The 144,179-nt window shown below is 39.1% G+C and overlaps 2 protein-coding genes across 4 annotated transcripts; both read left to right on the top strand.

The window, feature by feature from the left end:
- Positions 1-26,406: 26,406 nt before the first annotated feature.
- FIBIN (fin bud initiation factor homolog) lies at positions 26,407-28,571 on the top strand. The gene has a single exon (XM_011000208.3). It carries the CDS (start codon positions 26,949-26,951, stop codon positions 27,582-27,584), a length of 636 nt encoding a protein of 211 aa, XP_010998510.1. The 5' UTR covers positions 26,407-26,948; the 3' UTR covers positions 27,585-28,571.
- Positions 28,572-57,326: 28,755 nt separating this feature from the next.
- Positions 57,327-112,316, top strand: BBOX1 (gamma-butyrobetaine hydroxylase 1). 3 transcript variants are annotated; one of them, XM_031459861.2, is made up of 8 exons: positions 57,327-57,475; positions 62,494-62,750; positions 63,945-64,059; positions 82,282-82,480; positions 99,507-99,612; positions 104,430-104,626; positions 110,241-110,407; positions 111,739-112,316. In XM_031459861.2, exons 2-8 carry the CDS (start codon positions 62,532-62,534, stop codon positions 111,897-111,899), a joined length of 1,164 nt encoding a protein of 387 aa, XP_031315721.1. In that variant the 5' UTR covers positions 57,327-57,475; positions 62,494-62,531; the 3' UTR covers positions 111,900-112,316. The 3 variants fall into 3 exon arrangements, with proteins under 3 accessions (XP_031315721.1, XP_010998528.1, XP_010998521.1); XM_011000226.3 differs by having other exon boundaries at positions 57,338-57,475; positions 62,491-62,750; XM_011000219.3 differs by lacking the exon at positions 57,327-57,475 and having other exon boundaries at positions 62,418-62,750.
- Positions 112,317-144,179: the final 31,863 nt, after the last annotated feature.

Genomic DNA, 144,179 nt, shown 5'->3' with positions numbered 1-144,179 from the left:
ATCCTCACACGGCTGAAAGCGGGCTGAAGAGCTCTGCAGGGTCTCTTTTTACAAGGGCACTCGTCCCACTTAGAGGGCTCCACCTTCATGACTTAATTACCTCTCAAAGGCCTCATCTTTTATACATCACTTTGGGGTTAGGATTTCAACATACGTACTTTGGTGGAGACACAAATTTTCAGTCCATTAACACCTGCCCACGTGGTATATTTCATCTTAAATACCTCCAACTCCAGGGGCATGAAAGAGTGAATTAACTAATGGTGAGCACCTGGATTCTGACCACCATCATCTTTCCCTGAAGGTGCCTGTGACCCTTTCCCTAGTTTGTTAGATGTCCTGTCATTGTACAGCCCCCGTCATAGCTCTTCTTACACTGAATTGCTTTTGCAAGTTACACTGTCTCTCCTTGAAGAGCAAAACACCAATCTTATTTATCTTTTTTTTTCCCCCAGAACCTCATGCAGAGCCTGGTATAGAGTAGGTATTCATTATTTATTAGACAATACACTTATTTACATTTTTAGATAGAGGATCCCTTGGGACTGAGTCCAAATCACAGCACAAATACAACTAAATCCTGAGTCTCCATGGGGGCCAAGCCACACCCCTTACATGTAGCAAATTTGGATGCATCATACACGTGTGCAAAATTTAAGCAATCGGGTCTACTTTACTTTAAAACTCTAAACTCAAGAGATGTGTGACACTCTGCTGGGAAACTGCTTTACATCTAACTGGGTAGTTACCGTCTTTCTGGCTATCTTCACTGGGGCTGTTTTACAGAAAATTCAAAAATACAACAATGGAAGAAGTCTGTGGTTGCCTGTGGTATTTGTCCATCCCATCCTTGCCTGGGCCTCTTGTATCCTTGTCCACTGGGATCCGGGACCTACTGACAGCCCTCAAGTCTGGTTGTTTAGTACATTAAGCAATATGCTAATGCTTATATATGCCTTTGTCTATACTTTTGTTTCTGGCATCAAATCTTTTGCTTTTCAATTTTTAATAGAAACCAGACATCACGTCATTAATGTGTCATCAAAAGCGGTGCCAGATTTCCTGTTCTCTCTGGGAAGGATTCAATGGCTAGTGAGTGTACGTGGAATAGGTCACCCTGGGGATTCATCTCAAATATATGCAGATCAGGAAAGCACCAATTCAGGGGCCCAAGATGTAAAATCAACTTTGCACAGAAGGCACAGGGTGGCTTCCAAATTGAACTGCTTGCAGACCTCAGATTTCCCATATTAATTCATTCTCTGGACAGATAGGGATTTGCTAACTATATGCCATTGTCAGCCAACAGGGCTGTTAGAGGATTAAATGAGATGATGCATGTCAAGTCCTTAGGATACTTCCTGGCACATAGTAAGACTGTCAGAGGTAATCTATAAATATTAATACTCCTCACTTCCTCCTACCTGTGTGACGTCTTGGCTATCCTAGAATCACAAAGATGAAATATGTGTCTATTTACATACACAGACAGATACGGTGCATTTAAAGAACAAATAGAAGATTGAGTCAATCTTCCAAAATACATTAAAATTGCATAATACTAGAGGTAACAGATGAATTATGACATAGCAATTGTGTGGGTAAACAGCAGAAAACTCTAGATGTATTATAATCAAAGGAAAAATAACCCTACGAAATTCTTCTGGTACAAACCATGTGTATGATTTTTGTGTGTGATATTATTAACTATTAATATCATTGACCATAATTGTTAAACATGTTGTGCCAAAGAGAGCTACGGTTTCATGTGGAATGTCTGCGTATTTGCACCTAACATTTGCAAACTGCTTAACTCTCTTTGCTAGCCTTGCTTGCTCACTCTATTAAATGCTTTTGGGAAGAGGCTTGTTTCTTTGTTAAGGTCTCACACAATTGCCTACAGGATGTCCACTGTGAGCGAATCTTGAAAGACCATAAACTCCACGCTTTCCAAAGGGCTGTGAAGAGGCAGGCAATGGAGAGACGGCCAGAAGCCTGCAGAGCTTCCAGTATAAAATCCAGAAACTCTTCTGTGTTCATTCACTTCTAATGCATGCTTTTTCTGGGGCAAAGGGCACTCGGAGAGAGTATAGGCTCACACCTAACAAAGGCTAAAAGCAGGAAGGGCTGTAGCTAATAATGTGTGATTGTTGCATTTAATAGGGAAATAAAAAGTACAGGAAACCCTTGGACTAATTTTGATGATGTGAAATTTTATTCTCATTATAAATAAAGGAGATTTTTCTATGTCTTGCACAGAAAAAAAAAAATGTCACCAGATTTTGGGCTTGTTGCTAGAATGGGGGGATGAAGAGCTTTCCAAGCGAAAGGAAAGAGCATTTAAAAAGACAAAGTGGAGTAATAAGGATGTGCACTTATTCTGTGATTGTGGTAAGTACTGAACTTAATAAGTTACACATATTATCTCAAGACACCTCAAGCAATCCTTGAGTTTTAAATTCTTATCAATGTTTCATGGGTGAGGCCAGAGTCTCACACTCACAAAAGACAGAGCCAACATTCAGGATTAGGTTTTTCTAATTCCAGAACAAAATTTCCTAAATGTGAATCTATACCAACTCTTAATGGAGAAATAGAGAATGCTCCGGTTTGTTAGTTTGGAAGTAAAAGTGCACCTGAGTAGTAAAAGTAGACTTACGTTATTATTTACATTCATTATACATAGTGTATGTGTATATATAATATCATATATAATATATTATATGTATCACATTTTTATCTACTCATCCATCGAAGGACATTTAGGTTGTTTGCCTAGATATCTATTCTTTATCACAATTTTTTTTTAACTTGAGTGCACTGGATTGGATTGAACAGAGCCTTGATTTACAACACTGTCTCATCATCAGTCTATGTGTGGCCCACTTATTTATTTGTTTGTCTGTGGTTAGTTAGGTATTTTAGAGAGTCTGCTATCCAAAATCTAAACCTGTTATACAACCCACATCAAACGTTTATTCCCACCCCAAGTCATTCTCTGCCTCCCCTAAATAAGGTAATCATCATCCTAAATCCTGTGTTTATTATTCCATTTTTTAACAATAAATTTTTGACACAAAATAAGCACAAATAATAAGATCCCACTGTTGAAGTAAATTGAAGTATCTATTTCATTGAAGGTGATTCTAGTAACAGCACAATCCATGCTGAGTTCAACCTCTGACCAAATTGACTCAATCCTCCACATGAACAACCTGTAGAGGAAGAAATATTGTCCATTTTCAGGTGTAGGTATTATTCACATCAAATTGTACTGTTTTTCTACACATGATATTCTACATTTACTTGAAATTAATCACACACAAAACAAGATGGATAAGAATGCTAACTCATTGTCAAGAGATAAAGCCATCAGCAGAACCAGACTTAAAGTTGACCACGATTATGGATTGAATTGTATCCCTAGAATTCATATGTTGAAGCCCTAACCCCTAATGTGACTATATTTGGAGATACGGCCTTTAAATATATAATTGAGGTTAAATGCGGTCATAAGCATGGGGCTCTATTCCAACAAGAATGATATCCTTATAAGAAGAGGAAGAGACACCAGGCAAGTGTGTGCATAGAAAAAAGACCACCAGTAAGCCAAGAAGAGAGGCTTCAGAGAAACCAAACCTTTGAAAATCTTGATCTTGAATTTCCAGCCCCCAGAACTGTGAGAAAATAAATTTCTGTTCTTTAAGCCAAGCCACCCAGTTTGTGGTATCTTGTTATGGCAGCTCTAGCAAACTATTACAGCTATTGTTGCACTTAAAACATAAATATCGAAATAACTATGACTGATTTTTTAAGATATAGTGGAGAAGGTGAGCAAAATACACCAACAGATGGGGAATTTCAGAAGAAAGAAAGAAATGATAAAACAGTCAAATTAAAATGATCAAAGTAAAAATCACAATAATAAATATTAAAAATTATTTGGCAGTTTTACCACAAGATAGGACACAGGTGAGAAAAGAATCAGCAAATTTGAAATTTATTATAAATTATTGAAGTTGAAACACAAAGAGCAGAGAGAGGAAGGAGAAGAGGAAGGAGAAATGAGAGAGAAGACGGAAGAAAGAGAAAGGAAAAGAAGAGAACAAATGAAAAGAGAAATCAACAGAACAGAGCATCCAAACTGTAGGATTAGATCCATCTAGTATAGCTGTAATTAGAGTCCCAGAAAAAATAAGGATAAAAGAAATATAGGAAGAGATATGGCTGATGATATCCAAAAATTAATGCAAGCTAGCAATCCACAGATCCTATAAGTAGAATACTTACACACACACACACACATGCACGCGAGCACGCACACATGCATAGATAGTTAAAGAGACTTAAAAAAGAAAGAGAAAATGTTGAGAGCAGTTAGGAAAAAAAGAGATATTACATATAGGCAAACAAAATTATAGCAGATATGCATGCCAGAAGAAAATGAATAACAGCTTTCAAGTACTTAAACAAAATTATTCAAGCCAGAATTTTACATCAAACAAAAATTGTCTTTCAGACAAACAAAAGCTGAGAGCATTTACTGCCAGCACATCTGCACCATAAGAAATGTTAGAAAAAAATTCTTCAGACAGAAGTAAGACATCAGATGAGTATCTGGATTTTCACAAAAAAGGTGGTGCCAGAAATTTCAAAAGGAGAGTAAGTATTAAAATACTATTGTCTTCATTTTAGTTGCTTTAAAAGATGATTGATGGCCAAGTGGAAAATACTAGCAATGTATTGAGGCGCAGATAACATATGTAGAAGTAAAATGCATGCCATCAATAACACAAAGGATGAGAAGAAAGAATTGAAAGTGTATGTGTTAAAGTTCTTATTCTAAACATGGAGTAGTATGATATTACTTAGAGGTAGATCTTTATAAGTTAAAGATATATATTGAGAACCCTAGAGAAAACACTTAATAAAACATAAGAGACATAATAAAAAATAGGGAAATAAAATAAATCATAAAATACTCAATTTTTTGAAAAGGGGAAAAAAGAAAAGGAAATAAAAAGCAAATGGGATAAATAGAAAGCAAGTAGGAAGATAACAGATTTATGTTCAACCACATCAGTAATCTCATAAAATATAAATGGTCTTAATCACGTCAGTTAAAAGGCAGAGACTGTCAGGTTGGAAAGAAAAAACAACTATGTGTCATTTTCAAGAAATCAACTATACATATAAAAATAAAATTAAATTAAAACTAAGAGACAAAAGAAATCAATATTTCTGTTTTGAAAAAGGGGGAAGTTAAGAATTAAAGTTTTGCCTTGAGTAACTTGGGTAGTGATGCTATTCATAAAGGTGGAGAGGTTAGAAAAATTATAGGTTTGGGAAGTAGAAACAATAATTTAGTTATGGACATTGTATTGGTCAAGATCAGAAGTTATTAACCTATGGACTTTGGGCCAATTCAGCTGGCTTTCTATTTTTGTATGGCCTGTGAGCTAAAAATAGTTTCTAGATTTATAAATGGGGGAAAATAATAAGAGGGAGAGTATTTTCTAAAATGTAAAAATATATTAAAATGTAAGTTTTAGCCTCTATAAATAAAGCTTATTGGAGCATAGCTGCATTCATTAATTTACCCGTTGTCTGTGGTTGCTTTTGCACTACAATGCCGAGGTGCAGCAATTGTGACAGAAACCATATGTGGTACTAATCTCTTCCCACTACCACTTGGAGCACTATAAATCGCAGTATATAGTTACTACTCAACAGCATGTCATGTCACACATATTGTCATGCAGTTATATTTTATGTAATTTTTATTGCTAGTTCCTCTCCATTGTGTCAATAAAAGAAAAGAAAAAACTGGACTTTGGATAACATGTTTTTAAGGCACACTAAAGTGTAGATTATTTTGTTATTGAATTAGATAGCAAAGCATCATGTTCATCAGGCAAAGACACTATAGCTATAGAATACAATATATGATGACATTACCAGATCAAGTTTTTATCACAGTATTTCCAATCCACAGGAAAGCAGCAGGTTGAATAATTATTAGAAAGCTTAAAACTGAATATCTTATCACAGCAAAATTTCTTCACACAATATAAGTAAGGTTACAATGAAAGTAAATTACGAAGGGGCATATTTATTAGCCAGTCAAATAGTATTTGGTGAGTTAATTAAATCATGTATGATTGCAGCTGCCAAAGAAATATGTCCAGACAAAACTAAGATTATTAGCCTTTTAGCTAAAACAGTTGCTCAAAGAGTTGAGAACACTGAGAACAACATCAATAGTCAATTAAAAGTGAAACAAATGATTGTGAGTGGTTTTATGGCTCTTAATGAGTCAACAGATATTACCAATACTGCTCAGTTTTTGTTTATTCAAGGAATTAATGCAGAGTTTGAAGTAACGGAAGAACAAGCCTGAGTGATCTGTGTGGAATAACTACAGGCAGGAATAATTTCAAAGTTTAGAAAACATAATTCAGTATAACATGAAATGGAACATTTTCCATTAAGATATGTTGCAACTAATAATGGTAAAAATGTGCATGAGCAGAAAAAATCACAGTTGAGCAAAATTGCAAAGCTTGTAAGAGGTACAGTTTATATAGCATATGATTGTTTGTTTTATTATTCACCAGCAGATATTTGCAGAAAAATTTTAGTTATCATGTAATATTATACCAGCAGAGTCAATGGTGAGCTTCCCTTGCTTTCATGGACTTAATCATCGCCAATTCTTCAATTTATGAATTGAAGCTGTTAATTGCAGCTGAATGTTACGACTTTTTCTACCACACAGCATTCAGTGACTTAGCACTGGTAAAATTTTGCTGATAATTATTGGCGTGCACAGATAGGCTTGGAATTTTTCTGAACAAAATGAACCATACCCAATCACTGTTATCAAACACCAAACAACTTTGAAAATTACATTTTGTCGTGAACTTGACAGTGTTTATTTGTGAATTCAACTTAAAATTATAAGGCAGAACAATGCTTACTCGAGATAGTTACAGTAGTTATTTCAATGGCAACTAATGTTTGGATTACAATGATGTCAATCTGCTTTATATGCTTCCTGTGCTTTCAAAAGTTAAAACAGTAAGTGAGATCTTCATTTCCACACAAATTTGCGATAGATATGTCTTCTAAATTCAAAGTACAGTTCCATCAGCTTTTATCACGTTTCAAAGCAAGGGCAAAAGAGATGCTCAAATTTCAAGATCCATGAACTGTGCTATCAGAGTTCACCTGACCTTCAATTTAAAGTGATTAATCTGCAATGTAATGACATGCTAAAAAGTAACTATCAAGAGAAGAATCTAATGGAATTCTACAAATACTGTCCAAGCAATGAATATGCTCAATTGAAATCATATACACATGGATTGATATATGTATTTGGTAATATCTGTTTTTGTACTTTTATATATAATATTACAGCTTTCTTATTAACAAAAGAAAATTTGCAATTGGTTTTGTTAATAGGAAAGACAACCTTTGAACTTCAATTAGGTGAAATATTATTCCCCCCTCAAAATGTTAATTCCATTTTTCTCATTAATGGATCTGTATTACAAAAAGTATTATATTATTTTTAACATAATATAATATAATATAATTATTATATTTTATTTCATCAATAAAAACTTATGGAAATTTGTCTCCTCTACTGCTATAAGTGCTTATAATGTTTTTAATTTAGCTTCTTGACCAACAAAGTCTCAAGTATTTATTATATGACTCTTTACAGGAAAAGTTTGCCAATCCCTAGTCAAGATAAAGTATGTTGTAGTAGCAATGAGCCCTGAATTATCAAGGACTTAACACAGTGGGGTTCTTTTTTTTTCAAACCCATGAATGAAAGCAAGAGAATATGAAGAATTCACAATTGTTTTATCTACCATGGAATAGAAGTGACAAATCCTTTCTGCTCGAATTTGAGAGTCAGCAGAATATGGATGGTATTTAAAGACATGTGAATAAATGAGATCATCTATGAAGAAAATGGAGTGAGAAAGAAAAATTACTCAAGGAACATGCCCCAAGGCACCTCAACATATAGAGGCCTGGTCAACAAGAAGAAAATGAATATGAAAAGGTCATTGAGAGTATAGCAGCTAGGAGAGCAGAATCAGGAGATGACTCTGATGTCACAAAAGCCAAAGAAAGCCTCAAAATGAAAAGGGGGAGCATCACTTCTTGTCTAAAATATCAGTTACCACCCATAGCCTAAGGCAAGCCACAACTTCCCTGAACTGCATTTCCACATCTGTATATTAATATATCGATAGTGTCTACCTCAAAAGATCCATTATGAAGATGAAATGCAATAGTGCACATGAAAGTACTGGAATCCCTACACAAATTTGGACACTACTTGTTTTCATTGTAGTCACATGCAGATGCTCCTTGACTTTGGACCAAATCTTTCTGAAGAGTTATAATTCTCCCATAACCTACCCCAACCATTGTCTCCAAGTTACCACAGCAGGTTTCACCAAACTGGTTTGGTTGTGGATAACCACAATCTAATTGAAATTCAGTGATTCCTAATCTGAAGCATTTCAGAGGCAAGATCTGCCCAGGGATATGAATCTCTCTTTCAGTAAAAAGAGTGGTGTGAAATCCTTGCGATCTTTCTAAAACAAAGATCCAAGTCAGCTGGCATCTCCTGAGCCACCACATGGCCATAGGCAGACACAGTAAGCTATAGTCTGAAATTCTGGTAAACAGTGCCCCAAACTTCGGGGAAATCATAAAAGCAGCTGAATGAGAGCTGTGTCTAAAGCTCTCTGGCTGTTAGGTATGATCAACACTGAACGTAAAAATAAGCAAATATAAATGAGTCTCCACTTAACTCTAGACCTTTTGCTTCATAGATTTTTATTAAAACACATTTGAGAAAGTACAAAGGTTAGTTTGTGTTTTCTTTTTCCCTCTTTTTTCCCCCACAATGATCTATTAGAATTCTTTAATTGAAACCATATGTTGGCTCAATAATTCTCAATTGCAAAATGTGTACCATTTTAAGACCCAATAAAAAAGCAGGGGTGGGGGACTGATGTTGCAGGATAAATACTCTTGGACAGATGGAAATACTGTGTTTCCAGTCTGTTGGAAAGGAGGAAAAGCCATCTATTTTGTTAATCACCTACAGAACAGAAATATAATGAAACTGAGGTAATGACACACTGATGTACTGGGAAAACAAAACAACAACATATAACTTGGAGGGAAACACACACACACACACACACACACACACACACACACACACACACCTTGGTTCAAATCCAGCTTTTCTACCTGTTGGCTCAGTGTCCTTCTAAAGAATTTTAATCTCACTGAGACTTAGTTTTATTTCCTGCAATATGAAGATAATAATGCCTATCTTGGATAATGGTTACATGCACTAAACAGACATAATAAGACAAAGCATATATGTGTATGATATAGGGTTGGAGCTTGACATTGAATGAAAAGGACAACAACTTAGCCCGTTCTAGGTTCTGCTACTTTTCTCTGTTTTCTTCTTTTTTTTTTCTGTTTGTTTTTCTGGAAATTAATTATGGAAAACTGAAAAGTTGAGTGGGATAGCAAATTCGATATAATATGTCAAAACTTAAAGCACAAATAAGAATGAAAATGAATCTGATCAGTCATGAGAGCCTATGATGCACCCCTCCAGCTAGTTCGAGCTTCTCCAAAGCCAATGTGCACTCCAATTTACCTAAGACCTTGAAAAAATGCAGATTCGGATACAGTGAGCCTAGGGAGCATTCTGAAATTCTGTATTTGTAACAATTTCTAGGTGATGCTAATGCTTGACCATTAGTGAGCAACATTTTTGCACAAGGAATAATTTAAGGAAGATAAATGCTTATGAGTCACTTTTTTTTCTTCCAAATTCTAGTAGCTTTGCTGAATTTCAGAGAGAAAAATGCTTATTATTCGAATTTAGGGTAATAATAATAGCCAACATTACTGAGAGCTTACCATGTGCTTTTACAAAGATTATATGTTTCATCCCCTCAAGAGTCCTTATGTACCTACTACTGTATTAGTATCTTCACAAGGAACTGCAGGACCAAAGAAGTTAAGTAACTTGACCACAATCATGTAAATATCAGAGCCAGGTTTTTAAAACAAATCTGTTAGATTTCTGAGCCTGTGAAACTTTCTGCCTCTCTTTTACTGAAAAGTAAAATATCAATGAAAAATTAGGCACCAGACTTTACAAAAATAATGTTAGTAAGAGAGCAAATTTGAAATGGAGGAATATGAAAACGTTCTAATCTTTCCCCCTCATTAAATAGAGTTTTAGAGTCCACAAATGATATTTATGTGCACTGTCTTATTTCACCTTTGAAACTCAAGTTCAGTTTAATTATAACTTCCAGTTTATATTCAATGCCTAGAATAGTGCTTGGTATATAACAGTCAACAAATGCTTGCTGAGGTCATGAACGTATAGATGAATGAATAAATTTATTGGTAGTAGTTGCCTGGAGCCCTGATGAGGAAGGTGTAAGGCTAAGACAGAAAGCGTGTTGTGACAGATTTGTTATGTATGCATGGCTGTGACACAGGCTGTGTCACGTAATTCACATCTTTGTCCTGGGACACTGGTCCTAGAGGGCAAGACTGATTTAGCCTTAAATCCCCTGGCTTAGTAGTACAGACATGATGTGGGAGAAAATGAGGTCAAAAATGGAAAAATTGATGTAAATAGACTGGAGAGTCCAATTTCAAAATAAAGGCACAATAGGAGACTAGAAATTGAAATGTGCAGGGATTGGCTCAAATACAAATTAGATGTGGCAGTAACTTATTCATGGGCTCACTTTGAATGTGTCAGTCAGAAGGAAGCAGAGAGAGGATTGACGGTTGAGCCACAAAGAATGTAATATAGAAAAAAGGAGAGTCAAACAGTGCCAGCCAAGGATGTCTCAGTGAAGAATATGCTGTGGTTAAGGGTGTGGTTTCTTCAGCTCTCTTGTGGCAGGTAAAGGATGTCTGGACTTAATTTAGCCTGGTAAAGTTAAATATTCAAAATATTTATAGCTAAGTCATCTTTTGTCTAGGGTGTGCAAACTAGAGGACTTGTGTGTGCAGGCTTCCCAGAACAGATGCAATAATAATCACTAATAATTTGACATTCTCATATATAACACTGCATAAAGACAAAGACTGAGGCAGAAATTGTTACCTGGATCTTTCAGGATAAACCCGGTTATGGTGTCATAAAAAACAACTGTAAAAATCTTAGTAGCAAGCAGATGGAAAGTTTATTTCTCACTCATGTTAAGTGTCCAAGTGGCCTGGCAGTGGGCTTTGCTCATTGCAGCCATTCAAAGAAGCAGGATGATGGAAGTTCCTTCTTAACGCCTGCTTCCATAGTCACTTCTGCAGGTAGAGGGATGACCTTCAGATAAGGATACCTATTACCAGAGTTCCTCAGGAATTAGGTGATATCTAAGAAAACTCCTAGTCATAAGATCCCATGATTTATTGACTCCACGCTTTACAATGTATCTCCTAACCCAGTCTGTGCTGTGCATTCCCCAGGATGGACACTGTCTACTCAATCCCCAGGAAAAAGCTGAGAAATTATAAAAAGGGGCCTTGGTATCATTGTGAGATGTTATTTAGTTGCAGTTACATTCTGGGTTCTATCAGTGGGTGGGGATTTGGCTGGGAGAAAACAAAGGAGAAAGGAGAAAACAACGTGATTCTCAATACAAAGATTTGTATTGGAAAGCGGTTGACCCTTCACTTTTTTACTGACTCAGAGAATAAAAAGAGGAGGCACAACCTGTAGGTGTTTAACAAATACAGTTTGGTAATCTCCTGTGACTTTTCTCCTGGGGAGCTTTAGGTAACATTTCTGCAAGGCTCAAATGCGTGCTGTTAACACTTAGGTTAACCTTTTTAAATGATTTGTCTATTTAGGTCTATTTAGTCCAAGAAATGATTCAATAGGTTTTTTCCCCCAGTGAACTTTCTGCCAGGGCTGTCATCACAGCCTGAGTAATAGTCTCAGGCCAAGGAAGGACATAGAGAGGGTTCTGAAGGTCATAACCAGGGATAGCCCTTGAGAAAATTTACTCTTCACCTAAATTTGTCTCGAGTGTTACTCTCCTTCCCCTTCAGTTACTCAGTTTGGGTGTGCACACATGAACAAATAGACACACAAACACACAGTACTTTTCAGACTCTTAGCTGGCTAATAACAGAATAATAGAAAGTTAAACACAAGCAATATGACAGGAGAAAATATTTGCAATACTAATAGGATGTGGTATTTGTCCCTTACACTCTATTTATGAAGGGATGGAATGGAAGAGATGCTAATAAAAACAAAAGAACTTACTTTGTGGCTTTTAAGCTCCCAGAGGTTCAGATCCTGAAATCAACAATAGATTTGGAGGAATACTTAGCTAGCCAGAATTTCCTACTAAAGAGAGAATGCATAGAACTTCTATGGGCTAAAGGGCAGAAAATTTTCAAAGAAAGTGAAAGAGTTAGAAATAATGTGGTAAGCCTTGACTTTTTTCCACTCCAAGAATAGAGCCCTGGAGTGGGAATAAGGGAAAACAATAGAACCTCTAATATAAACTTAAACCCCAAAGTAGACAACTCCTGGATCATTTTTCTTGAGTGCAGCCTAGAAAAACGATAAGCACCTTAAACACCCCATGCTTGCTAAGAGCAGCTATAATTGATATGGTAGTGGGACTGTTGCATCTGGAGGTACTGGAAGACAGAAAGATGCTGAGAATGTTTCATGCTACCATAGCACCTGAAAGGAGTGTAAGGATGCTTAGGTAAACTGTCAGTCTTATGCTGGCTCTAGCTTCTAGTGTCCTTACCATGTCTAGCCTCTCACTCTAGCAACATCCCACTTCTGGATTCACTGAATGTGGTATATTTGTAAGTCCAGTGACTTACACCACAGTAGCAAAATGGTACTTCCAGGCTGCCTTTTCCATGGCTTCATTTTTGAAAGGTAGTTGTGCTAGAAATGAATTCTTGGTTGAGAGGTTTGGGTTTTTGTTTTATTTGGGGTTTTTTGTTTTTGTTTTCATTACTTTAAAGATGTTACTGTACTGTCTTCTACCTTGAATCATTTACCATGAAAGAAATTTGCTGCTGTCTGCACATTTGCTCCTCTGTTCACAATTTGCCCTTTTTTCTCTAGCTGACTTTTAGGTTTTCTCTTTATCACTAGTTTTAATTAGTTTGATTCATTATTCTTTTATTAGGTTTCTTGAGCTTTTGAAATCTGTGGCTTTATAGTTCTAATCAAATTTGGAAAAATATTGGCAGCTACATCTTACAGTACTCTTTCATTTATCCCATCACTTCTCCTTCAGAAAATACAATTACATATTAATAAATCTGCTTGAAGTTGTCCCACAGCTCACTGATGCTGTCTTCATACTTTTCCAATCTTTTATATTTCTCTTTTATATCTGTATATTTTATAAATATATAAATGCATTCATATTTTAGATTCTTTTATGTCTTCAAGCTTGCTAATCATTTTTTCTGTATAAGTTATCTACCTTTAATCCACTCTGGTTTACTTTCCACCTCAGATGTTTTAGTTTTCATATCTATAGTTGATCTGGTTCTGTTTTATATTTTCCATGTCTCTACTTAACATCATCAGTCTTTCCTCTAGCTTCTTGAATAAGTGGAAAAAAGTTATATAACTGCTTTAATGTCCTTGTCTACTGACTCAATTATCTGTGTCATTTCTGGATCAGTTGTGGTTGATTGATTTTCCTTCTCATTATGAGTTCTGTTTGCCTAAATGAAAAGTGCCTAGTAAATTCTATATCTGGTCATTCTTAATTAAATGCTGGACATTAGTAATTTTACCTTGTTCGGTGTTGGATATTTTTTATTCTTATATTCTTGAGTGTTTTTCTGGGATTGGGTGTGTTACCTGGAAACAGTCTGATCTTTAGCGGTTTTGTTTATGAGCTTTTTTAGCCCGCAGAACAGTGTTCAGAACATGACTAACATTTCCCCACTACTGAGGCAAAATCCTCTTGAGTAACCTACCCAGCCGTCAGTGAATTATGAAGTCTTCTATGCTACCTGGATGGAACTGGACCTCTTTCCAGCCGTGCGTGAGCTCTAGAGATTGTTCCCTCTAATTCCTCTGGGTGGTTCTTTCTCCTCTTCTGGTAGTTTCCTCACATGCATGTGCTTACTAACACTCAGCTTAAGACTCAAAGGAGACCCTCTACACATTTCTAGTGCTTCTACTCTGTACAGTTCTAGCCTCTTTATAACTCTTCTCTGTGAATTCTAGCCAACCTAGCCTCCCGTACTTAGAGCCCCATTTTTTTCAACTCAAGAAGGCCACTGGGTTCCACTTAGGTCTCCCTCCCTAGACCATGTCCGGTTTCCCATCTTCAGGGGTCACTGTCCTCCATTATCCAATGCCAGATGCCTTGAAAATTGTCATTTAATATACTCTGCTTGGTGTTAGTCATTTTCAGGTTGGAAGATACTTTCAAACTCTGTTACACCATCTTGGTCAGAAGCACAAATGAATGTGCTACTTTTTAGTGTCTTAAGTTTACCTGTAGTATTTGAGTTTCCATGCTCTGATAATATCCTGGCTGAGGTTATTGGGGATAGCATTTTCCAATCAACAATCTTTCTTCCTCAAATTAAAATATACCTATTAACCTCTTCAGGTTTAGGAGTCTAAGTCTATGTTCTTGATGGAGCAAAATATCTAGAGTAAGAACAAAACACAGATACGTTTTGCCTACACATTGCCTAGCATCCAAAATCTAATGTATCCAAATAGTCTGACGTTTGGGTTCATATAGACCTAACATTTGAATGCTTACTTTTTCCTTCCTGTCAGCTGTTGGACCTCCACGTCCACAAATACAAACCACAGTGAAGTCACCATTCCAAAGCTAATCCTTTCTTCTCTTCAAGCAACCTTGGAATGCGGCCATACCTGAGCCATGGAGGACCCAAGAGGTTAAAAATTCAAAATATTTTCCTTTAACTGGAGATTGTAAAAATCAATCTACAAGTGGAAAGCCCATTTTTCATGACAAATCACTTTTAGTTATTTTTACAGTTGTTTATGTTATTCCTGACTGGAATATTTTTCTTCTCTGGGGATCACTTTGTCCTTTTCCATTTGGCTCCTGTTTCTGAGATAAAGCCATTATCAATAAACCATTTGGGAGGAGAAAAAAGGAAGATGGCTTAAGCGGGCAGCAAGCCTCCTTCTCATCTTATCCAAACATCCACGGGCCCCAGTGACATATCCCACAGGGAAGTAGCTCAGTATCCCTTATACTAACTAAAATCTCTAAGAAAATAGTCTGAGAACATTTTTATTTTGTGTTCTCTCCATATTAAACATCAACCTAATAGTCAACCCTATTATATTACAGAGCTGTCACAACAGGGTTATTATAAGTCACAAGTCTTTCCGCTATTCATAAATTATAATTTGTTGTCAGTTTGTACCAGACACTAGTCTACTTTGAGAAAAAGAAAAAGGATTCTCTATCTTTTTATACCATTAAGAGTCTCTCTAAACATCATCAGTGACTTGGTTACTTGACAGACCTCCCTGGTAGCACATGCTCTATTTTTAAACTTTCTTAAAATCCAAGCTTTGGTGTTTTGTTTTGTTTTTTAATTTCACAGCATTGAAAAAAAAATACTCCTAAGGGCACTTTCCATGATTAATGTTAATACCCAGACAAATTTGGTTGTTAAGTTTTATTAAAACATGCTTTCTTTATTTTTCATCTTTAAAAATGGGAAATTATGACATTTCCCCCATTTTCTTTACAAGAACCACATTTTCTAGACAACTATGTATCTTCAAACTTGGTTTAAACATTCCTGAAGGAAATCTTTATTTATATTAAAGTAAATGAAAGAGAAAAAATATATAGTGTCTAATGCTATGGAGTTTTAAATTTTCTCGTGTACATTACAGAATACAAATTAGGCTATGAAGCTACCTAGGACAAATCCCTTCCCTTTAGGTGATGGTTTAAAGCAAAATCTGGAAAGCAGTAGTCTTAATAAATATACAAGGGACTCGGAAGGGAGAAAGGGAAAAAAATTAAAATCCAGTTGTCTCAGATTATTTAGCTTGACTATAATTCCTGGATTTTAAGATTTCTGGTTAGAAGCTTTTCACCCAGACTAGTATAGAGAGGTTTTATCCCAAAATAACCAGCTCTACAACCTACAGGAACTGCATCTCCCCTCACCTTGCCCTCCAGCCCAACCCCTAATACTGGCAAGGAAAATTCCAATCCACAAAAAATCTATAAATTTAACCTCAAAGTCTATAATAATGGAACATGCTGTGGTTTGTGTGTGTGTGTGTGTATTTTTATTGAAGTATAGTGAGTTTACAATGTTGTGTTGATTTCTGGTGTACATTATAATGCTTCAGTCATACATGGACATACATATTCATTTTGACAGTGGAATGAATCTACCAGAGGCTCCTGAATCCGAAGGGCTCAGGTATCAGGCTCCAGAGCCAAGTGCTTTAAGAGAGTAATGCACATGAGAGTCTGCTGTTTCCAGACTCAAGATCAGGATGCCAGGGAAGCATTCTGCCTAAGGAGTGTGAAGTCAGGAGCTCCGTGGGGCGAGTGCTTTCAGAATGTGGCCCAAGTTTTTCTATTTATATATACTATTTTCTTTCTTTGTTTCTCTTTTTCTTCCTAAAATTCATCTTATCTCCTATTGAGGAAAATGTGAAGAATGCACACCAAATTAAAGAAGAACACAGCATTGCCTACAATCCCTCCATAGAAATAAATATACTACCTTTTGTTATATCACCATCTTGGCTTTATGTTGCTGCTTTTGTTGTTGTTTTCTTTACCAATCATTTTAATAAAATGGGAAACAATTATAGTACAATGCCATATATAAAAACAGTATATATTATTATATGTTATATATTATATTATTAAAATATCATTAAATCTAGTTTTCAAAAGATGCAAAATATTTCCAACATATGGGTGTACCATGTATTTAGGTTTTTTCTATTTGGGACATCTTGCTTGTTTCTAGGTGTCTATTCTTGGACACAATGAAACAATGAACTTCTTTGTTCAAAATCTTCCTATGCATTTCTTTTTATGCTTCTGGTATGTATTCTAAAAGCAAAATTACTAGGTCCAATGATATGAAAAAATTTTAATTTCCCAATACAAATAATCATATTGCTTTCAGAACGGTAAACTTCATTAATATCCCACCTTCAATATATGAATATACTTGTTTACTGTGACATTATAGCATTAAGAAATATAATTATTTTATACTAAGATATTAAGACAAACATTATTTCATTGTTATTTTAATATTTGGTTATATGCTTTATATGTTAAATATGAACAAATTTGCTGTGTTGAAAATTGCCTATTCATGTCACTTGCTCATTTAATTTCTGGGGTGCTAGTTTTTCTTACTGAGTTTTATGAACACTATTTAACACTAAGAATATTAAGCATTTCTTATCAAAATATGTTGCAAATGTCCCAATCTATTTGTGACTACAATAATTTTAATTCAATTTAAACTTAAAAAAAAAGATCATTTATTTCTCCCACCTACCCCCTCTGTTCTGGCAACCACCAATCTATTCTCTGTGTCTATGAGGTTAGTTTATTTTTAATTAAAGAAAAGAAATTTTTACATTCCCTATATAAGAGAGATCATATGGTATTTATCTTTCCCATCTGACTTATTTCACTTAGCATAATGCTCTCAAGGTCCATACTGTTGCAAGTGGCAAGGTTTCACTTTTAATGTCTGAATAATATTTCTTTATATATAAAGGAATATTATATATTACACATGTAATGTGTGTGTATGTATATATATAGTGTGTGCATGTGTGTGTGTGTGTGTGTGTATATCTATATATCCATTTATCCACTTATCCACTGATGGACTCTTAGTTTGTTTCTACATCTTGGCTATTGTAAATAATGCTGCAATGAACAAGTGGGTGCATATATCTTGTTAGTGTTTTTGTTTTTTTTTGGATAAATACCCAGTAGTGGGATTGCTGGGTTATACAGGAGTTCTACTTTTAATTTTTTGAAGAATCTTTATACTGTCTTCCATAGTGGCTACACCAATTTACATTCCCTCCAGCAGTGCACAAGTTTTCTCTTTTCACCACATTCTCGCCAACACTTGTTAGTTCCAGTCTTTTTGATAATAGACATTCTAACAGGTGTGAGATGATACCTCATTATGGTTTTGATATGCATTTCTCTGATAATTAATGATACAGAGTATCTTTTCATGTACCTATTGACCATTTGTATGTCTTCTTTAGAAAAATGTCTATTACAATCTGCCCATTTTTTAAACAGAATTTTTTTTTGCTCTTGAGCTGTATGAGTTCTTTACATATTTTTGGATATTAGCCTCTTATCAACTACATAATAATTTTTACATACACTTTTTTATGTAGCCAAATATATCATACTTTTCTTTCATAGCTCCTTATGATGTTTTGCTTGCTGTTCATTACAGAGCTGCAATAGCTTGCTAAAGATAAGATAGACTGTGACTCAGACTCACTCCCAACAAATCAAGGGTTGTCATAAACAAAAATTTTGCAGAAAAAGCTCAGTAAATGAGAATATTTGCCCAGTCTAAATAATCTTCAGCTACATAACATGTAAACTCTGTCAAAAAATCAACCACACTAATGAATCGTATCTCAAATCTATACTACTGAATCCTTTTACATCCAAAGTTCAAAGCATACACTCAGTATTAAATTGGTAACCTCACTTATGTTATAGTCACTTTTGAATATTTCTGTCGACAAATATTTTCTGAGCACTTACTCTGAACTTGATCAGATTGAAAAGCACCCCAGTTTTACACAAGAACATGCCCTAACTTAAGATTCAATACCTAAAGAGCATATTTAAGTGAATTGTTATATGACAAATGTCTAGATGAGCTTACTCTTTGACCTCCATCTGCTTGACTTTTGGGGTCTTCGGGGTCATCAGAAATAAAAGCCAATGAGGAGTAGGTGGAGAAAGTGAGAAGTAAAGTGTGGGTACTCATTAGGCTACATAAACAAAGCTGCAAAATAAGAAGTGTAGTAAATTGGGTCCAGCCTGGAACTAGAGTCTGGAAATAAGCTTTTGGAAGTCTATTCAGACTTCTCCTCCCAAAGGCAGTCATGACCAGCCCTTTTTGACTCATCTTCCAAATAGCCTCTATCATCCTCTTCCAACTGCATTTCTTTAGAATTAAAAATTGGATTTGGATTAAAAACATAATCAAGGACTTGTTCATTACAGGACCATTTAAAAGTTTCCAAGTTCTGTGGGGGAAAAAAAAAAAAACAAAAGCAGCCAAAAATCAAAAAACAAAACAAAACAACAACAAAAAAAAACAAACCAAAAAAACCCCAAAAAACCCAAGTGTGGAAGATATTCCTCTTTACTAACAAAGAAAAGAAAGACAAATGTGAATACTAACACCCTGCCTCAACGCTCCATTTCCCACCCTCGCTGGTTTCTCAGGGGCATCTGGTTGGCCATTTTATGGGCTCCTTTATAAGCTTTATTAAGACCAGAAACAGCAGAATGTCTTAAATAAGGGGACTGACTCAGCCCCATTATTCCCCAGTAACTTCAATCAGTGGCTCTTGGCCTAAAAATTTCATGACACTTGCCCTGTTCCCAATCAGACATGAGCCATGAGCTTCCACTCCAGCGCAGTCCCTCTCCTGTGATCCTCACCAGGCACCTCAATCTGCAGCCTCTTCATGCCTAATGTTCCCCACAACCTCAACAGATTGTATAACTGTATCTACTCCTCCTTGCTTCCACATGGTTACCGAACAAAGTGCTTGCGGAACTGAAGTTACACCAATCTATTGGCTCTCTCATACTCTCTAATTTTTCTCATCTTCCCCGATTCTCTTGGACCTGACAATTAAAATGATAAGGAAAAATGAAAACACTGCTCAAAGAGGGGAGATAAGAGAGGCCAGATTCTTCTCCATCCTGGCTTGATCAAAACCAAAGCATGTGCTTTCAATAGCAGAAAAGTGAAAATCTTTACCAGGCAAATAGAAAACTATCCTGCAGGGTAGGTTATTTTTTTTTTAACACTTAAAAATCATTCAATTTTATTAATAAACATATATTAATTTCACACATGTCTAAATAAAGCCTTTTGCAATACACCATGTGATCTAGGACCATACGGACAGACTGCTGCATAGTTTACTTAGAATGGGTAAAAAGTCACTCTCTTCCAAATGTTCTGATTATTGCAAGTCACAGGGCTCCTCCCCTCCTCTCCTGCCAGGATCATCCAGATTAAGTGTGAGACAATGCTGGCTGACTGATGCCTGGACAAAATGTGCCCAAATAAAATAAATTATCTGACTATCATTAAGTAATAGAATTCCTTAAATTCTATAATTTAACTATCACAACAACTAACAAATATTTGACCTTTGCTATATTCTTGGCTCTGTGCTAATCACAGAGAAAATAAAAGCACATAAAACACATCCTCACCCTTGGGGTAGACAGACCAGTTTAACAGGCAACTCAATACAAAGTGATACACATTATAAAAGAACAAAGAAAAAGCACCACTGAAACACTAACTACAAAAAGATTTTGTCAAACACTAAATAAGAAGTGATTGGCTTAACCTAGGGTGCCAACAAATATTCATGAAGCACGTCCTATGATCCAGGCACTACGCCAGGCTCTGGGGAGACAGATGTGAACATAGCTCCTATCTTCACATGGTGTCAGTTGAGCTGGAATGACAAATCTAGAACAAATAAATACATAAAGTACAATTATAAATAGGGGCAAGTCCATGAGAAAAAGAACAGCATGGTATAAAAAAGAATGCTAGGGAGAACCAATTAAAATCTGGAAATCAAGGAGGGACTTTTGGAGGAAATGACATTGCAGTTAAGACATGAGAGGTGAGCAGACACGAGGCAGGAAAGGAGTTGGGTAAGAGGATTCCAGGCAGGGAGAACAGAATGAGTGAAAACCTAGAGATGAAAACAAATTTTACTGAGAAACCCATGCGGTTTGAGCATAATGAACAAAGTGAGGAGTCTCAGGAGGTGGAAATTGAGAGTCTGGGACCAGACAATGCAAGACCTGGTAGGCTAACTAAGGAAACTGAATTTAGTCAAAGCGCAGGGGGAAGCCATGGAAGCATCTAAAATGGAGGCTAAAATCCCTCCTAAATGACTCTGGGTCCTTATAATGTGCTTAACTGACATGACCTGGTACCATATAGACAGATGGTTTTTGATCCTCTGGTTTAAGACCCAACCTCTTCGTGGCACTCTTTTTCTCTCCTCTGGACCTCCCAGCTCTCCTTTCCAATGATTCATCTTTTCACTGAGGATTTAACTGTCCCCTCCCCTCCCTACTCCCCCACCCACAGACATGATTTCTAGTAGCTGTGTCCTCAGAATCCCCCAGAGTTAAGCTGATCTGTCGTCCTCTACCTGATAGCATGCTTTCCCTCTGAACCTTCCTGGAAACCCTCCTCATGCCCTCCCTTCCTTCAGATTCTCATACCTCCACTTCCCTCCTTAGCTCTTTCCTCTGTGATGGGTGAGGACCGTGTTCATGGGTGAAATGGGTGGAAAGGATCACAGACTCCTTGAATCTCTGGTAGTGACAATAAAGTAAGTGCTTATAGCCTTTCTCTTTAAGTACACTTTCTATCCTAACTGAAAATAAATATTTGTATTATTGTGGAATATATTTCACAACCTACATACTCATTTCCTGTTTGGCAGTTCTAGAACATTTCTAACAGCCTTTATTATTATTTTTTTTTTCCTGGAAAGTGTGGTAGAGATATCTAGTGTTTGTCCACATCTCGTTTTCCTCTTCTTCTGGGCACATGAAAGGATTAGACTCCCCCTCGCTTTGTACCGAGGCAGGGTCTTGTTGGCCAAAGGGCAGTGTGCAAAGTGGCATGTGCCACTTCTAAGCCAGTGCGTTTAAGTGCGGCGTGCGGCTCCCTGGAGCCCTCTTCCCCAGCCACATTAACCAAGGAGGTTTTGTGTTGTAAATGGTGAGGCAGAGTTGCCACACAGAGGAGAGTTACTAAGTCACCTTGACTTGTGGTAGACTTGAATTTGGTGTTAGCATTTAGGGGTTCTTGTTACCATAGCACAGCGTGCCTATTCTGACTAATAGAGAAAGACTGGGAGAACAGATCTCTCTCCTCACACATTACATTTATCTCCTTGTAAACTTTCTAATTATGTTTTCACAGGTGTGTTTATTGCCTATCTCTGATGGGAACTTTGTGAGTTTGTGATTATTTTTGTTAATTAACTCTCCTCTGCCCCTAACTAATGTTCTCATAGTAAATAATAATAACCACTTCACTGAGTTACGTGACAAATAGACTAGAAAATCAAAATGTATTCCACTCCCTCCCTTCTTTTCTTCATTCTGTCTTTTCTTCCTTTCTTCCTTGCTAACTTTCTTCCTTCCCTACTTCTCTCTGCTTTCTCTCTCATCCATTTTTATTCCGCTCGCCTTCTCACCCTCTGTAAACAATGGCTGCTTATAAATGCTACTGACATGTTCACTGATCACATAATCCCCAAAGTGCTAAATACTGTGTCCTTCTGCTCATCTTCCCCCTTTTCTTCCTTTCCTCTGTTAAGGACCCCTATTCTGGTCTAGGCTAATTCCCTTTGTTCATTTGTCTTTTTTGACATGGTCCAGGGATGAATTCCACCTGACAGTTTTGGGAAGATGTTGGGAGTGTGAGCTTCTACTTCCTAGAGGCTCCTTTTGGGTTTGTAGACTATAAAGTGGAACTTAATCTCCCCAACCTTTCTTATACTTAATGCACACAAGCCTCTTTTCTATAGAAGTTCTACCATTACCATAATCAGAAACAGTCAATATTATGCTGTACACCAGAAATTGACACACTGTAAACTGACTATACTTCAATAACAGGAAAAAAGAGAGAGAGAGAGAAAAAAACAGGCAAAGGGTCACAAAAACCTTAAGCAAGGAGAAGCTACAGAGCTTAAGAAATCTCACAGGTCTTTAGGCTTGTGGTGCCCGCCTGAATTCCTGCTTCCCTCTCTGAAGTGGTAACTGGACCAAAAGGACAAGATTTTAAAGTGCACTGAAAAGGATAAAGGATAAGCAAGTTTTAAGCTAGCAGACCTTGATGGTAAGGATTGCATAAAACATCTGGTATTGGGCAACGGTGCTCATCTACATGACATCTACATGACATCTACATGCCTCTGGCCCTGCCCCTGAGGTTCTCCTTTATTCTTGAATTTCCCTAGTTCCTCTCCTTGAACTTGACCTCTAATTTTCAACCCTAAAACCAACTGCTGTCCCTATCAGCAGACAGTGCTTCTTGATTTGACTGTTCAAAGTCCTCTGAGTGGTATGCCTGAATTGAGACATTTCTTCTGGCTCCATTTACTTTAGACCAATCCTCAGAAACCCACATTAGCTCTGACCCTAGCAGATCAGCCCAAGATGGAGCTGGACACATGTGAAGAATGTACAAACGAATGCCTTTTTAAAGTGAACAAAACAAAGTGTTTAATGCAGAAGGCTGCCTGGAGCTGGCTAGCACTGGCTCACGAGAGCCAGCTGCTAGGTTTTCAGGAATTTTTCGAGTCAGTTGTTAAATAGAGTCATTATTAAAAATTAAGTTATTTAAACTTACAATTAAATAAATTATGCTAAAATAACGTGAATGCATAAGTAAAATTCACTCTTTTCTCTTTTCTATGCTCTTGTGGTCCTCCATGTCTGATGCATCTGTAGGATGGGAATGCTATACAATGCTGTGTCATTGCACGTCTTCCTAACTCTGCAGTCACTGACATCGGCCGTGGAGAGAGTAGTTACCCCATGGAAATCGGCAAATGCTAGAAAAGGGGCTTTTTCTCCCCTCTAGTCATCTGTTAAACACTTATCAGCACATCACACAATAGGATGCCAGTACTTTTCAGAAGTGGTTACTGAAGACAAAAGCATGGGGGAGGGAGGACATTTGCAATTTACATCCCCAGAATCTATTCTCATGCTGTCCCCTCCCAAAAATGTCCCTAAGTTTCCCAGCCATACAGTTTGCATGGTACCTTGCCTTCAGCTGCAAAACCGGGTCATTATTTTCTTAAGCCCAGTGGCTTATCCCAAACCTCTGATTATAGTCAGCCTGGTTCTAGGACAGATTAATGATCTAAATCCAGCCAACTGTGGCCACTGAGGCTCACCTGAAGGACCTGCATTTGAGCTACCAGGAAATCTAACCTGCCATTCTTGCTACATGTGAACGAGAAAGTTTGTAGCCCTGAAAGACACCAGTAGCCATCTTGGAACAAAATAAAAGAGACTGCCAAGAATGAATATAAGCTGAAGAAGTAGAAACAAAAAATGGTGAGAGAAAAGACTAGGTTCTGGACCAGGCCAAGGCTGAAAATCTAATTTATATTTTCTGTAAGTCAAGGAATTCCCTTTGCTTTTAGTCTGATTAATTTGGACTTTCAGTTACTTGTACCAAAATAATTCCTTCCTGATTGGTGACATGGGGTTTGTGTCTTTAAATGCGGGAACTGCAGGAAAAACTGGATATTGTGTGTTTATATATGCCTGACTCTCCAACCAAAAAAGACTTGTTTTTGCACACCTTTGTATCTGTGCTGACTTAACACTGTTCCCTGCACGTACTAGGGGACGAGTAGTAGTAAGTGCTTAAGATAGGCTTGTTTAGTTGCATTGGTTAGTGAGTCAGGGAGGGGACTGTGCAAGTGGAGTGAATCAGAGTAAATTCCTCTTCTTTTTTTTGGCCAAATGGACAATTTGAATCCATGTGTTGTCATTTGTAAGTATGCCAGGGGAGAAAGGATGAAGCAAGATGGTTCTCAAGTCCAAGAGTCCAGCCTCTCAACTGGAGAAGGTTGTAGTTTTCTGCTGAAACTACAGTGAAAATGTCATAGGTTTTAGTTAGCATAAACACTAAGAAAATCCCTTTAGTCTATGTTTTCACGATGCCAAGTATCTGGATAAAAATGAAAATGTGCGGCCAACATGCTCCCCCAAATCTACGCAAGTGATGCTGCATTGACAAACTATCCGATTGCTTAACCAGACCTCTCATTGTCTACCCAGAATTGTTTATGTCATAAAAAGTGATGGCAAGAAGGATGGTACTGCGGTGCTGAATGACACCAGTCCATTATGACTCTGAGAGGGAGCTAAGTATAAACACAGGCAAATCACATGAGTGTTTCAGTGACATATCAAGGCAGAAAGAGGAACTCATGATAGAAATAGGGAAAGTGCCTTTGTTTTTCCCACTCCTTCCCTGCCTTTTTCTCTATAACCCTATTGCTGTGCAACAAAAAATGTCTCTTATTTATTTATATTAATTCTCTTTCCATGTCCCAGAATGTAAGTTCCAGGAGGGCAAGACTTTGTTTTTGTTCACTGCTGCTCTTTTTGTGGCACCTAATATAGATTTTGATGTATTGTAAATGCTTAATAAACATTTGATAAACAAAGGAGATGCCCTGAATGATGGTGATTTGCTAAGCAATTCATAAATCAGAAACCAAAATGGCCTGATGAAAAAACAAATACTTTTTTTCCTAAACTAAATTAAAAGACCTGGTGACTTAGTGAGTGGCTGGCTCAACTGCAATCTTACTGGGTGACAATAAACAATTTGTTGAACGAGCATTCTATTCCTTGGTTTCTGCATCTGGAAAAATGGAGATACCAGTATCAGCCTTATACTCTTCAAAACTTTTAAGTGTCCCAAAAGAGGCAACAGCTGTAAATGCGTTAGATTAAAGGCGAATAAGAGGGGCTTACCAGGATACTTTTTCATCAAATTCAACAATTATCTCAGCTGTCCATTGACTTATTAAACTGGCAAAACTCCATTTATCAGCTTTTGTTCTTATACACACTAGCAACCACGCATTAATCAGTTTTCTACATTCCTGTTTCTTCCAAAGTATGGTTATTTCACATTGAAATTAACTAACCATTTCATTCACTTCAAATTTGCCTTCAAAGTCATAAACTTTTTAATGATAAAAATAGACATACTCAGGGAATCCAATCTAACTGATACTTATTTTAAACGGTGAAATGGCATTTCTCCAGGGTAATTAGCCTTCCTCTCAACACGTTAATAGCAAAACAGCCTTTCTGTTGTGGGAATTGTATTTATCCTCTTCCCATTTTCTCCTGCAAGCTAAATTCTATTTTCCAGGATCTCCCTTCCAATCCTCAAAAAGAGACCCTGTACCTTTAATAGCAGAGACCTGGTGAAAGGTTTCTTTCCAAACTTGTTCCCTGGCTTCCAAGTGACGAAACCAGCTGTAATTTGAGAGCAGAGAGATCCTCAGGATATCATTAGCCAAAGGAAAAGCTCTGCGTTCCCACCCAGTCCAGGAGTTGAAACAGTATCAGAGGGCAAGAGCCTTTTTCTCCAGCTACAGGCTCCATCTCCGAGGAGCGAGTGGAACTCCGAGAGCCAGAGTGGGGCCACCGAGACTGCGTCCAGCCAGAGCCCTGGAGGAGGGGTTCCCTGTCAGCCAGGATCCCACCAGGAAACAGCCGGCTGAGTTCCAGCCATCGGAGCGCAGGAGCACAGAGCGCAGGAGCTCAGAGCAAGGGTGCATCCCGCGCTGCTGGCTGCGGGGGCTGCTACCCAGGCTCTGGGGCTGCAGCCACATGAAGCCAGCTGGGGAGGGGGGGCCAGGGTGCAGCAAGCCAGCCGGGACTGAGGCTGACGCCGTCTCAGGGAGGCACTGACTCCCCAGGGGACCCCCCTTCCTCGTGCCTGGGCGACAAGTCTTCTCCAGGGGCCCCCGGTCCTCCTGGATATCCAGGATGGTGTTCATGAAGTTCCTCTGGATGGGTTTTCTGTGCCACCTGTGTCAGGGCTACTTCGATGGCCCTCTCTACCCAGAGATGTCCAACGGGACTCTGCATCACTACTTTGTGCCCGACGGGGACTATGAGGAGAACGATGACCCCGAGAAGTGCCAGCTGCTCTTCAGGGTGAGTGACCACCGGCGCTGCTCCCAGGGGGAGGGGAGCCAGGCCAGCAGTCTGCTGAGCCTCACCCTGAGGGAGGAATTCACCGTGCTGGGTCGCCAGGTGGAGGACGCCGGGCGCGTCCTGGAGGGCATCAGTAAGAGCATCTCCTACGACCTGGACGGGGAGGAGAGCTATGGCAAGTACCTGCGCCGGGAGTCCCACCAGATCGGGGATGCCTACTCTAACTCGGACAAGTCCCTCACCGAGCTGGAAAGCAAGTTCAAGCAGGGCCAGGAACAGGACAGCCGGCAAGAGAGCAGGCTCAACGAGGACTTCCTGGGGATGCTGGTCCACACCAGGTCCCTGCTGAAGGAAACGCTCGACATCTCTGTGGGGCTCAGGGACAAATACGAGCTGCTGGCTCTCACCATCAGGAGCCATGGGACCCGGCTAGGTCGGCTGAAAAACGATTACCTTAAAGTGTAGGTGGAAGGGCACATTGCTGGGAGCCGGCATCAAAGCAGCCCTATCGCAGAGGGTGGGGGACAGAACGGGGCTACCTTTTCCCTTCTGCTTGTTATTTTTATAACCAGATTTGCACTTGGAGAATGATCCGAAGTGATCTTTGAAAAAAAAAAAGGAGTGAGAGTTGAGTGGTTTTAGTTCTGTTCATTATTTATGTGCTTGCCATTGATTTGTCACCTGGAAAGAACAATTTAAAGCCACGCCTCCCATCTTTCCTAGAGGGCTTTATAACTCTGCAGAGACACCTGTTTCAGCCACATCTAAACGGACACAGTTCGTGCAGTAGGGGCTGACTAAACTGCTCCATCCTGGAGGTGATGTGAGAAAACCCAGGGAGCATATGCAGAGCATCTTTCTGCCTTCAGCCTTCTCTCTTGGGCTCTGAAAGCTGTCAAAGTTGCCTGTTTCTCAGATGAGGTCAGAGGTGCCGCTCTGCACGCCTGCCAGAGGATGGAAGTTGCCTGTTTCTTCTCCTTTTCCCTCTTATTTATTAACCATGGTCTCCAAGGTTTTGTTTGTAGTTGTTTTCTTTTGGGTTTTGGTTTTGGGGATTTTTTTTTTTTGAGAGTATGGGCTAGAAACTATATGCAAATCGTCTTTTGCAGGGAGATGTCTGCAGTGCCTCTGTGGGGAGTTGCAAATTAAAGGGGCCACGGTGAAGAAGTCTGAGCTCTGTGGTTACACACTCATGCTGATATGCTGATTTGCTGTTTCTCTCATTGTGTGTCTGTGTCCTCAGTGCTGCAGTCCATCACAAAGAAGTAGGTAGGGTGCCTGGACACACCCCCAAATGCTTGTGACTTAGGTTACCAATGTATTCTTTCTCATTTGGGGGCTTTGCTTCTTTTTTGCTTATTGGAAACTTGTACTCTAAGTAGGGGGAATTCTAATTCTCCTAACTCCTTAACTAAGTTTTGTTATTCAGCCAATAAATACGTTCTCGTACAATACTGGCTTATTTTCTAATTTATATCTGTTAACTTTCACACTGCAAAGATGGGCCAATGCAAAAAAAAAAAAAAAAAAAAGAGAGAGAGAGAGAAAGAGAGAGAAAGAAGGCTGGGATTTAAGCCAGTTTACTTAGAGTATATGATAAAGAAGGCAGAGGGAGAGCTACATATTTGGCAACTCTCCCTTCCGTGGCCACCCTCACCATCTTCAAAAGAAAAAAAAAAGTCTAGGCTGGGCTAGAACTTGATCTCTGCTGGTCTGCCTAAAAACTCCAGTTTTCTTTGGTTTTTCCTATAGAATCAACTGGAAAAGTTTACAGCAAGGCTCAGAGCTTATACACCCTCAGAATGCAGAGGGAGTGCTTTGTTCTGTTATAGGAATGACATGATGTTTAATTGTTTTGAAGACAAGTCTACGTTATTTAATGAATAATTTTAAAAGGAGGAAATGCACTTTATTTCATATCTTTTCCCAGCCAATCCTCACCATCATCTTAAATATGCTTTTCTTTCACACATATGCACACACATTGGAAAATAAGTGTTCATAACCTACTCTTCAACAGGGAGCCATTTTTCTTTCCCTCTCCTATGCATGAGGAATCTGATTTTATATTCCTCTAAAATATCCAATATCCTCTTACGACAACAGGGGAAACTGAGGCCCAGAAACTAACTGATTCTCAGCTAGTTCTAACAGCTCCTGGTCTCTTACATTTAAGTACAAGATCTTCCCACACTGTTCTTTTCAAGGATGCTGAGAGATGGGAGGGAGTGGCCTGAGGCCTGAGCCTTTGCATAACGATCTTATTGTTTAACATACAAAAGGAACAAAATATGGAATAATACTTAAAGTAATCTTTTGTAATTTCTTTTCATGACCCAGGGGCCTGCTTTTAGCTGTCTCTTGTGTGTGAGAAGAAGACTGGTGTGTGGGAAGAAGGTAGATGATCTTTGAAGAGGGTTCCCTTCTTCTATGAAAGATGAGGAAAAAATTACTGCAGAGGCAAAGAAGATGATCTTTGGAACTTAAATGGTTGTAGTCTGTAGTCATAATCCTTCATATCACAAAACTTTTATATCACTCACAGTGATCACGTCTAATCCACAGACATATTAAATGTCATCTCAATTTTCCCAGCTGTGTTAAGAGGATATTAGACACATGATACAGGTGGAAAACTGGTTTCCTCGTGAGGGCTAATTTCAATCAATGGGTAATGGCTACATACAGTAGTATATTAAAAAGGATTTAAATGACACAGATTCCCCGGTTCAAGATGTCTTCCATGCATGCAGGTAGGCGAGTGGTGACAGCATTCACTACTAATTTGAAAACACTGAAACAGATGATGTGTGCGGTTCTTTCTAGTGCTAACATTCTGTGATTCCTACAAAACCAGAACTATCTGACATCGACTCATCCATTGAAGGCTAGAGGGATGGCCAGTAATCCCAAAGAGTCTGGCATAAACCCAGAGGGAAAAGCAGGAATTTCCAGGTGGGGAGCTTGAGCCATCCCGGCCCGCCAACCCAGAGGCTGGCATCACCAGGTGCTCCCCAGTCCTCGTGATGGGGAGCCAGATCCCCGCAGATCTTTCTTCTCTACTTTCCCGTTATTCTTATTAGCACTTTACTCCTCATACAGTGACAAATCCTTTTTTTTTTAAGTAGTGGTTCTTTATTTTTGAGACCATGAAATATTTTGAGAATCTGAAGAGAAATTATATACCTTCTTCCTTCAGAAATCTACTTCCAAGAACATTCATACAATTTAGGATATTCTTTTTTTTATTTTTAATAAATATTTGTCAATTGCTCAATATGTGTCAGGCACTGAGTTAGGTTGTGGGTAATTCTGAGATACTACGCAGTCTTGGGACACCATCTAAATCAAAGTTTAAAAAGCCTGTTACAGTTTTACTTGGAGTGGGAGGTATTTATTACTATCTTTACTATTATTGTTATTATTATTATTATTATTATCAACAACAACAAAGTAGCCAGTTTTCTTGAGAACTCAACTCAGCATTTTTGCTTTAGGGCCTGTGCTAATAACTTTGCTTGGGTATTTCCCTTAATTTTAACAACAAACTGTGTAGGAAAGTATTATCTAAAAGGAATTAATATATGCCAAGCACCTAGAAGAGTACAGGACACAGAGTGAATCCCCAGTAGACGTTAGTTGTTGCTATGACCATATTTATTACTATCCTTCTTTTTATAACTGAGGCCCAGAAAGGGTCGGTAATTTTCCCAAGGTTAAAACTGTGATGTCTCATTTACTTCACTACCCTCCCACGTTCTAAGCTGATGATTATCCAGTGGGATACATGACCAGATAAAAGAAGAATGTGGTGGTTAAGGGTCCACCTGGGCTGCCAGTTGTCCCCTCCAAACACCGTCCCCTCTAGGCCAGTCGGCCTATAGCCCACGGCAGTTTAGATGTCTGAGTGCTGCCAGTCAGAAGCTGAGTGGCTGCACTGTTGACAGAATTCCTCGTTGACACTTTCTCTGTGTGATGCATTGCTCAGCACCACTCATCCTCACACTCCCAGTCTGACCATGTGAAAACGTCCACAGACCTACGACGGAGCATTCCGTAGATATCTGTCCATCTAGAGTCTGCTGATAAAGGACACCAGGCCGTGTTACCCTCTGTAACTGCCAAAGCCACGTTCCCAGAAGCTGGCAGGTGTGGGTGTGTTATGGCTGGCAGCACGGAGAGGCTGTCCCATAGTTTACATACTTCTGTTGCCTTTTCAACTATCGTTTACAATTCTGCTAAGGAAACAGACTCAAAACTTTCTGAGACAAGCCTTGAAATTTCAATTGTAAACCATTTTAACAAGTAATAAAAGCGTCCATGAAAACCACTAAAGATACAAAATCTCCCCAAAGGGTAGTATGGTTAAATTTCCTTGGAGCATTTTTTCAGAGGATGGTTATTAAAATCTTGATAAGGAAGAATACTTGGGTGTGAAATATAAATACTAAATGTGGTTAACAAATGTTTTAACATAACAGGAAAAACAACTGGAGACTTAAAAAGTTTTGGTGAGAAACAGAATACAGAAATGTGTAACCATCATTCACCAGCACAGAGACTGAGATTCTGCGAGTCATCTTAGGAATTATGGAATCGGGTGGTCCTTAGGAAGACTATTTCTAGAGTCAGGATCTCCATGGATGTGTTACTTACCAGGTATTTTTAAAGTGCCACCATAGAAATAGTACAGTCGGCCCCCTGTATCTGTGGGCTCCACATCCATGAACTCACCCAACTTCCGACAGAAAACACTTGAAAGAAAAAAAAAATTCCAGAAAATTCCAAAAAACAAAACAAAAAGCAAAAAATAGAGCACTGGCAACTATTTACATAGCATTTATATTGTAATAGGTATGATAAGTGGTCTAGAGGTGATTTAAAGTATATGGGAGGATGCGTGTGATTATATGCAAATACTACACCATTTTACATAAGGGACTTGAGCATCCCTGGGTTTTGGTATCCAAGGGTGTGCTGGGACCAATCAACTGTGAATACCGAGGGATAACCGCGTATAGACGTGTGAGGAAGCTGACACCTAAATAAAGAATTTGAGTGTGGCATCCTGGGGAGGGTGGCATATGAGCAAGTTTCTACAGAAGCTTAGCAGCAGTCCAAACTGGAATTGTCTGGAAAATGTAAAACAGTGTAAATAAAATACGGACTTTTTATAACCACCCATTCAAGAGATAAGGGAGTTTCATTGTTGCTGTTATTATTGTAGTTTGGCTTTTTAAGTAGCTTTTTTTCTGATTCTATAAACCATAGCTGCCGAATTCTAATAACATAGCACACAAGAAAATACAAAGAAAACAAAATCATTCATATTCTCAAATGTCCCCTGCCATACACCCACTATTTGCATATTGGTGTGCATTCTTTTAGTACTTTTCACATGTATCTATGTATTTTTTCTTCAGAAAAAAATGATATTATAATAATACATTGTTATGTAGTCAATGTCTATTTTAGGTGTTATATGCTCAATTGCAAAAATCTACCTCGAGTGCTTCAGGGGGCAGAAGTTCTGGGTTCAGATCTTGGGACAAGTCCCTTCAATGTTCTGAAATTCAATCACTTTGTTTGCCCAATGAAGATAATAATAGCTAATATTTACTGAACAGGCACTGCTCAAAGTGTTTTCCATAGGTTATCTTAGGTAATCCTCCCATGTGTATATTTCAGATAGATGTAATAGTTTTTGGGTAAGAAAGCTGAGGCACCAAGAAGTTAGGTCTCACAGCTAGACGAGAATGGAGTCAAGATTCAAACATAGGCGATCTGACTCCTCTACTGACCTGATAATCACTAACGATGCTTTTCCTTTCTGAAGGCAGGAGACAGGACACATGATTTCTTAACTCTCTGCTATTCCAGGATCTATGATAAGTGGCCTGTGAAATGAACGTTTTTCCTGTATGACTTCCTTCACTGTAAAAAGTTAAACCCAATTTCTCTCTAAGAACTTTTTCTCTGCTAAATGTTATGTTAGGCAAAATATCTCCTTACACCTTATGTCCCTCTGGGATTCTTTGCCTAAGAACAACCGGCTTCTTGCTCAATATTACATTTTCCAAGCACTTTCCCATGTTTTATCACATTCGATCATAACACGTGCGATTGATGCTGCATTGGCCAGGACATTTCACGATATTCACCATTTGGAGACGGTAGCCCAAAGCTCACAGCTAGAAACTGAATCCAAACATAAAGATTTCTTGTCCAAGCACTGCTTGCCTTGCAGGTCTACCTCTGACTCCTCTATGCATTCATTCAAAATACGTTCATTGGATGCCTTCTACGTATCTGGCCCTGCTGAGGATACAGTAATCAGACAAAATCCGTGCCCTCTTTGATCTTATATTTAAATATGCAAATGTAATGAATTCATTGGGACTCCTTTAGTGGGGGAAGAGATAAATAAACTAAAATACATATCTAGAATGTCAAGAAGTGAATTGCGGTATTTTAGTTAAGATGGTAAGAAAGACCTGAGAAAGCAGAAGTTGTTTGAACTGGGTCTTAAATCTTGAGTAGAAGGCCAAGAATGTAAATATTAGAGGAAAGAGTGTTCCTGGTAAAAGAACAGCAAGTACAAAGTCCTTCAGGCAGAGATAATTTTATATGCTTGAGATGATGGGTGGAAAAGCCAGTGGGATTACAGCACAGTAAATCAGAGAAAGAATTAAAGAGCTTGAGGTCAGGAAGGAGAACTGGGGCTAGATAATATGGGAACTAGAGGATTATCATAAGAAATTTGGAAATGATTCTAATTTCAATGCACTAGAAGTCTAAGGAGAGAACATATGTGGATAGTCATCAATGTATTATATATAATATTTGAGGTATTAATTAATTAATAATGTTTGGATGTTGTTCTAATTTTAAAGAACTTGGAGGTCTAAGGTGAGGAGTGATACGATCTGATTCACACAAAAAAGGACCATGCTGGGAGGAGACTATAGGTAAGGCAGCATGAGTGGAAGCAGGAAAGCCTCTTGGTGAGATGGCCGCTAGGTCCTGGTGATGAGAGATGATGAAGGCTTGGTCTCAGGTGGTAGTGGTAAAGACGGCAGGACCTGGCCTCGATCCTCTACCAATACGTCCCATTTTGCTTTGGTCCCAGAAGAATGTGTGTCATTATTCCCAGCCTTCTTCTGCATTGACCCAATTTGCCAACTCTTGGCTCCATTTCTTCTGTTCCCCACCCTTTGGATTTGATGTTAGCATTGTCCCCCTTCCACTCCCCCCCAGAGGTGACTGGATATGTATGAATGACTACATCAGGCACTATATGGACCCCAGCTGATCCCTGTCACTCGAAACCCAAACTCTGGCCCACCAGCCCAAGTCTTGTCTACCTTACTTGATGGGCTGGAATGGACAGACTCGTGAAGTCAGAGGTTTGCACTCAACCACAGGAATGATTCACATGATTGACTATTACACAAAAATAACTGTGATTGCACTAAAGTTTAGACATCTTCCCTTTACTAATAATCTCAAGCATCACCACTACATCTCTATTTATTTGCATTTCTCTTCATAGGAGCTTTAAGACAGATAAGCTATATCCAACTATAAAACTTTTCTCTTGAGGGTTTTGAATGACTTCAGAATTTTGCATTGCCTGGTATTTGATAAGAGCACAGAGCATCCTATTTTGACCCTAACAAGCATTTACTTGTATGTTTCACCATCTCCCTTTTTGGCTTTTCCACGAAAAACAGAAGACATTTTGTGTGCTGATAGCTTGCTGTTTACAGAGAGGAACCTGACATCTATGATTAATGAGGCAGAGCCTCCATGCTTTGGGGTTGGCAGTAGTGGCTTGCATTTTCTAGTTGTGAAAGTTTCCTTCTGCAGGAGTTAAGGAAATGTGTTTCCTGAATGTCTTTTCTTGCTTTGATCTTGGCCCAGCTTTCATGCCAAGACCAAGCAAATGCGGGTGCTCCACTCCGCTTTCAAAATGTGTGCTTTGCTGGCAGTCCCACTGAGTCAACCACTAACATTTTCCACATGATTCTACTATGAATTAAATTATAAAGAGCAGAAAACCTAGTGGGTTCGCTTTGCTCTGAGGTATATTTTTGCTTACCCTTCAAGTGTCAGTTTCCTCCTGCCCTGGTTTCCCCTCCCCTTGCCTTAGCCAAGCTCTTTCCTGTTTCCTCCTTTGCTCGCTGTCTCTCCCTCTCCTCTTGCTATTAGGAGCATGGGAAATAGAGGCAGAATTCTGATTTGCATCATGCCTCTGCAACTTATTAGCCTCAGTGTCCTCTGTGCATGGTAGGAATCATGGCATATGGTTTGCAAGGTCTTGTGAGGATTTCATAAGTCAATGGATGGAGAGGACTTCCTGTAATAACCTGAGCAAAGGAAGTGCCACTATTCCCACATGCTAGTCACGGGCACCTCATCTTTAAGAAGGGACTCCTTGTATGTTCTTCGGTTGAAATGAAAAAGACGTATTTCAAGTAAGCCTGAGACATTATATGTATCTCATGAACCTATATGGACCTCCCCATTCTAGGCAGGCATCTCAGAAGCCAAAGAAGTGTTGCTCCCGTTCATATAAGGGAAGCTCCTAAGCTTGGGTGTGTTTATACTGCAAACATTCCTCCATATTTGGGCCAAGAGAATGAAGGCTGCAGCAGGAAATAACAGTGAGCCAACTTGCTTACCCTTTATTTCCAAATGGTAACAGTGCCTTTGCTTTGTGCCTTGAATGTGGGGGTGATGCACACGAAATAATCTCTGGAATTTCAGTATATGGGCAGCGATAGTGAGAGAACTTGCCCATCTGGGCAACAGGACTACCAAGTGAAAGAGAATAAGAATATTAATTCCTAAAATCTCTTGAGCATAAATATATATTGAGGCCTGGGTGCCCTTGAAAAGCCCAGCTTTCGGGTCTATAAGACTGAAGACCAGAGCCCATTTGGGGCACGCTGCATATGGGAAGCGTTTGGGTGACAACCTGATCTTCTGTATGTAACCCTGTACTTCTGCTGTGAGATTTGCTGCCACCACTGCCTGGGAGTCCTCCGCAGTCTCCAGGTCATGAGCTCACTAGGGCTGGGAGATGGGACTGACTCATGCCCTATTTCAGCTCGGATGTATGCGGGCTTCACTAAAAGGACTTGGGAACGTCTGCATGTAGCTTGGCAGACTTTCTGAAGTGAGAACTTCTGAAGTGAGTAGTTCTCTAGCTTGTCTGCTTCTCCTCCAGGCAATCTCCACCAGGGCTGCCACGGAAGAGGCCCTGGCTCAGCTTAGCGAGAACTCAGGACAGGGCACAGTGATCCGGGCAGCACACACTCAGGGAAGTCTAGAATCTACACCTTCTTCAGTATAAAAGCAGACAGTCTGGCTCTGTCAACACTCAGCCATTCATATATTTAGCAATAAACAGAAGGAATAAATAAGCGATATTTCTTTTCTAATTAGAGGCATTTTTGTTCACTTGGGAAACTTCAGAAATAGAACACTCTTTAACTGTTTGGCTCAAACAAAAACTCATTCAGACTAAGAAATTGGCAAAGGCCATACTGATGATAAATACTTATCCCATAATCACGTTTTCCATAGCCCCTCTAATTTCCAAGAGTTTCTCCATAAAAAGAATCGCAGTGAAAAATCTGAACAGACAGTTCGCAAATAATGACATCATATTAAGGGGATGTCGGGGTTTACAGGGCTCTCCCATTTCCTCTGTAAAAACCTGACCATTACCAAAATATGAAGCCACCACCTTGCCTTCCATTCATTGTTAAATATCCATTTTTCAAAGGGGTTATTTGTTCATTTTTCTATGCATTCAACAAATATTTATTGAATACCAACTATGTGCAATTGTAGTCCTAGATTCAGAGGATAGTAATTATAATAATATTCATGATGTTGATAATCATAATAAAACAATAGACAGTATTTTCGTACTATTTATTATGTGCCTGGCACACTGTTCAGAGCATATCACATATATTTAGCACAGGTAATCCTTGCAACGACCTATTACAAGATTTGTAAATTGCTCAACGACCTTTCTAGAACGTCACCAAACGCCTATGCTGACTTTCCTTCTTGCCTCCTCCCAGCTTTGCTGTGGTCCCCTTTCTGGCTACTGGCCTCTCCTGACGTGGCCCATTCTGCCCTCTAATGGAACACTAATTCTGGGAGTTTCAGAAAGTCTTTCAATCAGGAGTTCAGCAGTATTTGGAGAAAGTTCTTCCTCAGTTATCCAGGGAGCTAAAGAAAACAAACTTTAGATTTCACCAAGAAATGTTAGAGAGAGAAAATTTGCAAGAGAAGACCTTGATCCCAGGCTCAAGTTTCCAAGACTGAGCCAGCCAACCTGATCATGAAACCCAAGATTTCAACATTATGTTAACCTCTGTCGGGCTAACATAGTAATAAAACCATACTTGTAATTATATCCCCAGATATAGTTTTGGCCCTGAGAGCTACATAGTCTAGGACCATGAGAGCTAGAAATAACCTTCACAAGTGAAGAGTCTGAGGGCTAAACAGGTAAAGAAATTTATTCCAGGTCATGTAAACTCATGGTATTAAGGCCAGGATGTCACAGAATCACAGCCCAGAGGGCCAAGTTCATCCTATTCACCTGGTCAGTCATCAGCTGCCTGAATCTTCCTTATACTACGACAGCCCTGCCAAGTGATTATACACTCCTGCTTGCACTCCTCAAATTATGGGGCACTCCCGTCTCCCTGGAGGAGTGCATTCAGTTGTCGGAGAGCCCCAGCTCCTCGAAAGTCCTTCTGTGTTTTGAACTGAAATCTTCCCCCCTGGGGCTTTCACTATTCAGGGCTCCACTGCCCCGCTTATCCCTTCTCCATATCAAGTTAATCAAAGACCTGGTAGTGCCTTCGGCTGGGCTCAATAGCCCAGGTCCTCCAACCCTTCCTTCTGCAACATAATAAGCAAGGTCACTCTTTCTACCTTATTACCAGGAAGCAGTGGTTTACAGTGGTTTAAAGCATGGGCTTTGCAAACTGACAAACCTCTGGGTTGATACTCAGTTCTACACTCAATGCAGATGTCCAAGGGCAGCTTACTTATTCTATCCATACCTTGGGTTCCTTCTATGTGAACTGGCGAGAATGATCCCCACCTCATATGGTTGTTGGGATAAATAAATGAAATAGTATGCATAAAATTCATAGTCATTCAACAAACGTATCTGAATGCATGAGTGAACGAACTTCTAGTTGGCTCTTTTTATCAACTCAGCACTAATAAGGGAGCTGTTTATAAAGTGAATTGCAGATTTGGAGAAGATGCCACGAGGGGAGAAGTTCAAAGGAAGAATGAAGGGAAGAGGCGCATATGATTACGGCAAAGCTGCCACGACTGGCGGGCGTTCTGTGCAGGGCACCCTCGGCCCATTCGTTCACAAGTTCATTGACCACGCGATGAGCAGCGTCCTTCACGCTCATGGTTCTGCTCAGTAACGGGAGAGGAGGAGTCTTACCTTCAAATCTTTCTCGACTAATTCTGGACTTTCTCATAAATGTCTGACCACATGCTAATTTGAAAGTCCAAATACTAAGTTTTATTTTGGGGATGAGAGCAAAGGTACTTTATATCTTCTCCCTCCCACCCCCTCCACCTACAAAAACAGCTGAACAGACTTTCCTAACTCTTTCCCAAAAGTTTCATGTTTGGGCTGAGCTCAGCCCTGGAAGGTCTCACTCTCAGGAGAAATGCCTGAGAAAGTCATTAAAGGCAACTGAAAGCCCTGGAATGGAAATACACAGGGAAGATGGGAATTCAATTGGCTTTCTCTCCCAGGTGATACATCTCTCAATAACAGGAAGATGAAAGTAAAGCAAACTGTCTCAGGGATAATATCTTTTTCATTGTATAAACTTTAACACAGTGTTAAGGAGGGACACTCAGGTATAGCCTACCTTGCTTTGACTCACGGCGCCTCCTTTTCTCATTTGGGCTATCTGTGGCAAATGACTTAACTCCCTGGGTTTCAGCTTTCTTTATAAAATGGGTATTATGGTCTTAATCTCATAGTATTCTGAGGAGGACCAAATGAGAGAGTCCAGCTTGATATATGGTCTGGCATGTATGTTACACTATTTCATTAAGTGTGAAGGGATGGAGAGCAAGCAGTCTTGGTCCTATTAACTTGATGGGATCAAAATGATTAACACCTAGAGTCCACATTCTTCCTCCTGTCTCTTGCCTGCTTGGCCTTGGTAAAAAGGAAAAACTGCACTGACACATTATCCACCCCACTTCCCAAAAAGAGGTTATAAAGGAGGAAGAACCACATGCAATAGGGGATAGAGTGGGACATGAAAGGAAAGTGGTAGAGGCCAGGGATGCGGACCAGCATCCTACAGTGCATAGGACAGCCCCCATGACGAAGAATTATCTGACTCAAAATGTCAGTAGTGCCAAGGTTGAGAAACCCTGGCCTATGATATGTGAACTATTAGGGAGCAGTCGGACAAGCGGGAGGTGGTAGTTAGATTGAGGATCTTGAATATCAGGCTAAGATTCTTCCCAAACATGATGAGTGTATTATAGCCTTCAGGACATGAAATAATACAATTTTAGGAAGATTTGTATTACAAAGGTTTGTCTAACATATTAGAAAGTAAAGATACTATAGTATTTCAGGCATCCTGAGGTGAATTTGAGTATTTTATATAGCATCATGGTTATAATGCCCCAGAATCTGGCTGAAAAGTGGAAGCATCTGTCAACAGGCTAATTTTATCTCCTTGGCTTCAAAAGAAAAAGAAAGAAAAGAAAAGGCCAGATTTATGGTCTTTCCATTGATTAGGGCTCCCTCTACACGCTGGCAAGTCAATTAAAGGGGCTGAAGGAGGTTGATTTTTCTAACTAACAGTTTGGCATGATGTAGACAAAACATCTGGTTAATTGGCACTTTCATTTTTCACTTGGTGGTTTTGACAAGGAGGAAACACAATCATTGGTGGATGCTTGCTAGTCATCATCATCAACTCAGCTGATCGCAGGGTAGAATCAACTGATCCTAAAATAAAGAATTATATGTATGACTCTTCAACCTGAAAGACCATTGCTTATAAGAGAAAGGAGCTCTAGAGTTGAAAGTGAAGAACCCAAGCATAACTGTCATTTATGTCTCCTTGTGATTGCTCTCATCCAAATATCCTCTCAAAATTGCCTTAAACTCCCGGGAAGTTTGTGCAATCCATCAAAGTGTTAGATCAGGCCAGGTTCCCTGGACCAGGACTGTATCTGCCTGGAAAAAGGGGCTTCTTTTCCTTCATACACAAATTACTGTCTGCTCACAAACCCAAGAGAAAACATCTACCCAGAAGGGAAACACTGGATTTTTATTTGTTTGTTAGTTTCTCAGTTTCTTGTTTCTCTTATCTACCAAGAGGTGACATCTTGTTCTAATTCATCTAAAGGAACAATATAGACCAAAGAAGACCTTGGTCCCTTTTTTCTGCCTTTCCAATTCTCACATATCTCTCCAACCCAGCCTATTCTAAAGCCTTCTCTGGGGTTCCTGTCAATGGTGATAGAACATATAACACCTGCGACTGGTGGTAAAGACCACCTGTGTCACTGTGTCAAGAAGGATATTAAAGTCTTATCAAAGTTCAAAGAGAAAGAATCCTATGATCTGTTAGCAATGCCTTTCATACTTACAAGATGGGGAGGACGTAATAAGTTAACCAGGTATTTACTTTCCTCATCCTTTCCAGCTATTTACTGACAGTATCATTCATTTTTGGTACCAGTGCTAGACACTAGTGTAACAATAGTGAGCAGAGCTCAAAGTCTAGGAGGAGGAGTCAGTAATCAAATAATCATGTACCTTCTAAAAAATGAGAGCTAGCTCCCTTCTTTGCTTCTTCATTTATCAGAAGGTAGCATTTACTTTTCTCCCCTTGAGTCAGGATGGCCTTGTGACTTGCATTGACCAACAGAATGTGGTGGAAGTGACACTGTACCGGTTCTGGACCCACAATTTAGAAGGTCGAGAATAGCTTCTATCCTTGCTCCTTGGAAGCTAGCCACCAATGTGTGAAGTAGTTGGGCTACACTACTGAATGACTGAGCTCACATGGAGAGAGATCCGGGAAGGTGAGAGGCCATGATGGGCATGGCAGGGCCAACTGAGCCCCTAGCTGAATGCAGCCACATGAGTGACCTCTTCTCAGAGTGTGGAACAGAAAAATCACCCAGCTGAACCCAGTCAATCCAGAGAATTGTGAGAAATGTCAACTGTCATCATTTTAGGACACAAAGCATGGAGATCATTTGTTATGCAGCAATAGCTAGCTGAAACACATCCTCCATCATTATCTCTTTCTATTGCATTCCCTTGTTTTATTTTCTTTATAGCTCTTGTCACTACCTAAAATTATTCTATTTATTTCTCTGTTGTCTGTCTCCCCCAAGAGGAGAAAACTGAGAGTGCAGGGACCTTGTCTCTACTCTTTCCTTCTGTGACCCCGGTGCCTAAAACAATGCCTGACACAAAGCAGAATGTTCAGAAAATACTGTAGCTTAGGTAAATAGATGGACAGTTGCAGCTCTGATAGATGAGATAACTGAGAAGTAGATGTTGTCACAGTCTGTAATAAGGGGACCAGACCTGGTGAAGGAAGTCAGGGAAGAGAAGATTCGTTCTGATAAGATCTTCATGGGGTATATCAAGAGGAAGGGGTGGGGGCTATTTTCTTTCCAGTTTCTGTTCAGTTAATCATTCTCTTATAAGTGACATTATCACTTTAAATTTTCTTTGGTAGTAGAGCATAGGACTTTTTCAAAACATTTTTAGAGCAACCTTCTGAGGATCCAGCTACTAATCAAATAAGCAGGTAATCCCCTGAACTAAAGAAATTAAATTTACAGAACTGCTCAAGAAAAGAAGATGTGGAATCTGCTCTATTCCTCTGCTAGAAATCTAAATAAAAGTGGAAATTCTTCCTTTTCAATTTGACTAAATACCTCTTTTAAATGTGAAGACATTTGTAGGAGAATTCTGGGTTTCCTACGTACAGAATCTATTTGGGAATATTACAGAGATAAAGAAAGAGAAAGAGTTCTTAAGGAGAAAGAAAGTGAGAGAAAAACATGGAAAGATCTCTTTTCTCCTTCTTCCTGGAAATGTTTCCTTATAGGAAAGAGGAAAGCAGAAGGGAACTGGAGTGGAGTGAACCAGAAGCCAGAGAGCTGTAGACACATAGTTCCAGGGGTGTGGGTAAGTTGGTGAGTAAGCAGCTGACATCCTTCCTATAAACTGAAAAAAGAAGAAGAGGAAGAAGAAGAAGAGAAGAGGAGGAGGAGAAAAAGAAGAATAAGAAAAAGGAGGAGAAGAAGAAGAAGAAGAAGAAGAAGAAGAAGAAGAAGAAGAAGAAGAAGAAGAAGAAGAGAAGAAGAAGAAGAAGAAGAAGAAGAAGAAGAAGGAGGAGGAGGAGGAGGAGGAGGAGGAGGAGGAGGAGGAGGAGGAGGAGGAGGAGGAGGAGGAGGAGGAGGAGGAGGAGGAGGAGGAGGAGGAGGAGGAGGAGGAGAAGAAGAAGAAGAAGAAGAAGGAGGAGGAGGAGGAGAAAGGAGGAGGAGGAGGGGGGAGGAGGAGGAGGTGGAGGAGGAGGGGGAGGAGGGGGGAGGAGGGGGAGGAAGGGGAGGAGGGGGAGGAGGGGGAGGAGGGGGAGGAGGGGGAGGAGGGGGAGGAGACAGGTCGAGCGCTGCGTATCAGAAAGAGAAAAGAATAAAAATGTAAAACAGTAAGGAAATTAATGAAGCTGATGTCAATTTTGATGTGTGTGTAAAATACACACAGTGTGTGGTAGAATTAAATAAATTATATTTTCTTCCTTATAATTGTCTGGATTTTATAAATGTTGCTTTTATACACACACATACATATACATGCACACATATCTGTAAATATACATATGCATCTTGAGTTTCTGTTTTTACATTTTTCTTTAAATCATGTTTTGATCTTTGTTTAAAGCTTAGTTTTTAACGGAAGAAGATAAATTATTAGCACAAAAGGAAGAGATATTCATGGCTGTAAAACCCTGAGATGAGTTTAAACAAAAAAATACTACCCATTCAGTACACAGACAGCAAGATTCAGACCCACAAGTAAACACAGACTCTGGAATCCTTTGGATCTTTGTTTGAACCTTTGATCCACACTTACAATCTCGAGAAACTGAGAACGTGATTTAAACATTTTATCTCTGAAGAACAGGTTCTTTCTATTCAATTCAACAAATATCATGGAGCACCTTCTATGGCAGGTGATTCTGACATGACAGCAGGGGGCCAGACAGCTAGTCATTGCCCTCATGGAGTTTTATATTTTATCCAGAGAAAGAGACATCTAGAAAGAAAGTTATAAGTGAAATGGCAATTTCTTTAAAGACTTTGATTTAGCGAAGTTTCCTTATAAATTAGTTTGAGAGGATTTTTTAAATGATGCTTGTGAAGTTTCTAAGATCATGCTTGGCGCATTGTAGACATTCAATAATTTGGAGTTCCAAGCCCCTCCCTAGGCATTGAAGCAAACAGAAAGTAGACAGCCAATACCTTCCAGATTTGAAAGGCTAATGATAGCAAAGATCATACTTGCCTGTTGTTCACCGTAAATCTAATGCTTAGATTGGATTCGTAAATGACTGAATTGGTACTTCTTAAAGCTTACATACAAAATAAATTATTTAAGTGTGTAGCTTTCTACACTGCCTGCTCTTTGAGAGCCAGAGAGGTGTCTCACTCACCTATTGAAACCCTTGGTAAGTAGCACAATGCTTGAGAAATTACAGAAAGTCTAGACCAATAGGAAACACGGGACTGACAGGAGGAAGAATTCTTTCTCTGCTAATTCTCACCTGCAAATCACATCATCTCTAAATGCCAGGATACCTGTTTTCAAGTGGGTTTTGAAACCTTTGCTTCCCTCCAAAATAGTCAAATGAGATAACATAAGTGAAAGTGCTCTGAAAACTACAAGAATATAAAGGGGCGTGACTGTGAAGACACTTTCATGCTTTAATCCCCTCCAGTCCAGCTTCTTCCAACCGTCTCTTCAAAGTGACTCATTTCTCCAAAATTACCCGAAAAGTTGGCCTTAGCAGTTTTTCAGAGTTGATTATATTTGGGGCAACAACTTGTACCGATTTGACTATCTAAACCAGGGTATGTGTTAAAAAAGAGAAATAGAACTTTTTGGACAATCTTTTTTCTGTTGTACACTCTCTTCCTGTAGAATAAGTCACATGAAACCAATTTATCAAGACGTACCTTGATCAGCAAAGAACTGGAGATCTCTCGTAGTCAACTCTAGTGACTGGAATGTTTAATGACACCAGCTTGTCTGCTTCTAGGATAAGGATGGATCTGCCTGCCTTGCGAGAAATGGGTGTTTATACCATCTAATCAGGGAACTCTCCCCTCTGGCTTGTGTCTCTCTGTTTCTCTGTGCTGGCCAACATCCCTTCTGAATGACACAGCTTTCTAGATAAAGTAATGCCTTCAATTAGGCTTCAGTCTTTTCTTACTGCCTGAAAGGCACGCTAGCTTGCTTGCTTGCTTGCTTGCTTGCTTGTTTGCTTTCTCTCTCTCTCTTTCTTTTCTTCCTTCCTTCCTTCTTTCGATTCTTTCTTTTCTTTCTTTCTTTCTTTCTTTCTTTCTTTTCTTTCTTTCTTTCTTTCTTTCTTTCTTTCTTTCTTTCTTTCTTCTCTTCCTCCTTCCTTCCTTCCTTCCTTCCTTCCTTTCCTTCCTTCCTTCCTTTCCTTCTTCCTTCCTTCCTTTCTTCTTTCTTCTTTCTTCCTTCTCTTTCTTTCTTTCTTTCTTCTTTCTTTCTTTCTTTCTTTCTTTCTTTCTTCTTTCTTTCTTTCTTCTTTCTTTCTTTCTTTCTTTCTTTTTTTCTTTCTCTTCTTTCTTCTTTCTTCTTCTCTCTTCCTTCTTTCTTTCTTTCTTTCTCTTCTTTCTTTCTTTCTTCTTTCTTTCTTTCTCTCTCTCTCTCTCTCTCTCTCTCTCTCTCTCTCTCTCTCTCTAAAAGTCACTCCTTCTTTGTATAGCTTTGGCCATCCTATTTCATCTCTTGTGTTGTTCTTAGAGTTCTTGTGTTTCATTGCTGCCCCATCTATCACCAAAAGTAACAACCTTCTAATTCACTTCTGAATTCAGTGTTCCCTTCTTGGTCCTCACTCTCCTTCACCTCTATGCAACAGGAAAGCATCCACCTTGTCTGCACTGGGAAGCTCCCAGCATCATCCCTTTTCTCAGTAGTACCCGATTTCTTTGGGGAGAATTACCTCCACCCCTGTTTTTTTTAAAATTGATGGAAGGTAATTCCCGGCTTGCACATGCCCTCCTCCAATTACGGACCAGACTCTGGTTCAGCCAGAGTAGCTCTGTGACCACATCTCAACTAATCAAATGCCTTGGGGACTTTGAAGGGCAATCATTCTTATCTCGGAGGAGGATGGAGTGGCAATGACTACAGTATCACCAGCATACAAAATGCTAGTTCCTCCCGGAGATATTTGCTAAATAGTCCAACTTTCCTGCATTTGGGGCCTCTGATTGATAAATGTTTTATATATTTTTTATACAATATATAGAGAGATTATGTAATATATAATACATTATGTATTATTACATGATACAATACATTATATTGTTATGTTGTTACGTTTATGTTATGTTATGTTATGTTATGTTATGTTATGTTATGTTATATATCAGTTTCTATAATTCTTAAGCTTAGTTTCCTTACTAACTTTTTATTGCACTTGAGGACATTTTCAACAAATACCTTGAGTCTAAGGTCTTGACTAGGTAATCCTTTTGCACTAGAAGTCAGGTTTCTCTGGCATGACTCCATCGTCAGCTATGGGATTTATTAAAACTAAAAACTCAAGCACATTGCATATTTCAATGTTGTACTCAATTGTTCATATCTGTCTCATTCGCTATAAGACAAACCAATGTAGGTGCTTAATGTATAGTGCAAATCAGCAGAATCTTCATAAAAGAAAGCAATAAAAGAATTTCTACATGCCCCCCTGCTCCCTAGTCCTTCAATAAGAGTACTCCAGTTATTTCAAGGATAATAATATTTACGCACCACTACACATGTTTTCTCAAAAATTTTAATCTAGATTCTAAAAGGCATAAACAAGGACCCATATAATCAGTCATTTTTATAAACTTCTGGTGTTTATTTTGTTGCATATCTTACAAAAATGAATATATGGAGCTAAGGACAAATGTACAATGGTAAGTGTATATTTAAGTCATCCATGGTTGTATGAATTTTGTTTATGTGGCTAATTGCTTATGCAGGTGTTGTAAATGGCAAGATAAAATAAATACACTGTCCCTGACCCCCTGAATCCTTTTGCTAAACCCTTCTGCTTAAAGCAGATAGATGGATTTTTTTATTGCTTGCTGGCAAGAAGTTTTTAGTCTCTTCATGTAAAATGAAAGCAGCAAAATGATTTCTCATCACCTCCCCCATCACAGTGCCTTGTTCATAATAGATGCTCCTTAAAGTTTACATAATTGAACTACTATGTGTTAGTATTCAGCAACTATAGTTGGATTGCATTGCATTGTATTGAATCGAGTCAAATTGCTTCAAATAGAAATGGATTGAACAGGATTTTTCTTAGACCTACAGCAACTATAAAACTAGAATGTTTGACCACCATTCAGAAAACTGCACTCACAAGATTACATTCTGGAATCTTGACAGAGGAGATTTCAGCAACTCCTTATTTAAACGCATCTTAGACAAATTATGTGTCTCACTGTGTTACTGGGGTTTCAGGCAAGGATTTCCAAGGAAAATGTTGTTCCAAAGCAACTGCCTATGTTTGTAGGTGGCGTGTCGTCGTGAAGACGCTGTAAAGGACTGCAGCATAGTTAATGCCTATGGCTTAACCACAGACTTTGACTCAATGGCAACATTGGTTTTCAGAATCAGATGAAGGAATGTATGCTGGATAGGAATTGCAGGTAATAGCATGGATTGGGTTTTTTCTTTCTGAAGCTCAAAAAAAAAAGTTTTCTCTCTCTGTTACTGGGTTTCTATACTATCTCCCTTATCCAGCATTAGATCAGCTCTATCTGGCAGTTGTGCAAAAGTCTGTTAAATAAAAATGAGAGAATGCAGTTATGCCGCTGGGAAACTCTTCTTCTTGGGCAACTTATTCGATAAGATACATTTTAAAAAGTATAAGAATAGATTTTGATTTTTTTTTGAAGTGACCTGTATTTCTGTGGCTCAAAAGTTTACTAAAACCAGGCTATATGCCAACTTCATCAACTGGTATTTTTACTTTTTCCTGAGAATGAACCTCTCTTGCTGCTAAGAACTGTCATTGGAAACCACTAGTTCTTGTTAATCACAGAGCTCTGGGTTTTATCACTGAGGCCACAGAACTCGCTGAACACACATGCCACGCAGACAAAACCATCTCAGCAGCTTTTCACTCTTGCACCAGTGTGTCCTTCCCCAACTTTGCAGAACACTCGAACTTACACTTTCTTCCAAGTGCCCCTTGAATTTCCTGGATGAAACCTCTCCTGAAGGTGATGAGACACTCCATGCACACTTGCCTCATCTTCAGTCATTGATTGTGATCAAGGAGGGAGGACTTGGGGGCAAAAATATATGGGTTTGGAAAAAATCACCCTGAAAACACTTCTGTGAGAAAAATGGTTTAAAGCAAAGCAAATCAGAAAAGTTTACTACTAAGAAAAATATAAGAAACAAAATTTAATCAGCTTCACTTAAAAAAAAGTAGCATTAGAGAGGACAGAACCTTCCCTCGCTCAGTTATGATGGGTAGACTTTGTCTAAAGGAAGAAATAATGTAGCCCATTCTGTATCCTGCATGATTTTAATCCATATAGAATGGCAAACCCAAATCCCAGAAGTCAAATGATGTAATAGACAGACTGTCACAAAATGGTCATCCTTACAGGAAAAAAAAAATTGGATTCCTGCCTGCTCCATAAAAATCAATTCCAGATGGGTTAGAGAATTAAATGTCAAAAGTAAAGATTTTAGTGGAAAATACAGGTAACTTTCTTTCTGATCTTAAGGTAGAGAGATTTTTTTTTAAAGCACAAAATGTGACAGTGTAAGTGGAGAAAATGGATAAATGTAACTATATTAAAGTTAAGACCACTTGCTAATCAGAAGACACATTAAAGGAAATGAAAATACCTGTTATTAACTAGAAGAAGATATTTTCAACATGTAGAACCAATAAAAGATTAATAACAATATATTAAGAACTTTTGGAAATCATAAGGAAAAGACAAATAATGCAATAATGAATAGTCAAAAGCATGAGCACGCACTTCGAGGTAAAGGAAACACACTTCACCAACATACATCCAGAGAAAGGTTCAGTGCCATCAGAGTTCTAGAAAATACCAATTCCAACATAGGATGCCGTTTTAGACCCTTTTGATTGGCAAAATAATAAAGGTAATTAACAATGTTTCCCAATTGCCAAGCGTTGAAAAAAATTTAGATAATAGAATTGAGGAAGAAGTACAAATTAACACTCCAAGACCAAGCCACTGCAGGCTGGTCTCCCAGAAATGTCGAAGATCAAAAATGGCTTTGGAATGTCACATGATGATAGCAGATCATGGGCCGCCAGTTCTGGGATGCTGGGGTACATGGACTTTCTGAACTAATGTACTGATTCGGCCAGAGTATTAAAAAAAAATATATCTATCTATCTATCTATCTATCTATCTATATAGATAGATAGATAGATAGATAGATAGATATCCCCAACAAAGTTGCATGAGGGGCTTCCTCTCTATGCTTGAATCCACAGATGCGTGTTAAACAACTGTGCTGTACAAAGAGCTGGCCACCCTTCATTTGATAACTATAGGAGAGCAGCTGCACTGACGAACTAGTGGTGTGAGTGCACTGGAGCGAGTGCAGGGAAATAATGAAAAATGCAAACACTCAGAGAGCTGAAAAGCAGTATATGTGGGTTAACATCCAAGACCACCTTTCCTGGGCTTTGCTTCATAAAATATAGCATATTTTAAATTCATTTTTAATTTTGGCTAGATAGTCATTTCAAGTCTAATATATTAAAGAACAACCAATATTACTCATAAGTTCTCCAGAAATAGGACTTTTAAAAAGAGAGTTTTTCAAACAAAATATGTGACTGTGTGTGTAAGCATAACTTTATGTACATCTATATAAACATCAAAAATCTGGAGCCATATTCTCCAAACTGTTACCGTGATTCTCTCTGGCAAATTAATTTGAGGAGAAGGGAGAAGGGAGAGAATTTTAGTCGTGTATTTACATAGTTTTATATTGTTTAAAATTTTATGATCATGTAAGGTTTTATAGTAAAGTGATACAGATAAAGATATTTCTTTAAATATAAAACAAAGCTCTTCATTATCCAAAATTATACAGCTCTAATCTCAATTAATGATTTCTTTTATTTCTGATATCACTGAGAGATAAAGAAATTATATATTCATGTGATATGTCACAATTCTTCTGTGCCTGGTATTTATGATTAATGTTATTTAATTCAGTAATACATCAAATATAGTAAGTTACAATCAAAAATTTTTTAAACATTATTTATTGATAGGGTAATAATAATAATCCTCATATTAATTAAGGAGGGATGAAATTTTTTAAAAGCCTCATTCTACTTGTATCTGTGACTGGGCTCATGAAGGTAACCAAGCAATGCTAATGTATTATGTAAAACAAAGGAGTTCCAGATTTCCATTTGTATTTCAGTCTCAGAGCTCTGTGTTTACCGATTTTTTTTAAAGCCATTAATGGGCCAGCTAACCCTTTTAAGTAATTTATTAGAAAAGTAAAACAACCTTTCCACTGAGTTGTGTTTAGATCTCTAGTTTATCCAGCTAAAAGCATCTCAAAATTAAAATTCACTCCTACGTTTGAAAATCAAGCACACATGTCTGGATTAGGTATTTTTAGTGGCTTTCGATACTCAAGATGATATATTCTCTGAAGTCGGAAAAAATAGAGTATTTTGAGGAATTAAAATTTGGCTAGGCAAATAATGAACCCACAAATCATTGTTTCCCAAATGTTTCATATAAACAGCATGTTAACTCTCTTTTCCCACTGTTCAAATCACACAGTGAGTAAGGAGTTACCCTCTTTAAGCCAAAAATGCCATCAGAGCCTCCTCATGAGCTAATTAGAAAAATGATCATGAAAGAAAAACAAAGCATGTTATGGAACCCTATAAAGCTAAGAACAAATAAAAAGTATTATAAATACATCTGGATGAGAAAGGAATGTGATATTTAGGATCTAGTTTCAAGGGAGCAAAAGACATTTAATACGCTTTCTGAAATAGAAGTTTGCCCACAAATTGCACACGTTGGACCAGGTTCTTGAAGGCATTTCAGTGTAGTATGTATTTTCTTCCAGTCACATTCTGAATTCATCTTCCACAGCATATTATCAAATCTTAAATCCATTTGCCCACACACAGATTTCAGTCTTTTGTTGAGGTATTCAGATAGCCTGGAGAGCACTTCATTTGTTAAATAACAAATCACAAAACAGAACTATCTGTTACTTTGTTGGAGTAAGTTGATTGCTGGCTTGCAGAAAAGATTTCTGCAGGAGACACACTCACAAGAAAACAGCAAGGAAAGTTCCCATGGGTACCCCCAGCTCTCCTACAATTTAGCGGAAGAGTAAGAGACATGCTCCATCTTTGAGATCACTTGAACTTAGAGAAGACCCCTAATTTCAAGGTGAACCTGTAAGATTCAGACCCATGTTACAGTATTGATTTGGGGACCATTTAATAATCTTAGGAAGGCATGAGTTTATCAGTTTATGTCCTCAAATCCACGGGTACCATTTATTTAGTCCCATTTCCAGCTATTTGTATTAACCTCAACCACCATCAGTGTGTTACAGTTTTCTAAATGTAAAAATTTTAGTTACAAACAGCTGCTCGTAATGCAGGTTGACCTGACTGCGTTCAATGCTGTAGGCAATCTTGCGTCTTGTGTTCAACAGGTGCTTGAAGGAATGCAATGGTTTGCATCGCTAAAACCAAATCTGCAGTACATGTCACTGAGTGTAGGGTTGGGCCCTGGAAAGAAATATTTTTAAAGAGCTCAGCTTTCCAAGACTCCTCAATTTTTCTGTCTTGTTTCTTTTTCTCTCGTTCAAGAGCAGACGCTGCTCCCCTGCTCTCATCTTCTGCCCTAAATGATCCCTGCCCTTAACTAATGAGGTGAGTAGAAGTGATAGGTAACACTTACAGATGGGTGCCTTTAAATTCCAGGCATGATTAGCCATGCTTGCTGTCCCTCTGCCGCAATGTTGGGTGACGCTCCAGGTAGTAGAGACTTCATCAGCCCTGATCCCCAAGTTCGTGGAGCAGATGCCGCAGCCCACACAGGATGGGCATGTCACATGTGTGAGAAACACCCCTCAGTTGTTTTAAGCCCCTGAACTTTTACCATTATCTAGCCATGCACCGTAGCCCACCCCATCCTCACTAATACAGAAATGAAATTGCTAGAGTGTCCCTTGATGATATCTGGTTTTTCTTTTGTTTGGAAATAGTCCAGATTCACCTTCTATGAAGTAAGATGAGAAGATGTCTAAGGTTCTTCCAAACCATAATCATACACCTACATTTACTGGTGATTTTCCTGAGCTCTGCTTTCGGTTGATGTGCATGTGGATGAATCTGTGTTTCTGTTCAGCAGCCTGTTCAGATGGGTTTTCAACACTTTGGGATGTCATCCTGGGATACTCCTTTTTGGAGATCTTTTGGAGAAAGAACTGGGTGTTTTTTTTTTTTTTTTTTGGATAGTATAAAGGAAGATTCCCAGACAAGATTTTTACTGTTTATAAGAGATTTGTTTCCCAGAGTTTGAGTTTATAGAAACAGAGCTCAGCCAAGCGACTTTTTCGGAGGAACTGGGAGGGAAAACAGAAAGCTATCTGTGGCACCGGGAAGAAGAAAGATGGCTAAAGCTAAAAAATATTGAGAAGGGTGAAAAATAGCTCATTGAGTACATGGCAACAACACTGAAACACTTCAGGAGGAAGAAGACATCCTCATGAAAAGTAAAATACCTGCTATTAGGAATTACTCAGAAAAAGCAATGCTTATACCAAGCGTATCAATAACCAGTCAACGGAATGTGTTCATGGGTAACAGCTATCTCAGCAGAAATGATTACTCATCATTAAGTTTTATTCAATTGGCCAAGCAGATGAGAGGGAGAATGCCGCTGCTGAATCTTTCACACGTCTTTATTTATCACGTGTTCACCTTAAAAACCCAATACATTCCTCGCTGAGGGTAACACATGACATGACTTAATCTCAACGATTAGTTCAAAGCCATTTTTCTCTTCACTATCCCAGGGTACAGAATATAGCTGGGAACAAAGAGCGTGAAACACAGCCTTTTCTCCCCTGGGCTCGGATAACAGACTTGTAGCCAAATGGAATTTGACCAAACTTTCTCCAATGAGTAACATTGTGTGAGCACTGTTCCCTTGGGAACTGTATGAAAATGAGATGTCTATCACAAAGGAGTCTCCAAGGAAAACCCTGAAAGAAATGGGCGTTTGTCTTGACCTACCAACAACTGCAAAAAATTACCAACACCTAAGAACAGCTTAAAGTAAAGAAAACTTGAATTTTTCCCAAAGATGATAGTAAAAAGATATGGAAATTTATTGAATGTCTATTATTCATTCTTTCAACAACATTTATTGATTGTATATAAAGGTATAAAGGGCCAAGAACTCTGCTAGATGTTTTCATACAAACTGTTATCATTTGGTCAAGAATTCCATAAAGTACAGATTGATTTATAGATGAATGGCTTACCTAAACTAAAGTCATGCAACTAACAAAGCCTCTTATCCAAGACGTATTTATTAAAGGTCTACTACATGCCAGCACTTATCTCTGCACTAGGGTGCATTATTAACATTTGGGGTGGGGGCAAGAATGGGAGTGCAAATTGAGGCTCCAGTACCAAGGGGCTAAATGTTTAAGATGATAAACAATGTTGTGCCAGATCCAGTTGTTATCAGCTCAGGAGAGCCAGCTACAGGCATGTCTTCCCGAATTCACGTTCAGTAACGTTGCATGGTAGTTGGAAACTGGCCTTGGCGGGAGCATTTACACCACAGCAAATGGCAGACACTATAAATTGGGTCACTGCTGCCATTGCTGTTGTTGTCACTGTTTCCAGAGAGCCTCTTGTTAAACATTTATGAGCACACCCCTAGTTATGACAGCTGAACCATTGAATAAAATATGTTCTACCCCCAACCTTGAAAAATATTCCTTCAAAATAACTTAGAAGGCCAAGCTTGAATTTAGAATTCCCATTTCTTGTTGTTCTACCTGAGAATGACAGAAGGGAGAGATAATCCCTAGACTCTAGCCCCCAGCCTGCAGCCTGAGGTCCGCAGCTCTCTTCACTTCTCATTCCATCTGAAGTTTCATCCTGTGCTGGGAGGAAGATCATGTGGACACTCCAGAAAACACATCTAAGCTCATCCCTCTGTACACCGCACACACATACATAGTCATCCCTTGACCACGTCTTGAGTCCGGGGGTGTACGTGCCATGGGTGCTGTACAACCTCTGTTGCCCAAGGGAGGTGAAGGGAAGGCTTACAGACCCTGGTAGTGGATGCAAGTCTTTGCAGGTCTGAAATGTCAGAGTCTGGGCTCACATAGTATCATCTAGAATGGAGGGTTGGTGCAGGCTTTGAGTGGGCCCATATTAAATCACCCATGGGGAGTGGTTCAGATGGAGGAGGGCCAAAGTAGAGCTTCCTAAAGCACAGTTTCTATGGTCTGTTCTAAGAATGATACTAAATACAGAAGTCCCAAAGCCTATGGAGCTCATGTTCCTCTAAAAGGACATATAATAGTTTAAATGTTAAATATTTAAAATAAATTATTTCCAAGATCAAATTGGTTATATTACCACCCCTCTTTTCATCCAAGTAAAATAAAATGTTAATGACTATTTGTCAACAGCTTATTATTTATTCTGAAATTACTAAGTTCTTGGAGACTGAATGACTAAAAATTCAGAGCTTGGCTATTGATTTTAGTTCACAAAATGATCACCAATATTTATTTTTCAGCAGCGTATTTGCTATCAGGACACAGAATAGCTTCCCACTCAATACAAGTGCTCTTTCTAACTCCCTGGCTGAGTCCTTTTGCAAATTCTGGACTGGGCTCCAACCTTTTGCTCTCGGGTCCTGTCACCCTGGATAACAAAAGCACTTTTGTTATTTATCTGAGAATTAGAAACTTGTGGGCACACAGAGCTGGCTATTCCACGCTCACCAGCATGCCACTGGGTTACACATATGGATAGTAATTACTTCAGTATTGACTTTAAAAAATTATTAATAGTGATTACTTTTAGGAAAAGGAATTCAGAAAAGGGGGAAGGAAGACTTTCCATGTATTATATTTCCATATTTTTCTTAATAATATGAGAGCAGTGGGATTACAGGCCATTTTGGTTTTCTTTTTTATATAGAAGTATATATAAATTATTGTCTTTCTGATAACACTAACCTATTTTCCATTTTTTTAACTTTTATGAAATTACTAAAACTTGAATGAAAAAGAACGCCGCTCTCGGTCGACTGTACAGGAAGTATCCTTTGCAAATCTTGCTGTTTTTCCTTCTTTAAAATTAGCAATGGTATAAGCACAGAATCTTTCCAGAGGTACCAGATTTCACCGAAGCTAAATAGTTCTGCCACTTATAATATTTTCTTAAGCCCAAGACAACCCCTGAGCATCGCCAGATGCTAAATATAGTACAAGTATGTTGTCACTGGAGTCACCAGGCTCCAATGGCTTCCTCCTTTGGAAATACCACCCACCTTCAGATCTCTGAGTGAGATCTTGCTCTGCCTCATCGAATTCTACTGCTCCAACAAGACTGAAGAAGTCTTTCAGGCCATCCAGGGCATCTCATCCGTGCATGCTCGCTGAAACGAGGGCACCATCATTCATTATACTTCTGTTTCAAATGAAAACTGAGTTTCTATGTTTTTCTAATGCCTAATGCATGGGCTGTCCTTAAAATTCCATTAGCTGGACTTAACAGGAAATTAATTTTTAAAATGAACTTTTCTTAAATCTAAAACTAAAAAAAAAAACCCAAAAAAACACCTGGGCAAAGTGTCAACTTTTCTGGCCCTGGCACCAATGCCATGTCTTGCACGTTTTGTGATCTTCTGTAGTGCATGAACCTCTCTAAGCTGATTTTCTCCATCTGAAATCCAGAATACTGGTCGTGTTTACACTTCCAGGATGGTACACTGAGAGGCCATATGCGAAAGCAAGCTGGGAACTGTGAAGGATTCACACCGATAGGAGAGAGAACCTCAGGGAAACACTTGTATATATTTTTTTCAGTCTTAAAGAGGCTTCTCACAGGTGAGAGTAGGATTTGTTTGTTTGTCTGTTGTTTGTTTTCCACGCAGGAATTCATTCTTTATGTGCAGGTTTTTAAACTTTAACTCTTGTTAGGTTTGTTTGTTGTTGTTTTGTTTGTTTTTACTCCTTGATTATGCTCTCCATGCAACACATTTTTTGGACAACTTTCTGAAAGCTGAACAGAATTTACCTAATTTATTCCAGTGATTGTTATTAATGCACAAAGTGTGAAATAAAAGTTAGTGGAGTGTATTTCTATTATGTCATCTGGATGTTTAAAATATAATTAACTGGTTGCTTCTGGCAGACCTAGAACCTCAGTTACTGTGAGCTGAAGATGCGGGCCACATTGCTAAGGGCACCCCCCTACACACACACACACCCTCCTCCCATACGTGGGAAACCTGACGTTATTTCTGCTCATCTCTGGGTGTCAGTAATTTAACCTGGAGACTTGAGGGGAGGAAGGAGGAAGCTGGAGGAGAAGGACCACAGATGAAGGGACACAGCTTTAATTTTTTACTGTGAAATGAGTTGCCAGAGCATCCTTGAGGGAGGGGACGCTGTAGTTCTGGAAGGCAGAGTTGTCCTGGGCAAGAAACCGTAGAGAAGGCCACAAGAGAGTGGGGCTGCATTCTCTCTCTCTCTCTCTCTTCTCTGTCTCTCTCTCTCTGCTTAGCTCTTTTGTTCCTGCCTGTCTGAGCCTAACAGCTCCTTTGGGCAAGAAGCAACAAGTTGTGGGCTGAGGCTGTTTGGGTGTCTTCCTGGGAAGGGTGGTGTTTGGGGGGAGGAGGGCAGAGGCTCATGTGCCTCTTTCCTGGACTTAGTGGCCACCTTCAGGCATTCTTTTAATGGAGCCTGGACCCTCTGTGGAACTGGGACTTGAGACATGCCCACCAGCTCTCCCCCTGCATTGGGCAGTCTCCGGCTGAATGCCTGGCAGCCAGGCTCTGAGTCCCTGGCATGCTCCCCTTTCTGGCCTTTTCCTTTTGTTGCCCTAAGGGCTGTGAATCAAGTCACTGGGCAACCAGGTTCCTTCATGTGTTCTGGCCGCTACTGTTCACTCCAGCCAAAGAGGCAGAGAACAGAGGACAGCAGGCTCCGGAGAACTCTTCCCAACCTTCCACCAGCCCCTGAGAACTGCTCAAGCTCCCTCCAAAGAGTCTCATATGGAATATTCTATGCGCATGGAGATACCACCGCACCTTTGCTCAGGTGGGAGCTGGTAGCTCCTCCCTGTGACACGTGCATCTCAATGTCTTTTCTCCAAGAGAGTTTTGCAACAATAAAGCAGGACAGGAGTGAAGAGTTCCTTCACCTGCTTCTGTTGCTGCTACTGGCTCAGGGGCAGGAGATGAGACCGCTCTCCTTTTGTCAGGAAAGCTTCTAACTAAGGTGATGCCTTGAGCTCAGTCCTGGAGTTTTGCAGTTTCAAGCACTAGAAAGAGTTAAAGTATTTTCTCTTTGTAACTGCTTCTCCTTTAGGCCATAAAAGCTCTTTACCTTTCTTCTCTTTCCTTTTTTTTTTTTTTTTTTTTTTTTTAAACCTCCAAGCTCCCCTCAGCAGTTGCTACACCTTCAGATTGGGACATCCTCCCTCATTTGCAAACCTCAGCTGTGTCTGGGGGCAGAGCAGTGGAGCTGCCAGGAGCAGGCAGAAAAGCTTCCAAATAGAAGCACTGCATCAGACAGAAGGAAACAGGGGACAGAGCCATCTGGGAGGTGACGGATACCAGGAGGCTCCTGCCCAAAGGACGCTGAAGATCAAAGCTGACGTTTCCCTTTCCTTGGTAAATTCTGCACGGTTTGGCGCCTAATGCACATCTGAGAACAGGTATGATTGAGCTCAACTTGCCCGTATGTGAACAGCTTGTGGATTCGAGTCAATGTATTGGGGGCAGAGGGAACATCCAATTGGAAATCCAGTCACATGTGTCTCACAGCCATGTGGGCTGAGATGGGGATGGTTCCTCAGGCATTTGGAAGAGGCTTGGTTTTGGAATCCTGTGGATCTGATTGCTTCTTGGCATCTTCCCTTTCCCAATTATGTTTGGCTTTGTCTAGTAGTCAAATTACTTTGCAGTCCCTAAGCTGAACCAGAAAGCAGACAGAGGGGACAGAGAGGATACTGTCTAAAAGGAAGACTGGATGGTGGGGGAGGGAGGGTTCCAGCTAGATTTTGGAAACATTCACTAAACCACCCGCAATCCAAACTAAAGAAAGTGACCACGTATTATACCTGGGCCCTTTGTTAAGCCCCAAAATTGAATGTAGCTTGCTTTTTTAGAATCTTGGTCGATTAAGACTATTATACCTCCTTTCCATTGTTTTGCTCCCTGAGTATACTTCAAAAAGACAAATGTTAGGTATTTTGGATTGATTTTATTTAAAGACATAGGACTTATAATAAATATAGGTTCTGGTTCAAAGATTTAGAAACTTTAAAACCTAGACCCAGGACTCTGTTTTCCATCGGTAAATAAATGCCTTGATAATGTGAATTTCGATCTGAATGTCTTAATTCCACCAGAGAGAAGCTGCAATTTTCCTTTTTTTAATTTAGGAAGGAAGCATATGCACAAAATGTGAGGCTTTAAACAAGCAAACATGCAGAAGAGCAAACCTCTACTCAAGAGCAGGGACTCGTTTTGCTAATGGCTTCATAGAATTCATTATTCCCATGAGAGTATATTCATGAATTATTAAGTAACTCAGCCACTTATTAAGCCAAGTTAGGAAAAAAAAAAAACCCTAAAAGTTGAAGGGGCTTATATAGCAAGTGTAATGAGTAGAGTGTGTATATATTCAAACCATATTAAGGTTCAGACACTAGAAATGCAGTCTGGTCAACCTCTACCTTACCAAGTGGAAATTAATTGAGTTTTATGATTTAAAGGTTGATATATAAAAGAATAATAATATTTTAAGCCTTTATGGTGTAATGTCTGGAAAACTTCTTCCTATCCTCTCCTTTCAATGATGAAATGTCGGATGGTGAGATCAACTAACAACCAGCAATCTTGAGATTCAGCTACTATTTTAATAATACCTTTTTGGTAAATTGAAGTTATTGCCTGGAAAATTATTCAGCCATTAGATTCTCCATGAGGTAGTCCTGTATAGTGGTCAAGATTTCTGTTTCCTCTGTTTTCGAGTTGGTTTCTTCACCCCTTGAAGCACAAGATCATCTGTGAAATGGAAGTGATGGCACATATCTCAGTGTTTTCTCGAGGATTAAACAAGGTTTACGCACTAGAAAGCCTCCGTCGAGCAGCTAGAACACGAAAAGTGCTAAATGCACGGTTTTGTACATACACCTCACGCACACACCATACAATTTGCATTTTGTACCCTAGTACCTGAAAGCAGGAGGTCAAACATGGAGACTCCTGCTATGTGACAGCAGGTCTGATGACTCACCTAAGCAAGAGAAGATGGACTTCAACAGATACTGACATTGATAACATGAGTCCACTCTGTCTTGTCTTATGTTACCAAAAAAAAACCCCAAAAAACAGTCAAAAAATGATAGCCTTTTATTTTGGCGGGTGAGTAATCTAGTAGATGATTTAGCCTTCTCGGGTATATTATTAACCTTCATCAATTTTAATCTTATAAATGGTAAGACATTTCTACATCAACTTCCTGAGAATCCTACCCAAAATCTGTGGTTCAAGTTAGTCGTAATTAGGGTTTGAGACATTTTTACACTCTCTTGTATGAGACCTTGAAGGTGTTCACCGTGCATGCGTATCCTGGACTGGCAAAGCTGGGTCTGGGGCACCCTCTGCCACCAGCCGGCAGTATGTGCTTGGACAAGTCACAGCCAGCATCGCTGGGCTTCCATTTCCCTTGTGTAACCAGTGAGGCCACTGCACCCAGTGATACTGACGGTGGTTTCTTTCTGGCTCTGAGCGTTCTCATCCCAAGTTTCTCTTTTCTCCAACATCAGCACATAAACTAACTTTCAGGGCCACTTTCTTGATTTTCCAAACCAGCTGGCAAAAACTGAGTTTATAAGCTTTTAAAGAAGACAAAGATCACTCCCATGGCTGAAGTGATCGTCTCTAAAACAAACAATTTAGTTGTGCAGAATAGGAATCCCAAACAAACTTCCATAACTCTGAAGGGGAAAAATAATGTAAGTGAACTAGGAAGGAAAACACCACCACCAATATATACATACACACACGCACACACGCACACACACACCCCGCCCCAAGTGGTGGGATGAAATTAAGAGAAATTTATCCCATTAAATAGGAATCCTTCCCACCGAACCCAAGATCTATTTTTCAAGAAGTAAAACAGGTAGAACTACTTCCTTCCACCAAAACCAATTAAATATTTCATAAGCTAAATTATAACTGTGAATAATAAGCAAAATAATTAAGAGGGAAATAAATAAACATTTTTATCTTATAAAGACCTCTTTAATTCAGCAAAAAGTTCCCACCGAGAGAAAAAAAAGAGCGAGCTAGGAGTATCAACTTTTTTCTTTTTTTTTTTTCTTTTCTTCAGAAGAACTCAATAGTTTATCAAATAACTAAATGGTCATCATGCTTCAATGGGGCTCATTTTTAACAAGTCTAATTGAAAACCAGATTTCAACAGATCACACTCACATCCAAGCCGATGAATTTTCAGAAAGAATTTGTTTTCAAATACTGATGACCCTTGATGAGTTTTTCTCTTTTGAAATTTTCATCCCATTTGCCCCAACACAGCATTAAATAAATGAAGAAAAGTTAAAGAGGGAAACTATTTTCCCATTACTTCCTGCTTTTGTTTGGACTACCATTCACATTTGTCATAAAGTTGAGAAAGGGATTATGAAGTATAGAAATAACCCGCCCAGCTCCTTCCTAGATACCCAAACAATTTAACGCCAGCCACACTCAGGTCTTTCCAGTTCTTCCACACCCTCCCGGTGCCTCGGGCAGCCACCATCAGCCACCCTCCTGACAAGGCCACCCGTCTTGGGATACCCTCCTCAGAGCACCCATTTGGCCCCTGGGCTGGGGGAAGAATGAATGAATGAACGTTACTGACAATGAGTTGACTATAGAATATACACCAACGCAAGTGCAAGTTTAATGATAAAAATAAATAAGAAGGAGTTTTTTTCCTCTTAATTGTCTTACTCCTTTGGAGAACTGAAAATGGTAACATCTCTATTCTGATATTCTCCAGCCTCTTTCTCCTGCTGCTTATTTGGGTAATTACAATAGATTTTTCACTGGACAGTGATGTTCCCGTTAATCTGGGATAATAGAACCAGATCTTTAAACAGCATATGATGCATAAGGATAAAAAGAGGAAATACAGTAAATTTTTATCTTACTTACAGGTTGGCAAATATTTTCTGTGAAAGGGCAGTGTGTTTTTTCAGCTTTGCAGGCTGTATACATTCTCTGTTGCATAGTCTTATTTTTTTTTAAACTTGTAAGAATATAAAAATTGTTCTTACCCCATGAGCTGTACAAAAACAGACTATAGGTCATATCAGGCTGACAGGCAGTAGTTTGCCTGTCCTTGATCAAGTGATGTAAGTGGTGATTTTACTAGAGTAGATACAATCTTACTTAAAAATAGAAAAGAACTCTCTTTCCTCCTCACACGTAAAGCTAAAATTATCATTCAAATATATATTAAGCATCTTCTATGTGGCTGCTGCACCAGAGAATACAAAGATCACCATGAAGTTCCAGACCTCAAAAAAAAAAAAAAAAAAAGAGAGACATAATTATGAAAGTAAACAAAAAATAAGGACAGCTGGCCTCAAGTGGCATTAATAGTTGTCTGAGGGCTCCAGGTCACTTCTTAAAGATGTCTATATGAGTAAGTCTTAAAGGATGTGATCAATGCTGCTGAATGCATATTGATTCCATCTTATTTTCCTTCCTCACAAATAAAACATTGATTTCTGCAGAGCAAGCATGTACCTAGTAAACAGCTATATGTTCCAGCCTCCCTTGTAGCTAAGGTTAGAGTGTGATATAATTCTGGCCAGTGAAATATATTTGGACGTTGCTGGATGGGGAAGTGTTTAAAAATGAGGTGGACTTAGCTACCACTTGATGTTTGCCCTTTTCCCTTCTTCCTCCCTGGAATGTAGACATAGTACTGGCGGTGGAGCAGTCATTTTGTAAACATGAGGCAACAGGTAGAAGGATAAAATCTACAGGTAGCCTGGGCTTCCCATGGTTCTGTGAAATCACGTAACCAGTACCGGATAGTCATTCTGGGAGTCCTTTTTACACAAGAAAAATGAACTCCTTGCTCATTTAAGCCTCTATTTGCCAGAATATCTGGATACAGATAGGCTGGATCACGAGAAAAGTCAGTGAAAGCTCATACCAAGCAGAGGTGGCAGAATGAGCTGAGGAACTAAAATTGGAAAGTATGGAGTTTGAACAATAGAAAATTTTTGGTTTGGCTGGAGCCTGTGTACTTGGCATCAGTTAACATAGCACAGGTATGATTGTTACACTTTCAATCTGCAGAGTATTTCCCTCCCTTAAAAAAATTCCAGTGCTTTTATGCAAACATAATTATAAAAGTGCATGTGTCATTGGTTCTGAACGTATTACCTAAAATTTCTGTGAGAAAAACAAGGAATTCTTTTCGCCTGGATCCTGACTCCACGCGTTTATCTTGTTTACTTTTTAGTCACTGTGTTTCTGTTTACAGCACATGAAATACTCTCATCGGAACAAAGGTCCCAGCGTTGATAAGATAAACTGCGAACGTGAGCGAATAGCAGAACTCAGAGTCCATGTGAATCATTAAGAGGTCAGGTTTCGACCGGATCTGCCTGAGATTCCTTTTAACACTGATTTGTCATAGCAGGTGGCGGATAAGATTTAACCCCCCAAAGGACCAGCAACATGCACTGTGCCATCCAAAAGGCAGAAGCCTTGGATGGGGCTCATCTGATGAGAATCCTCTGGCAGGATGGTGCAGAGTCTCTCTACCCCGCAGTATGGCTGAGGGACAACTGCCAGTGTCCTGATTGCTACCTGGATTCTGCAAAAGCACGGAAACTTCTTGTCGAAGCTCTCGATGTGAACATTGGTATTAAAGACTTGACATTTGACAGAAAAAAGGTAATTATCTCTAAATTCTCTCTCCCTTTTTACCAATTTAAATAGAGACTAGTCTCCAATCATTTAAATAATGATTTTTTTTAATTTGATCATATATATATAAGCAGTTTGCATAGTGCTTGGTGCAAAGTAAGCGTGCTCACTACCTAGAAGCTTCTGCTGTTATTTTTAATTTTACTACTCACTTTGATAAAAATTACCATTGTTGCTCATTGTGTCTGCAGTGAGTGGCAGCCTTGAAGACACAGTTAAACTATTTCCATAATAAAAAGAATGCTTCTAGGCCTCAGTTTACTCATCTATAAAATAGGGATACTAACAAAATGTGTTTCTAAAGATGATGTGACGATTCAATGAGATATTATGAGTAAAAATGTTTAACATAGTGCCTGGCATATAGGGAGCACTAAAAACCTTGTGCTAATTAATATTTTTTAAATCAAATTAGTGAGTAGAGGTGCAAAGCTTTTTCTGGGATTCTTAAAAGCGTAGCCCTCAAAACCACAAACTAGATGTGGCCACCACCATGTTTCAGTCCTCCAGATTTGCTGGGAGCATTATCAGAAGAGCCAGTGTGACCAGCAAGGTCAATCTCTCCCACTCCTGTCTTCATCTCGACTCAAGGGCTTTATTCCCGGGTTCACGGCTTGCTAGCTGTGGGACCTTAGAAATGTTATTTACTCTTCCTTTCCTCACCCCAAAAATGTGAATATTAGTAGTGCCTTCTCCCTTGAGTTGTAAGAGGACTGAGTTATGTTTATAGTACTTACTGTACTGCATACACTCAACTTGGTGTTATTCTTAATATTATATCTGCCTCACCATCATTGCTATTTCTGATACTCTCAGCAGGAATCTGAATTCATCTCTAGCTTCAAGTCATCACAGAAAGTTTGGAGACCACAGGTTTTAAGAATATAAAACAAGAACTTCAGATCTATCCTGGTTTTATTTCTTGTGTGATATTTAAGGGGTCTCAGACCTCAGTTGTATCTTCTTGGCTTTCAGTTTCCTTGTTTTCCAAAAGCTTATCCAATGCCTGTGGATACATAAATTAAAAAAAAAAAAGGTACAATGGCTAATTGGATTTCCTGATTATCTTAAGTAACATTCAGAAACAGAGGAATAGCGGAGAACCAAAGTACATAGAATTAGAATATACAGACACGTGATATTTGCTTTCTGTGTTATAAGGTTCACATCACTTGGCCAAATGACCATTACAGTGAATTCGAAGCTGATTGGCTGAAGAAAAGATGCTTTTCGAAGCAGGCCAGAGAAAGACTCCAAAGAAAATTGTTTTTGCCAGGTAACCTTGTTACGTCTTCAATGTCCTTTAAAATTTGTATGGTAAGAAATTTGCTCAGAAGCCAATTCAAACTCTTGTGCTTTGGTTAAAATATTACTATAAGTTATGTGGAATGTTTAATGATTTACCAACACAGATCATGCGGGTGAAGATGAAAAGAAACACAGAGAAGTTCTAGGCATTGTAAAGAGACAGAAAAGAAAAGCCTCACAGTGGTGTCCTTGTCATCTAACACGAAAACTGGCAGACCACAGACACTCTGTGATGGTCTGCTGCAAAGGAGCAGGATGAACCAGAGGCAGACTTGCCCTTCTCAATAATTTTCTCTAAGGGCTGAACAAGACAAAATCAACAAGGCAGAACTTCTTAACCGGGCATCCACAGATAAAATTATGTGATCCACGAATCCCATGAAATGATACATACACATTGAGTGTGCGTGTGAGTGTGTGTGTGTGTGCGCGCACAGATGTGTGCACAGCAAATCTGCTTGGGGGAAGTTTTTATGAGTCCCAAGGGAATCTGACCACAGAAACATTCAGAAAATCTCCCATAGACAGATTCAGTTAAGAAAGATTTTATTATTGCTCTGAGACAAAATAAATACTTAATACAGAGATTAATTTATTTTTAAAATATGACTTCCTGGAGAAACACAATTACACAGCTCAAAGAGAGGTGCTGGGGAGAAGTGGGAAGTGTTCAGAATTTGCTTTCTGTATATTTTGAAGGTTTCTATCACAAGATGATGTGGGTCAAGGCAAATTCTAAAAACACGCTGATTTACTAGAATCTTGACTTCTACAAACACGCTAACAAGGCAAGTTTCCCTAAACCTTCTTTTCCACTGTTAACCAGATATATTGGACCACTGTCTCTTTGGGCAACTGACCAGCCTTGTTGAATTTTGTAACAAAACTCTTCTGGGAATTCTGGGTCATACACCAAGACAGAGGTTTTCTGCCTTACTCCTTTCAAATCTGAAATTCTCAGACATGTGGGGTAACTCTCCATGGTTTTAAATGCTAAACTTACAATAGTTCACTTGTGTGGAGTTACTACCAGGTCTGTTATCCTGTTACCCTACTGGAGTCTCGTGATCAGGAATTGAATGTTTCTGAGTTCAGGGAGCCTGAATGAGTATTTTAGTTCTAATTTAACTAAACTCAGAGCCAAAGTATTTCTGGATCTGTCATTTTTGTCATCAGTTCTTGTTTCTTGCCAACCCATTACACCTTGCACCTTTTCTTTAAAAAAAAAAAAATTAGTCAACTTAACCACCCAGCTTCACCTTGTCCTGTGGTCCTCATTAGGGTGTGATGTCCTTTCTGTTCAAGGTTGGGCCAGTCTTGTCAAGAGCTAGCTTCCTCCATCCTCTTCATCTCACCATTCTGACAACAGACAAAGTTTTGTTCTGGTGCTTTCTGTCTAAACCACCAGGAATCCATTTTCCTCTTTATCTAGTCCAGCTAGCTGGTAGATGGATATCCAGGGAAAGATGTTTTTATCTGCCTTCCCCCAGGGAGTGTGTGGCTAGATTCTTCAAAGAGTCTCCAATTACATAACTGAGTAGCAACTGTCTGGGTCGAATAGCAATATCACAAATGTCTTACTATTTTTTATTTATTTTAGATTTCTTCTGGTACTCAAAATATTTTTCCTTAACCCTGCCCTAATTTTATAATCCCATTGGATTTTACTTTAATTTCCTTCAAGTTCTTCTTTTCACTCTTCCAGGGAATAGAAGCCAGCTTTTTATTATTACAGCTTAAACTCTGAAGCATTGTAAAAGTCCATGGACACCCCCTCTATTAATATTTCTTGACGAGAGCAGTTTTATAGCTTATATTTCTCAGGACTATCAAGCAGTAGCAGGATGGAAATGATACCACATCCAGTTAAATAGTGGAAAAAACCGGTCACACGGACAGGCTGCAATCATGAATAATATAAGGAGAACTGGCTGCCATTTAGACAATGGAAAATATTTTAATGGTTTAAAACAAGATCAGATTCTCAAAATACATTCTCAAGCTGTGCAGTTGGTAGGTTAGAGAAGACATTAATAAGCCATTTTTGAAATATTACTTCTATGGCTTTTTGCCTGTAGCATTTGACACCTTATTTCCTGGCCATTGCATATTTCCAGACAGTCATACCCCAGAACAAGTAAACAAGCTCAGCTACATTTGTGAAGGAATTGTGTCTGTCATCCTCAGTGGAACGGTTTCCTCTGCTGCTCTTTCTCTCAAGTGAGAAAAGGTTTTTGTAATCTGGCTTCAAGATGTAGCTCATGTGCCCTGGGTCTCCCCTCGGCACTGGGAGTTGAGCTCAAAAGCGAAAAGACACGTGATCATCAGCCAAAAAGAACTCTTGTCACAGGACAGTGACAGCTGGAGAGAAGACGGGTAACACGCTCTCCCTCAGAGATCTCTATTGAGTTGCACATATATCAGGCACCTATTTGGGTCTGGAAACTGTAAGGAAATACCAAGTTCAAGGAAGACATGGATTCTGCTCTAGAGGATTTATCAAGTCTACGGGAGGACGATAACGAGCCTTGGAAACAAATATGTACAATACACGTTATTTTAAGGATGTGAAAGTGTGCATGGAAAGTTAATTCTAACTTAGAAGGACTCTGATGAGATGAGGAAATGGGACTGTGATGAAAGCCAATACTTGACCTGGGTTTTGAGGGATCCTTTTGTCAGGCAAAGATAGAAAGTAAGGAAACTCTCAGCAGAGAATAGGGCACGAAGAAAATCAGAGATGTGTAAAAGAGCAGAGTAGTTTTAGGAAACTGCAATGAGCTTAATACTGATGAAGTCCAAATTGTTATCCAACAAAAAAGGAAGTGGCTTAAGTGCCCTACTCAGAGGCTCACAGAGGTCAGGTTTATTCCCTCTGTAAGTTTCCTGGGCTGGTTCTCTTCCTAGAAGGCCAGAGAAATGAGTTCAGGTCTTTATAAGTTTAAGAAAAAGATCGCTTTTTTAAAAAAAAGAAAAAAAAAGATGCATTTTGCATTTTCAGAGTTGTGTCTTTCTGATTGTTACCAAACGCATATAATTTCTCAAATGCCTACCAGTCTGTGAATGTCTCCTTAGCTTCCTTTTCCCCTGTTGCATCCTTCCCTCCTCCAGTGGACCCCTTTGGTTCTCGGGTTTGTGCTTGTCTTACTAAAGAGGGTGAAGTGGTCGGATCTCTGTCGTTGAATGGTCACGGTCATCTGTGCTGGATGGCTTGGCGTGGGGAGTGCTTGGGAGCAGGGTAACCATAGCATGACCTAGAAATCATCCTGAAAGAGGCATTAAGAACCTAAACCAGAGAAGTAGCAGAGAGGATGGGGATAGAATTTGTACTCAGGAGAAACATATATTGACCTGGAGGACAGTGGGTTGCTGGTCCTGTTCTTCAGTCTCTACTGACTGAAAACCAGACTGCTGAAGCCCAGCATGTGGATGTTTCCAAATAAAACATGGATGAAACTGGAGACTTTAACAAAACATTGGAAAGACGAAGTTTTTGAATGTAACCATATTTTAGCTTCCATGTGAAATTGCCGTAATTATATACTCATTTTTTGTGACTAACTTCAAGATGCTCAATTCCAAACATAAAATTGATAGGACTAAAATGGAAAAAAAAAAAATCAATGCACAGTGTGATCTTATACATAAGAACCTAAATATTTGTTCTTTTTATTAACACTTAGTGTCAGAATGAACACGTGTTTTCCTAGCTACCTCCTTGGATTCATACTGAAATAGATTTGTATATTATTCTCTGACATTAGTACTATTTGTTGTTGCAAATTGAAATTTTATAGGTGGGAATTTGAAGAAAATCTTGGTTCCATGGAAGCCATCTGCTCAGTTTTCTCAGCATTTCCAGGGGTCAGAAAAGAATATTTTCCCTTGCTCCAATATGTCCCTCTTACAGTGGAGCAAGTCTTCACCTGTCTGCTTAATTGGGCTACAATCCCTCAGTCCATGGCTATGTTTATCTCATTTGTTTCCAAAGGAACATGCCACCGGAGTGGAAACCAAGTCGTTGTCGGAGCCCTCTAAGATCTCTATGCCTTGCACATGGTGATAAAAACAGATCTCCCTCTTTCTTGCAGAGGGCCATGTGTTTTCTTGAACATTTTTATTACACTGCAAAAACAAAAAAACAAAAAAAAACCCAAAAAAACAAAGAGTTGGTTTGGGACACAGGCTGTTTTTACAGAAATTTGCCAAAAAAGCAAAAATCACTATTTTTTTTTTAATTAGCAAGTAATGTACACAATAAACATGCCTAACTCCCATATGACGGTTCACCCATGTCTCTAAGCTTTGCCCCATCTTCCATCCTGAAGCCCCGAGAAATGGAAATCTGCAGTGCAAGTCAAGCATGGAATGAGAGTATTTGTCTCACATATTACTTGCTAATCATAAAAAGGGCTGGGAGTTTGTTTTTTTTTCAGGCTGCCTTAAAATGTTCCAAGCGTATCAGAACTTCCAGGTCAGAATGGCTTCAGCAGGGCCATCTCAGAAGATGCGTCTGTTAAAACAGCTGTGTCAGAGTCATCAAGCCACTGTGTCACGTACCAAAATGCATTCCCTTCCCAAGAAAGGCATAATAAAAATTCCTTCCCTGAGGTCACCCAGGCTCACACTCTGATGCACAGTTGGGAGAATGGCTCAAAATCTTTGCATGTTTAAGAAGCAAGTCTCTGTTCTATTTTGCTTGCCATATGCAAAACGGACCTATCGACTTTCAGAAAAATGCTTTTGGGGTTTTGATGAAATCGATACAAGGATCTCAAATGCCTGTGAGTTTACGAATGCGTATTTTGCTTCACTTTTTCTCTCTGCTATCGTGATGTCTTCCAGTGTGTCCTGTTCTTTACTGAACTACGTATCATTTATTACCCCACTCAGTTTCTGCATTGTATTTGGTATGCATGGGCATAATATGTAAAGGGTCTAATATCCTCCCATGCGCTGGGGCCACCCTTGTCCTGTCAGTGAGTCCACGATGAAGGTTCACGGACTGAGAAGTACACCCGCAGTGCCGTGTACTCAGCCGATGCCCCGACTCCGGAGTCTCTTCCCATAGCCATCTGCCTAGCTTTTGGTTCCATTTGTAAATGCTAGGTCAGATCCTCTTTCTTTTGCTTTTTCTCATCTCCATCCATACTTCCAGCTAGAAAACACTGAACCACATATTAAGAGTTGAATATAAAAGATAAGTCTATTTTACAACTGGATACCTTACAGAAACAAACCCCCCCACACACAAAAAGGCCTGAGCACATCTATTACTTTTCAAAACATTTTAGCTAAGAAACATTAATTAGATTCTTTTTTAAAATCATTTTTTATTACTTAACAACTTCATAAAACAAAGTATCATAGCATCACCCAATGTTAGTGCTGAATAGGACTTTGAAAAGCTGGTGCCTCTAGAAAGCTGATAGCTTTAAAAGCCTTGAAAAAATGTGAGGATATTTTTGAGAACCTAAAGCAGATCTATTTTAAGGAAGAATTATTACAGTCTATTTCCTTTTCATATTTTTTAGTATACTCACCACATCAAAAATTAAGGAAAATATACTAGCTTTTTTTATTCTTGGAAAAGTAATTTTCTAGGGTGACACTGAAGTAAATTTCTTTCTTTTTCTTTTTTTTTTTTTTTCAAACAGAGTAAAAGTAGAGTGGGCTTTCTTCAATGAAGGAAAAACCCATTTCTCACAAACAATGCTTACTTTTTCTTGCAGCCCAGGAATAAGTTTTATAACATGGGCAAATTGGACTGCAAATTTAGAAAATTCCAAAGTTTGGCAATTTCAAGAAGTAAAGTTGGATTGCTTTATATGCTGGCTTCATTTTTACCAAACTTACACATAAGTTATAAGTTTAGCCTGCCAGTTTTGCTAGTGCTTACACATTAGGAGATTCGCCACCACCAACAACACAAAAAAGGACAAATGATGAAAAACTATTATTTCTCACTTCTGGTTCTACTTGCTTCTTCAAGATGACAGAACATGGAACCACATGACTATAGTTTTGGGGTAGTGGATAGCTTCATCATATTTAAATTTCTTCTTTAAGATTCCAGTCCCAAAGTTTCAAATGTGCTTATGGAAAAAATGATTTTTAATTTCTTTTTAAATATTTCTATCCCTGTAGGAAAACAATTGATTTTTTAAAAAGACTTCTGATGTTACTATTCCCATTTTATTGATTTGCCTAACTTCTATCTGAGTAAATTATTTATTTTTATTGGAGTATAGTTGATTTACAATGTTGTGTTAGTTTCTGGTGTACAGCATAGTGATTCAGTTATGCATATATATACATATTCTTTTTCATTATAGGTTATTACAAGGTATTGAATATAGTTTCCTGTGCTATACCTTGGGGCCTTGTTGTTTATCTAGGATCTTGGTTGTTTATCAACTAAGTACATTAGATAAATAATTTTTAATCTCTCCTCCATTCAGTGAATTCTCTAACTTTATTCCTTTCATGAAAACTCTGTATTTTTCTCAATCTGTAACTTTGTTCTTCATCAAAAGAGCAGTATAGCACTGAAATTAAAAGTGCTCTTGACCCTGGGACTTGCTAGGTCTGTGATTTTAGGCAGTTAACCTTTCTGTGCCCCCAAATCTTAGCTGCATGATAAAGATGACACCTACTTACCCTCCTGAGTAGCGCCATGTTGAGTGAAAAACAACATTGTGCTTTACATGTTAACTCACTTCATCTTCACAAGTTTCTGGCGAAAGCAGTTGTGAATAACTATAGAGAGCAGCCTTGAGAGGCTGTTGACCCTCTTGAGCAGTGTATCAGTTTACAAAAAAAAAAAAAAAAAAAAAATCCTATGAGTGAAATTTGTTCTCCTTTTCTTCCATCGGCTGTCAAACTTCCTTGCACGTTGCCTGTTTGCCCACAGAAGATTGACATTCACAAGGTTTTAGGGGGAAAAGATTGCATAGGGGTGTCCTTCTTGCCAACCTTAGTTGAAGTCTTTTATTATCTGACACTTAAATCACTGAAATAACATGAGCTTTGTGTTCACTCCCAGCTTGCACAGCTCTGCAGGGTAATCTTCTCAATGCCACCATCCTTTCTCCTCCCCCTTGCTCTGGTGTTTCACTGCAGCACAGTAAAATCCAGAGTCTTCTCTGGAACTTTCTAATCATTGAATCTAGTGGCTTCTCCACAAGCATATAGATTCTTACTTTTGTCCAAACTCTGCTTATTTCCTGGATCTTTTATTCTATTCTTTCTGTCTGGCCAGACTTCACCTCTCCAGCCTGCAAGGTCCAGCTCACATCCCGGGGAAGCTCTTTACCAACAATCCCACCCTATTTTTATATTTATCCTCTAGTCAAACTACAAAATACAGACCAGAAAGAAACTAAGCCCAGGAAATGGACATCATTTCACTGGTAACATAAAAATGCAAGGTTGTAGTATCTTAATGGAAGCATATATATTTTCCAAAAGAATTTTGTTCAAATTTGTTAGGAAAGGAAGTGAAAGAGTTGTGGCATGCCAAGAAAGCTCTTCCTGGGCGACAATGTAGCAGGATGAAAAAGGAGAGCGGCTTTGGATTCAGCAGAGGGGCTCTGACTCTCTGCTCTGGGAACTTGACTTAGTGTCATAAATGATCTGACTCTCATTTTTTCCGTATGTAAGAGAGGCAATGCTTCTTAGCTCTGGGACATGAAAAATAAATGGAAAAAATGTAAGTCCTGTGCTTAGCTCAGTGCCTGGAACGCTATGGATGTTCAGTCCTTGTTAGGTCCTTTCCCGTCCCCTGTCTTCTCCTACTTAAAGAGCCATGAACATAGAAGCAGAGGCTTAGTAAGAGGCAAAGCATTTGGGTGAGGATAGGAGAGAGAAATGGTGGTGTGGTCACATCTCATGCTTGAGTTCCCCTAACATGAGGAATAAGCTTGTCATGGTCCTGATTAAACACATGAGAGTGACTCACAGGTGAATTATTGCCATGAAAATGATTTTAGTCATTCAAACGTTGGTTTGAAATTTGGACCAAAATTTTACCGACCTGTCAGTTGGTTTCCTTTAAACAAAACTAAGGGAGGTAGTGAAAAGACTGGTCAACTATGACCCTAACTCTAATCAGGGCTGTAAAAATGTTTGCTGAAGCTGGTATATGATCAGCAAACTTGGGAAAAGTGCTGTGTTATCCACTCATTAGTCAAGGATCACTACAGATGGAATACCAGCCCTCAGCAGATGTATTTCATGTGCAAGCCAGACACTTGGATGAAAAAAATTCCAGACCCAAACTAGATACAGTCTCATGACCACACAAAACCAGATAATAGTAAAGAAGATCAAAGGAAAATATCTAAAGAGAACAACGTGTTCATACAAGGAGGAGGCAGAGTCTCTCAGCTCTAACTTCAGTGGGGCACAATGGAAGTTTCTAGCCTAGAATAAATTGATCAAGCATAATACATGATAGACAACCAAAAAAGGGGGTTTAACAAGTGATCTACTTGGAGCAATAAGAAAAAAAAAATGAGGAAAGCCAGAGGAAAGATGAATTCTCTGATGGGAGCAGATGGCCTTAGATAATCCTGCTTTCCACAGAGTCTTTCCTGTCTCAGTAGATGGCAAGTTCCTCCCTCAGGCAGCAGGATCATCCTAGGCTCCTCATTATCTCTTATTCTATGCATCCAATGTGTCAGAAAAATCTTTTAGCCCAATTACCAAAATAATCCAGAACCCATCCACATCTCACTGCCTCCACCACCAACCTTCTGTCTGAACTACCAACGTCACACGCCCCCTTCTCCCTCTAGCTCTTCCCCTCCTTGGCCAACCTTCCTTCTTCATATTTTTTAAAGCACTGCTATATGCCAGGCACTGAGCTCAACGCTTAGTATTTATTGCTTTCTTTAATCCTAGCGACAACTTTACAAAGGCAGCATTATTATAACTCTTTTACACATGAGGAAAATGAGGCTGACAGAAATTAACTAGTCCAAAGTCAAAGAGACAAAGAAGTAACAGAGCCGAGATTTGACTAAAGAGCATCTTCTCTATTAAGTGCCATTCTGTCATCCTCCCCCTCTTCCACGTGCTCACAGTAATTTGCGCCACCTTCTCTTTCTGTGTCACTGCAATTATTACACTGAAGGGTCAATGTCTATGTATTGGTCTTCCCCACTAGGCAATTGGAATCTAGAGAAATAAGTGTTCATAACAGATACCATTTACTGAGCATCTACCAGGCACTATGGAATTTACTCAGCAGATACTGAGTAAGTGTCCGCTATGTACCAGGAACTTTTCTCGGTGCTGGGGATGTGGTGATGAACAAAACAGAAAGACTCTATCCCTAAGGAGTTTACACTTTGGTAGAGAAAGAGATCACTAAATTTCCAAACATATATACAATACATCAGGTGGCGATAAGGACCCAGACTCAGGCAGGTTGGTAGACGTGGTGGTGGGGGTGTGTGGAGGTCTCTTTTGAGTCCTTTTAATTTTTCACTGAAATAGGAAGCAAAGCTGTCAGCTGAGCCTGAATCGGAAGAGGAAGTGTGGGAAGTCTGAGGATAGAGAATGTGAGAAACAGTCAGCAAGGGGAGGATAAGAGAGAGTTAACAGGAGATTAATGGGCATGCAATAAAATCGGTCATCATAGTGTGTTTTCCTCCAGCCACGTTCAGCTGCTCTGGTTCAAGGGCGGATTTAATTGGGTACAACATGTTAAGTTCTTTCTAGATATCATCTCATTTAAATTTCCCAGCAACCCTGCAGATTGTTTCCACCCTGTACTTTCCACACGAAGAAATCAAACTGAGAGACTATTTCACTCTCTGAAAACCAAGCAGAAGGAAAGTACCAGAATTCAGATTTAAATCTAGATCTGTCACCTTCCAACCTTGAGTTCTGAACTTTGACACAGAGTCCCTGTCGAATCGGACCCACACCCCTATCTCTATGTGGGCTTAGTACGTTCTCAGTGAACCAGCTTCAGAAATAAAGACTTGGCTGACCGGCAATTCTGAAACATTTTTGTTGACTAAAAAGTTAATATGTGTCAACAGAGTTGAGACAGTCAAAAAAAAAAAAAAAAAGATTAATTAGATTTAGGTTGCGTGAATAAAAGTAGCAAGCCCACCAGGCAGGCATGGCCAGACCACAACTATCATGTTATGTCTGATTTAGAATACCCACACTGGTGTGGGGGTATCAGCAAACTTGAACTCCTCATCTGGAGGAGAGCATCCAAGTAATGCAGGGCTTGGGAGCCATAAAACACGAAAAATGTGGGCAAGAAAGAGGCTATTTAGCCTTGGAAAGGCAAACTTAGCACAGTGGCTGTCTTTATACACATCGCTAAGACTGCAGTATTCTGGAGCACAGAATTAGCACAGAGAAAGGCGACAGAGGAGATGTGTCTCAGCGTAAGGAAGAAGACTGTGTCCATTGGCGCCATCTGGAACCAGGACAGGCTGCTCCGTAGGGAGACCTGTGCTGTGTGATGAAAAGCCGTCAAGAGGGTGTTCTGTAACCTTTTCATGGATGTCAGAGGGGACAGTCACACCGAATTCTCTGTTTGCCTCACCGACTGTCAGGAAGTCAGAGAAAATAATCTCCCTTCTCGACAGCCTTTGGTGCTCATTACCCTTCAACGCGTCTTTCTCTGAATATCTGGAGTCCAGTTCTCCGTATGCGTATCCCAGCTCTGACGTTATGAGCTGGGTGATATTGCATAGTTTCCCTAAGGTCCCGATGCCTGTCTCCTCGACTATAAAATGGGAACAGTAAAAGAAGCTCTATCATGGGGGTTGTTGTGAAGATTACATGAACCACTCCTTGTGAAGTGCTTAGAAGAGTGTCTGGAATTACAAGTGCCCAATAAGTGTTTGTTTTCATTTTCCCAGAAAATGTAATATACCACGAACCTAAGAGTCCAAAACAAAATGTTTTTCTCTTCTTTCTAGCAACTTAAACTTGTTTAGAAGCATCTTTTGTACATTCTCAGGGAGACTTTTCAACTTTGAAACGGAAAGGTTTCTAAATTTCTCCATCTTTTAAAATAGTAAAGTGTCCTCAAACACTGTATCCTTTTTCAGGGGTTGCTTCTAGTTTCCAGACATCATTAGGAAATAAGCAAAGATTTGTTTAGGATACAGAACATATTACTTTTCTGAAAATCTACTGGGCTCCAGCCCTGGGCTAGAAACGAGGGGAAGGAAGAGTAAAGGGCAACTGTGGTGAGGAAATAAAGCTAAGAGACACAATCTCCACAGTTTGCAAGGAACTTACAGTCTAGTGAAGGAGAGAGAGGTGAGGACCCTCCTGACCCACTCTTGCTTACTTTTCCACTTCATCTGGGACTGTCACCCTTTTGTCTCGTGGGTTCTATCCTCAGTGACTTTGAGTTCCTCCAACAAACTAAGAGATCAGCCCTGTTCCTACTGTCTTTCCTTCTTGAACATGCTTTGCCTGCCCTTTGTATGACTGGCTTCACTCACTTCTTGGGACTGGCTTAAACAGCATCGTCTTTTTAATTGAAGTATAGTCAGTTTACAATGTTGCATCCACTTCTCGTGATAACAGCATAATGTTTCAGGCATATATATATATATTCCTTTTCATATTCTTTCTCATTACAGGTTACTATAAGATATTGAATATAGTTCCCTGTGCTGTACAGTAGAAACTTGTTGTTTATCTATTTTATATATAGTAGTTACTACCTGAAAATCTCAAACTCCCAATTCATCCCTTCACAACCCATTTCCCCTCTGGTGACCAGAAGTTTGTTTGCTGTGTCTGTGAGTCAAACAGCATCCTTTCAGTTAGACCTTTCTAAACTGCCATGTCTAATTAAGTTCCCCATCCAGCTCCCAATCAACATTCGTCTGTATACCTCATTGGTCATACCCATGGCACTTGCTACAGTGTTTATTTTTATGTTTTTCTTTCTTTGCTTCCGTGATTATTCACTTTTTGCCTCCCAAGGGCAGCATCCATCATGTCTATTTTTATTCACTAATGTGACCGAGGTATGTCTTGGTGCTGGGGGACCACAGAAGACAGCCATGTCATCCATGCTTGCAGATCCTGAAGGAGGGCACAGCAGAGGCTGCCCGAGCAGAGCACCTCAGCACACTTCCTGCACCTGCTAGCAGCTTCCCGTCACGGGACTGCCACTCTCCTGGAGGGTTTTCTCTCCTGGGGGAGCGTGCTTGGCCAACACACAGGGAAGGCCAGAAAGACCCAGGAGAGAATGCCTGGGGAAGCAGCTCTCAGCCAATCAGGGGAGGGCTTAGGTGGCCTGTGTCTCTCGGTTCTTTTGCCCCGGGTGGGACAACCCTGCATCTGAAGTCTAGTCTACAGTGTCGCTGTGAGGTCCTGCAGTGCTGAGCCCTGACTGCAAAAGCAGGAACTCACCCATGAAAACACTTTCTAGGGGCTTGCTTCCCTGTCTCCCTTCCTTGCTTCCTATTAGTGCTTCCAGGGGGACCTCTTTCATAAGTTACTTGCATTCAAATCTTCATCTCAGGGCCAGCCTCTGGAAGATCTCAGTCCAAAATAAGGCAAGTGACCAGAATCCTGAAAGGCATGTTGAGTTCACCAGACAAGAGGTGAAGGAATAGCCAAAGAAGGCAGGATACCCTTAGCATGGAGAAGGGCGTCAGCCCTATTTCCACTGCGGTGCCTTTCTCTCCTGGGGGTCAGATTTTCATTTTGGCTGGACCCCTATAAGGTATTTATTGGAAAAGATAGTAAGAGATCAGCTGATTTTAGGCACATTAGATGAGCTGTTTCAGAGCCAAATGCACAGTTCTGTGCAGGTGGACTGATGGTCCTAAACTCTCTAAATAACACCTTGCAACCCTGCCTGCTACACCCATGAATCTTTAACTAAAGAGCTGCTTTGTATCTTTTCCTTTTTTGAAACACAGCTCAGGATCCAGGAATGTGAGGCTTAACCCTGAAAAGGAAGCCTTGTACAAACGGTTTCTTGAAAGTCTGCCTGTAGCCTGTTCATAAATTTTATGATGTGTGAAGCACATGTTCAAGGAAGTATTTATTAGTAAGGCCATAAGTTAAATTAGAAAGGGGGGTTCATGCCTTAAATATTCCGTCATTCTCCATACTGTTTATGTATCCAGACCCAAGTGTGAAATTTAAATTTGCCTTTAATGTATTCACCTGACCAATGATTTACTCTAGTCAAACGTGCTTTCTTTTGGACCCCAGTAGTCATGTTTTGTAGTCGAGGGGACACTGGGAAAATGCTTCGAAATTACTTTTTCAATGTCAGAGTTTCTGTACAGGTATCATGGAATGATCTTGCTGGTGGATTTAGTAAGATGTAGATTATTTTTCCCAGAAAACTATTTTATATTGGGGGTGTTATGATGCATTTGGAGATTGGTCACGCACAGCGCTGTCTCTGCAAGTCACAGTTGACGTAAGTGTGTGTGTGAGTGTCTCATATTAGGCACAGATTCTGTGATGGGCTGTGGTCCTTGGTCACTGATTTTTTTAAAGCTCCTGCCGGGGTATGCCAAAATGAGAGCCATGGTTGGAAAATCGTAAACACTGTAGAGCTAAAAAGGTACTGTAACCACCCCCGATAGTAAAATCCTGTAAATTTGAAATTATTTATAATCTATGCATGGTATTGACAGCCTTGCTTTATGCTGGAGACTGTGTGTGAATATGGTTAATTTTACAGACACAAAGAGTAACATTTATTGAAAGAATCTCACTCATTCTGCATTTTTAAAACAAAGAATATCATGTGTGTGTACACATGTGTCTGAGAGCATATGTGTGTGTGTTATTCTATAATGGGAAAATGACTCACATAGAAACAAACATTCATTAAACCATGCTGTAAAGATAAAAAGATGTGTAGAGTGTGTGCCCTAAGGAAATCCTTCCTGAATCTACAAAGTGCCCAAAATACAAACTTAAAGTTCTGAAAATATTCATATCTAGTGAAAATGTTTTTCCAATCTCTATTTATTACATTTCCCTACTACACAGTCACTGAAACTCTCTGGAAAGTGATAATGGCCTTGAGTACAGTGAAAACAGCATGGATTGCTAAAATACACTGGCATAAACTGAAAATGAGAAGCTAGCCAATTTGTAAGCCTGGGTTCATTTCACAAAAAGTGAAGAGCAGTGTTGTTATAGAGTTGGGCAGTGGAACCTGGTCCTGAAGTCTTTTTCTGCATTTAGAATCCTGAGTAGGAGCCAAGGTTTATCTTTAACCACTCCTGCTTGGACAAGTCCAGACAAAGTGTTCCTAATGGTAACTTGCCCTGCTTTCTTTTTCATCTGGTAGACTTCCTTTCTAAGGGACAGGATAAGCTGTGGACATTCAGACAGAGGACTTAAAAATACAGATGACAGCAGTATTCCAAGGCATTCGGTGTCTCTTTTCTGCAAAGTTGTTAGAATTACAGACTTTGGAATCAGTCACCCGGATTTGACTAACTAGCCCCACTAATCATTAGCTGCATGACTTGGATCTCTGTTCTCTTCTCTGTAACATAAGAACACTGGAAGCATCCATCGCATGTATTTATTATGGACTTTAAAAGAAATACTGTGTGGAAAGCATGTAGCACTGTGCCTGACACCCAGAAAGTACTCAGCTAATATTAGCTATTATCATTATTATTATCATTATTATTATTATATTATTATTCTACTATGCGCTGAGCACTGTGTCAGGCTCCTTGCATAATTTCATTGCATGGTCAACATATGACCTACAAGGTAAACATAAGAATGGCCATTTTATAAATTAAGAGACGAGACAGAGGCTCGGAAAAGAGACCAGGAAATGAGCTGGTAAGAAGCCAGACAGTGATCCAAGCCCAGGCCTCTTTGCCTCCAAGTCCTTTACTCTATTCATGTCTGATTTCATACAGGACCAGTAACATATGGCTAATTAAATTTAAATTTAAATTAGTTAAAATTAAATGAAGGAAAAAAATTTAGCTCCTCGGTCCCACTAGCCCCATGCCAAGTCTTGACAGCCACATGTGGTTAGTAGCTCTGGTACCACATGGGGCAGGTACAGACCATTTCCATCATCTCAGAAAGTCCTGTTTGACTACACTTCAGTCTAAACCATACTCTCTCTCCAGGCTGGTTTGCCCTCAGTAGGACATAAGATTTTTTTCTTTTAAATATTGTAACAAAGGCTCATGAATAACTTATGTAACCCTTTGTAATGAAGACAACACACTGCTATAAACGGCCACGTAGGCAACACCTAACCCATCTGACAGTCTATGCAGGAATGGAGAACATGCCCTTGGCCCATCATCATCTTGCCCAAGACCTAGGAGAATCCCCAGCTGCAGTTTAGATGGCCTTTTTACACAATAATAAGAACCAATGGTGATGGGAGATCCTAAAGTCCATGTAAAAATGCCACGTGAGTCCCCAACGTCACATCTGTCACTAATGCTCTGTGGGCCTTTAACTGTCATTGGGGACTCAGTAAGCTTAAAGCTGTTTTCAATCTTTTTTAAGTTTCTGGGTGTAGTCTGCTTAGGTGTAAGGTTTGGAAAGAAGACATGATGATTTATTATGTATGTCCATAACACGGTATTTTACCCAGGAAATTTTTCTCCTAACGAGAAGCCAAATGACTTTCTAGCTAGGTAGGCCGTAAGTAATACTTATGACATTTATTGCCTTCTTTTCGCAGACGTTTTTGATTGCTATCAGGTCTTACAGCCTCGAGATTGTAAATGCAACGAGCAAATGGGAGTGGCAAAGCAAACAACCCATATAATCCTATATTCAAAATACAGCCAAGTAGATCGCCTCTTTGAAAAGAAGCTCTTCCATATAAAACCAACTCTGTGAGAGAGCAGAGTGGTGCAGTCGAAGTCCGCCGGGCCCACAAAACCAACTCTAACTTCAGAAGAAATAGTTGAGGCATGAGGGACAGACCTGGGAACTTCATGGACGTAAAAGAGTAGCTGGCATTGCAGAAGGAGCGTGAGATAAGGGATCAGAAGACCCGACACCTCCGTGGTGTCCTGAATGTACTTCAACTATAGCATCTACCATGTTGTGTTTTGAGTGTTGGTTCCTACGTCCAAGTCTCCCAGAGACGATGAGCTCCTTAAAGCCTCCTGCCTATCCCAGTGTCTCACGACGTGGTGAAATATTAGGCTTATTGAAAAAAATAGACCGACAAGTAATTATAGGGTAGCTAAGAGAATCAAGGAAGACCCAAAGCTTGTATTTTATACCCTACTCACCCTGCCAACCAAGAAAAAACTTGCTGCTTCTATCCCAGGTCCTTCACACCTCATTGTTATCGCTTTGGCCAACTTGCTGTGCCATAAACAACCTGGCCCACGTGCTGAGGTGCTTCTCTTTGCCAAGCTGACTTGGTTAATATTAAATTCCAAGGCTTTCTCAAATGTGGGAAGCACTTAAAAGCGCTTGATAAGCAACACTGGGAAAAGAAAAAAAAAAAAAAAAAGAAGCAGAAAAAGCTCTAACTCTTTCAGTTCTGGTTAGTCCCACAGAGAGAAGAGTTAAAATGAAAACTTAGGAGCCAGACGCTGAGTATAAGCTCAACTTCCTGAGAGGATCCAGTAAGTCACTGGGGCCTGTGGAATGTGTTCAATACCAAGCAATATTAACATAGTCCCGGATAGTGAACGCAGCCACGAGGGAGGCCTCAGTTACAGTTTGCAAGTTAGGCCTTGGAAATTCTGCCTCGTTATGCAAGCTGTTACGCTTAATAACCCAGAAACTTTGACAACATAGGCATTTATAATCTGATTAGGTCTTCCCACATACACACACCTGCTCGCCTCTGCAAATGCCCTTGTGCAGCTCAGTGGTAGAAGATCAGAAAGTGGCTTCCTGCACCTCCAAGTATCTTTTTTGTGACTAAAGCCTCTGTCTGGCAGCTACTACAAAGGAACCCTGACCCACTCCTTATTCTTTTTTTTTTTTTTTCATTCCTATTTTTTATTGAAGTGTAGTTGATTTACAGTGTTAGTTCCAGGAGTACAGCAAAGTAATTCAGTTATACATATGCATATATATATATGCATGTATTTTCTGTTTCTTTCCCATTACGGCTCATTACAAGAAATTGAATATAGTTCCCTGTGCTATACAGTAGGTCTTTGTTGTTTATCTCTTATATATACAGTAGTGTATCTGTTAATCCCAAACTCCTAATCTATCTCCTCCCCATCTCCACCTTTTCGCATTCCTTTTTCTTAGACTGGGGTCTTTGGGGTGGTTTTCTGTAACCTGACGTAGATTCCCCAGTTAGACAAGGGAGGCATTGTTCAGGATGTTCAGGCGTTGTTCTGTCACCTGTTTGCCTTCCTAAGGCAAATTCGTTCCCCCTAAAATGGATTAGCTGGAGTTAGGTCTTTCCTGAATGTGGTCGTTCATATCTGAGTTATTTCCCTTGGCAAAACTACATTTCTTCTCTGCTCCACCTCCTGTGAGAGAGCCTACTTTGCAAGCAGATTGTTTTCCTTTCTGTTTTTTCAAGTAAACATTTTTATGAGCAATTAATTATGAGAACTCAGAGATCTAGGAAAGGCATTTGACTTTATCCCGCTGGCATTGTCAGCAAAGGGTCTATGCATCCCATGACCACAACTTTCATCTTTTCCTCCCCCTGGACAGCTTCTGATGACTCCCATGAATGAGTGGACCCCAGAGAAAGCTTCTTATCAAGCAAAATAAGAGGAAGAAGGAGCAGTTCCTACCATGGCAAACACTGCCCCTACCCCCACCTCCTGAACAGGCATACGCTGTTCTAACACACCATTCTGGTTTTATCATCTATTTGAAGTTGCGCAATGTAACACAGTATTTCAGGGTTACTTCTAAGCAGTGTCCAGGCAGAGAAGCCCTAAGGACATATGTGTCAAGAGCCGTCCATAAGCTAAACAACATTCTCTTGACAAACACATGACAGTGAATCATGTCGTGGGTCCAGCACAGTTGTAGGCAGGAGGCAGAAAGTACACTGGCCTGGCTCCAGGGCAGAAGTGCTGGTAACTTGGCCATTTTTTAATAGGACTGAAATGTGGTCAATTTCATGATAGACCAATGGTAAACTTTGACGAACCAGCTCCTTCTCTGAGGGTCTCATTGTATGTAAAAACAATGTTTTCCTACCTGGTGTCTTCTTTTTCTCAATTCACAGAATGTCAGTACTGGGGCTCAGAGCTCCAACTGCCTACTCTGGATTTTGAAGATGTTTTAAAAGATGATGAGCACGCATACATGTGGCTCTCCAACCTCAAGAAGGTCGGCATTGTGCGGCTCACAGGAGCATCTGACAAACGAGGAGAAATTTTAAAACTTGGGAAAAGGATTGGTTTCCTTTATCTCACATTTTATGGGTAAGTCACCAAAGAGTTGGTATTCTGCCATTATATATAAAGTTTGATGTGTTTCCCAGAAGGGGGATTTTTTTTTCGATTGATGATATAGAAATGTGCGTAACGTCTTGAATAGGGAATCCAATGGGAAGGCAAGTCAAAAAGTGAGATTTCTCTGAGGATGACTGGAAAGACATCAGATGCCAAAGGCTGGACACTTATAGGTGATGAGTCGTGTGCTAGGGCTGCCACAACAGAACACCACAGACTGGGTGGCTTAAACAATAGAAATTTAGCTCCTCACAGTTCTGAAGGCCAGAAGTCCAAGGTCCAGGTGCTGACAGTTTTGGCTCTTGGGGAGAGAGTGCTCTCTTCCTGACTTACAGATACCACCTTCTCACTGTATCTTCACATGGCCTTTCCTCAGCGCATCTGCACTCCTGGTATCTCCTCCTCTTATAAGGACACCAGTCTCCGGGCTTAGGGCCCCACCCTTACGACTTCATTTAACCTTAATCACTTTAATTCAAAAAGATACCTGCACCCTAATGTTCATAGCAGCACTGTTTACAATAGCCAAGACATGGAAGCAACCTAAACGTCCATGGACAGATGACTGGATAAAGAAGTTGTGGTATATTTATACAATGGAATATTATTTGGCCATAAAAAGTAATAAAATAATGCCATTTGCAGCAACATGGATGGCCCTGGAGAATGTCATTCTAAGTGAAGTAAGCCAGAAAGAGAAAGAAAAATGCCATATGATATCATTCATATGTGGAATCTAAAAAAAAAAAAAAAAAAAAAAAAAGACAAGCAAACTTATTTACAAAACAGAAACAGACTCACAGATATAGAAAACAAACTATGGTTACCAGGGGGAAGGGAGTGGGAAAGGATAAATTGGAAGTTCAAGATTTGCAGATACTGACTGGTATATATAAACTAGATAACAAGTTTATACAGTATAGAACAGGGAAATATTTTCAATAACTTGTAGTAGCTCATGGTGAAAAAGAGTATGAAAACAAATATATGTATATTCATGTATGACTGAAGCATTGTGCTGTACAACCGAAATTGATACAACATTGTAAACTGACTATACTTCAATTAAACACACACACACACACACACACACACACAGAAAGCCCTTAATCACCTCCTTGAAGGCCCTATCTCCAAATATAGTCCCATTGACGTTTAGGGCTTCATCATATGACTCTGGGAAGAACACAGTTCAGTCTGTTAACAGGTGGGATAGAAAACTGTGTTTCTCTATGACTTTTTAAAAATATTCAGCTTTACAAATGTTAAAGTTCATTGAAGTTTTACCTCCCAAGAGTTGGCGCAAAATTCAATGGGGCCCTGGGGTATTGAAACCAGCCACCAGATGTGTTAGATGAAACTAACATACAGAAAATTAAGTCTCTGAACCTTAGCAAGTAACAGGAAACATAACTGATTTTAGCTTTGGAACAAGAGGCTGTTTGCATAAGAATTGCCTGGGAGGTAGCATTAATTATGGGTAATAAAACACTAACAACAGGAAACACTTCTGGAAGTGGGGGTATGACTGTGTTTCTAATCTTCAGGGTGAGCGCATCATTTGCAATGGATACATTTAAACTTGGACTCATAGAGTAGAGGGCACTAAAAGTGAAAAGGACCTTCAAAATGCAAAGGTTGCAAACTCGTAGCACGCAGGTGGTATTCAGATGTGTTTTGTTTAGCCCACGTGATGTTGAAAGAAAATGGAATTCGTGATCAACACTTAAAAACTGGGAGATTTTAGGTTAAATATGGACCTGACTTTTCTTGAAGAATTGAATGTGGCAACTAATGAGCTTAACCCCCTGCTTGCTGACAACCTGCTGGATATGAGATGAGGCTGGGTCCTGAAGAGAGCATATTCTCAGTCTCCAGTTTCACAAATCCTGCCCCAACTCCCACCTCGAACCTGCAAGGGCCCTGCTAGTCTTTGACTTTGCCACTAGGTTTGCTAATCCAGAGTAAGACTTTGTCTGTAGATAAACAGGGGGTCAAAAATATTCAGTCACTGATGCTCCCAATGATTCAAGCAAGTTTATTCATGGCAGAAGATTCTATCTTATTTAGGCTTGGATGATCCAGCCCCCACCCCCACCCCAAGAACTTACTTTTACCATCAACAGATTCGTGTCATACAAAATTTTTATTTCCCCTACTTCTGCAAGAATTTAAGCTGCCTAAGAGATTACAACAGTAACAACAAAGGAAAGAGGAGGAACAGTCTTGAAATTAGTAAGAGCCTCAACTGTATTATTTGTTCTTTACTATTTTCTGCAACTTTCTGGAATAGATATTATCCCTGAGTTCACTGATAAGGAAGCTGATGGCCAGAGAATTAAACTATAACCCAAGTTCCCACAGGTAGTAAAAATGGAACCAGAGTTGGGTCTGTCCAATCCCTGGGCTTCCTAACCCACCTCACTATCAATAATAATATGAAGATAAAACATAGGAAAGGTGCTCTCAGGTACCGGAGGTCAACAGAACACTTCAAAACAAATCTCTTCTATGTTATTTTACTTAGTTTTTATTGGCTGATAACAGTCTTTTTGTATCGATGCCAGCACATTTCACAATTTCACAACACTGGCCAAATTTGGGGGCTTTTTGTTACAGTTCCCTAACTCCCATTCCCATCCATCATTTTAAGGGTCAGATTCTTAGTCCTGATTTATGGCTTGTGTTTTGTTTTTGTTTTGTTTTGTTGTTAAACATTGTAAAAAGGCTTACTCTAGTATTGTGAAATTTATTGGAATAAATACTAAAGGTTTGTTGTCAAAACAAATCAGATCTCCTACTGCTATTCCATTTCCTTTGTCCAAGATCTTCGCATCTGATCAGGTAGGTTTAACCTACTCAACGTCACCTTCAGCGGGTGATCACACTTCTCCCCTAAATGTCTCAAACTATACCTCACTCCAGGAAATGCCTTTCTTTCCACCTTACTGCTTCTTCCACCAATGATTACCAAGATCTCCCTCTTTTTTTTTCTTGGAGTATAGTCAATTTACAATGCTCTGTTAGTTTCTGGTGTACACCATAGTGGCTCAGCTATACATTTATATATATATATATATATATATATATATATATATATATATATATATATATATATATATATATATATTTCTTTTCATATTCTTTTTTCTTACAAGCTATTACAAGGTATTGAATATAGTTCCCTGTGCTGTACACAGGACCTTGTTGTCTCTCTGTTTTATGCACAGTAGTTAGTATCTGCAAATCCTGAACTCCCAATTTATCCCTCCACCCTCTCTTCTCCCTTAGTAGTCACAAGCTTGTTTTCTATGTCTGTGAGCCAAGATTTCTTATTTTATTTTTTATTTTAATTTTTTTGGTAATTTTTAATTCCCTACCTCAAGAACTTAACAGCAGAGAACAGTTTTGTTGTTGTTGCTTTGATTTTGTTTGTTTGCTGATTTGTTTGGGGGGGGGTTGTTAATAGAATGAGAAAAGTGAGTATTTTTGCTGAAGTTATTTGCCTTTTCTATACTGAAATTAGGATAAATGAGATTTAAAAAAGAAGAGATATTTTAGAACAACGTTTCTCAACCAAGGCTGCACTTTGGAGTGGCCAATTTAAAAAAATACTGACATCTGGGTCACATCTCCAGAGATTTTTTTTCAACAGGACTGGGATTTGGCCAGGGTATCAGGACTTTTAGAAACTCTGCAAGGGAGACTCCTTTGCAGCAAAGATTATAAACCTCTGGTTGAGAGGAAAGGTTAGTTCAAGAGAAAGCAGGTCTCAATTGGCGTATAGCTTGGGTTCCTTACGTCGTCTGAATTCTCACGATGATATAGACTAAGTGGCATTTGTCACATTCTTCTTTGTGCTGTGGGAATGGCTGGACATGACTTATCTTTATAACAGAATCAGCAGTTGCCTTAAACAGGGCCTCTCCCTTTCATATCTTTGTTTCTCCACTGGTCCTACTCTTGTTTGAAAAATAGCTGGTTGGTGAGTGAGTGAACGGAAAGAGTAAATGAAGGCAATAAATAATGGAAAAGAAAAAATCGGAGAGGGACAGAGACAGGAAAGTGGGGAATGTTAAAGGTAAACTTTGCTTTCCGGGTAGATTTTTCAAGGAGCCCAGTTTCCACTCTTGCTTAGATGCCAAAAACAGTAATAGCTTGGTGCTACTTTAAACACGCTTGCCTTGGGAAATGAATATCCACCTAGTACTTTTCCATTCAAATAGGGCTACTAGTTTAGAGAATTTGAATTGCATGGGTCAAAAATGAGAATTATAATACCTATTTTTGGTTCTTGGCTGTCATCTTCATTGTTAAATGGTTAGTTGGATAAACCAAAACAGTAAATTCCAGAACTGTGTGCAGTCTTAGTTTAGAGTAGGCAAGAAATAAATGCGTAATCATAAATTCACACCTAGATGCTTTAAAGGGATATAAAGCAGCAGATGAATGCAATAATCATCAGAGCATTTCATAATTATAAAATTACGTTCACCTACCAAGGCAAGATGGCAATAGCTTTGAGGGCAAAAGTATCCACCGTTTTCCACATCTGTATTTTCTCGGATACTTGACAGTGCATCACCTAGACAGTATTTTTTTCATGCAGCTCAGTAATCTTACTGCCTTAATGATGAAATCTTTCCTAGGAGAAAAGAGTAAAAGTTGGTAAAACAACTCTCATTGTCAATTTTGTCAAATATATATATTTGTGTGTGTGTGTATGTATGTGTATATATATATGTGTGTGTGTGTATATATATATACTGTAGATCACAATGTAAAAAGATAACATTTTCAGGGGGATTTAACCCTTTGATTAACAACAATATACCTTTCATAGAGTGGGGCCAAAAGCCTCATCCCATTACCCTGACCCCCTCTCCTCCAAAATCAATAAAAATAGCTTTCTGGATCATTTCTCTATTGAAGAAATTTTCTGAATTTCATGACATAATTTAATCCAATGGGAAATAGTTATTGTAAATAAACTACTCTTTACCTATATACTGCCATCGTCAATGATTATATCAAGTTAGAATAACGCATTCAAAGGTGCATCCCACAGAGTAAATCTGAAAGAAAGAGCAATCACGTCAATCAAAGAGAATGTCTTGATTAGTGGTATTGTCATTTGACTCATCCATGCAACGACCATTCCTTGAATACTTTACCATGTGCAAGGCGCTGTGTTGGGCATTTTGTTCTGAACTAGACTTGGGTTTCAATTTTATGAAAAACTATCTTTGGTGATTTTTGTGTTACTGAGTCCAAACTTGTTCTCTTGCCACACGACGGGTCAATAAATCAAGAGAAGAGGTGTTGGGGTAAGGAATAACAACTGTGTTCAGAAAGCCAGCAGACCGCGAAGATGGTGGACTGGAGTCCTAGAAAACCATCCTTTCCTGAGTTTGAATTCAGGCTTTTTTAAAGTAAAAGCAGAAGGGGTAAAGTCCTGGCTCCAGCCAGGCTCTGGAAGGGATGTGTTCATTTCTTCCTTCTTCACAGGTGGTCCTGGTCAGGATGCTTCCTGTGAGCTAAACAAAGGCATTTTAGCTTAATGCTCATTACCTGGGAGGCAGGGTTCCCAGAGATAGGCCATTATGCATATTTTAAGCTTATAGGCAAGGTTCCTTTAGTGGTTAACAAGCAATAGAATACAAAGCTTAAAGTAAAAGAAAGAGATCTAACACAGAGATATTGAGGACTTTCACTTGGTCAAGACATCAAAAATTCTTTCTTAGCATTGTCAACACTTATCAATCCTTAGAAAATTGACTTCATGAATAAGCCATCAGAAAGTCAAGCAGAAGGAAATACAGATATCGACCTTGGCTAGCGAGAGCCCAGAAGTTCAGATTTTCCATATCAGAGCCCAGAAGTTCAGATTTTCTTCTTTCTTCTTCTAAGAATGTTTTATTTTCTGGCACAAGCAAGGCACAGTAACACATGTAGCAAGGGTTAGACAAAGAAGAATAATGAGGCGAAAATTAAAAAAAAATTTCTGAAACACTAACATCAGGAATAAAATAAAGACAGTGAGAAACGATGAGAAAAGGAGGTAAAAGAAAAATTTAACAGATCTTGGTGTTAGATTTTATCTTGTGGAGACAAGCATGAAAGCTGTATAATTGCTAAGTAAAACTTCTAAGGCCACCAAATATAGTGGAAGAATAAAAAGAAATACTTTGGAACACTTCATTTCAAAAAGTTTAGGAAAGAATTGAGGACTCAATGCCCTAGGACATCTATGTTGCATTACTGCCCAGAGAGCTGACCACAGGACCGATGGGAAAACAGAGCTTAATCATGGCTTCACCACTGGCTACTTGGTGAAAAGGTGATCTAAACTTTTCATGTAATTTTCCAGAGTTATGATTCTCCTCTACTGAGGAGTTGCTTCTCTCTTTCTACAGGAGTGTTGTAATATCTCTCATGCCTTTTGAAGCCTTTGGATGAAAATTTGCTGGAAAAATATAAAATATTACTGCCCAGTTTGCATCTTCATGAGTGCCTTGTATGCAGACTTCAATCGGATGAATAAAATAATGTCAAACAGCAAATGTTTCTGTTGGGCTGTTTGTCAAATACACCAGCCAGGCCAGTTAAGAATTAACAATATTGAAATGGCCTCTGGGGAGTACAAGTATCTCTCTTTTCCAGCATTCACTGGATTTCTGCTAGCATTTCTGTAAGCCAGACCAGCAGCATTTCACACATTAGGTTGTATTAGAGACTGAGAATGTATGAGTGAAAAACATATTATTCCTTGGCGTCTGGCCCCTTAGAAATTGTTCCTACCATTAGTGTTGCCTCCAAATCTGACTTTGAGATGGCTGCTTGCTTGATAATACATGTTACCAGAAAGCATTTGTGAAATCTGGAGCCTGAACAGGCAAAGAAAAAACAAGTTTACCCATTTTGATGAGGTTTCTAGTCAAGAAAGAGCTTGTGAAAACCACACAGCAACTTCTTGAATAAAAATGGCTTCGGAGTTAGGAAAAACCAACGTAGGAGCAATTCAGATTTGGGAAGAAAACTTGTCTGAGTTCTGAATTTAGTTGTAATGTCGTGCTACTTTGTAAAATAAATCTCACACTGAGATTTCTTAATGAGTTGTTTTAGATTTAGTACTGAGCATAGTGTTTGGGGCGGAGGAACCTTTAAAATGTGTGTTCTTGTGAGTTTCCTAGCAGAGTCACGGGCTATGTTCTTTTGGTTATTGTGAACCCCAGCTTATGTTACCAGCCAAGAGCCAGTCCTTGGAGTTCCCTTTGTAATATTAGGGTTTGCAGTAATGTTACTGCCAATAAAACCACTTGAGTATGAGGTCATCTCATGAATGAAAAGCAAAATAATTTCTATGTCTCGCGCTCCTCCAGAAATCACTTGAAGAAATTTATAAGATACTCTAATAAGGCAGTTGCTTCCCCATAAGCCCTGTGACCCCCATTACCTCCTTGGTTATGCTCTGTGCAGCCCAGACAGGCAACTGCTATTATTGAGATGGGAGAAAATAATTTTCTACTAAGCATCTCTTATGTGCTAAGTATTGAGCTCCATGCTTTACTGTCATTATCTTGAATCTTGACAATTCTGATAATCATCATCCCCATTTTAAAGGTAAGGAGACTGAGGCAGAAGAATCAGCCGCAAACCCAGGTTTACTCGATGCAGTGGTCTGCAGGCTTTCCTTTGCACCATGCTTCTACAGCGGCTTGTTACCTAACGTTTTCCCATAGCTCCTAATGCCATAGTAATTGTTGACTCTCCAGTGTGGTTGCTACTCATATTGCTAGCTCAGATGCGAGGGAATCATCTGACAGGATCATGTGGAAAATTCTCCAACTAAACCATAATGACAGCACCAGAATATTCATTGCCTTCCCTGCTATTAAATTCAAATCATAGCCAACTGTTTCTGCAGAAGGAAAATGACAATTGGCAAAGAATCAGATAACTTGTCACAAAAGAAGATAAAGTTTATATTTGACTCTTTCACACTAATGAGCTAAACTAGCCTCCAGTTCTTGTTCTGATGAAATAAATTAAGCACAATTTCCCTCCCACCCCCCAAAAAACTATTAAATATGCTTAATATGGAATTCTTATAGTTGTGTGTGTGTGTGTGTGTGTGCGTGCAATGTACTGCATTCTAGCTTTTTTATAATGAAGGCTTTTGGACTTTGGAGCAAATTGCTATAACTTTTTTTCTTTATGTTTTTAGAGGTACTTGTTATCTTTCCATCATTACCTATCTTCATTTTTATTATTGGGATTATAAATATAATAATATTATTATATTTATTATTATTATTAACCTTTAAAACTAAATTTCCAAAAAAAAAAAAACCAATTCTCATGGTAGAATATGATAGAGACAGAAAAATCACATAAACCAAATGTATAACTCAATGAATTACTATAAGGAAACACACTTAAATACCATCCAGAACAAGAAATGGAACATAGCCAGCCACCCCGTAGTCTACCCACAAGCCCCAAGCAATTGCAAACCTCTTTTCTCCCCACGTGTAATGGCTCTCCTGAATTTTCTGGCATTCACTACCTTATTTTTCCTATTTAAAGTATTATCACCCCACTGTACCTCCTTGAGCACTACAGTTTGGTTTCCCAACTTTTTAGTTTTTTGTTACTTTTCCCCTTACCCACAACTAGCTCTATTGGTAAATATAAATGTATTAATCAGCACGAATGCTGTCAACTATTTCTATTCACTTCAGTTGTCTGAGCCCATTCTCTTGTAAATTCCTCAGGAAAAACTCATGGGAACAATATTCTCTGAATTCTTGCATATTGAAAACAACTTAAGACCTTTATACTTGAAAATCAGCTTGGCTAAATGTAAAATTCTTGGTTCACAACATCTCTAACATGTCGCTATAGTTTTATTGGTAATCCAATTTTCTTTTCCTTGTAAGTAATTTGATATTTTTATCTAGATTCCCAAAAGGGTTTTTTTTTTTTTTTCTTTAAAGACTTGAAATTTTATAGCCTTGGTGTTGGCTGTTTTGGGGCAAATTTTTCGGGGAGTATATGGGTTGATCTTTCAAAGTACAGTTTCAAATCCTTTTTTTTTTTTTTTCTTATTTCAAGGGGTTTTTTTTTGAAATGTAGTTTTTAGCATTTGTTCTGTTCTTTACTTTGGGTTTCTTCTTTTGAGCACCCCTGTTATGTATATATTAAATCTTCTTTGCCTATCCTCTTAATTTGTTACTTTCTCTCAAATCTTTCTGTCTTTTCCTTTTTTGACATTTAAATTTTTCTCCCTTTTATCCTTACTGATCTAAAAGCATTATTTGTTATGCTTATTTGATCTTGCATTCCTTCTAATTTAGTCTTCATTTTTAATGATTTTTTTTTCTTTCCTAAATGTATCACCCATTTTTGAGTTTCTAACTCTGATGTAAGTTATTCTTTCATATGTTGTATCAAAGTCTTCTGGATTCATTAGAACCAGCTATAAATAGAAAATAGAAGTTAGAAACAAAATATTTTTTGTCTTTTAGGGGAATATCCGTCTGGCAGGTGTGGTCTATAGGTGTGCTGTTTTACCATTCATTCTTTCTCTCTTTTTTAAAATAACTATGAGACTAAACCTGAATCATTTTTATGTTACTAAGTGTTACGTAAAATTTGTTTTCTTAACTGTCAAGGGGAGATATGACTCAGAAGCCTTTTGTAACTTATGGGTTTAAGCTATATTTCAAACCTATGACTAATAATGTTGTAAGACCTCCTAGGTCTTCTCTTCACTTTCACCTACGTCTTCTTTCTTCCTGGCCCCTGTAATGCTTGATGTGGGGTCTTTTTCTCAGAAGGAAGCTTTATCATGGAACGGAGTCTGTCCGGTGAGGTTTTAGAGTTCATGGGGCCCAGACCATTCTGATCCCTTGCCACAGGCAGATCTCTTGTACTCAGCTATACTGGAAGGTGAAAATCCCCTCCCAGAGTTAACAGCCATCCTCAAATTGCCTTCCTATATGGTCCAGTGAATATCTGTCGGTGATGTGGAATTTTTCACATCCCCCAGGTACCTAGTTGCTCCCCTCTGCTTCCTCCTACACAGTTGCTGGTACCACGTATTATGGCTTTAGAAGGTCCATCTCTATACTCACTCATTCTGTGGGTTCGTGGAAACATCTTGTCACTTAATTTTGCTTAGATATTGCCCCTGAGTTTTTGAGTTTGCACTCTAGATGTCTTGCAGGGAGAATTCAGTGAGATTAAAACTATGTCACCACCCTCGTTCCAGAATCCTCCTTGTTGACGTCATATCTTTATGTCTTATGGAGATTTCCATATTAGTTCAGTGAATTGAGTAAGAGCAACAGTAGATATACGAAAGATTACCTTTTTCTTGTTTGTGTTTAGGGATATTAATGGCATAATCTTTTTTTTTTTTTCATTTTCAGGAATAAATGCAATATAAACATATGTCCACAGTACAAGTAGGACTGAAACGTTAATGACGTTTTAAAGCACAACCCTAGCAGTTTCCCCTAGAAATAAGTCAACAACAACCATGATTGGTGGCTAAAGCATTCGTGAATTATATATACCTAAAATATATAGCTTAGGCTAGGATTAAAGTTAATAGACACTCAGGAAAATAATGCAATTTACTATCCTAGAGTCCATGTCATCATTCAACAAACATTTTTGGCAGTGACTTAAGCGCCATGAGATAAAGAATGTTGGAACTCAGTTCCCTGATGTAATGAGATGTTTTGGTAAGACTTTACAGGACTATGAGGGAAGCAGAAATTTGAAGAGAAACAAGAATAGCCACAGAGTAAATCCTCCTCAGTTCAGCCCAGATTCACCATCTCTCATGTCCTCTGATAAACCATATTCTCTCCCTCCACTGGGCCTTCTCACAAGCTATTTTTTGGCCTGCAATGACCTTTACCCTTCTATGTAAATCCTACTCAGTCTTCGGGTGTTCACTTGATCATCACTTCTTTATTCTCATAATACCCTGAACATTAGCTTTGGAAGATAAATCACCACAATGTGTCTTTCCCAGAGGCTGTAAGTTCCATGAGGTACAAGTACCATATCTATTCTATTCACTCCCGCATCTTCAGTTCCTGGCCCATGGTATGTGTCTAATAAATGATAATGGAAAAATAAATCTCAGGAGCTCTGGTGAGTGACCGCACCTGGGAAGTCATATGTGGCAGTGTCATGATTGTAGTTAGAAATAATATGCAACGTGATGTTCCTTTAGATGGTTAATTATCCAATTTTTTTTTTGTTTATTTTAGCTAGGAGAGTGTTTTTCACGTTAAAATGCAAAGACTGAAAAAAAGATATGAACATTATGTTTTTGATCCAATAAGATAAGTAATGATTTCAAAAGAAGGCATTCTTCCATATCTGACAAGAAGACTTTGCAGCAGGTCAGCATTGGAGGCTGTAGCTGCTGGTGACAGTGAATCGAGGGTGCATGTTTAGAACACCGTTTCATATGAGTAGTAGTACTTCAAAAATGAAAAAGAGTATAAATAAATTCAGCATCATTTTCCAAATGTGAGCCATGAGCCAAAAGAGCATAAAATTTATCACTATGGGTTCAAAGAACAAATCTAGCAAAAACAAATTTAAGCATTCCATGAATACTGATTCAAATTTGTCACAAAATACTATTAATATCATGAAATGCCGTGGTATGTAAGATTGGCCATCTAGATTAGAATGAATCTAGTAAATCAGCTTCCTAAACAATTCCATGAAATACTCTCTTAAAGTCATGATTTTAATGTACAGGAGCTTTTGACAAAACTCAAAAGGGAAAGTTCTAACAATTAAAATTTAAGAATGACATGAATAGCTCAGTGGAAATACTTAGGTTTGCTTAATAACATCTTTGGCAAAAGCAGTATTATTTGTACATTTACAATTACCTGCCCCAGTACAATACCAAGGAAGTCTACTCCATTAAATTAAGATGCTCGACTGAGCCTGCCTCTTCAGCTTCAGAACAATCTGGTCCAGCACCTCTGCTTCGTCATGACATTTCTTGATAATCTGCTTGAGTTGTTACCTTACTTACAACCTAAGAATAGGTCTTAATGAGAGGTGCCTATAAGTACACCCTAATCTCATCAAGGGCCCACAGTGGGCTTTTAAAAAATGCTTCCTACACAGACCAGTGAATCATGTTTGCATTTATTTCTGTTGTGTTTTATTGGAGATTTGGATTCAAGAGGGATAAGTGAAAGCTTAGAGTCATAGACAACCAGCAGCAGCCTTCCTGGCATGATTCATTTCTATAAGGAGGTAAAAAGGTAGATCAAATGACATTTCTAAGATTTTCCCAGACTTATGCTATAACTATTAAGAGAATGTTTTACGATTGGAACAGGCAAACTCCTTTCCTGGGATGTATCATTACGTGTGATCATAGACTTTTAGGCTATACATCCCATACCGTGCCTAAGACACTTTAGGGCTGAAAAATGTTTATCATTCCCTGCCAGTTAGCTCAGAGGGCTGGAGAACTGCTCTGATGAAGCCAAGTCACAAGCCCCATCCCTGTAGAAGCCAGTTAGTGTCAAAGAAAAGATCTGTTCTCTGGCTAAAGCTTGCACCTCGAATCTGAGCCAGCTCTTGACCACAGCAAAACTCAGTTAGTTTACCCCTGATCATAGGCGGAACCAGGAAAAAGAACATAGGTGGATCAATGCACAACCAGCATCATTCTTGGAAAGAAAATCTAAATAAGTCATTTCCTCCTGACGGTGTCAACAGCATCATCTTCTTAGAAGATGTTATACATTCTACAACTTGATGAAATCACCTTTTTTGTACCCTAAATCCCTTCCTACATGTTGATTATTCTTGGAATGCTGAAGTTGACAATCGTCTGAATCTGTATTGTGGATGGGCCATGGAGTGACACAAAGAGAACATATATTTCTTGGCTACAGTCGTGACAATATAGTGGATCATCTAACTTATACTTGAAATGAGTTGCAGCAGGCTATATATACCCTCTCCTCCTTTCACTAAGCCTCTTTTCAGTTCATGGCCACCTATGGAGGGCTCTTAAATCTTCAATGAAAGATATACAGTCTTTCTACCCTAAATTTAAATGAGGAAAAAAAAAAAAACACACACACAGAGCAAAATAGCTAGTTTCATCCTCAAATCCCAGAGGACAAGGAAGAAACCCTACCTTTCCCTTTCAGATTTCTCTGCCTAAAATGCATCTCCCAGGAATTCGCATTTCTCCTTCCCTTATTTTGATCAGATTTCTGTGAAAAATTGCGGCTTTTTCTAGAGCACTTTCAAAAGCATCATTTCTGGCATGATATTCTCCTGCCCCCAGTGCTTATATCCTTGCCTTGTTTTATTTGTAGCACTTATCTCTTATATAAGATTTGGTAATTACTTGTGTGTTTGTCCTTTTTGTTCCCTGCTATATTTCTAATGCTAAAACAATATCTTGAATAGAACAGGTGTTCAATTAACAAATAGACATTTTAACAGCAATAAAATGGCATGAATATATAGTGACTTTTTTTTTGAGCCAGCTTTGTTTTATTTTGAGACATGGCTTCCTTCCAATTACCCCTTGCCTCAATATTCCAAGGGAAAAGCCTTACAAAATCTGAATAATTGTTGCTTTTCTTGCCACAGAGTTGCAAGTAATCTCTAGTTCTTTTTTTAATTAACTTTTAAAAATGTGTAAGTCAAGCTATTTTTTTGGTAATGAGGGTAAAAGTAACATAACATAAAATTTTAAATTTTTAAGTATTCAATTCTGTGTAATTTAGCACATTGACAATGTTGTGAAACCATTATCTCTAATTTTAAGACATTTTTATCGATACTATTATTTTTTTAAACTAATTATTCATCTTAGAATGATAGAAAACTAATCTATTACATTGCACAACGGTAAATAAAGGAGAGAATTAAGCATTTATCTCATCATCCCTATGTAAGCTATTATATGGAGTAACCAAATAGTAGATGAGGGAAAGTGGATCTTTTTAAAAATATTCCAACTGATAAATTAAAAAGAAATTATTTATTTGGCATTTCACTATTTGGAATTCCCAAAGAATTAGCGGACCAAGCCACTGAGCATGAACAAGTACAAGTAGCACCAAAAAATAAAAAAAGACATCTAGATATTCTGTGCCTTGTAATAAAAGAACATAATGACATCTATAGTTTTGCCAAAGAGAGAAAAAAGAATTTGTCTGAGCTTCTGCATTTAGCTTACATTTTTTTAGGAAAAAACAGAGGACGGGAGAATATGTTAAACTACATTATGAGTATATTACCAGCAAAGTTCAGACTCTGAGGAACTCTATTGGCCAAATTGTGATAATAATAGGCTGGAAAATAACCATATAGACTAAGAGACTTAAAAGACATAACAACTTTTTCATGTGCAAGATTAAATGTAGTGCCTAAGGATATGCACATTCAGGAATAAAAATATAAGGAAGTGATAAATGTAGAAGTTATGGTCATGGCTACTCTAGAGAAGAGAGAAAGGAACCGTGACTGGGACAGGGCATATGTTTGAGCTTAAAGTTATATTTCTTGATCTGAGTAAAGTTACAAGAGTATAATTAAAAATTCATTAAGTTCCCCCTAAGATCAGGAATAAGACAAGAATGCTGTTTTCACTGCTGCTGTTCTACAGTATACTGGAAGTTTCAGCAAGAGCCATTAGGCAAAGAATAGAAAAAAGGGCATCCAAAAGAGAAAGGAAGAAGTAAACCTATTCCCTAACGGCATGACTGTATATGTAGAAAACCCAATAGAATGCATACAAAAGGGCTACTAGAGCTAATAAATAAATTCAGCAAAGTTGTAGGATACAAAGTTTATGCACAAAAATCAGTTGTGTTTATGTATATCAGCAATGAACCATCTGAAAAGGAAATTAAGAAAACAATTTCATTTACCATAGCATCTAGAAAAATAAAATACCTAGGGTTAACTTTAACCAAGGAGGTAAAAGACTTGTAAAAGAAAAACTACAAAACATTGCTGAAAGAAACTAAAGAGGGTCTAATAATGGAAGGACCTCCTATATTCATGGATTGTAAACCACACTATTGTTAAAGATGGCAATACTACCTAAAGTGGGCTACAGAGTCAGTACAATCCTTGCCAAAATTCCAATGGTCTTTTTGCACAAATGGAAAAGCCAATCCTCAAATGTACACATATATGTGTGTGTGTGTGTGTGCGTATAATGCAAGGAGCTCTAAGTAGTGCAAACAATATTGAAAAATAACAAGGTTGGAGGACTCACATTTCCCGATTTCAAAACTTACTGCAGATCTACAGGAATCAAAATATCATGGTACTGGGATAAGGATAGACATATAGATTAATAGAGTACAATTGAAAGTCTAGAAATAAATTCCATACATCTATAGCTGATTATTTTTATTCAATGGGGAAAGAACAGTCTCTTCAACAAGTAGTACTGGGACAACTGTATACACAAATGGACCCCCTTCCTCACACCATTTGCTTAAAAAAAAACTCAAAATGGGTTGATTATAGAGCTAAAATCATTAAACTAGGGGGCAAGTATTCATGACCTTGAATTGGGCAATGGATTCATGCATATAACATCAAAACAACAAATAGAAGTTAATTGGACTTCATCAAAATTAAAACCTTTTGAACATCAAAGGACATCCCAAGAAAATGAAAATCAACCCTACAGAAGGGGCAAAAATATTTGCAAATCGTTTATCTAAGAGTCTAGTGTAGGATATATAAAGAACTCTTACAACTTAACAGAAAAAGATAATCTAATTTTAAAATGGCAAAATACCTGAATACATTTTTTAGAGGAGATATACAAACAGCCAACAAACACATGAAAGATTACTCAACATCATTAGTCATTAGGATATTACAAATCAAAACCATGAGCTACCACTTCACATCCACTAAGATGGCTATAATAATTAAAAAAAAAAAAAAAGACAAGAAGTGTAGAGAGAGTGTGGAGAAATTGGAACCCTCACACATTGCTGGTGAGAATGTAAAATGGTTCAGCTGCTGTGGAAAATAATTTGATGATTCCTTAAAAAGTTAAAGATAAAATTATGATATAATCCCATAATTCCACTCTTAGGGATTACCCCCCCCCCCGCAAAATTGAAAACAGTTACTCAAATAAATGCATGTTCATGAACATGTTTGCATGATCATACTAGTACTACTCACAATAACCAAAGGGTAGAAACAGCACAGGTATCCCCCAAAAGATGAATGGATAAACACACTGTGGTATATCCATACAATAGAATATTATTCAACCATAAAAAGAATGAAGTACTGATACATGCTACAACACGGTTGGATCTCAAAAAAATTATGTTAAGTGAAAGAAGCCAGACACAAGAAGTCATGTATGATTCCATTTACATCAAATATTCAAAAATAGGTAAATCCATAGAGACAGAAAGCAGATCGGTGTTTGCCAGGGACTGGGAAGAGGGCAGAATGGGAAGAAACTGCTTACTGGGTAAGAGGTTTTAGTTTGGAATGATGGAAATGTTTTGAAACTAGCTAGATAGAGGTGTTGGTTACTAATGCTGTAAGTGTTCTAATTGCCACTGAATTGTTCATTTTAAAATAGTTCATTTTATGTTAGGTAAATTTTGCCTCAATAAATCATTTTTTTCAAATGCATTAAGCTACCAAAAAACATAACCTACAATCCCATATACACCTCTTTATAAACTCTGTAGGAGAGACTAACGTGTAAACGTATTCTTTTTTGGAGAGGAGACGAGAAACGAGGGGATGCTGATTCTGAAATAGTTACTTTGGGCAAAGAAAGGTCAGCCTCCTTTCCTGGCTCATAGTAATTATTTTATAAAATGAAGTTTCCATTTCCCCCATGTCTCAAGTTCATGCTAACACATTTCCTCTGGCTTAGGGACAGCCTGTTACAACATATGTTTCTTGTATTTTACAGACATACTTGGCAAGTGCAAGATAAACTTGATGCAAACAACGTGGCTTACACAACTGGGAAGCTAAGCTTCCACACTGATTATCCAGCCCTCCATCACCCACCTGGGGTAAGGTGAGCCTCGACATATTTTCCATGAGGCAGGCCAAGAACCAATATCCTCCTCAATTTTGAGCCTAGAAGATTATATGTTTCACTAGCTAATTTGTCATGGAGCTCTTTCTCCAAACACAATCCAAGCTCACAAAATCTCTGTGCTTAAATCCTGAACAGCGTCCCAAGGGATAGAAGATTTCCATGTTGGTTTTTTTTTTTTTTTAACATTTCTTTGTTTCTCCCTGGAAATAACTATTGGTGCTTTTCGCTTTGCTAAGACATTTTACCATAGCAGTACATTTTGAGGTCTTTTTGTACATTTACTGTTCTCAAGAGAGTTAAAAGAGAAAATGAAACCAGGGAACACAATGTAGAGTTTTTCCCAAAAGTCACGTGGCCATCATTCATATCAGTTAGCTATTGCTGAAAACACACACACACACACACACACACACACACACACTATAACTTAACAACTTAAAAGAACAACCATTTACTTAGCTCATGTTTTTATGATTTGGGCTACGTTCAGCTGGGTAGTTCTGCTGCTTCTGAGTCTGCTAGGGACTGGCTGACCCCGGTGGTGCCTGAGATGACTTGTCCCTGCTCCATTTGATCTGTCATCCTCTCCCTGCACCCTCACCCCTGGTTAGCCCGTTAATGCACACAGAAGGTGGCAGAGTTTCCAAAGGGCAAGCCAAACTGTACGAGGTCTCTTGAGACCTAGGCTAGTCATCAGCACAGTGTCGCCTCTGCCTTGTTTTATTGGTCAAAGCAGGTCATAAGTTTAGCCCAGATTCAAGGTGTGAGGAAGTGGAGGCCACCTTTTATGGGAGAAGCTGCAAAGATGTACTACAAAGGAGTGGGAATACAAGGAGCAAAATAACCTTGGCTGCTTCTGGAAAGCATTTGCTCGCCCATCTATCAGATCCTTCATCAAGGAGGGAGATGTTCACCACAGAGCCACAAATCTTCCCACTACAGTTTTACAAAAGTATCATTTTGCTAAACTAAGAAATAAATGATGAGGAAACTACCTTTGAAAAGATATTTCCCCCCCTATTTTTAGAGCTAATGGGATGAAATGAAATACACACACAGAAATCTGTATCGTCAAGGGTAAATGAAAGTGAAAATTTGGGGTTGTTCTCTAGCTAATGAAGGTAAAATGCGGGAAAATCAAAATTCATCTTTTTTTTTTTTTCCATCACATTTTCTCTGTACCTTTGCTGTTACCCGTTGTCCTCACCAGTATTAACTAAGCTAAGCTAGTATTTGACTTCACATGTTTCAAATTATTTTGTTGATTATAAAACACCACGTAATTTCTCAAAACTAAATGACGACAGTGAATGACCCCCAACAGTCACCCTTTTGGGTGGGGATTGAGGGGAAGGCACACAATGTGATTTGTTTTAAATCTGGGCCAGAAATTTTCTAAAACCTTGGAGGTTGAAAGCCAAACTAATCAACTCAGTTCATCTGCAGAGGACAGGTTGGAGAAGTTAAATGGAATAAAGTTTTTAAAATCAGACTAGAGAACTAAAGATCCTATTTGAATTTTTAAATTATCTGCTTTTTAAAATGAGTTTAGTTTTTATTTCTCTGTTAAAATTGAAAGCCTATGGAAGAGCAATTAAATGACTTCATAAATATTCCTGAAGTAAAGTATAAAGCTTGACATTCTCAGCATTTTATATTCTTTTTCTTTTGCATTTTATATTCTTTCAAAGCATTTTTACTTCTGTTACTTTATTTGATCCCTCTTAGCATTCCCTTGAGGTAGATAGGAGTGCTCTTGTCTTTTTATGTTAAATGAAGAAATGGTTCCTGGCATGCTTAAATCCTTCCACAGGGTGACATCTGAGTAATAGGGAACTTGAACTTGGAAATCAGCCTCCATCTAGTTTTTTCACCACACTATCCTGATCTTGAGTTGGACTTTCTAATTCCCATAATTTCTATATCATGTTGATTATTTATAGACATTGTCATACACTACAAACTCTTGAAATACAGGAATTGAATCTTATACTTCCGTACATGTCAAGGCTTAAACCAGCTCCTTGCATGTAATAGAGATTTAATAAATATGCCAAAGAGAGGTTAAAAATGCCACAAAATTGTACCAATCTCCACCAGCAAATGAAATATCTGAAGCTAAATGACCTGATAGGAGATTTTTAAATAAAAGATGATTCCTGAAATGTCTAGTTTCTGGTAAAAGAATGATTTAAATGTAGGCACCTGCTTGTGCTATTGTTCAGGTTTCCATTTTGAATGGTTCAGGGGTTTTTGAACCAATGTTTGAGCTCTTTTATAACAAACAGGATAAGTCAATGTTATTTTCAGTACAGATGAAATGATCTGGATAATGAGTTACCTGTTGAGAGTTCAGTTTGATCAATTTCAATCACGTGGGCCAGGGAGAAGGAGCCACATCTTTAATGAAACACAGATGCTGCTTCGTCCCCTGTCTTTGGGCCAAAAGTCACCTGCTGCCATGAAGTAACATTTAGAAAGAAAAGATTTTTGGTTCTGAATGACTTACATGACATGAAACTGCGTTTTGTACACACCAGGCACATATTTACCTTTGAATTCACAATGAAAGTGTTGTCTGGCCCCATTGCCTTTCTCCTTTCAGAAGATGGCATTAAAATGCAAATATACGAAAGAAGATTATTAGTTGGCCTCGCCATATGTAAAAGACATCAGCTGACCCTTTTTAAAGATTTATATTTGAAATATTCTGTGACTTCATTATGGCAAAGTCTACAAGGATTTTAAAGACACTCAGATTCTCCCAAAGACAAAGTTATGCTATTGCTTTGCTTTCTTGGAGTTTGGGAGACTTGAAATTGATACTTTCACTTCATCTTCTTTTGAATCGTGCTGCTTCACCCCTCCTTGTCCTGGTGATGTGATGACTTTTTGCAATGACTTGATCAGCTTATGCACGTGTTTTTTTTTTTCAAGCTTAAAAAAAAATGGCATCAACTTAAGGACTGAACCATTATTCATTTAGCTCAGCTCTCTCCTAACATCAGAAAATAAGGTGTCATCAACCTGAAATGGAAGGTTTGGTTTACAAAACACATATACACACACACCACAGAATACTGAATTAGTAAGAGTCCTGTGAAGGGATTTCTCCCTTTATAGGAAAGGAACTTGCTCTATGAGGATTTTGAAGCAAATAGGCCAAGGTCTGAATATTGGCTTTGCCATGTATTAGCAGAGTTCCTACCAGCTGGCCAGTTTTTACACCTCTGAGTCTCAGTTTCTTCATTTATAAAATGGAGATGAAAGTAGAAATTCTAAGTACTGCTGTGAAGAGTGAATAAATGTGCATTATACCATCATAATGTAAGAACAAGTATGTACAAGACTTTAAATATTGAGAAATTTTGTGTGGTTTGGGACGGAGGCAGGATTTGTGTTCTAGATCTACACTGTGAATTATGGTAGTCACGAGCCACCTATAACTGTTTAAGTTTTAATTAAAATTAAGATTAAGTGAAGCTTAAAATTTAGTTCCTCAGTCACACTAACCACATTTCAAGTGCACAATAGACAAATGGGACTAGGGACTATTGCATTGGGCAGCGTGGAAGAACATTTCCATCACAGCAGACAATTCTAGTGGACAGCACTGCTCTAGCCATCTATGGAGATAACCAAGCTAAATGAGTATTTTCCCCTCTTATCTTAACATGCCTGTAGTCTGAGTACTTGATCATATTTGCCTCTTCTTTTCTACAAGAACTGTCAGACATTGGTTTGTATTTTTATTTTACTCAATAAGAATGAAATTTTCACAGCTAAATAGTGTTAGTCTCTTTAAGCAGAAAATCACAGTCTAAATTTAGGTATTCAAAATCATCCACTCATGCTGACTTACCAAAAGGAGTCACATCACCAAAGAAAACTAACCAACTCCATTCAAAAGAATATTGTTTAAAATATTATTTATTACACTTTGCTTTCCAAAATGAAATGATGTTAAACATTTCCCCTTGAATCTTAGTAAAAGTAACTATTAACTTACTATCCTTTTGGTTTCTCATTCCCAATATTTCTTGGGTTTATTCATCCTCGTAGCCCCCTCCTGCCTCATTTCCTTATCATTACACTTGAACTATTGCATTAGACTCTCACAGTTACTCTCTCACTAGTTCCCCCCTTCAAAAAAATTTATCTCTGTTGACACCACTGGACTAATAATTTTCAACTCAGTCTTGACTACATTACTTCCAGACTCAAAATCCTTTAATGATTCCCCTCTGTGCACAAGACAGTTCAATTTCTTTCATCTGACATTTAAGAGCCTCCACGATGAGGTACTGAATTACCTTTCCAACTGGATCTACTATTCCCAGTTGTAACCCTCTATTGCAGCCAAAATTTTGGATGCCCAGCGAAGGGTGAATTTTAGCATGCCCATCAACACGGCCACCTGGTTTGCTCTCTCCATTCTCTTCTCCATATTCAAAATCTTATCCATCCTCCTTTGCCCAAATTAAACCCTATCTTCTCTGTAAAGCCAGCATGAAGCGCTCACTCTCTACTACTCTTATGATCTGTGGCTTCTGTTTACTAATGAATATTAGCTCCCTGTATCCCTGTCTTCAATTTTAATGATATTTGAACTATAAAATATTGATTACAGGCAACTTTTTCTCCCTAACTTCTTTCTCTGTTGACACAAAAGATACATATAAAAAAGAAATCATTTTAATGCATTTACCTCTATGAATCTTCCTTTAACATAGTGTCAAAAATGTAAGTGTGTACCATTTTAAAAGACATTTCTATTTCTTTTTATAGGTTCAGCTTCTGCACTGCATAAAGCAGACAGTCACTGGGGGTGATTCCGAAATTGTAGACGGATTTAACGTATGCCGAAAGCTCAAGGAAAAAAATCCTCAGGCGTTCCAGATTCTGTCCTCTACCTTCGTGGACTTTACAGACATTGGAGTGGATTACTGCGATTTCTCTGTACAATCCAAACACAAAATTATAGAGTAAGTACTGTTTGTAAATTTCTCATAGCCATAACAATTGACAGTGAAAGCTTCATTTACCTAAATCTTAAGCAGCAGAATGCTTCAATTAACTCCAGAGTTTTACTTTTTAAGAACTGCTTAATTCAATTCTAGAGTGGAAGAGAAGCAAAGAACTATTTCACCATTTAAAAAAAAAAATCTTTATCAACTTCTATGAAATCTCTGTTCTTAATCAATATTTAAAAAAAGTAAGATTTCATGTATACTTCATTTTTAAAATATAAGTTCTGTATAGTGATAATCAGTGTGATTGTACTGGTCAGGACACTTTCAGGAGTGAAAGAATATAACTCAAATTAGGTAGATCCAGCAGTTTAAAAATATCATCTGAGATTGATGTCTTTTTTCCCTTCACCTCTTAGACCACGTATCCTCTGTGCTGGCTTTGTTTTCAAAGATAATCATAGAAGCTCCAAGTTTTTATTTTTCTTAGAGTTGGTCATCATAACACAGAGAAGCCACTTATTTCCCAACAGCTACAACAAAGATGTAGACTCACTGCCCAGCTTGTGTCCAAGTCTATCCTTGAAGCATCACCACGGCCAAGAAGTCAGAGAATTCTGACTGGCCATTCCTAAATCACATGTTCATCTCAGGAGTGAAGTCAGCCTCACCTGAACCACAAGATCTGAGAATGAAATAGTGATGTCTCCCCGGATTGATCCCCCCAAATCATGTTCCCTACACAGAACACTTTGTGTATCTTTTCATTTAACATTATTTTGTAATAATTTTTCAAGGATCTACAAAGGCCACAAATGTAACCTCCTATTTGAGAATTATCCTACATTGTGCTTCTAGGACATGTTTTATTTAATCCAACATCAGCTAATGAATTTTGGGATGTTTCCAATTTTAGAATAGAGTGTGTATTCTTCTTTTAGGAGAAATAACCAAATAATATGAAAAAAAACCACATTTAATAAATAATCAAATCCCCAGTATACTAACTCAGCTTTCTTTATATACACTTATGATCTTTATTTATTTATTCAACAAATATTTATTGAGGCCAGTCACCCTTCTTGGTGCTTGGGTTACGGCAGTGGACAAAACAAAGATTCCTGGCCTCACGTAGCTAACTTCCTAATGGGGGAGGGGAGAATTAGGAATTTTAAAATAAATGAGTAACTTGTAATGAATGTTAAAACATTTTAAGTGCTTAAGAAAAAAAGAAAAGTAAGGCAGGATAAGGGAATCTGTAGAGCCAAAGACTTAGGGAGGATGAAATTTCTATCGTTAAATAGTGTGTCAAGGATAGGCTTTACTGAGTAGGTAACATTTGCACAAAAACCTAAAGGAATGAGGGATTTTTGCCCAGAAGATGAACAGTTTCCAGAATCATCTAGAGCCAAGATCCTAAGATGACCCTAAGAAGATACCCCGTGTGTGTTCCAGGGACAGCAACGAGGCCAGTGTGGAGCAGGGAGGAGGTCAGATGGGGATAAGTTCACCTTGAGCCATGTTAGCCATTGTAAGAATATTAGCTTTCCTTTTCAGTGAAATAGGGACCTTGAGCAAAATTTTGACCAAAAGAGAGACATCTATATTTATATAAATGTGTTTACATTTAAAATGGATCACCCTGGCTGCTGTGCTGAATGTAGCTCAGGAGAACAAGGGCAGAAGCAGGAAGACCAGCCAGGAAGCTACTCCAGGGCTGCAGGTTAGAGAGGAGGGGGCTTGACCAGGAGTGGTCCGAGCAGTGATGGCAGCAGTGTGCATAAGTGTCCGCTTGAGAATATACTGCTATATTTTGCATATCAATTCAGTATGTTTTCCTGACAGATTGAATGAAGGGCATGAGGGAAAGACAGATAGACATCAAAGATAGATTCTAGTTCAGAACCGCATCCTCTGAGAGGTCAGTCATCGAGGTGGGAGAGAGAAGAAGCAACTCTTGAGATTCCTAGTCTTAACACGACAGTTTTTAACTTTTTAAAAGTTATCTTAAAAGCCCATAATAAATTACCATGTTGTTGTAACACAATAGGATTGTAGATTCCACAAGGCTAGTGAATACAGGCAAAAAAAAAAAAAAAAAAATACAACTTAGCTAGTGAGTGAGAGTAACCGAATATCTACCATCTGAATCATGATTAGGCTTTGTTATTTTTTGCAGTAAAATTCCAGAGTTTGGCCATTATCAAGGTCCCAGGGATATCCCTAGAGAATATCAAGTGGTTAACATTAATTCACTTGAAAATATATTTTTAACAACAGGAGATGAAACAAAGAGGGTTTTCAGTTAACCAAGGTCCTCTGTCTCCTGAGTGTTTGGGTTAATTTTCCTCTGGTTAAATCTTTTAACTCTTTCGAAATGCTTATGTCCTATCTAGTACAAAAAAAACCCTTGGAGGCTGCTGAGAGAGCTAAGTATAATGCAGAACAATAAAAAATAAACAAAGAAACAAGGACAAAAATAATCATAGTGAAATTAAGCTAACTTACGGCATCCTGATGGTTACAAATTCAGTCACATGAACACAACTCCTGTTGCCTGTGCGCTCTTGGTCAAGTGACTTGTGCTTGCTAAGTAGGCCACCAAAAGGAGTAATAGTGCCAATAAAAAACAAAAGGAGCCCTAATAATACCTGCTACATACAATTACAGTGGGGATGACTGTCCCGGTGCCTGGCTCAGAAAGGGCAGAGTAAATTTTAGCGAGCTATCCTTTTCATAGTCCAACACACTTATTGGTAATAGATTTTAGTATTGGCTCTGAGTTTCTAAAGACCAAAACAAGGAGAGACCGTCATCAACTTGCAAGATTCAAAATCCTTCTAAAATCAGAAATACACTTTTCCCGCAGGTCCTCATGAGATGTGATGGTGGGCCAGACCGTAGCGATATCCCCACAGCAAATTCACATCGCATCTCTCAGTGAGACATCACTTTGTACGCAATGAGGAGTCTCCACAGCGCCCTGATCCTCTGATCGCAGGAGACGCACGACCCTTTCATTGGGTTCTCCGTTGGCATCACTAACGATGTTTTGGTTTTGCTGGTTTGCACTCAACACGTTGCTGGTTTATGTGTAAATGCTGGTTCTTTATGCACAGCTAATACATAGCTGATTACTCCTCACCTTGGGGGCTCTTTACCCTTCCTCAGCATGCAATCCTGCATCAGGACCCTCCTTTCATCCTGTTTTTTGCCCACAGAATATCCCACTTAATAAGGTTCAATTTAGCATTTTAGGTTGATTCTCAAGATGCCAGCCATCCATCTCCTCTAACATGCTCCAGTCCTCAGAATGACGTCTTCTCTAGCCCTCAGAACTAACTTCACTCTCCAGTTCCCCTCAGGTCACTGCTGAGAATGCGAAATAATGAATTTGGGTCTTATTTTCTCGGAGAAAAAGTAAACACCAGGGGGAAAAAGACACAGACTGTGATACACACACACACACAAACACACACACACACAGAAACTGATTCTTTTTGCCCGCGTATGTGAGCTCTCAGAAATGAGAGCATAATACAGTGTACTGTGAGACACACAATTCTGATTTCATGAGATCAATGAATCATGAAGTTCCTTTCACTGGTATGTGATCCACACAGAGACTCTAAAAGAGAGAGCTGTAACTAGCATAGCCATCACCGTGCGGGAATCAGGGTGTTAGTGAAAAAAGAAACAGGTCACCAGAGGGGCTGGGATAGAAGAACCCCCAGGAAGTTTCAAAGTCATGACATCCTTGTCAGCAACACGGAGCATGGCGCAAAGTGTGTCATTGTTATACGTACAGAACATAAAAGAGGGGGTGAGGTGGGGAGGTGGGTTGGGAGCAGCTGGGCTGGTATTTTGAAGATAAAAGGCAAAATGTCCTCAGCAGCTGTGAAAGGGTCTGAAACCAGCAGGATGGGTGCTAACAGCGCAGTTGAAAGGCCAAGAGCTGCCCTTCGTGCCACTCAGACCTGGAGGTCTGCAGTCTCTTGTGCCGACTGACCTTTTCCTTAATTCTTCGTTCGTGAAGCCACAAGCTGCAGGCCACAGAGCGTTCTTCATCTATGTGGAGAAGGTGGGGTGACAGGGGAGGGCACTGCGCCACCTTTTCAGTCCTATTTGTATTTTTATCAATGTATACAAATTCAAGTTCTAAGAGTCTAAGAGCCTTTTTTGAAAACCTGTTTCCTTCTTACACTTCCTTTCCCTGTGTCGATTCAGTAGGTAATTTTCGGTTACTATTCAGTAGGCAAAGAGTTGCTGCCGATCACCATTTCTTAGAATTGATCATTGTACTTGCCACTGACCCAAAGGATTGACTATTAATCCAAGGCACAAAGCACAGGACCCTGATCGCCATAATTTTTTAACTACGGACAACTGCATCCTTCCTCCTGTAACCTGACTTGTTGATAATGGTTCATTCTGTGCAAACGGCCAGCTAAGTGTAATCGAGACCCCAAATCACTGTCACCAAGCCCTGGAACATGTGACAGTTTGTCTGGTTTGACCCATCATGCCGGGATCCACTCAGCTGTTGGCTCACGTTACCACCTCCTAAGCTGGTCCAGCAATAGTTTTTGGCACTTTGTCATCATCCTCATTTGGCCCACCTTCAGTTTTTATCCACCTAAAGAAAAGGTAAATTTGGTTGATGCTTTAGAACTGGCTGAAAGCCCACCTTCCCAATAAGCTAAAACGATTTTTTTTCTCTTCCTTTTATCTCTGTGACTAGACAATACTCATGCCCTGCTAATCATAACCAGCAAACTTAAATTCAGAAATAATACTATCATTTCTCACCTTGAAAACAGTGTTATGGTACATTGTCATAAACATGAATCGTATTCAAAGAAAGAATATCGAAATCACAGTATTAGGATCTCCTGAGGTTCTAAAAATACCTTGGTACTCTCACAAGGTACTGAAAAAAATATAAAAAGGTACATATGCAACAGATATTAACTGTCCATGTCCTGTTATGTCCAGGCTCTGTGTTAAGTGCTGGGAATACAACATTAAAGGAGGGACAGTATCAGTCTTCTAGAAGCCTATACACAAAGATACTTAGAGAAAGAGCCAAAGAATGTGCCTCAAGCTAGAACCTTCTTTTCTCTGTGCCTCAGTTTCCCCATTTGTAACCCAGGGATTTCAAGTATATTTCAAACTTAAAAAAAAAAGATCTTTCTTCTCAATGATGCGCCAATAAAATCATATCTAAAACCCCAATAGATGAAACATATAAAGCGACTAACCTATGAACTTATAACATATTTTAATATGTAAAAGCTACTGTTTTTAAAGAATGAAGAATGAATTCATTTTCTTAAAGAAACAAAAAACTTTGAACTGGAATTTCTGAATAACATTCATTTTAAATTAAGTTGAATCATTCTGGAACTTACGTAGTAAGATGTTGAAAAATACTTGCTAAATGAATAGATGAAAAAAAAAAAACAAGTTACTACATTATGCCACAGATAACCTTAATATCTTCTGTGCATGCATTTGGATTCTTTAATATTGTATTTCAGAAACACGTTCCAAGATGCAATGACCCTTACAAAGGTGAATGGATACTTTATGACTTCCATATTTTATTTTTCTCTCTTCAAAAAAATAGATTAGACGATAAAGGCCAAGTGGTTCGCATCAACTTCAACAATGCAACCAGAGACACGATATTTGATGTACCTATTGAGAAAGTTCAGCCTTTTTACGCTGCCCTGAAGGAGTTTGTTGACCTCATGAACTGTAAAGAATTCAAGTTGACTTTCAAGATGAATCCAGGTCAGTGAACACATTTTCTCAAACAACTGGGAGAATGGGTTTTCTTCAACCTTAACCATCTAGCGCACTGTCTAGAGCAGGTTTTCTCAAACATGGTATCTGGGACACTTACAGCAGACGCCTGGCCCCTAGCCTTGCTATAAGCTGACTCTCCACACTTTCAAACAGTGATTTGTGATAAGCTCCTAGGCAATCCTGAAACAGACCAGAATATAATAATCTCCAGCCTAAAGAATAAATATTGAAAGACAAGCTACAGGCCAAATACAATCTCATGTCTGAGATGAAGACTAACTACTTATATTTTCCATTTTGATAGCCAGTCAATACAAACTGAAGCTTGTACTTAACTTTTCTCTGTCTTGGTAAACAAATAAAATTGGCCCTATGATTCTCCCTCTAAAGCACATGAGTAATGTTTACCCATCATGCGTATCTGATCTGGCAAGCATAGTGCTACCTGAAATAGACGTGCCTGGGGTATTCCAGCCACCTGGATAAAGGAGCAGAAAGCATTGTGCTTTGTTTTTTATTAATCTGGACCACCTCTACTCAATGAAGTGACATCAGACTTGAGGCTTTTGAAATCTAAAATAATAAGCGTAATTTCTCCCTGCTGCTGACTGGGCCACATGGAAGATACTTTTCACTTGTAATTATTTTTGAATTGATCTTTGGCATCATAAAGTAATACTAGAAATCTCCACCAGGTGGCCACACCAGGTTGATGTGAAGAGCAGTACCACATAAAATGGAAATAGCACGGTAGAAAAGTAGCCCCCAAAACAGGGTCGGAATCCAAGGTTCCCCCGTGGAGGCAGCATATCTTCTGACAGCTGCTTCCACCTCCCAGAGCTTCTGCTTCCTTGTGTGTGAAAAAATGAAATAATGCTCTCTTTTCAGGATCCTTATGAGGCTTAGAAATAATGTACACAAAATGCTAGGAACATAAAAGACAAACCACGAATGGTACTATCCTTAGAATTATTTGAAGCTGCTAAACTAGAAATAAACACTTCCAAGTAAGAGGTAAATCACAATCAGAAAGAGCAATTCAAACGTGTTGCACAGACATAATATTTTAAGTCAGAAGGATAAACATGTCTACGGGGGCCTGCTGGGTTATGGCCAAAGGTTTAAATGGCAAAAGGTCTAATGCAGTGCGCATCCAGTGGCCTGATTTGTGTGGAAACTCAAAAGTACAGTTTTATGTAAAGAAATCAGTATACTGTTTCTTGATGTGAACCAAGCATGAAGTGCTGCTTTGCATTTTACACTTTCGAGCTCTGCCAATCATGACTGGATTCATGCTGAGAAACCCTTTTGTCTAGGGGACGTGATTACCTTTGATAACTGGCGCTTACTTCACGGCCGTCGCAGCTACGAAGCAGGAACCGAGATATCCCGCCATCTGGAAGGGGCTTATGCAGACTGGGATGTGGTCATGTCGAGGCTCCGGATCTTAAAAGAGCGTGTCCAGAAGAGAAAGTGAACCTCTCCCGTCTCTACTTTCAGTAAGATTCCAATGAGGGTATTTTGTAAGACATGCAAGGTTATTGTGTCTTCAGAGGCCACGAGCCATGTCATTTATGTGTTAATTTCTTTAACATTGAACACGTCCTCTTTCTCACAAGAGTTCTCTTTCCTTTGTAATCGTGCACAGTGCCAGCTTGTTTGATGTTGTAGCCGTGTTCTCTCTCTTCCAAATAAAGCAGCTCTCCTCTTCCATTGCATGTATGATCTAATTTTTCTTGCCCATATGTGAGAGTCTCCAGAAGGCCCACAAATAGTTTTGTATCAAGAAAAATCTTTCTTCAAATAAGCTCTCTTTTAAATAAAGCTTTTGTTTCAAATAAAGCTTGTGTTTCAAATAAAACTTGTCTCAAATAAAGCGTGTTTCTGCTCTGTTGCCTACAGGGTCTCATTTTTTATGGCTGCACATGACTGTCTTTAGCAGGCTTGGGAAAAGTCTTCATATTTTCAAAATCTCTTTTATTCACTTTTATTATAGAATTCTATTACTCAAATTTCCAGACTTCACCACCTGGTGATCTCAACATTTCCTTTGGTACCTAAATTATGGCACCACATCCAACAATATGGCAAATTAAGAGAAAATGTAGTCCCCTCTAAGTCTCTCTTGCCCCAAATAAATCCTCCTAAGAACTGCCAGCATAGCTCACACCTGTCCGTGACTCAGTTCTCCTCATTCCTTGCCTTCGATTATTAACTAGAAAAGGAAGAACCAAGATGTACGTGATACTTGTAAATGGACACGATGTCTGTTAATCTCTGGACAGCTTCACCTGTGGTCTTGGCTTCTTCTATGAGCACCTCATCCCCATTGGTGGAACACAGGTGTCACCACCAACCATGCAAGTCCCTTTCCTGCTGCATCCAGTCTCTTCCATACCCCACTGCTAAGGGGAGCCTCGGTGTTACCATTGGCTGAAATCTCGTAGTACATGAATTTTAAGTCCGTATATTTTGGGACCTCACCAAGCCTCCTACTGTGAAAGTCTCAATCACCACCACCACCGTACAGCTCTACCTGCCTTAAGCCCGAGTGGAAACACTACTGCCATTCATGTGTCAATTTTTCTTCAAACTCACGTTGTGCCTATGGCACTGGGAATCTGGATCAAAAGTGCCTTAAGCCCATGCCAGCACACCCCTCTGTTTTCTGAACCCTGGTATGAACTCCACCTCGCCAGCCCAGACTCCTCTTTCCCTTGTAACCCTGCCCTTCCTGGGGCCTTCATTGTCCTCTCCCATCATCAGGTCTTGACTGGGGCTACTACACATCTTTGATTCCTCTAAACTTCAAAAGGTATGGGTTGGGTTCTCAATCCCATCTCTCCTAAGAGACTCCTAGAATGAAAACAGGTATGTTCAACAAAGTTATGGCCCAGTTCGAAGAGGCAGCATTCAATACCTAAAAACACATACGCTTTTGGAATAACTCTAGCTCCATCCATTTTCAACACGTAAACCCAGGTTCTTGCGACGCTAAAAAGTGACATGATACTTTTATTCATTCAACAGATATTTAATCACACACCTGTTATACATCAGGCACCCTGCTGGACTAAGGTTGTAGAGGAACTCAAGATCTGCCTGCTTAGAATCTGGTAGGGGAACAGGTAAGGATACAGATGATGATGTGTTATGTTAACAGAATGGTTCATAGGAAAGCAGGTAAGACTGGAGAGGATTCATGAAAGCTACAGTCTGAATTGAATGAGGGTTAGTAGTAGTTCTCCTGGCAAAGATGGGAAGATGACTTTCCAAGTCAAAGAGCACAAGAGGCACAGAGAATTGAGAGTGAACACAGCACATGTGCTGATGTACAAGTGAAAGATAGTAGGACGCAGCAGTGGTGTGAACCCTGGGATTGGATGCCTAGGTACAAATTGTAATAGTGATAATCAGGTAGCTGCATGCCTTTGGACAAATAGCTTCTGCTTTTAAGCCTCAGATTTCTATCTATACATGAGACTAATAACAGTTCTTATTTCATTAAATTTTTACAAGACTTAAGTGAACATTCATGTAGAACAGTGTTTTTCCAAACTTCTCAGATGATCAGTCGTGTGTGTGTGTGTTTATTACAACTTCCCAGACTCACTCCCTAAAGATTATGATTCAATATGTCTGGGCTGAGAGCCAGGAACTGTATTTTCAGCAAAGATCCCAGGTGATATGCATCACTGGAGAAGTCTGGAAAACATTAATGTAAAGCATTTAGCATAATTCCTAGCTGAGGGTAAGTATTCAATAGATGTTAACTATTATTAGTTATAATAGCAGAGGTTGTAGAGGTAGAGGGTAGATAAGGATGAGAAGAGATTATATGATGCCAAAGACAGAGAGGGGGATGACGTCATGAAATGTCGAACTGTATGTTGCACTAAAGAGTTGATATTTTATCTTGAAAGCAATGAGGAGCCATTTAAAGGTTTTTAAATAATAAAGTGCCTTGATCAGATATTCACTTTTTAAGGATCCATCTGGCTACATTGTGGAGGAGATTGTAAATGAGCAAAGCTAGAAGCTATAAATCCACTTATAAGGTTATAAATCTACTTACTGCAGGAAGCCAGAGGAGAGATTAAGAGAGATTGAATTAGAACACAGGGAGACAGTATGGAGAGACACTTACAAGGCTAAATCTAGAGAACTTGATGACTCACTCACTGCATGTAAAGAATGAGGGTGATGACCAGGCGGCCTCCTGGGTTTCTAGTTAAGAGAAACAGATTAATAGTGAATCCATGCACAAGAAGGGAAGCCACAAGAGCAGGCGCAACCTTGTGGACAAGAAAATGAATCCAGTTTTGAACAGACTGAACTTGAATTGCCCTCGAGCTAGTGCATTTGGCAGTTGAGTCTTCATATACATACAGCTCAGGACACAAACCTGGACTGGAGATCGGCATTTGGAAAATATATAGATGATGGATGAAATCATTACTTGTTTTCCTGGAGACAATTAGTGATCGTGACCCAGGTTACAAACCTCATGGTATGATGATAAACTAATGACACTGGCCTAGTTTGTGGAATCAGTTGCACTCTGAACATAAAGGAGCAGTGGTGGCTTATGCTCAAAATCAGCTAGACCTCTCCAGTGCCCTATGGACTAGCTGTTTCCTTCTTCACTGAAAAGATTATTTCTGCCCTGGAAAGGAGGGACAGAGGGATTGGATGCTGTTGCAACAATTTCTGAAGTGTTATATAGGACATGACATATTATGGGCTACAGCAGCTGGTGCTGACTGAAGATGATTAGATTTCCTGGATATAAAGATTTGACTGTCCCCCAAACTCATAATAGATCTGATGTAACTTGGATTAGAATTTACCCCTATTTGGCAGTCTGGACTCTAACTGTCTGTTCTATTTCTCTGATTTGACTTGCAGGATATTAGCTTCTTGGCTGGTTAAGCGGAATAACTCCACAGGTCACCAGAACGACATGTCACAAGGTATCTTTGTTGGTCTCTATTTCTCCCCCAACAGACTATTAAAAGGTGAATACATAAATGAACTTCAGTCAAGGGAATTTATGCAAGAAGAGGAAATCCATGGAAAAACTGAGTGACACTGAGGCTAATTTCTCTGTTTAGGGATTGAAACTAAGAAATAGGAGACATTTTATAAGCAAAACTATGCTTTTATCTTAAATATCATTTTAAGGATAGATTTGAACTGAAACTTCTTGCAGTGAAAATGTGATTTGTTTGGACATAATGGATTAAGGCAGAGCTCAGTGTCTCTGCACATATTTTTCCAACCATCTGGACTGCTCCTCCCTGTCACCTGGGAAACTCATTTTCCTCCTTCAAAATCAAGTGTAAGTTTTACCTCTCCTGTGACTCCTTCCCTGGCTCTCCCTGTCAGGCTTAGCACCTTTTCCTCTGCTCCCACTGAGCTTTACATAAACATTTGGATATTCATCCATTTATTCTAGCAACATTCGTGAGCACCTACTATGTGCCAGACACAATTCAGGACACTGATAACTCAGTGGTGAGCAGGACAGGTGTAAGGGTCCTCATAGGGCTAATAGTCTAGTGGTAATATCGGGCACTGATCGAATCATCATGGAAATAAATAATTACAAATTGTGCTAAATGATAAAGATGAAAAATCTGAGAAACTACAAGGGCATACAATTAGAGGCTAGGACTAATTTGAGGGAGGAGGGCTCAGCCTTCCCTGAGGAAGTGATTTGTGAGTTGTTTTATGAAGAATGATATACAATAATGTATATATTTGACTTTTGACTTCAATCAACAGAAATGCTGAATCTAAGAATAAGGACATTTTTTGTCTCCCAAAACATGGAGCCCTGGAATGAGGCAGGACTCCCGCATCACATGTCCTCAGTCCCACGCCCTGTAAGCTCTCTTGCTCCTGCTTTATTTCATGTGTGTGCTTCATCCTCAAGCTGATAAAATGGCTACAGAAGTTCCAGGCATCACATCCAGACGTGGCTACGTGGGGAGGAATAAAAAGACCGACTTTCCTTCTTGGAAGCAGAAAAACCTTTCCTAGATTCTCTCCTCCCATGCCTCCTCAACCACGATTGTGTCAAATACACTCTCCTAAACTAATTACTGACCAAAGGAAATGGGATTTCCATGTTAAACTTAAATAGGTCAAGACGCCCCCAGGCAGGGGGGTGGTCTCTATCACTGATGCTCATGGTCATGTGGAGGAAGAATGGATAATTAAAACACTGGGATGAAGATGAAGGTTAGATGATGTGTAGGGAACCGCCAGCATCTGCTCCAGCATAGGACAGACCTCACAGATACAGAGAAGACACTGGTGGTTTCCAGAAGGGAGGGGGTGGGGGATGGGTGAAATAGGTGAAGGGAATTAAGAGGTACAAACTTTCGGCTGTAAAATAAATAAGTCATGAGGATGTATTGTACAGCATAGGAAATATTGTTAATGCTACTTTAATAGCTTTATATGAGAACAGATGATACTAGACTTCTCATGATGATCTATTCTTTATGTGTTTAAATGTCAAATCACTATGTTGCACACTTGAAACTAACATAATGATGTACATCAACAATAGTTCAATTTAAAAATATATTAAGAACTCATACTACTCAACAACCAAATAAAAAAAAAAAAGAAGGAAAAAAGAAAAACACAATTCAATTAAAAATGGGCAGAGGAATTAAATGGACATTTTTCAAAGAAGACATATAAATGGCCAACAGGAATGGAAAGATGATCAACGTCACTAATAATCAGGGAAATGCAAATCAAAATCGCAGTAAGACATCCCCTCACACCTCTCAGAAGGCTATTATCAAAAAGACAACAAATAACAAGCGTTAGCATAGATGTGAAGAAAGGGATGCTTGCACACTGCTGGCATGAATGTAAATTGATGTAGTCACTGCAGAAAACAGTATGACGTTTCCTCAAAAAATTAAAAATGGAACAACCATCTGAGCCAACAATCCCATTTCTGGGCATACATGCAAAGGAAATGAAAACAGGATCTCAAAGTTATATCTGAATTTCCATGTTCATTGCAGCATTCCTTACAATAGCCAAAATATGGAAATAATGAAAGTGTCTGTCAACAGATGAACATATAAAAACACATGAATGCAATGGACCAATATTCAGCAATGAGAAAGAAGGAAATCCTGCCATTTGCAGCAACATAGATGGCCCTTGAGGGCATTATGGTAAGTGAAGTAAGTCAGAAAGAGAAAGCCAAATACAATATGATATTATTTATATGTGGAATCTAAAAAAAGCCAAACTTGTAGAAACATAGAGTAGAATGAGAGAGCAGAGAGTTCCCAGGGGCTGGAGGGAAGGAAAGGGGGAGATGTTGATCAAAGAGTATAAACTTCCACTTAGAAGATGAGTATGTTCTGGGGATCTAATGCTCAGCATTGTGATTACAGATGACAGAATATAATAACATAATATTGTTATTATATTAATATTATAATAATATTGTAATATTGTATTGTAATAATATATTACAATAATTGTAATAATATATTGTAATATATTACATATTGTAATATATTACAATATGTAATATATAATATAATATTATAATAGTATTGTTATAATATTAATATTATAATAATAATAATCTATTATTATTACATACTTGGAAGTTGTTTAAAGATTAGATCACAGATGTTCTCACTACAAAAAGCAATGGTAATTATGCGATGTGATGGAGGTGTTAGATAACACTATGGTGGTGATCATACTGCAATATAAATGTATCAAATCAAGATGTTGTATACCTTAAACTTACACAGTGATGTAAGTCAACTATATCTCAATAAAGCTAAAAAATGATGCACAATTAGTATACAGTGAACAAATTAAGAATTTCATTTCAGCTAAAACTGTAATAATTTTTTTCTAATCCCATTCTAGTTTTAATGATTTGAAAAAAGAAACATGGAGTCAGCAGATGTCTTTAAGGAAAATATTTCTTGCTTAAAGACTGTATACTTAATATAAGCATTTAATTAAACACTCAGTAGCATTAAATGCCATGTCTTTTGAGGGAAAAAGATCTTTGTGTTTTTCACAGCTTTGGTCATGAAATTTTCACCTGATAATCACCCAAGGTTGATTTTTCAGAAATTGCTTCTTAAGTTTAAAACTTTTTTTCTCCAGAAATAATGAAATTACCATTTGCATGATACTCCCATAAATACTTAGATTTATAAAACAGAAAATGGTCTTAAACGTCATTTAATTAGTTGTTTCCCAAAGTCTGGTAACAATATTATTTAAGGTAGATGAGATTATTTTAGAGCTTCAGAAATAGAATTTTAAATTTTTAATTGTTTTATGTTTTATACTTATGACTTTCTGATTATAGTGGTGGTTGGTTTTCCATTTACAGTAATGATATAAAGTTCATTTTTCAAATTAAACTTAAGTAACCATTAGAAGAAAAATATTTCTAATAACACAGGTGATACATTTTTGAAGGTGATACTCTATTGACTGAAGTTGGAAAATGCTGATCATCTTAAGAACAAACCAAATGAGAGAGGAGAAATGACTTTCCATGGCCACACGTAATGAATGACAGAGCCAGAATTCAAACACACATGTTGGCTTCCTGTTCAGATCTCTTTCTGCCTCCCCACACTATGAGGATTTTAATTCATGTGGAATTAGGCTGGCTTCTTGCTGCTTCCACATGTCTGACCAATGGCTTTACTTTACATTCCCTGTGAAGTAATCCCAGAGGTGATCCAGAGACAAGAGTGAAAGGGCACAAAGGTCATTTGAGGGTCTAGTAAACATGAGAATCTAAAACAGTGCAAAAGTTCTCAAATTACAGATTATGTGAAAACCACTGAGAAGCTTGTTTAAGATGCTGACTCCTGATACACCTCCATTTGGATCCAGCAGGCCTAGGTCTGGGAGTCTTGATAATTAATAAGCATCCCCAGGGACTGGCTGTAAGTGGTCCATGGATCACACTTTAAGAAACAGTGTTCTGATCACATGGTACAAAGAAAGCAATGCAATCCCTACTGAAAAGGCCTCTGGGACTTTTAACAGCCACACATGGTCTGCACTTGCTTCTCTCTCCTCGTTCAAAGATTTCCCTTCTTTTCCTTTGGTACACTGGTAGCAAAAGAAGTGTCACGGAGAGGGGCTCCTTACCCTATTCTATATTATTAGAGGTCAGCAACTACATCCCTCTGTCAGCCCCAGGAAGTCATATTTCTTCCTCAGCCTCTTGCCAACCACACATTTTCTTTATAAACTAAGCATTTCCTTGGAAGCATTTACCATAACTGTAATAAAAGGGTTTTCTGCATAATTAATTATTCAGGTTTTTTTTTTCTCCCTGGACATTGCTGTATTCTTAATACACAGCATACATGAGACACTTAATGAAGTGGACACTTAATGAAGAGTTACTGGATAAACAAGCACTTTTGGGCACAGATGTTTTTCTTTTGAAAATGATCCAAATTTCACACTTGCTAGGTAGAAGACAGGGAAGTTTTCCCTTCTTTTTATTTTTGGAGAAAGTGGTGTTTCCAAAGGCCATTCTGTGATGTGGCCCAGAAGATGCTGGTTATAAATGTTCTCAAACTGCTGACATCAATATAATGAGAAGACACTTAAAATGAGTGCAGAAAGGGTGTTTTGGGCTTGTTTATGTATGATGTAAGCAGTGGCACTGAGCTAAGATTTACATTACCTGGAAACCATATGGAAAATATCACTGTCAATGATGCTTGATGAGCCCAAATATTGCTATGGTTTCTCTCCAGGAAATATCAGTGTGCTGACCCAGCTGCTTAGTGTTCATTATGTATTTAAAGATACAAATCACAAGGTTTCCCTTTTAACACATTATGCAAAATTACAGATCTGACCACCAGAGTTCTGGGTTAAGTCATGTACAGAGAAACCTAACTCTTCGACTGGCAGTGAGGAAGCAGGGTACAAAAGATGCAATTCATACAGATATGTGGTTTCATTTTTAGACATAAATCAAACATTTCCTTTTTAATACACTTGGGCAAAATTGCAGCCCTAGTTGTTTTGAGTTAAGACATGCATTGAGAGACTTAATTTTGGGGCCAGTGGTGGGTCAGGGCCAGATGGGAAACACGATGCAATGAATATAAATATGCACATGAAAAGAAACCTTATTTAGTGGTTTCTGTTTATTCCCTTCATACAATTTGCTTTCAGATTTTAGGCAGTGTCTTTGAAATGCTGGATTCAACCGGAATTAAAATGAAACCCTTGTGAAAGTTAGCATTGAATGATCTGGGAAGTCCTGCACTTTTTCTTGGATACAACTGAAAGCATTGGGGGTGATAAATAATGTACCTTCTTTCCCAGGAACCAAAGGAGGACCTGATCTCAAGTTTAAGCCACCACCAAGTTGTTCCCTACTGGGATTATCTACTGAAGAAAATGAACAAGTATCCAACTGGAAAAACCTTTTAAATAAGACAATCTAAGATATCATTTGCTTTCCCTTAGCAGCAACCACTCATTATAAATTAAATTAACTTTAATTAACAATATGGTATTTAAAATTAAATTAACTTTAAAAAACAATATGGTATTTAAAAAGAAAAACAGAAAAAAATCTGATTTACTTATCAATACGCCACCAAACCAGATGACTCTTACATCAAAAGCCAATTTTGGGCAAATTTTATTTTTTATATTTTGACATACCAAAAAAGTGATTCATTAAGTATTTCCAATTAAAATAGGGAGCCAAAGCCAGCATTAGTGACTCTGGATATGTGTCTCATCCTCAGTTGTAGGACCATCCTGAGACAACTTCACCTGAGTCACTGATTCAAGAGCTTAATAACAAAGACACTTTACTCCATTTATTACGGTATTGGTACTGAAATAGCCAAACAGATCAGTGAAATGCAATACAGAATCCAGAAATAAAACTTACTATCTGAAAGAATTTATTGTATGGTAGAAAATGATAACGCAATTCTGAAGCAAAAGGATGAATTCCTTATTAAGTGATGATAACACAACTGGCTATCTTTCTGGCAAAATAAAAATAGAACCCTCTCTCTATTTTTACATCATCCACAAAAATAAGTTACAGATGGATGAATGCCTTTAATATTTTTAAGAATAACATCTTGAAAATAAACCTAGGAGACTGCAGGTACAATCTGCCTGAGAACCCAGGCGTTATAAAATAGAAATGATAGCCATTTGACTGTATAGAAAAGTTTTAGCAAGTTTTTTGTCTGAATAGAAAACAAGCAGGGGCTGTTGCTGGCTCCCAGTCAAATGTCAAACCTAATAAAACCACAGACATAAGAGGGAAATATGGATCCCCAGAGCCATTAAGAAAACGTGAGAAACCCTGGAGAATGTGATGATTGTCTTGACCAGGTTGCAAAAGAAATGGGTCAGGGCAGCCTGGAGTCAAAGAGGGTCTGAAAAGCATTGAGAAGATAAACTGGAGATCTTTCAAGTTTTATTTTCATTCTCAGGCTTGTTACCTTGGGAAAATCATGGCCTGTTCCTTCAACACCCAACTCTACAACAATTGCAGAGCCACAGGGGTGAGCTACGGAAAATCAAGGCAGCTCAACAGCCACAATGAGATGAAGAATGATTGAAAGTGGGCACAGCTGCCCAGATCCTACCCTACTTCTGAAATCCGTAGGATTGGAAATAGTACAACATATGTTGATAACATTCTCACCATGTTATTTTTTTTCTTAAGAGCTCAGAGAGAAGTTACCTAGTAGAGTAGCGGTAAGCAAAAAGCATCTTCAGTGGTGCTGTGGTATAAGCCGTCTTTCTTCCCCTCTCCTTAAACTCACTGAGGTGAACACAGCTTAGGGCCTGACATGTGGCCCTTCTTTAATGCTCATTTCCAGAGTAATTGTTACCCCTAGGGCAATGTGATCTCCCAGGACAAAACAAACCACCTAAAAATATGACCATTGTAAAAGGCAGCAACTAAAGAACTAGCCAGGACAGATGGTCAATAATTTAAAGTAAACATGAAAATATATATTTAAGGAGATAAGGAAAGACAGTAGTAATATTTGAGGAGATAAGGAAAGATAGTAGTAATATAAGTAATAGCAAAATTCATAAAAAAGAAATTAGGGGAAATAATAGATATGAAAAACACAGTAGTTAAAAGAGAGAGCATAGTGTATGAGACAAACAGCAGGATTAATTCAGCTAAAAATAAATTAGGACACTTCCTCATTAGGACAATTAGATTAAAAAAGAAATAAAAAGACAATGTAGGAAATGTTTTAAGATGAAATAAGATGGCAAAAATAAGTCCCAAGGTAACTACAATTACATTAAATATAAACGAATTAAGCCCACAAATTAAAAGAGACTCTGAAACAGGAATTTTTAAAGATTTTTTAATCCAATGATATTTTTATCTATCAAAGACATTTAAAAGGAAAAAACACAGAAAGAATGAAAAAATGATATACAAAGAATATATGAGACAAAACAAAATGGGGCAGCAATCTGTCAAAATAGTACTCAAGACAAAAAAATGCACAAGACACAAAGAGGAACACTGCCTTATCCTGTGAATAATGGTGGACACTGTGCACCCCCATTTCTTTCCAGAGTGTGAGAGATAGTCCCTCTTCATTGCTCCTCTGTATACCCCTCTGTTAAAATCTACTTCACTTTGCATTGTATTTATCTAGCATATGTAATCTCCCTTACTGGTGGAGCCACACAAAGTAGAGACTAGCATATACTGAGTACCTCTCATCTTCCATTTATTCTCCAAAGTTTGAGAAATAATAATACAATAATAAAAAATCATAAATTAATATACAGCAGAAAAATGAAAAAGCAAATATAGTAAAAAATGTTAACTTTGGGAGGATCTGAATTAAGATTATATAGACATCATTTTAATTTTTCTTGCAACTTTTCAGTAAATTTGAAAGGAGGAAAGGAAAGAAGGAAGGAGTCTTTGACATGAAGATAACAATATCTGCCTTATAAATTTAAATAATACGTGTAAAGTGCTTTGTGCTGTGGCTTGAATCCAGAAGATGCTCAATTATTGATATAGCTATTATCCAACCTGAAGCTCTCATAATATACCTATGCAGTGGTTTTATTTACTTTTGAAAAAGGTTTCTGACAAGTCTTTACTCCCCTTTAACTTACAGGGATATTGTAGCATGCAGGGATATTTGAGTTATAGGCATCTTCCAGAGCTTCCTATGTCCCTAAAAATGTGTACTCACCTTTTTCCTAAGTGTTTTAGTGAAAAGATTTCTGCTGATATTCCATTACATTCATATAATGCATACTTCCAAATACCATCTCATTGGATACTCATAATGACTGTGTGCATTAAAGTTATCACTCCCATTTTACAGATAAGAATCTAAGGACAAAACAGTTAAATGATTTACATACACTAAATGGTGGGCACAAGCCCGAGTTTCATAACTCTAAATCTAGCATGTTTTCTTCTACTTAGAATTGTTACCATTATTACTCAGCATGACAGAATCTTACATGATTCAAACAAATTAGTTCCTCTGAGAAAATTTTGCCAAAACAAGACTAGCGGTACCAATTAGAGAAGATAATTTGAAAGGAAATTTAGAACATATAGGAATAAATAAAGCTAGCAACAAACATGAAAGATGTAGACAAAAAGCAATGGTAACTTTACTAAGGAGCTTTAAAAGACCTGAACAATGTAAAAGTTCAATATTATAAAAACGTCCATTCTATTCCAATTAATTAACTCATAATAAAATGAAATTAGAAACATAATTCCAACTGGATCATTTATAAACTGTAACAAGCTAATTCTAAAGTTCATGTAAAAGATAAAATGTGCAAGACTAGCCAAGAACATTAAAAACAGAATAAAGGAAGAAGAACAAGGGGCTTCTCTCCTACCAGATGTCAAAGCAAACTGTATCGCAGGAACAAACACCACTATACTGGCACAAGAATAGAAGGCTCTTTCATGGTATAAGATAGAGTCCAGAAACATATCTATAATTTTATTGGTGATAAAAGTGACACTTCGTATCAATGGAGAAAAGATACTCTTTTCAAAACAGCATTAAAAACTATTGGTCATCCATTTTGAAAGCATTAAATTGGGACAATGTCCCCTCCCACCACCACCACCTCACTCTACCTACAAAAATAAACTCCAGATAGATTATGTAATTAAGATAAATGCACAAAATATGTAAATTTCCTCACTTGTGAAATGAGGTTAGACTAGTCATATTTACCTCTAGAGATTATTGTGCAGAAGAGATCTGATGCAAGAAACAAGTGACATTATGTTTGAAAACTAGCCCAGTATCTCAACCCTTATGATTAATACAAAGATTGCATCCTTACGATAATACAAATACTTACATTAATACACTAAACTTAATGTGTGGTATATGGTAACTATTGATACTGTAAGAAATTCCAAACTGATCTCCCTACCTATAACCTCACCACCTGCTAGTCTACGACAAAGTCACCTTTCCAAAGTAAGAATTATGTCAATAACAATGTCAAGAACTATGAGAATTCTCACAGATGCACAGCATAACATTTCAGTCATACATGAACACACATACATTTATTAAAGTGGAGCCTACGCTGGCCCTAAAGCCGCTGGCTCAAGTCATCATTTAATGAAGCCACAGGGCAGTTCCTGCCTCCAGCTCCCACCAAGAGAGTGGGGAGGGAGGACCAGGAGCCAGAGGCATCTTCAGTGTGGGTGGTTCTTCCAGGACGTTGGGCCGCCTGCTGAAACGAAAAGGAGTGGAAGCTCTTGTGGTCATCTACACAACACTCCCCACCACACACACCAGAGATGTCCATGTCTTAATCCCCTGCATCTGTGAAAATGTTAACTTACATGGCAAAGGGGACTTTGCAGAAGTGACTAAGTTAAGGATTTTGCAATTGGGACATTACCCAAGGGGGGGTCAATATAATCATAAAGGCCCTTATGAGAGGGATAAAGGAGGGTCAAAGCCGAGAGCAGAGGTAGGAGAGAGGGTGAAAAGTCAGGAGGGAGGTTTGAAGATCTTATGTTGCTGGCCTTGAAGAGGGAGCCGAGGAATGCAGGTGGTCCCTAGAAGTTTGAAAAGGTAAGGAATTTATTCTCTCCTAGAACCTCCAGCAGAAAGTTATCCTCCCAACACCTTGATTTTAGCCCCACAAGACTCATTTCAGACTCCTAACCTCCAGCCCTGTAAAATAAGACATTTGTGTGGTTTCAAGCCACTAAGCTTGTGGTAATGTGTGACAACAGCAACAGGAAATGAATGCAGTCCCCTCACTCCAGAACAGCACAGCTGAGGAAGCCTGCAGGCCTCCGGGGTCTTACGGTGGATGCCCTGACCCACATCGCCAGCCTGTGCATGGGGCCCTTTCTCCAGGGGCAGCTGTGCAGAGATGCCCAGGCACCACCTGAGGGGCTGAGCGAAGCTGGGCCGGCCCAGGGTCAGGCTCTGCATCTTCCCCCGCAATGGGGAGCGTTCTCCATCTGCTCCACCAAACCCAGCCCAGCCATGGGTCCTGCAGAGCCATCCTCCCCACTCTTCACCTCCGCATCATCCTCGACTCACCCCGGCCAGGCTTGCTGCGTCCTTGATGGAAAACCCCTGTTCTTGGACGTATCTCAGCTGTGCAGCTCAGCTCACTACAGCCAATCCACCGGCACGCCAAGCACACTTGTGTCAATGCCAAAATCTCAGGTACAAGAAAAAAGAGAATTTGAGAAGGTGCTGAGAATAGCATCTTTAATTGGACAGGCCTCATAACCAAATGGTGTTGCCAAGAAGGTTTCCCTATGCCTCCCTCTCATCTCTCCACCCCCATCACTAGAATTAACACCTTTTTCTTCACTATATGCCTTAGTTACAAATCTATACAAAGGAGATTGGACTAGATGGTTTTTCTTAGGAGCCATCAACTGCACCATGACCTGGGACCTAAACAGTCAATTACGTCTACGAGAAGGGTTTTCTTAACAGATTTAAGCTGCATTCCAGCATTCGCTTCAGCACACCGAGAACCCTCTGCTCTACAGTTCTTTCCACAGTCCTTCGAGGCCTCCAGAATTTACAGGTCCAGCTTAGCCAGTAAGGCCAAGATGGTTTTCACATGGCAGGGTTAGACAAAGCCCACCTAACTCTGCCAAGTCCACCTCCAATCTTAAACTGATTTAGTTTTTACAAATTTAAACCTATACTTACAACTGTTTAGCTTGATTTATTCTTTGAATCTTTGATTCCTTTCATTTTAACTCTTTGTATATTTGTTGTCCTTGGTCAACTGTGTGTTTTTTATTACTATGTGTATATACTGCTTTCTTATCTTCATTCTTTTTGGGACCTGATCATGATTCAATTTTATTTTATTGTTTTATCCTGTCTGTTAATTTTACTGCATCCTTTTTTTATTTTCTGGTCAATTTAGTTTGTGTTTTAGCTTTTCTGGTTATCGAAGTTACATAATTGGAAAGCATGTGGATATGATCTGTCAAGAATCAGCCATAGTCGAAGCAAGAAGGTAGAATCTGTTTTCTCCTCTATGGAACTACCAGTTTGTTCTGTGGGTAATTTCTGAGATGTTAGTAAGAATGACTAGCTGTCTGCTTGCAGGGTGGAAAACTAAAAACCAAAATGAAGTACAGTATAGAATCTCTCTGAGAACTAGGGGCTTAAATTCCCTTCCTGGGGAGATTCAACGTCCACAAGTGGTTAGAATTAAGGGGAGTATGAGATGAGAGGCCATGAACTTCCCCTGTGGGTGCTGCTGGGAGCTCAGAGTGAACAAAGAGCACTTCTGAGACTGAATGCCACAAAGGCCTTCTTGGGAAAAGTGGGCCTGATTATTTTTTTAAATACTTATTTAGTGATCAACACATTGGTTTTGTTGCATTACTGGATCTAGAAAGTAGATTAATTTTAAACCAACTTTTTAAGTCACTTAAGTGAAAATGACAGTCGTCTGTGTACATTAAACAATTGGTAAAGCCTCTTTAAATTGATAATGTGAATGTTAAGAAAATAACTGAACAGAATATGCTAAGACTATGCACCTGGGCCTCACACTGTGTCACTCAGGGTGCCACTGAACTGAAATTTGTTTTACATGATCTTATTTTGAATGTTTTCATGAAATTGTTTGCCATCTTCAAAGTAGCACTTTGATTAATAAATTGATGACACCTTTAACTGACTCTTCTCCATAGATCATCACATATTTAATTTAAAAATACTTTATGGGATGCATCACTGGGAGATTGAAGAGCCAATGAAGGGAAAAACCAGAGCATCTCCCCCTCCTGCTCTGTCTTGGGTAACATCCCGGGTAGGGAAGGTATATTCCCCATGGCTCCATTCCTGTTGTCAGACCTTCTCTGGTTCCAGGTTCTGATCGGTGATCCTAGCCCCTGAGCTCAGGTACCACCACCTCTCTTTGTCCCCTCCAGCCTAGAGATAGTAATGACTTCTTGCTACTGTTAATCTCCAGGTTGCCTGACTGCCCTCTTCGTTCAGCTCTGTAGATCCTTCATCACTTGTGTAACCAATTACCTGTGTTAAATTTTCTATGACTTAAATACTCAGAGTCGTTTAAGCTGTCCTGGTGGATACTGATGGAATCACCCCTGGCCTATTCACCTGGGATGAAAGGATACTGTTGGCCTCTTCCCAGTCTTGGGACAAGGGATGGGGGCAAGCAGGCAACTGACCCCCATGTCCCCTGCTGCTGACTGCAGAAGTGATGAGATAAAGGGAGGCCAAACAGTGGCAGGGACCCCACCTGAGCATTGAAGACTCTGGACAGAAACGTCTTCAGCCCCCAGTTTTCAATCGGCCATCTTGACCTTGGTCAGCCCAGCAAGGAGGGCTTCAGAGGTCACTTGGTGTATTTCCCAAGGCTAATGTTAGTGTAACCTAATTCATCATCTGGCTAAGCAAGAAAACAAATCATTCTTTGTCAAGTGCAACATTGTTTCCTCCTGACACACAAAAGGGAAACAGGCAGACCCCGTGAATTGTCAGTCCACTCATAAATCTCAAGTGTGAAGCTTTTGTTGGCAAAAATGTCAAATATTTGTGAGTTTATAGCTCATTAACTCGATCTATAGTATGTTTAAGTTCATGGAGTTTTATTTGCTTCTAGTAATCCTCGCAATAAAAACAAAGTTCCTCAGCTATGGGGTAATCAGGATCAGTCAGAAAAATTCAACTCAACTCCCAGAAAGAGAGGTCAGCTACCTTCAGGTTTGTCTGAGTTTATTTACTGCCTTACCTGCTCGCAAAGTCCCATATTGAGAGCATTACCTGTGTTTGCAAGTTTTCCTTTCAAGGAACAAAGCACCCTTCACAGACAGCACTTAAAGGTCGTGAAATGGAGAATTAAAGACAAAACTGGCCATTCTGACACTGAAAGTTTAAAAAAAAAAGCACAGAAAAAATAAACATTCCTATGGTGGCACTGAATGGCCCGTACTTGCAATTTCTGACTAAGAAAATGGAGACTTGCTGAAGCAGGTTGAGAGGAAGTGTGTTCCAGAACAAAACAAGATTATAGGGTCCTTTGGATACATTGAGGTTTCACCCCGGTGCCCCCAGCCCACATTCTCATACAGAGGAGGAAGCTTGCGGATTGCGGAGCCGGCCCCTTCCAGTGTGTTCTTTAGGCAGGGCTGCCATCTAGTGGTTGGACCTGGAAATTATCCCACAGCCTTTCTCTTTCTCTATCGCTTTGTCTCCGTCTCTCTGTCTCTCTCACACAATTTCCTTTCACAAACTTTGAAAATATAGAATTTCCCCTTCTTACCTGGCAAGATTCCCCCTGAACCCACTGAAACGTGTGCCCCCATTGCCAAGAACTGAAGATTTCTTCACCTCTAGATTTTGCCATACCGTCTCCATTCATGGCAATCTTATATCCAGTTTGCCTCTTTGCACACAGAAAAGTGATTTCTAATGACCGAGAGGAACAAAGCTATGTGAGCGTGTGAGTGGTGCTGGGCTGGGGTGTTCCGAGGAAGAGCTCAGTTGTGGAAGAGAGTGGACCATGGCAGTTGCTAAAGTTGGGGAGATGGGACACATCAGTAAGAACAGGAGGAGGAATGGACGGACGGGTGGACAAGGAGACTCAAGCAGATGCACAAATGTGCAGGGGAGGGAGGGACAGCATGGAGCCTGGCAGCACTGGGAAGCAGGGTGTGGCTGAAATGAGACAAATATCAGCGGGGACGTACGTAGTTCATAGTCCTGAGCAAGTGACCTTGGGTTTACCAGAGCCCCCGGCTCCTACCGGCGTGTGACTTTGATCACATGCCTTCTCCGGCTGAGCTCCGACATTCTTTATCAATGTATTTCAAAAGTTCTTCGGCGCCAAACCCTTTTGCAGTTCTGAGAAGTGCTCCAGACCCTCCTCTCCCATGTATATATAATTTGGCACACAGTTTCATTGGTTTAAGGATGTCTGCCCCCCTCAACCATCCCTAATCTCTAGGTTCATTATTCCATAAACAATCGGCCTGTGACAATTCTCAGCCCTGGTGCGGTTTTCCCCATTCTTTAGTATTTCCTTACTTCCATCCTTAAGTGTTTTTCAGTGCCTTCCTCATGTGCTCTCACACATCATCCAACACCACTGACTCTGTTTTCCCCATCATTGCTTCCACTTGTGTTTTCCATTATTCATTTGTGTCTTTTCTCTCCATCTACGTGCTTCCTTTATTTGACATGTTTCCTCTCAGCCCCACTAAAAGCAAACAGTGTTTTTGAAGGAAATCTCTGTGCCCATGAAGGGGGAACCAGAAAACGCAGCACGGGAAAGCAGGTGAATGATGGTAGGGAACGAGCTCTGAAAGGCCATGAGAGTGTGAGAGCAGAGGGAGAGAGATACAGAAAGACGTCTCTAACACCAAAGTGTAATCTCTTGAGTTCTCTGCTGTGCAACCAACCTTGTAAATGCCAATACTGTGGTAATAATTACAATGAGATTATACTAAGACTATGAAGTTTTACTAAGATTTAATGTCGAGTCTTACAAGTTGTATGACGTCCCTAGGGTCCTGGGGGAAATGTTGTTAACCTATTAAGTAAAGAGATAGTAAAATATCTGCCCAAACAAGAGACCCAGAACGACCCACTCAATGGAGAGACACAGCAAAACCTGTCACGCAGAACCCGATCAACCTGAACTCTCTGTTCCCAGAATTTTAGCTGAGTTCCACTTCTAAGGGGAGAAATACATGAGGGAACAAGCTGATTTTCTTTTTCTTGAACTGAAACAACTATCACAACAACATCCAGAAGTCTCCTGGGGTCAGAGCAGTCAAGGTCCAGCCTCCAGCCCTTACAACCACATGCATGTTACTGTGTTAGAACAAAGAATAATGGCTCCGTGGGGCAGAGCAGAGAGCAGGTGGTGGAGGGGGGCGTAATGTTGACTACAGCTTACGTGCTTTGTGCTAGGAACTGTGCCAGATATCATCCAGCATCCTTTATTTCTTCTCCTAACAAACTTAACACCATTTCACATGTGAACCCAAGGTTCAGAGAGGTAAAATAATTTGCCTAAGGTCACACAGCTGGTAAGAGATGTAGATAGTATTTGAATCCAACTGAGACTGACTCCAAAGTCTTTATCTCTGTGTAAAACCGCAACCAACGAGGGGTCCTTACAGGTATAGGCAGACCCCCGAGTTTGAGGGAAGGCTAGTTCCTAAAGATAGAGCTCCAGAAAAGACCTCGTGGGTCCCAAACGCCATGTCTGTAAAGTAGGGATCAATCCACAACTGGAAGTGGATGACGCGTCCTTCTGAGTCCGGGCGGGTAACTCAGCAGGAAATAGCTAAATAGGGAGATTCGAGGCAATCCGTCACAGGAGACTGGGTTACAGAGGCAGGCTTCCTGTCTCTGCGGAAGGACAGAATGGGTTTCATTTGCTTGTCCTCGAGGTCTCCCCTGACTATAACCTCACATTTATTGAGTACTTCCTGTGGGCAGGACACTTTCCTGCTTTTTCTCATTCAATTCTCATTATCTCTGATTGATAATAAGAAACTGACAACTAAATTGCTTAACTCACTAACCAAATGTCAGAAAGTCAAGGTAAAGCAAGGTACTCTGATTCCAGAACCCAAGTTCTTAATCACCAAGAGGAAAAAGCAAAGTTCAAATATTGAGGTGTAACCCATATTGTTTAGTCTATTAAGAAGATTAAGTTTTATTGCCATCATAATACTGAATTTTACTCTAGTAATAAATTTTATTAGCATTGAGTTTTATTACCACAGTTTTGAATTTTAGTATAATGCTTGTCTTGTTATAAATATTATATCACATGCATTATTTTACTACTATTATGTTAGTTTTATGGTGATGATGATAATCATTTTTACAGTTCTAGATTTTATTATTGCTACCATGTTCAGTGTTTTAGTAATAGTTTTATGGCCTGGGTAGAAATGGAAAATACTGACAACCATGGTGTGAAACTTATCTCTTATCTGTATATGTCAAATGAAGAGTGAGTAATTCTGGCACCCTGTGGTCCACTCCTATACTGTTAACTGCAGAAAAAGTGGAGAAAATTATATTTCCCAGAATTCTTTGCAGCTAAGCTACTGCCAATATACTTTGATAATTTTTTATATTTTCATAAACTTACTTTTGCAAATGTAAAACTGGAGAATTTCATGTGTTCTCTAGAGTCTATTCCATTGTACATCACTGCAGATTTTTCACTTTCTAGCACAAACTTTTTAAGGTATGCGAACAGGGAGAACTTAGCCATTTGGGATGACTGGTTATCAGACCAGTGTCAGTAGATTAAATTGCATTAAAGTGGTGGCAAGTCCCAACATCTAATGTGTTGTGAAGGTTTTTTCACATGTAAAACAAATTTTTCTAATTCAAATACAGCAACTGTGAAAATCAAGTGTGTTTCTTTAGGTTTACTTGATAGACATGCCTGTAAATTGTATTTTACATTGCAAAGTATTGTATCGCTGTACGTTAAAACATGGAACTTCGCAGCTCTGTTACTTGAAGTAGAATAAACATCAACAGAAAGTTAAAAAAAAAAAGTAAAACGTGTAAGTAGAAGTGGAGTCTGTTAAGAAAAACATCCAGTCCATCCCTGGAAAGGAGAAATGACATAAGATAGAGTTACATGACCACCACCACATAGTAGTGGTCACCCTCGGTGAGGCCAGAACTGCTGGGGCACTAGGTTCTTCTGGGAGGTTGTAATTAAGGTTCCAGCATTACAGGTGCTAAGAGCCCGATGTCACTGGCAATGGACATTTCTTCTAGATGACTTACTTCATATTGTATCTGGGAGTTTCTCCTTGCAATGTCCTTCCAGCTGTGTAACATCAAAACAAGTTTCCTGGCCCTTATTTAAATGTAATAAATTTATTAATGTCCTATAACAAATCCCTTATTTATCACTAAGAATCTTGACTAATACACATGCTTCCACTGACTCACACATTTTGAAGTGGGAAAGGACAGAGGTTACTGGGTTTGGACTATCTCCTAATGTGAGAGAATTTTTAGAGTAATCTTGGCATTCAGCCTCCTTTTTATCCCTTCTAGGGATTCACTTTTGCTGCTTGAAATCTTTGGCAGTCCACCACGCTTTCCTCTGGCACTCCTTAAAGTGTCTTCCATAGGAAAATGTTTGCATATGCATATTTAGGATTCTGTGGTTGAACACATTTGGGAAATAAATGCTATTATGTAGTTGAATACATTTGGGAAATATGTGCTATTTCACCAGAAATTGATGCAACATTGTAAACTGATTATACTGCAGTAAAAAAAAATTGACATCCTTTTGTTGTTGTTGTTTATGCAAAGAATAATTACATTTATGACAATACTCAGTTTAAAAAAGTCTTAGATCATATTTAATAAGTCCCAGTGTGAGAAGGTATCTAAATTTGTATTGAATTGGAGATTTCCACCCAAGAGAGAATTTAGCTTTTTTGTTTTGTTTTTGTTTTTTAATTGAGGTATAGTCAGTTTACAGTGTGTCCGTTTCTGATGTACAATATGTTTCAGTCATACGTATATATACATTTATTCATTTTCGTATTCTTTTTCATTATAGATTACTATAAGATATTGAATATAGTTCTCTGTGCTATACAGTAGAAACTTGTTGTTTATCTATTTTATATATAGTAGTTAGTATCTGCAAATCTCAAATTCCCAATTTATCTCTTCCTACCCTCTTTCCCCTACACCAGTAACCATAAATTCGTTTTCTATGTCTATGGGTCTGTTTCTGTTTTGTAAATAAGTTCATTTGTCTTTTTTTTTTAAGATTCCACATATGAGTGATATCATATGGTATTTTTCTTTTTCTGGCTTGCTTCGTTTAGAATGACGATCTCCAGGTCCATCTGTTTTCCTGCAAGTGGCATTATTTTATTCTTTTTCATGGGTGAGTAATATTCCATTATATAAATATACCACAGCTTCTTTATCCAGTCATCTGTCGATGGACATTTAGGTTGTTTCCATGCCTTGGCTACTGTATATAGTGCTGCTATGAACACTGGGGTGCATGTATCTTTTCAAATTAGAGTTCCCTCCAGATATATGCTCAGGAGTGGGATTGCTGGATCATATATTAAGTCTGTTTTTAGTTTTTTTAGGAATCTTCATACTGTTTTGCATAATGGCTGCAGAGAATTTAGTTCTTAAAGGGAGGAGTTTCTATTACCTGGAATAGTTATTCAAGGTGAAAAGCTAGGTGTCTTGTTTGATCCTCTCCCTGGGACACCACCTTTTCCTGGGAATTGCAGAAGAGATGGCCACCCTGGGTTAGCAATCTTTGTGGCCAAAGCCCCCATTAGGAGCTCTGAGATCATGAAGATCATGCCTTCTCTTTTTGTTAGAATGACCCACAACGCAAGGACCTTCTACAGCCTGCCTCTTCCCTCGATCTGCCAAACTTCACCTTTCTCCCATCCAATCTATTCCACACTTAGCTGAATGGTTGTCATTCTTCTGCTTGATAACCTTGTTAGCTTAACACTTTTAGGATAAAGTTGAACCATCTTAAGATGTTTGGTCTGACCATAGGCTACCACTTGCCCACCTCACCCTGCTCCCACTAACACATACACACACACACACACACACACACACACACACACACACACACACACACACACACTGCTTTAGCCATATTTCATCATCCTTGGAGATGTACCTTTTTTTCATATTATAACGCTCCACTGACTGAGATGGATGGATCCGAAAATCATTGTAGAACAGGCAACAGCTGTTAACTAATAGTTTTGGCTTTTGCATGCACAAACATGAAAAACAGCAGCTTCAAAACTGTCAGAATGGGTTGTTAGCTTGGAAGAAAATCCCAGAAACAACAGTGGGCCACCCTTTTAACCTCTGGGCACCAAATGTTATGGGAAGTGGTGAATCAGTGGCGTTTAGCAGCATCACCCAAGTGGGAATCAAAAGTCAGCTGATTCCACATACTCACAAACCTAGCGGAAAAGCCCAGCCCCAGTGACTTCCAGTTTGTCCGCAGATTCTTTTAAGAAACATCCTATTACCAAGGCTCTTGACTGTGTTGTGTGGGAAAGCTTGATGTTGGTGCCTCTGAAGCAAAAACACCGTATAGAACAGTCTGACTCTAACAGCAAAGTTTCAAAGATACGGAAAGCAAATTACTTCACATGTAGTTTTATTTTGCTCTAATTGATAGAGAGCTGTATGTTTTAACAAATATATATCAAAATGTATGTCCAATTAAAAATTTTAAACACTCTCTCAGAAACTATTAAAACCCTAAGTGATAAAGCCTTAGGCCATAGTTCAACTGGAAAGGTTTTTTCTTTCTTAAGGGTATACGAAATAAGGGCACATGTTAAAAATGAATGGCGTCTCAAAGGAGGTGAAATCCGGCAGAATCACTTTATTCTCTTGCTTTCTCCAATCGCTGGACTTTCCAGTGTCCTGCTCTTCCTTCTTAGAACACGCTTCTCTTTCTTTGCCTGGTTACTCCTACCCATCCTCCGGGCTTCAGCTTAATTATCACTTCCAAGAAGTCATCCTTCCCTTCCCCACCCCACCCTCAGACTATGTGAGGACCCCTGCTGTGTGCCTTCACTCCACTCTCAAAACAATTATCATCCTTTACTCTAAATGCTTGTGTGATTTTCTTTCTCCCCGACAGGCTATAGACTCCTTGAAAACAAGGAACTCCTCTCTCTTGCTCGCAAGGTGGCTGACACAGTTGACTGAATCAGTGAACCAGTAAGGATTCATTCAGCAGTGAATAAGTTGTCCAACGTATAAATGTCCCCATGGCACAGCATATAAGTAAACTCATTCAGTTTCCAATGGTGAAGCAATAAGAATTTTATCTCACAGATGAGGAAACTGAGGCACAGCGAGAAAGAGGCTAGTTAATGACAGAGTCAAAACTAAGACGTTTCAAGGTCCTACCTAACAGTAGTGAGCCCTGACATTCACTGGATATGTGCTAAGTGCCTGGCACATGTCTGGCCTCTTTGTGTATGTACTTTCACTTAATTCTCACAGTCACTCAGGGTTAGGTGGATGCTATTAGTATCCCCGTTTTATGAAAAGGAAAACTGGAGTGCAAAGAGGTAAAAATCTCCTGCGATAATGGAGCTTGTAATTGGTGCAGCTGAGATACAAACCAAGGCCGACCCCAGAAGCTATACTCTGAATCACAACATTTGAGAGGCTGGTAAACTGAGTCAGAATACGTAGCAATCGGAAATACTATTAGTTACTAGCAGATGACGCCTTAAGAACGTGTTTTCAAGCTGATCCAGAACAAACAGCTGTATGTCAGAGGATACGGTTACCAACAAAAACAGAATGAAGCCTAGTGTGGTTGAAGAGTCACTCTATTACAAGTTAGGCGCCCCGGGTTCTTTCTGCCCAGCCCACTCTTCACAGGGCTGTATAATCCTGAGTGAATCACTTCTCTGAAACTCAGTTTCTTCGCTAGTTAAACAAAAGGTGGGGGAAAGCAAGTGAACTCACAATCCTCTGATAGGGTCTGTCACTTTATCTCAAAGCAGTTAGCAGGTACACCAAGTCGGAGAGATCACCGGTGATTCTTATCCTACGCCAAATATTGAACTCGAGGATGTAACTTAAACTCCAGCGTTTGTTCTACAAAATTCAAATAATGTTTGGCGAGGTGAAGGGCTCTTGATCCTCCACCTGAAAGCATAGTTTTTCCCCTTTCAACCATGGACTCCTTTTCCTTGCCTGCTATTAACAGTGTTTGCCTGAGTGGGGAGAGGGAAGCCCAGACTTGTGTTGACAGAGGTTGACTGTTGGGGAAAAGTACATACCTGGAGGGGGAAACAGTGCTTAACGAGAAGCAAGGCATCAGTCTCCACCTGACTCATTCCAAGCCCGGCCTCCCTCTGCTGTTGCTTTGTTCCAACACTAGATCAGAGGCTCATGTGGAGACTTGTTGAAGTCAAACACTATCAAAACTCCAGCCCAGCTATGCTGAAGAGGAAAACAAGATCCTGGCCAGATGGCTGTTGGAGCCAAGGCTACTGGGGAGATCTGGAGACACTTACCAGGGCTCCAGGCAGGAACCAGCCCTCCCTCTTCAGGGTCACAGGGCTGCTGAAACTATTCATATTTAGCCAAACTTTTAGAGAATGCTTTTTTTGGGAGGAGGGGGATAATTATATTTATTTACTTTTAATGAGGGTACTGAGGACTGAACCCAGGACCTCATGCATGCTAAGCATGTGCTCTACCACTGAGCTAGACCCTCCCCACTGGGGAGTGCTTTTCTAAGAGTCACTGGTACCCTTTTTTTTTTTTTTTCTTAGCTTGGTAAGAAGTGAAAGACATAATAAGTCAACCCCAGGCTTTGCCTCCAAAGCTGGATTCCTATTCCAAGGCATTCAATGTTTTCAGGCTTCATGACTGCACTTCAAGCTAGATAAAATTTGGATGATAAATTGGGAGTCCAAGATTTGCAAATACTAACCAATATATATATATAAAAGATAAACAAGTTCATACTGTGTAACACAAGGAACTATATTCAATATTCTTCTAGTAACTTATGGTGAAAAAGCATATGAAAATGAATATGTATGTTCACGTATGACTGAATCATTATGCTGTACACCAGAAACTGACACATTACAAACTGACTGTACTTCAATAAAAAAATATATATATACAAAAAAATTGGGGTGAATTACTCAACCACTCAAAGGTTAAGTTTCTTCACCTATAAAATGAAAATAATAATGCCCACACTTGAGGATTTAAAAAGATAAAAAGGACCCCTAGTAAGAGGAAATTTTTTTCTGATTCCTTTCATGAAAGGTACCCCAAGGTAAATCATTTTTTAATCCTCAAAAACCACAAACTTGGGGAAGAAGCTTTTCTACTAAAAGATTTTCTTGAAGATGTTTTTTTGGTGACTTATGATTCTTATTCACATAAGTAGCCCCCCCCCCCAAAAGAGTTGAGATAAATGGATAGGGAAATAGATAAATTGCATTTCCAATTAAGTATGTATTCATTCAACAAATATTTAAAAGCACCAGATTTTGATAGGATAATAATTGCTTCCTTTTTAAAGCACTTGTAGCTTACAGTGTTTCTTCTTTTCACAAACATTTGTTCATTTGATTCCCTCACAATATTGAGAATAGACAAGGATTTTTTTTTTATTAAGTAAAGTTTATATACAATATTATATGTTACAGGTGTACAATATAGTGATTCACAATCTTTAAAGGTTTTACTCCATTTATAGTTGTTATAAAATACTGGCTATAATCCCTGTGTTGTACAACATATCCTTGTAGCTTGTTTTACATGTAATGGTTTGTACCTCTTAATCCCGTACCCCTATATTGCCCCTCTCCCATTCCCTCTCCCCACTAGTAATCATTATTCTCTACCCCTGTGACTCTTTCTTTGTTGTTATATTCACTAGTTTGTTGTATTTTCCAGATTCCACAATACAGTATTGATCTTTCTCTGACTTACATGAAAAGAGATATTGTGTTCTTGGATTGGTAGAATTAATATCGTTAAAATGACCAAGGCAATCCACAGATTCAGTGCTATCCCTGTCAAAATACCATAAGCATTTTTCATAGACAAGGATCCTTACTCTCCAGCAGAGGTTGGAGCGAAAGTCTTAGACAGCAGTCATGTGAGTGCTTTAACATCATCGTCCTTGACATCAGACAGACCTGGGTTTGAGACCTGGGTCTCATACCAGCTGTGCATCCTCTCGAGCAAGTTACCTGTTGCATTTCATTTTCCTCATCTGTGAAATGGGAATACTATGCTTACTTCATAGGGTTATTGTGAGGATTAAATGAAGTAGTGCATAGAGAGCACTTATTACATACACTGTGTACACCCAGCCTAACATGCTATCAGTTATCATCATGGCCATCCTTTCCCAGGTTTTCTTCTATCTAAATCCCACTGTCCTTCAAGACCCACCACAGATCCCTCCTCTACCTGAAGTCTTCCGTCAGCCCTATGGGAGTGAGTTCTCCCTCCTGTGGCTCACAGAGCACTTCATTATTCATTCATTTACGGCCCTTACTTCATTCTGCTTCATGTTCTGAACAGTTCTTCACAACAGGTCAGTCCCTCAAGACCGGAAGCAGTGCAGAAGCAGGGAGCCTGGTTAATCATTGCTGACATCCCTCAGCTTCTACCATTGTGCTTTGCCAATCACAGATGCACAAAAATATATTGTAATTTAGGAGCCAAATAATGTCCCAATAAACCTGATCAGATGAGTTATATATATATTACCATATATAATTAATATAATAATAATATAGAGGGCATCTGTAGTTTGCAAAGAACAATTATAAATAGATATCAATATAGCTTTATATTTAATATATTTTATATTTATTATTTTATAACAAATATATTCTAATATATTTATTATAGAAATATAAATTAAAAGTATAAATACACACACACACACACACACACACACACACACACACACACACACACACACTTGAATATATATCAGGCTGAATTGTTAAAGAGCCCAGTATTAGAAATTCCAGGGCACTGGTCATCTCATGGGCCTTCTGAAGCATGAACGGAGAACACTTTGTCACAAGCAGGAAGGAACTCATTAAAGCAACCATCAACTTCCGCCTGCCATTGAGTCCACTTGTTTTCCTGTTTTTTTTCTTCCCCCTCATTTTACATTACAAACAAACTGCCTCATGGGTTTCCTTTTTCTGCTACTGGAACATGCTGTCAGGGAGCTTTGAGTGTCGGTCCAAATACTGACACAGGAAGTGCTAATCATCAAGGCTGGGCCTTGGTTCCCAAGCCGCGCGGAAGGATTCCAGCACCCCCGACCCACAGTCAGGTTTCGTGGTGGGTGCCCGCCTCGCTCAGAAGGTCCCGTGGTGGAAAGCGCTCAGGCTATGGAAACTGAAGATGCCACCCAAGTTCCAGCTGCATTACTGGCTTCTTCTGTGACCTTGGGCAAGTTGGACCACCTCTCAGAACCTCGGTTTCTTCATCTGTCGACTGGGACTGACAAGGCTTAAATGAGTTCTTAAAAACAGGTATAGGAATATTCTGTATATTGCAGCTCTCCGGAAAATACGGTGCTGTCATTCTCATCTGCCAAACAACTTAGTCTGCTAAAGGGATCGATGCGTCTCTCCTAGAAAGAACATGGCCATGGCCCGGTTTGGGGTGCGGGGTAAATAACTACTACCAGACAGGGGAAGGGCAGGTCGCATATTGTCTCCTCCAAGGACTCACCAAAAGCACAGGTGCACCATGACTGGGAAATACGCCCTTTTGTAAGTAGGTTGCTGCTTTCGTCCCACTGCCCTCCAAGACTCCTCCATCTGATGCTGGGTCGGCTCTGAGGATAGAAACTCCAGGCAAAAGGGAGCCCTGCCTCTGGGTGCCTCTGGACAGTCTGGCCTGCTGCTGTTGGCTCCCCTGCCAAAGATCTGCTGTCAAGTTCAGTTAAGAAGGCCCGGGACAATGAGGCTATGTTACCACCAAACATTTCTTCACTTGCCTCATGCAGGCGGGTCTGCGGAGCCAGCAGCCGACAGCTGTGTTTACAACTTCCCGTCCCCCTCATTAGTTAATGAATCCTGGGCCTTTTGCTCACCCTGAATAGACTTCTGCGGCACGGGATGGGGGCAGGTCCCCCCCGCAGGGGTGCCGCACAGCATCTGGGCACTGGTCTTAATCCCGGGCAGTGCCGGACATGCGTGGGGATGGGTAAAAAGTGGCTGAGAGACAGGAAAGCAAGCCTTAAGCATGAAGGTTAACTGTCCTAATCAAATTCCAAGGGGCTCTCAGCTTCAGTTTCCACAACTTTGAAGATATTGTTGGCTCTCAATGTATAAGTGTCCCGCGCATTTCAGGTCAGATGCCACACAAAGTGTCCCCAAAGATATGAACTAAAAATTATAACCGCTTCCACTGAAATAATCCATTCTTCCCTGGATTGTAAAATGGCCCCATCAATCTTCGCAGAGGATGTAAAGCAGCAGCTACCAGGTCCCGTGGCAATTCCAAGGGAGAAAAGGAGCCTGTCTCATTTTCTAAAAAGTCCTGCCTTGTCACTGCCTCCAGCCTCGGGAAGGGCTGACGTGGAAGCAGAGGAGTTGAACTAGAAAATGGCTCAGTCTTTACAGTTTTACTCTCCAGAAACAAAAATGTCAATTTGCGTGATCATATGGCAAATGAATTATATCCTCACATCAGGTTGCTCTGTGTGACTAGAGTCAAACGAGAACTTAACGGAGCAGAATTGTTATCCATTTGCTACATTTTTTAGATTCCACATATAAGTGATATCATATGATACTCGTCTTTCAGAGTTTGGGATTAGCAGGTACAAACTACTATATATAAAATAGATAAACAACAAGGTCCTACTGTATAGCACAGGGAGCTACATATAATAACCTATAATGAAAAAAGAATATGGAAAAGAATATATATGTATAACTAGATATATACATATATATCCATAACTGAATCACTATGCTGTACACTAGAAACTAACACAACATTGTTAATCAACTAACCTTCATTTAAAAAAAAAAGAATTGATAACTAAAAAGAAAAGAGAAAAGAAAGAATTGCTATCAAAATATTCATGAACTTTTAGAAGATTACCATGAATAGAAAAAACTTGGGTTTTCGTAGGAAAAGAAATTATTCCTGCCTTTTAGAATGCAGTACATCTAACAGTCTTTCTTTGTGATTATCTAATAGAAAGAAAAAAAAAAGCTGTAATATCAAGTGCCTAATGCACATACTGGGACTCAGAGTTCCCCGTCCTCGTTCTGGCTCTGCCTCCAGCCGGCTGTGTCACCTGGCTGCTCACCTGCCGGTCTGGTCTTCACTTCCCTCGTCTGCACAATGAGACTAACAGTGCCTGCTCGGTTTCTTCATGTCCCAGCGCCGTTTCTCTAACGACGGATGGGATGCTGATTGACAAACGTGGAGGAGGACTATGAAGATGGTTACATTCTAGGGTAGAGTTTTTTAAAGTTTTACTGTTGTTATTATTGTTGTTTTTCTCCTCATAAGGAGACTTTAGAGCTCTTTGTTTCAAAATGTATTTTTTTAAGTCTGTTCCATTTTGGACCGTTGGGTGGCATGGGGCAGGTGTGTACTTATGGGTTCCAACCAAAACATAACTCACAAGGACAGTTAAGGCACACCATCCTTGAAAAAACAGTTTAAAAAGAAAAAGAAAAGAAAAAGAAAAGAAATATTAACCTAATAAAGGGAATATGAATAAGCATTTTATGAAGTAGAGCAAATCCTAAGTGACAATTTACCTCAAGACATCGACGTTTGTATGTCTGGGAAGTAAATTCAGTTCATGGCGTCACGCCTGAAAGAACATAGGGACAAATCCATCGATGTATTCCTGGAGTGGTTTAGACTCAGGATTTTTGTGAGAAGTCACCATTTTCCTATAGAGTCACAGAATTTTACTATGAAGTATTTTCTTTACCGCTGGGAAACAAAGAGGGACAAATGTTATAGAAACCCCATTAGGGACAACATTATGCTCAGCGAAAGAAGCAGGACTCAAAAAGTCACACATGGTATGTTTATGTGAGGGTCTCAAAAAGACAAAACTGTAGTGACAGAGAATAGATCAGTGGTCACCAGGGGCTCAAGATGGGGCGGGCTGTGCCAGAGAGGGACAGTCGGAGAGTTTAGGGGGGTGACTGAACTGTACTGTATCCCAGCTGCGATGGTGGCTTACAAATCCATACGTGTATTAAGACTCGTAGAACTGTGCACCAAAAATAAGTCAATTGTCCTGTATAATTACTTAAAAATAAAATGAATGAAAGAAAAAGAGAAAAAAATAATGACATCCCTGAATCGTACGCAGCAGAACACAAACCTCGTTCCCTGAGATGTCACAGCGGTATTTGTAAACAGACTTTACCGTAGCACTTCCCCAGCAGCAGTGGGCACAGGAGTCGCTTCAGGCTTTAGTTACAGTGAAGATACTCTTCAGTGGGCTGGAACAGGGCCCGAGTTTTTGCATTTCCATAAAGCTCCTTGCTTCTGTGCCTGCAGGTAACACTGCAGAATGGGTCGGCTCCTGTGGAGCAATTTTGGCAAATATACGCCACCCATCCTGATGGGCATCCCTTCCCCATAGCAGAGACCACTAATTGTCCAAACACATTTTCCTCCTGGGCCCAGGCAGGACCACTGGGTAGAGTGCAGTCAACAGCAGGTGATGCTCACTAGGGACGATTACATGAGATGAAGCCTACTGGTCACCTTGACCTAAAGCGCTGATATGAGTCCCATCCGTCAACATTGCAAAGAAATCCAGTTACAAAACCCACTTTCTTACTTAGGCCTTAGTGTCCTGGCTCCAGAACTCTGTGTCCTAGACAAATTAGCCACAGTTCAATCAAGGATGTATCTTCCCTTCCAGCAGAGATGAGCAAGCCTGTCTTTCCGACTAGGCTGTAAACGGCTTGACGGTATGGATATATCTGCTTCTTTTAGTAACTCCCTTAGTATCACTTTGAGCCTCGGTGTCTTCATCTACAAAACAAGGAGAATAATACTATCTCCTAAGATTGCAAGAATTAACAAGAAATTAAATGTGAAGTGCTTAGAATGGCACTCTGTACAGAGTACAACTCAGGAATTGATATCTGTTATCTGTTATCATTATTTCCCAACAATGCCTGACACAGGCCATGCCCTTGGCAGATGTTTAAAGAATACTGCTATAGGGAAGCCAAGATGAAGAGTGAGGCAAGCACTGAATTTGGAGCCAGAAGATGGTGGTCATAGCAAGCTCTGTCCCGCCAGCTCTCTGAGCTTTCATTTCTTAGGGGTAATGAAAAATTGGGTAAGTTTTTTTATGATTAATTTCCACGTTGACATTCTATGTATTGACAACATTACATAACACTCCTGGGCAGAATTCCAGAGTTTTAAGAAATCTGTATAGTATCCTAAATATCCAGCTGAGAGCAAAAGAAAAGAAAAGAAAATTATAGCACCAGAATCTAGGTGAGGCAGACATTTTCTCCATTTTCACCTGAGTGAATTGGTTTTCCACCACTGGAGGGCGTGCGGTGCCTGGTTGTAAAGTGTCCTGGGCTTTCCACTCTCTTCCTTCTTCAATT

Source organism: Camelus dromedarius, chromosome 12 (assembly GCF_036321535.1).
Source record: "Camelus dromedarius isolate mCamDro1 chromosome 12, mCamDro1.pat, whole genome shotgun sequence".
Lineage (NCBI taxonomy): Eukaryota > Metazoa > Chordata > Mammalia > Artiodactyla > Camelidae > Camelus > Camelus dromedarius.
Note: the sequence above shows the minus strand (reverse complement) of the source record. Positions and strands in the feature narration are given on the sequence as shown.

Excerpts from the sequence above, each read along its gene's own strand:
- BBOX1 (XM_031459861.2), top strand. The coding sequence starts at position 62,532 with ATGCACTGTGCCATCCAAAAGGCAGAAGCCTTGGATGGGGCTCATCTG. Across the intron at positions 62,751-63,944 it reads TGACATTTGACAGAAAAAAG|GTTCACATCACTTGGCCAAA; the intron begins GTAATTATCTCT and ends CTGTGTTATAAG. Across the intron at positions 104,627-110,240 it reads TCCAAACACAAAATTATAGA|ATTAGACGATAAAGGCCAAG; the intron begins GTAAGTACTGTT and ends TCAAAAAAATAG.
- FIBIN (XM_011000208.3), top strand. The coding sequence starts at position 26,949 with ATGGTGTTCATGAAGTTCCTCTGGATGGGTTTTCTGTGCCACCTGTGT.